At 37.3% G+C, this 144,179-nt stretch overlaps 1 protein-coding gene across 4 annotated transcripts; it reads right to left on the bottom strand.

The window, feature by feature from the left end:
• Positions 1-31,181: 31,181 nt before the first annotated feature.
• Positions 31,182-110,108, bottom strand: LOC108682366 (leucine-rich repeat-containing G-protein coupled receptor 5A-like). Of its 4 annotated transcripts, none has more exons than XM_018171517.1 (18): positions 109,651-110,108; positions 58,464-59,079; positions 57,456-57,527; positions 56,977-57,045; positions 56,238-56,372; positions 51,511-51,582; positions 51,040-51,111; positions 50,617-50,685; positions 48,463-48,606; positions 45,811-45,951; positions 44,274-44,339; positions 42,969-43,112; positions 42,282-42,353; positions 39,925-40,095; positions 39,147-39,418; positions 35,476-35,637; positions 34,884-35,078; positions 31,182-34,456 (listed from the first exon to the last, which is right to left on the bottom strand). In XM_018171517.1, exons 2-18 carry the CDS (start codon positions 58,904-58,906, stop codon positions 32,406-32,408), a joined length of 4,350 nt encoding a protein of 1,449 aa, XP_018027006.1. In that variant the 5' UTR covers positions 58,907-59,079; positions 109,651-110,108; the 3' UTR covers positions 31,182-32,405. The 4 variants fall into 4 exon arrangements, with proteins under 4 accessions (XP_018027006.1, XP_018027007.1, XP_018027008.1 ...); XM_018171518.1 differs by having other exon boundaries at positions 35,476-35,634; XM_018171519.1 differs by having other exon boundaries at positions 39,288-39,418.
• Positions 110,109-144,179: the final 34,071 nt, after the last annotated feature.

Genomic DNA, 144,179 nt, shown 5'->3' with positions numbered 1-144,179 from the left:
AATAATGACTGTAGTTGAAATTTATTATGAAGTGTTTGGATTGTTGACCAAGTAACAATTGCACGCTATTGGAGGCTTCGTGCTCCGCACGGAGCGAGGACAGGGAGGCTTCGTGCTCCGCACGGAGCGAGGACAGGGAGGCTTCGTGCTCCGCACGGAGCGAGGACAGGGCAGCGTCGCGAGCCTGCGAAGACGCTTCAATCATCACACCACCATCACACATCCATCCATCCATCACACATCCGTCGTCATCACACATCCGTCGTCATCACACATCCATCGCCATCACACATCCATCGCCATCACACATCGCCATCACACATGTATGAAAAGAACTCCGCTAAACAGGGAAAGAAAGCACCTCACCCTACAGTGCCAGATCGTTTGGCCAGATCAAATGTATTATCGACATGTTGTTGACATCTAGCAACTAGAGAACAGATAGATATTAACACACGATTGCCAAATCTTACATGGATCTTTGCATTCATGTTTGAATGTATTCTGTCCAGTGTTTGAATTCATGAAATACGCACAACAAACAAAATGTTTCGAACGTAGAATATTTTAGCCAACGGTCACCGTTCATGCGCGCATAAAATTAATTGTGAACGGTATGCAATTGCAGAGACATCGATTGTTTTCAGGTACTGATCGAGTTCTAGGTCACATGATCAATAAATATTGTGAAGATTTCTTCCATGATCACAGTTCTGGATACTGATGATGCGGCCCACAAGATTGTTCAATAATCTGCATTAGCACAATTAGCTATGACATTAGCGATAACATATTTACTTATGAGAATCTGGCTCACGGCGTACTTGAAATTCCTGATGGAAAGCCTAGGACTAATACCACTGGTCCCTCGGGTGACGTCTCGGTCAGTCCGCTGTGGAGGTCATTTGATCAGTTCTAATGGCACGGCCTAATGGTCTGCTAAAGCCTAATGTTCGGAGATTAGTGCAATGATGAAGTAACCTTGTTATGGGCACTCTATAATTGCTCTTCAATCGACCCTCGCGCTTCAATTCAGGTTCTTTCATGCAGTAAACTTCGTAGAGTTGTCCTTCGTAGAGAGAGAGAGAGAGTAAACTTCGTAGAGAGAAACTTCGCAGAGAGTAAACTTCGTAGAGAGTGCAGTAAACTTCGTAGGGAGAAACATTAGATTATTGAGCAATGAAGAGGTTACTAGGACATCCGATTTCTTGGAGTGGCCAGAGTCGTAAAACTGATAACTTTACACTTAAGCAGAGGCTGTAAGCATTTCAGGTCCTGTACTCGTACACGAGATCCCAGCTAGACGTGCCTCGTCTTCATGACTTCTAAGAATGATTTCGCAAAATGTGCCGCTTGAGTTGGCTTTTATATTTGTAGATAACATTGCAGTGTGGGCACTTGTATTGATATAGGCCTTCATGTACTCCTTGTATGTGGATGGCAAGGAGGCCCTGGTTTTGGGCCTCGAAATCGCAGTCGGGGTAGGGGCACGGGAAGTTGCGCGGACTTCTGGAGCGATCACGGGAAGTACGGGATCGTCTCGGTAGCTGCAATCGTGCCATCTGGCCTGTGGCTCCGTCTCCAGAACATCCTGGCTGCTGCAACGCCAGCTGGCCTGTGGCTCCGTCTCCAGAACATCCTGNATTAAGAGAATGGTGAGAAACTGTGCACAAGAAGGCCGTTTGCCCGTTGCCCTTCAATGCGCCCTTGAGAATTCTCGTCAACTTGTTGTTCCGGGTGTTGGGGAAGTGACTGAAAACGTACAAAATTAAAATAATTAGATGCATTCGATCCCAGCTCAGAATGCGCCAGTTTCTGGTCAGAATCGGCAAGGAGGCCGGGCGGTTAAGCATAGCAGTATTGTAGCAGTGAGTTGAGAGCTCTAGACCGCAAAATGCATGAATTTCTGTGTTAAGAATCGGCGACAGGAATACGGCCTAATAAACCTTAAACAGGTATTATTATTTTCATTATTATTATTATCAATATTATTATTATTATTATTATTATCGTATAGAGTCCAAATTTATGGATCACGTGACCATGATGAATTATCAAAAAATTACATCTATCACTTGAAGTTATTGCTGGAGCAATGACTTACTCTATTCCATCAGAAAGCTTAAAGATGACATCGCGGAGATCGTAGAGGCAGTTGTTGATGTGCCCGCGCTCCCTGACGCTCTCCATATCGGTGCCGCTGGCTGAAGAGTTTTCCACTCCCGCAAGGTCCACCATGATGAGGGTCGTGATCACGGCCCCGTCCTTGGATGCCACATTTCTGTTGGTGCTTGGCCCAGCAGACTGCACCATCTGTGCATATAACCAACCCCAACTATATCTTACAAGTCCTCATGATGAAGAGGTCAAGAAAAAGATATAGAAACTCTCAGGATATGAATAGTTAACTTGCACCTTTTCAATAAGCAATGTATATAACATACATACACTTAAGAGAAAAAAATCAAATTTGTGAAAAATGTTAAAGGCTGGACAGCGCGACCATAGTTCACTCATTGAGACAAAACTCCTCTAAGAAATAACACTTACGACTCTGAAGATCGAGTGAGCGCGTGAACTTTGTGCGTTGACACAGGTGGCTGCAACATGCTTCTCGCCGTTACCGCTGTGCATTAACCGCATCAGCTGTGTGAAGTCAAATACGTTTAGTAAAAAAATTTAACTAATCAGATACAGATCCCCAACAAATTAATCCTACTAATTACACATTCAATCCTACTAATATTAACATAACATGACATATTGATCTCGGCGCTGAAGTGTAGGCCTGATGTGGCCTGTCGCCGATTCTTTTCCTTTTCGTGCCTTATTCACAGAAGATCGAAAATCATGTCATTTGACCTGATCTTTTCATGACTGACGATAGTTTGAATTAGCTACTAGACTTCCACCGGGTTCGATATGGTGCTAGGCATTTCAAATCTGAACATATATTTTTCCATAGCTTTATCTAGTCTGTTCTTGAACGCGTTTATACTTGGAGCGCCAACGATGTCATCAGGGAGGCTGTTCCAGTGAGTTCCACATGTCGGTGATTCGAAGCGAGAAGAAATTTTGTCGCGTGGAGAAGTTGCAGCGCAGTTTTATTAGTTTATAGCCGTGGCCCCTGGTGTTGGTTCTCGTTTCAAATTCTATTAATCCTTCGGGGACCTTGTATAAACCATGAGTATACTTGTATACTTCAATGAGTGTCTGCACTGAAGAAATAGGCGCATGGCCTGTTGCCGATTCTTGAACTTTTCGTGACTTGATTCACAAGGGATCCGTCCTTTGGAACCCGATCTTTCCATAACTGACGATTGATTGAGATAGCTGCTGAACTTATTGCCTGGTCCGTAAGGTTCTAGGCATTCAAGACTGAACATATGCTCCTGCATAGATTTATCTAGTCTGTTCTTGAACGCGCTCGTACCCGGAGCGTCAACGATGTCATCAGAGAGGCGGTTCCACATGCCGTTGAGTCGAAGCGAAAAGAAATGTTGTCGCATGGATGGGTTACTATCACATTCCACCAATGTAAAAATTATTTATCCATGCAAGTGGAGCAGAACAAGATTGGATAAGGTATTTAGGCAGTCAATGATGCATGCTACCGGAGACGCTCCGGCTGGCAGCATGACTGCTGCCAGCGTCCTGAAAAAATATCACTATTATTATATCCATCCCCTCCAACGAATTAAACGAACCAAGAAATTACGTTGAAAAATTATCTTATACTAATTTCACCCGCTCACACCGTATGCTACTAATGAGATAAATGGAGGCGCACAAGACGTTTTACAAGTAGGCAAGAGGTCCTATAAGTACACAACAGCCATAAGCACTCCCTCTCGATGATATGGAGTAGCGTTTTTCTCTATCCAAAAGTTTCTTGCTACCGTAGAATATTGGGAGAGGAACGTCATCGTGATATTGAAGTAGTACGCAACCCACAGAATTATTGGAAGCATCAGTACGTACAACGAAAGGTAGGGGTCGGTATCTGTAATTTTGGTACAGGTTCCGAAGAAAGTGCACCACGTTCAGGTCTTCGAAACAGGATTCCGCTTCACTTGGCCAAGGCAGAGGTTCCTTTACATCTTTTTTCAGCAAATCCGAAAGAGGTCTAGTGAAATTGGAGGAGTCTTTGATAAACAGACAATAGAATGAAATCATTCCGTGAAAAGATTAAAGCAATTTCTTAGTTGTTGAGACAGCCATACTCATGGCTTCAGTTTTGCTCCCTTGCGGTCGGGGCTCACCTTCACCTAGCTTATAACCTAAATAATCAGTTTTATTTACACCAAAACGACATTTGGATGGTTTTGCAGTTAAATTATGAGCCTTAAGTCTAGAAAATACAGCTTTCAATGCTTGTACATGTCCAGGCCAGGTCTCACTGTAGACATACGTATAGTATCAAAATAGAATGACACATTTGGCAATGAATTTTAAACTATACGCACGAGTCTTGTGTATGACGCAACAGCGGTACTCAAGTCAAAAGGGAGTCTTTTAAATTCCATAAGACGTCTGGACGTGGCAAAAGCAGTTAGAGGCCTAGAACTTTCTACAAGAGGAATCTAATGGTAAGCTTTACAGCGATCAATTTCGGAGAAATACTTGGCACCATGTAATTTGTGCAGCTCCTCGCCAAGGTTTCAAGGAGGTTCTGCATCGAACTGAGTGACATAGTTCAGGGTTCGGTATTAAATTGCTAATCTATAGCCGTTATCTGGCTTCTTAACTAATACATGGAGAACAGCAAGGTGAAGAGGAAGGCTGAATATCTAGTTGCAATAGTTTATCGACCTCGTCGTCAAAATGCTTTCGCAAATGCAGTGGCACAGAATATACTTTAAATCGGACAGGTTCTGACGTAGTCCGCCTAATTTCATGCGCTCAGAGAGCTAGTACATCCAGGAACTGAAAATAGGACATTTTCAAACTACAAGCATCTAGGTTACCTGAACATTTTGGGTTTCGTCAAGCAAATTACTTATTTCAGGCTTCTCTTTTCCTGTGTCTACTGTCTAGAGTTACAATCTCAAATTCATTAGAAATACAGGTTTCACTACAGCCAAGTTCAAATCGATCGTCCAATTCTTGAACAACACAATTATTACAGTTAAGAAAGAGATCGCTGTGAGGCAAAGGCATTTTGAGAGGTCTCCGTTGCAGACGTAAGCACAGGAAACAGTCGCTCTGCACTAATATATATTGCTTAAGCAAGTTGGCATGATAGCTTCTTGCAGCCTTCTTCAGCAATGGCATAATTTATACGATTATATACTTAGCGACTTTAAAAGGGGCCTCGCCACGACAGCAGCAGCTTATTTGTAGTATCAGGTAACAATACAAGCACTTCACTCCCGACAGGAAACTGTCGGTCTTGCGATTTTACGTCAGAGGTTTGCTTATATTTGGAAGCACTAATTTCAGCGATCTGAGCTGCGATCTTCGCGCACTCTTCGAGTTTGTCACGCAAAGATAGCACGCACTCGTAGGATGAACGAGCGTCATCGTCAAGTGACCTGTCCTCCCACAAGCCGCGTAATACCGAAATCGGTCCGCGAACTTGTCCATAAAGGTGCTCCAAGGCGGAATAGCTGAACGATCGTTAGGCAGTTTCCTGAGCGCGAACTATGTCGGTACCAAGTAGCGATGCCACTGGGTTGGCTTGTCAATACATTGCTTTTTGAGACAAGATTTCAAGGTAGAATGGAGTCGCTCAATACGACCAGTACACATCGAATGATAAGGCGTTGTGGAGATGGGTTTCACCCCCCAACAACCTATGCAATTCCCACATTGAGGCAGAGGTAAATTGTGGTCCACTGACAGACAGTATTTCTTAAAGGGATCCCTACGCGGGCAAAATTTGAAGCAGAGCTTCGGACACAGAAATTGAATCGATATAACGGTGCTTATCCTCACTTGGTGGCGATAAAGGTCCGACCAAATCTGTGGCAACTCTAGAAAAAGGTTCAGTAATTATAAACATATTCATTAAAGGCACTTTGGACACTACCTTTTGCAGACATCCTTTGACATCTACCACAAGACCTGCAAAAATTTCTAATATCCAAGCTCATTCCTGGCCAAAAAATTCAGATTTTACTTTACTTTTAGTTTTTCTATGCGAAAAGCGACCTGCGAGAGGAGGTTCGTGTGCCACTGGCAATACCGTCGACCGGCACTCGGCAGAGGCGCGGTGGTGCAGTGGTGAGAGACTCTGTCTCTCGCACCAAGCTCCCAGGTTCGAATCCCACTGAGGACAAGTTCTTCCGGGAAGCTCAGCTCATGGTCAACTCAGCCATTCATCCAACTCTGGTTGATAAATGAGTACCTGGCTTGTCCAGGGTGTTGTGTAATGCAAAAATGGTTCTGGCGGGTCAGCGAGCCAGTGATGGTCGTGGAACTACCAGTGGCACCAAGTGCCCGGAAAAACTGACCTATCAACCCCTCCCTTACCTAATCGCCACTACCAGGATGGGCAATTACTACTACTACCGGCACTCGGCGGGTACAATTAATGCAGCTTTGCCGACCTTTGAAGGTATAAATTTCAAACATTTGCGATACAAAATGCCATTTTCATTACGTAAGAATATGAAACACTCTATGAAGGAGGCGCTTTCATTTGCTTAAGCTTTAGCACTAATATCTGAGAGAGTTGGGTAGATTTGTTGAGCTCGCTTGAACTCTTTAGGTGACATTTTATTGCAATCTAGCTTGGGCAACACTACCGGGTGAATTACTCGTTCCCTAGAAGCTTTAGTTACAGCATTGACATGGTTCAAGAGCTTCGGAATTGACGGGAACACGCTCTGCATCACATTCTATCTTGCGGACTTGGGGCTCTAATTCTTCTACACCCTGTACATTCCCAATCAAAACGGCACAGAATTTTATGGGGGCTCTTATAGCATCAGCCCAATCACTATAATACACACAATTTATATAACGTCTAACAATGGGAAATGAGTTCTCCGTTCCCAAATAGTCGGATACAGTAAGAAATTTACACTTTGAGAGTTCTGCATCAGGCAAGAGACAATTACGCGTGAACAGCCAGTTTCTTGCAACATAGTGGATACATTGCACCCGCTTAACAGTACCACAAGTCATGAATTTGGAAAATCTTTCATCGTTCAAATAAAAATCAATTTTGGCATTTCTTGCACTATCCTTCCTACGTGACTTCTATATGAAGACGGATTTCGGGGGCATTTGATTTTAGGGTCACCTAATTGGCCTCACGCATGACACTTGAACTTTGATCAATCACGTGGCTGGTGCGAGGACGGACTAGGGGGGCTCTGTTTCACTTGAACATTGGGTTCAGCATTGAAATTTTTTGTCCCTCTTGCTTTCGGATATGCATTATGGGCGCTTGATCAGTTGTATGCTAATTTTACCACTTCATTCAAGTCATTCAAATTATGTTCCTTCAGCTACAATCTCAAATCATTGTGATAATGGCAAGAAACTGATCTAGTAGAACGAAACTGCGAATAGCGTCATAAGTTTTAGGCACTTCTCTAAAATTAGTCCAGAAATCAAAGCTGCGTCCTAACAGAATAACAAATTGAGCGTAGGTTTCATCCGGCTTTATTTTCATTGACCTGAAGTCTTGGTGGTAGTTCTCGGGTGTGCGGTTAAACCAGTGGTTCCCAAACTTTTTCAGGCTGGCGCCCCTTTTGGCTCCCTAGTGAATTTCTATCGCCCCCTACAGACATACGCCTCTTTCTTGAAATTTAGTACGCTGCAATTTTAAAAGAGAAAGGCTAAACACAAATGTGTATTTCACAAATAGAACCCCATTTAGTGAACCACTGTGTTTTTCAGCTGTTTTAACTTTTTCAGCACTAGAAACCTAGGACGTCTCGTAAGTGAGAAAGTTGGGACCCGCAAACACTACGTGCGTCCCCGATCACTGCCAGAACTCACCGATTGCCATATAACTCAGGCAAAAACAAACGATGGCAAAATTCAAACAATTTTCACGAGCTAAACATTACCGGTAGGCCCTAATGAATACGTGTACCCAGTTTCATCGAGTTAAGTTCATTAGTTTGAGAGATATTCCTTGATCATCGAATTTGGAAATTGGTCGTGAGACCGGCCGCGAGTCCGGCCGTTAATTTGTCTGAGACCTAAACACAGGAGAGGTTAATAAACAGATCTGGGTGACAAAACCATCGCTGGGAGTCATATGCTGCACGTGTTGTGTACAAATCGTCAAACAAACGTTCGAAATTCTGACTTCGACTTCGGACTATCGCCCCCTTATCTCCCCCCTACCGCCTTCTTCTTCCTTACCGCCCCCCAAAATCTTTTCACCGCCCCTATGGGGGCGATATCGCCCACTTTGGGAACCACTGGGTTAAACCAAACTAGCAATGCGCGCTTCAATGAATCGTAATCTCCTGTCGCTTATGCTGTTAATGCTGCATAAATTTTTACGGCTCTGCCAGTTAATAAACTTCTTAAAATGAATAGCAAAAGAGCTGCGTGGTAAGTTTAATAGCTCAGCAATTCTTTCAAATCTGATCAAATAGGATGAAATGTCTTCACCATCTTTATACGCGGGCAACTTGGGTCTAGCAATTGCATCAGACACTGAGAGATTGGAAACTGCATGGGGCAGATCTGAACTCTAGCATCTCAAGCTCGTGTTCACGTTCTTTATCTTTCTGCGCGGTCTCTATCATCAACTTCTCTAGTTCCCTCCCTCGTGCTCTCTCGTCCCTAATTAAAGCCTGCTGCTCGCGTACAATACAGAAAAGTCGTCTCCGGTAATTCCTATGGCAGAAGCCTCTTCGGTAAGTGCAACAATACAATTGATGACACCGACGTGGCCATAGTGATACACCAATATATAGTTTGACAATGGCAATAGAAGTAACAACTGCAACGATAATTAGTTCACGGCAAGTCATAAAATTTCGGAATCGCGGTCTTCCTACACAAATTTGCAAAGATCAAAATCATCCCTATGTCAAAATCCACGTACAAAATAACACCATAGCTTCAACGAAATTTCTAAACAGAAACCTACATAAATGAATGCACACCTATCAATAAATGCACACCTACTCAATAAATTCACTTGAATAAATCAATCAATAAATTCACGACCGATGAATTTACCATCAGTGAATTCACCATTAACAACTTTTCTTGTCGACAAATTCAGCTCTTGAGCAAGTTCACCAATATTAGCAAAATTACCTCGGTCACAATGTTTTCATCAAGAAATCCTCTTCATGGAAGTCTTCAAATTCTTGACAGGACGTTAGATGGAATGTACCATCTTCAAAGTCAACATCAAATGTTGGAACTCTATCACTTCAGTAGCGGCAGGTTGAACACCCTTCGCCAGCTCAACCACTTGCAGATCCTGAACATCAGGCCCACTGCGGCCTCGTCAATTGAACAATTGAAAGCAACTCACGAGTCTGAACAGTACACTGAGAATCCACTGAAGTAACAGGCGTGATGGAACCTCCAACACTCTTAGCACTGATCACCCTCTTCTACTCACGAGTTTGTCACTTCATTCCGCAAGAACGATGTTATCTATAATCCATACACAATAGATAGGTAAGTCACAAGCCATCAACGATTAACTGATGTGCCCCCTGGGAAGGTCGCCAAAATGTGGGTGCTCAAAAGAGCACGGGCCTCCAGTAGGTCCGTTGGCATTTGCCGTGGGTGAACGACGAATTCAGATTTCGTATTGGAGAAAATCCAAACGAGGTTACAGAAATCTACATCGACCGTGTAGTGGTGACTTTCACAAACTATCGAAGTTATTTTCGGATGCAAAAAATTCGTAACGGTTTCAGAGGGAAGACGGCCTGAATAGGGCTTGTCAGCACCTTTCACGTTTTGCGATTTCATCGATTCTCCTCGTCCACCCTTTACTCCTTCACATACAAATTTTCGTTCAGTTTTCTATACATGCCAATATTTCGTTTAGAATGAATTGACATTGGATACTCAATTACTCATACCTCAAGCGCTAGCGTTCAAAGAAACTATGAAGTCACCGACCGAGGATGGAACCCGTGCCCAGGAGGTAGTCGGTTGCACGAGTGCTGCGATCCTGTGCCTTGGTCCACTACACTACACTTTCTCAAGTGTTAATACGTAGCGTCGTAGCCATACCTGAATAACTTGGACTACTAATCTTAGTATTATCCAATTGGGCGATTGAATTACGTATGCGTCGCTCATATCCGTTACAAGATTACGTATATTGTCACATTGGCTGTTTTTACCACGTAACAAATTGAATAGCAATAAGAACCTTTCAGAACTGGAAAATATTATCAATTCATATATAATCCCTATGTAAGCCATTTTGACGGTTATTCGAAAATAGATATTTACGTAGTGCCGCAGTCTTTATCTTAATCTGTAATTAAAATGAAAAGCTATTAAATCTCAAATGAGGTCGGTGCTATGTTCGCCACGTTCGCAACTGCTTCGAAAAGTTCACTACCTCGTGTGGGGATTTTGAAAGAAGTTGTATAAATTCAAGTATGTGTTGGTGTGACAGTTTTCTGTAGTTATCTACAAAAAAAATTCCTCCATTGATGATGCAGCGCTTTGGCAGCGAAAAACACAATCGAAAACACTTAACACAGGCCTAAAGCGATCGTTATGAGTTCCTATCTATCAATCAACGAGTCGCTACTTTTTAAGTGATAAAGACTGTAATAATTCATATGCCGAGCCTTCGTTGTTGAAAATTACCAAGCTTACGGTCAGCAGATATTTTTGTCGGGCAGGTTTATCTAAAGTGAGAGGACAAACGGATCGAAATTCAACCCACGTAGGGCGGGAGAACTCCAGGACTGCATTTAGTCATAACATAACATAACACAGTGATGTCGGCGCTGAAGTGTAGGCCTGATGTGGCATGTCGCCGATTCTTTTCCTTTTTGTGCCTTGTTCATAGATCTAAACTCGTGTCATTTGACCGGATCTTTTCATGACTGGCGATAGTTTGAAGTAGCTACTAGACTTCCACCGGGTTCGATAAGGAGCTAGGCATTTCAAATCTGAACATATATTTTTCCATAGCTTTATATATAGCTGTTCCACATGTCGGTGATTCGAAGCGAGAAGAAATTTTGTCGCGTGGAGAAGTTGCAGCGCAATTTTTTTAGCTTATAGCCGTGGCCCCTGGTGTTGGTTCTTGTTTCAAATTCTAGTAACCCTTCAGGGACCTTGTATAGACCATGAGTATCTTGTATACTTCAATGAGGTCCCCACGCAGACGTCGATAACTGAGGCTTGGTAGCTTCATAATCTTCAATCTTTCTTAAATTCTTCATAGGACTTGCCCTTCAAGCCTGGAATTATCCTTGTTGCACGTCTTTGAACATTCTCTATTAAATTTCTGTCCTTTTCAAATCTCGGTGACCACACAACGTTTCCAAACTCTAGACTCGGTTGTACGACGGCAACAAACAACTTCTTCATCGTTTCTGCATCTAGAAACTCGTATGAGCGTCTGATTAGTCCAAGAAGTTTGTTGGATGTGTTAGCTTGCGTTTCAGCATGCTTAGAAAATTTCAGCTCCTTGTCGACATAGACTCCGAGATCTTTTTCCACACTAGACTTTTCAATCATTACTCTCTCGTTGCAGCCATGTCTTCTCATACTGTAATCTTGCTGTTCATTCTTCTTCCCGAGGTGAAGTACTTTACTTTGTTTTATTGATTGAAGTACTTTGTTCAATAATTTCGCACTTTTTATTTTGTGTATTGCCTCATTTATAGGCTTCATAATTTCTGAACATTTATATTCATGCAGTATTATTTATTACTATACGAAATCCTTGATTTATAACCACACTACAGAGTACTGACTTTAAGCTTACGCAAATAAATTTGATTTTGAAGTGCACGTATGAAGTGAGTTTCGCTAGAAAACTTATATATAGTTGAATAATATTTTCAAGAGATCCCATACTTTTGAAACAAATTAAATTTATACAACTTTATAGAACTATCTTCAAAACCATTGTGACCAAAAACTTGCAGGATGCATCCAATTCCAACGCTTTCGAGCGTCGCTTGATGTAAGCAGTCTCTGATCGAACGTTTTCTAATTTCTTGATAGAAAACCTATTTTCAGTACCAACTGATTTATTTTGTGTATGCATAGGAATTGTTTGTGGCATGGTAGCTCGCACCCGACATTGAGAACTTGGATGCATGCGCTGGTATAATAATATCTACGTTTCTTACAATTGAGTATTACCGGCACCATAACGCTCATGTCGAAGATATTATACAAAAACTATATGCTTTAGAGCCTTTCATTTCAATTACTGTATACCTATGTGAGATTTATATGTAAAAGTTATCGAGGACGGAAGAAATGGCACAATTCAATATCAAGACGCAAATTCACATGTTAGGTTGAAAAAATACAGAATTTATTGGCTTTCCTAATAAACATATACTGCGCAGGTGCGCATGTTATTGTAATTAATAGTAAGAATTATGATGGTGTTCAGCATGGCAGTAACGAAGAAAACTGATCGTACACCGAATTTATATTGCTCCGTATACAACCTAAATAATTAGCACTCTGGTCAGCCTAGGGTAGGCCTATAGTTGCATCGCTTACTTAAAATGAAAACATTCTTACGATTCTGCGTACGAGGTCAGCCTAGGGTAGGCCTATAGTTTCATCGCATACTTAAAATGAAAACATTCTTACGATTCTGCGTACGAGGTCAGCCTAGTGTAGGCCTATAGTTGCATCGCTTACTTAAAATGAAAACATTCTTACGATTCTGCGTACGAGGTCAGCCTAGTGTAGGCCTATAGTTGCATCGCTTACTTAAAATGAAAAACATTCTTACGATTCTGCGTACGACGGCAGCCCTGGCATTTGCATGCTGGCAGCGCTACTTTAGAGCCCGCAGGAATTGCTTCACTTGCTTCTGCAGTAAAGCTTACTGAACGAATGCAAGTAAAGTTATGCACGCCATATTTTATTCTCGGAGTTACTCCTGCTCTAAATTGCACTCTGCTGCTTCGTTACGCAGGTCCGGCACCGGAAAATAATGGATATGAATGTCTTGGTTGTGCTTCACTTACGTTTGCTTCGTTATTTAAGGACTTTTTTGTAGCACATTTTCCTTATAATCCGATTTTCAATGGAGGTGTAGTGGTAAGCATTCGTGCGTGATTAATTTTCTTGCTGATTTTGTTCATTTATTTACGCATTCATTTTACATGTAATTTTAATTTAGAGATATCCGAAGCCTACATCCGGAGAATAGGTCTTACTAATGCCCATTACTGTCCCAGAACCCACACTGGCAAGGTGTGTATGCGTGTCGTGTCTGTAAGCATTTGTTAATACTCTGCGTGTCATCCGGTCTATTATTTATTCAGTGTACATATATTCTAGTAAGGTATATTGTATATATTGATCGGTGTATATTATTGTGTATATATTTTAGTGATCCGATTCGGGTTATCTTTTATTCATTTTAGTATTGTTATTTCTGAATCGTGACCCAAGTTTGTTAAATATACTGTACGTACTTAAGGATCAAGTGAACTGTCATTACACAAAGGAGATAAACAACTGAGAACCTGGGGCGGATCCCTCACAGAGGGATCTATATATTTACTAAGTTATATCTCAATGAACTGATGATAAGTAACTGACGACTAAACGGCACTGACAACAAACGACACATTAATCATAATTAACAGCGTTCTTTTCCATCAGTTTCGTTATTTAAAAAAAATTATCTTGCGTCATTTCAAAATGTGTCTATTAACCTAAATTTCCTATCCATCATTTCCTCCAAAAGTCAAGAATTCTCGCAAGTGACAGGTGCCAATTTTCATCTTCAAGCGCAGACGAAATTGGGCGACTGTCAATTTCCAGGAGACGTCGAAGAGTCGCACGAAGTTTGTTTCTTTGATAGCGGCAGAAAGTTTGGCTCTTGTGAAGTGGAAGCTTTTACGGCGCAGCGTGATCCTCTCTCCTCAGCGTGCTTCTCCGTGGAAACTATCCCGGGGCGCCTCTTCTGCGCTTGTTTCTTCAGTAGCCAACGGTTATGGATGCTTTGTGTGCACAAGGTTCTTCAGAGGTAATGATTGTTTAATATCAATTAAAGAGATAAGGACCCTTCTTGTGTGCCTGTTTCTTGAGCGGCAAACAGTTATGTATGCTTCTTGTGAGAGTCAAAAAGTTATGTATGCTTCTTGTGTGCCTGTTTATTGAGAGGCAAACAGTTATGTGCGTTTCTTGTGTACCCGTTTCGTGAGAATCAAAGTTATGTATGCTTCTTGTGTGCCTGTTTATTGAGAGGCAAACAGTTATGTACGGTTCTTGCGTGCCTGTTTCCGAGAGAAGCAAACCGTAACGGGTGTTTCTAAAAAAAGAAAAAAACAGACGAAACGGGATGCAGTTACCTGCTTCAGTGCTGTCTGTTTGGTACTATATATACTATATATACTCTAACAGGCAGTAACGGACGCTTCTTCGGGGAAGTTTGCCTAGGGTAGTGGATTGCTATGTCTGTTTTTCTATGCCATAGTCTGAGCTGCTAGAATAAACAAACGGATATTTAATGTTAGTTTAAATCACAGGAAAAAATTATCAAATTTAATAAATTCTCGTTTTTAGCCTGCAGCAAAGCATATAGAGAGTTCTATCACAAGTAATACAGATATTCAGAGGTAAGCGTTAAATGTTTGATCTCAGGTAAAACATTTCTTCAGAGGTGTGGGTAACTTGCATTGAGTTAAATTGGCTTCACTGATGCTTCGAATAGTCAGCCGGTTGCCAAATTTTCTTCCGCTAGATATATTAATAAAAATGCACTGCCTCTCTGCAATTACTTGCAGTCACGAAAGATCTGCCCGTTTCTTGGTAAAAATTTATTTAATTTTTGAAGAAATTTGCGTCCTAAATCTTAATGTGAAGTCGCTGGAAGTTTTGATCAGTTGCTTAATTTGTATCACGAATAGTTAAAACTGGTGCATGTTCATTCTATTCAAGAAGGAAATACACACGAATCGCATAGCAGTAGAGCATTCAAGATGGTAAGACACGAAGGGGAACTAGAATAACATATAATTAAGTTTATTTTTCTTTCTCATTGGCGATGCCAGGACGAGAAGCTTGCAAATATGGATAGCTGTTCGCTTTGTATTTTAAGTTACAAGTGAATTAACTATTAGGCCAGATCTTAATAATCAAAGTCTAACTTGCTATTTCTTTCTAATGGATTCAAGTTTTCTTGTTCTTTCATTTTCATTTCAACGAAGAAATTTGTCTATGAAAACTAGAGTGTAACGCGTATAGATCAAATATAACTAATGAACTTTCAACAGAACATTCATTCCCCCCGCTAGAAAAGTTTCAGAAATGAATGTGAAGAATAATGCTTTCAAATTGAACATAATTTTCTCCAAGTTTGTTATGATATGAACAGCAGTCATAACGCTGCTCACTAAACATTCGTTTGACTTTAAAAAATTTATCCAAGCATGATAATTGCTTTCATCAAGATTGATGCATAGTAATAGCTCTAATATAAAACTTCGATAAGTTCGGCCGAAATGCAACTGTTTGCACTCATTATGCCTGCGATATTTTACACTCTCATACTTCTCTGTGGAGGTTTACTTTCGAAGTTAAAATCGCACATATAATGTTACGTGGCTGTAGATATGAAATCAATGAACTGCATTTGGAATTTCTAAATAACGTCTAACATTCAAGTTTACCAGAATCTGGGGTAAAGCTCGATCTTAGTGGAGTCATTGAAACGACTGCACAAGCAGTAAATTCAATAGACCTCGGAGGCGCTCTGAATTGACTTGCTCTACGAGATCTAATTTGGATTCGGCCGGTGCCCTAGAGCTTTAATTTTAGTTTTCAAATGAGCAGACCTCGCTGAATTTGAAAATTAGCCGAAAAAGTCTCGTTCGCGGCAAAATATGTTTGATATTTCCCTATGAATGCGAGATTCTCGTATCTTCTCTCTATGATAATATTCTGTGACGAGAGTTGAATGAAATTTGGACTTAATTTGTTTTAGACGCAACTACGTTCACTTGCAGGCATTGAGGTAGATATCACGCAAAATTTATAGAAGAAGAATTTAAAATGAAAAGAAAATCATATAAACTTCAATTGTTTCAATGTTGTAAAACAGGTATTTTTGACTTATGTCAAAAATCCATGTTTTACAACATTGAAACAATTGAAGTTTCAACATTGAAGAAATTGGAACGTAAAAGGGGAGAGAATAGCTCCAAGTGGACGAACAAGATTTATAGGAAAAAAGTTTTCATCGCAGGACTCGTGGTATCACTCTCCTTGCGATTAGCTCATTTGCAGTGCAACCGTCTATAACCATGACTTGATAACATTTAATGCATTGCTAACTTTCTTGTATCTCCGACCTTTTCACTTCAATTGAATCGCTTTTCCAAATAAATGAAATTTACGAGAGTGAAAGCATTTCACTGGGAAATTTTTTCTGCAATTGAGATGTGACCAGACATGTATTGAAACTCGTAGTGAACTTAAAAGTGCTTGTTCATGTTGTTACAACATTTGAGTTACTTGGATACTCATTCTGCATGCTTTGTCAATAGATAAATTATTGATTTAGAAAGCAAAACTGTTACCGGTGACCACAACACCCCCAAATTATACAAATTTTTAGAGTTACAGAAAAATTCGGTTCGTATGTGAAGCGTGTCTTTCGATGGCAACTGTGACGCAACTCTACAGGGCTCACTGCGTCATTGTGACCGTCTTGAGAGTTCGGTGATACATTGGTGAACATTTCGGTGATTTGTGCTATATTGCCTGCATGTCGACTTTTTACGTTAAAACCTATTCAAAAACAATTCTGGCACACACTGTCACTATGCAATCCTGAATAATTCATGTTCACACAATTATACAGGATTTTATTCAAAATACTGGACATTTATTTACTCGGTAATCAATTCAGATTCACGTATATCAATTCCCATACGACTTGAACTTAAAATCAACGGAAATTGTTCGAACACGTACATTCTGCGCTGCCAGCATCACCGTGTTTGAGGCTCGAGCGCCGTTCCTGGAATCCAGTTTTTTTAGCAATTTACCAAGGCTTTCATCCAATGCATTTAAATCTCTTTCCTTGGCTCAGCCTACTAGATCGTCTCTAACACAGACACGTTGAGTAAACATTTCATCCTATTTTATTCCTCTCTAGTCCCTCACCATTTCTGCTGAATTCTAATGACACATCTGCGGTTGTGTCATTTATTGTATTTTTCTGAAGGTAAAAGAGAGATTGAATTATTGGATTACATTACATTCGACGGAAAAAGTAGATTGATGTTTTTTTCCTCGATAAATTTTGTTATCCAGAAAGCCCACTGGGCATATGCACACAATTCAACCATAGTTAGAAATGCAACATTTCATGCAGTATCGAGTTTCACTTTAACACCAAAACCTTCATGAGAATCCTGCCTTAGAGTATCTCCATGCTGGTCGCAACGCGCGGACGTCGCAGCTACGAAGACGTGTTAAGCCTCTTCATGAATAGCAATGTGTTGGCTCAAATTAAACGCTCGCTTAACTAAACGTCTTTGCCTGGAACGTCTTCTGCACTGCATCAGTATTTTATCTTCGTAGCTTTTCTCATTTCTGTTTCACGCCCATGGACGCTATGCTTTGTTTCGTATTCAGTTCTGTGAGGGAAGATGTAATGACTTGCTTAATATATACAGTGTCGGGTTTAGTGAAGCCATGGCATGAGTGAGAAAGCCCTGAGTGGTTTTCTTGGCCTTTAGTTGGAAAAACAACAATGAAAGCTCTTCGTTTTTTCCATGGCGTTTTCTTAGATGGAATATTCATAGAAGTGATGCTTGGTGATGCTGCCAATTTCTTAGTAAGCAATTAATACAACAAACCTATTTAGTTTTATGCAGCTGCTGTCCAGCGATAAGCTATGAGACGAGCGTTGCGTTCCTGTGGGGTGAGCCACGTATACGAAAAAATTGCTTCGGACCATAAAGTTTTTGGAGGTATTTATTTTATTTTATCATTACTCATCCTATCATTATTACGTTTTTTTTGCTGGTGCAGTCGGTCGCTGGTTTTGCTCGAGTGTATTTGGTAGAGCTTAGTGAAGAGTACAAAGCATTTGTTCGAAATCCATCATTCATCACTGATATGAAAAACGGAACTAATGCGCCAAGGTTACCGACGTTAGGAATCTTCTTTTCAACAAGAGGTTCTATAAAAAATGACTAAAATACATGCATTGTAACTATTCTTCTTGCAACACATTTTTTGATCGTAAAAATTACAACCTATTTTAAGTAATGTTGGACGAGCCAAGGAGTCGTAGAAATAATTTAACTTAATTTCGTTGTAGATCAACAATTTTCCAAGTAATAATATCGCTACAAAAACGAGTTTTTTAATCGGATAAAGGAGTTTGTCTCTCAAGTTCAGTTCGAAAATTTCTCGAGCTCCCTGTTAGAAAGAATCTTGGTGACTCAAGATTACATAGTTACGCTTTCTTGTTGGTCGATAAAGAACATGGCTACTACGAAAAACTTTTGTGCAGTGAAAATGTACTATTTTATAGCATGGTTCCTTAGCGCCACTATATAGTTTATAGTGTAGTGAATGTCTGTATCCACAATACTTATCGTCCCGATATATCACGTGAACCTGAAATTTCATCTTAATTAGTGGAACAATTAAGGTATTGTTCAGCGGAATTTGAATTAAAATAAGCTGAGAGCGTCACAGAATGTGTAAAAGTCAATGAAATGAAACCAGCAACAGGAATTAAAAATTGAAATCTACCTCGGATTTCCAAGAATTATCTAAATGGAAGGTATGAAGGAAATTATGATTAGTGGAGTGTCATCTATGGAAAGATGATGTGATAGAAGAATTGTTCTTCTTTCTCAATCAGTACTGAGTTATTATTAAGTACTGATACTGTGTTATTATTATTAAAGGCCAGTGAATTAATATTATGAAAACGATTGGTTAATCCCATCCCAAACGCAGAAGTTAATTGCACAAAGATATTTTACTATTATATTCTAATTTGTAAAACGTGCTACATTGAAATGTTCCTTCTACTAATCTGACGCGGTGGATAAAGAATTCCTTGACTGACGATCTGTAACTAATTATAAAATATACCTATTGGCATTTCACTGTTTCCTTCAAGAGAAAGTCGCCTGCTTGTCACTGCTTAGCAATGTTTCCAGAACTAAACGAAATGACCATGTCCAATTTGCCTGCAAATATGCCCTCGAATAATCTCGTTCCCAATCAAGATGGTCAAGAAATGTAATTCTGGGATTTTGGACTACTGCCTCGAACGGATAAATACGGGATTCTCTTCCCATTCAGACTTATTTTGGAGCTCATAATACCTTCATGTGTCAGTGGATACTTATTGAGTGAGTTGAAAATTGTCAATGAAATGGTTTTCTTGGGAGTGTTTAGCGGCATACATCTTTTGTTAGGAATATGGAGCCAGATTACCCTGTGGATCTTCTACAGAAATGCAAGGAAACCTACACCGTCAAGTCGAGGAAGTCATTTTGTTACGAGTCGACGTGAGGGTGACGAGAGGCGATGTCCGTACACGTGGCTGCGTCTTTCTTACGTTTGGATGAACTTATTCCACGTGCCTTTACGCGTGCTGCTGGTGAAGCTTGCCAACAATTGTGAGGCTTCATCGTCGTTACTCCTTCATCTTATTTTACACGTCTCCGCCCTCGCTGAAATATTCGTTCTGTTCACGACGGCATCATTATTTTCCCGAATTTGGGTTTCCCTTCAGTGTTCGGGAAGTGCAAGAAGTTCCGACCGAAGAATTGGTCCGAGTTTGTACCACAGAATTTAACTACCATGATTCGATAGACTTTGTTCGTAATGAAATAATATAAATTGTAAATATTATAACCAAATGTATTTTTGATTAATAAAAAAACCTTATTTATCAGAATTCGTTTCAATTTGTCAAATAATTTTTAGTTTGTAATTTCGCATCTCATTCGAAATGAGAAAAGAAGCATTTGGCTCCTGGTATTCAATTTTTTACTTCAATTTTTGACATGAGCATGTGCAGTTGTCAAGAACAATAGAACGTTAGCAGCGACACAGCTGAATTAAAATTTCTGTGAACCGAATAATTTTAGCGTTTCTGTGCTCAAAAATCATTGCACTCTCGTCCAACTATCAACTGACTTACAAGAAATTTAATCACTGAACAAGATCGATTCAAAGGAGTTTCTAAGCTTGATCTAACCATTTTCCCATCAATAATTACTGTATTTGCAGAATATAACAAGTAATATCAGGCTAGGTTTATACATTGCCATTGGTGGTTCCAAGTCATGCATGCAATGCCAACCCCATTCCAGTCGCCTTGGAACAAATTGCCAAAGTTTGCCCCAGAAGCACTCGGTTCCGATTAAGCGTTTGTCGTAGGCTGGTCGTCTTGAAGTTATTGACCTGAGTTGTCGAAGTCCACGAGACAAACGATCCACGATACCGAAGACTTCATTCACTTTAGTCATAGTCGAGTCAGATCTCGAAAACTCAACAATTTTTTTAATGTTGTGTTTTTGGCAGGTTAAAATACTTGACCTTGAAGACCTCGATAAGTCTAGAGTTTTGTGATGATGTGGTATAGTTTTTCTTTGGTTTTTGAAAAGAACAAGTTAGCCAGTTGAACAAGTCAGATGGCTTTAAATTTGATCAGAAACTTTGAGGAACAAGCGAGTCTTACAGTAAGCGAAATTCGATTATATAAGAGAACGTTTACTCTCTTATTCGAAGAATGCATTTGTGTTGTTTGTACACATTTTTTGATGTAATACATGAATTTGGAACGAAATATTTCACAAACTGTAATTTTATTAGATAAAGCGGATTTCCATGTGTTTATGTTAATGTGTATTTCTAATTAGCCAAATGCTGATTAAACTTTATGCTTAATCAGCATAGTTACAAGTTCTTGCAGGCAGTAATATAGAATTGGATTTTAATCCCAAACAAACACGTGTACAAATTCAATGAACAATTCTAATTTGTCTACAAAAAATTTCATTAGGAACTCAGAGATTACGCGGAGTACATTTTACTATGTCAAATTTTCATCCGTGTCCTCTGTCGCTTCTCAGGCATGAACTTTTTCTACTGATCCGTCCAATATTTGACAAACTGCAATAAAATCTTTGCCAGCTCCTGCTTGTATTTCTTTTTTGCGCATTCCGGGAGTAAGTGCAGACTGTCCAAACAGGATTTTGAACCCATGTCTGTTTGCTTTAAAACTTATGTGATTGCTCCTCTGCTCATTTCAGTCGTGAAAAATTTCAGCCGTTGTGGCATCATGCGCAAAAATGCACCGGCAATTTCCCCCATGAGGAGCGGCTGCAACATGAGCGACATTGTGTGCCTCCAGCCTGAGGGTAGTAACGAATTTGTTTAAAAAGTCCTACTTTTAGAGATCAAGCGACAGCTGCCGCCGTTTGCTCAGTTGAAATCTTTGATGTTGGATCACACCTGTCCTAGCGCTAGCATCATCAAGGAAATGTTCCTCAGTCTCAAAATAATATTAATCAAAATTTATAATTATTATTTTTGCGTTTTGCCATGAAATTTTCGTACGCTGAGGGCAGGATATTGAACCATTAGGAATTCTGGCGTTTGTGATAAGGCCAGAACTTTAGTTAAAAGCAGTCAATATAAATAAATAAACATAATTTAAATAAAATGAAACCATTAACAGCAAATTAAGTCAATGAGATCAGCATTGAAAACCTCCTAAAGCGAATAATTGCGTTCCCGTAACTCATTAGCTGCCCTATTTCTGTAATTGGTCTTTTTGAGAGTCTTCTTTGTCGTAAATAATTTTCAGTTTAAATTGTCTCCTTCGTGTATAATTTTGATTCTTCCAATTGTTTCCAGAGAATCAATTAAGAACTAATTATCCACAATATGTATACCGTCACACGACTTTTGAATTAAACATGAATAATTTATATTTCACGGCCACTTGCTAAGTTGCGAATGAGGCTTCAGTTTACCATCGCTTCCATTAATTATGGCCTTGGGCGCTCGCGTGACTGAGGGTCTCATAAGTCAGCTAACTTTCTCCGCTCAAAAGGCTTGTTTGTTGCATAAAATAGCGAGATGTTTTATCCAAGTAGGTGCGCTCGCTGGCAGCGTGAAATTATTCCAAGATTAAAGTCTAGTATATATTGTTCTTGCACACAAATACGATCACCAGGTCTAATCTAGAATAGCTTCCTTCTACTTTAAATTGTCCGTAGTGGGTTTGAGAATAACAATGTTCGATTATTACTAATGTGATACATAAGTGATCACTAATGATAATTACTTGCATTTACTGATATGAAAGTTTCAGAGTTGAATAGCATCGAAAAATTACGTGTGTTATGCTTCCAGCCAGAGTCGTAAGTGCTTCAGCCTTAAAAATATTGCCCTCGAAAATTTTTCTTCTTACGGGAACCATAAAAGTTTCGTGAACTGAGATTATCTTTAGTTTATGGTGTCCTGACACCATACATTCCCTCAGTAATGATTATAAGCCTTCGCGAGACCGTTCGCATGCTGTGCATTCACTGTTAGAAAAATGACCGTTAACGGTATTACCGGCATTTCAGTGGCCGGTCGGCACGTGAAAAGAAACACCGTTTCACCGTTTTTATTCCAATTTGACACCAAAAATCCGTAAAACATCTGATATAAACGGCGAAACAGTTTATTTTCACGGGGCGACCGGCCACTAGGATGCCGGTGAGACCGTTTTTTCACCGTTTTTTCTAACAGTGTTGGTGCTGTACCTTCGAACGATCGTTTGCAATCTATTGCTGTATAGCAGGAAAAAATTGTTCACAATAGCAGGCACACAATTTTCTCTATTTTATTATGCAACGAAATGATACTTGCTTGCGTTGAGTACGTCGGAGAAAGATTAGAAAGATAAATAAAATCATTCTTTCATTAGTCGTTAAAAAAGTAATATTATTAAGACTATTGAAGTCAACTACGAAAAATTAGCCGTGATTTTCTTGGGAATTTTCGAAATCATTGCATTTACCTAGCTAGAATGCATTAACACACTAAAAATTGACGCCAGATAATAGGCTAAAATTTCTACTGACGTGTTTCTAGAGATAATCACAGAATTACAAGATTCTGTTTGTTCAATTCGCACATTTTTTATCGAAGGGTTCAGAATTTACTATCTTTCCGACGATATAGTATTCAAATAATCCAGCATTAATTCTTTTTCTCTGGTGTATTATTTGAGAAGGATTTAACCCAAATTTCATTTATAAAAGCTGAATTAATATACTCTTACGGCAGACAGCAGTCCATTAAATTGTAATTTTGTATATGTGTAACATTGAAACAAATTGAATAGTTTCGCGAAAATTTATCAGCATTTCCGAAATAGTTTGAAACATAATATTATACAACGAATTCACGTGAAAACGTTTTCCGCCTGCTTTTAATGCAGTTACTGCGTTCACATGTGCTTCGTTTTTTTCCACTACATGGTTTTAGTTGATCAAATTGGACTTGTTTAGACCATCTTCCAATGTTTCACTCTCAATAAAACGTTGAGTTCAGGACTTAAAATAATTTTTTTGCGCCCTCTTTATTATTAATCGAACTTACCTCATTACTTATTCAAGTCACGGCTCGTCAGTTCTTACACGTTATTTTTTCAAGTGATTGTGAGAAATAACAAACTATATGGTTTCATTAACAGTAGATAAACAAATCACCCAGTGTAAGTTTGCACTTACAAATGTGGAATTTAAATAACATCTACGGTAATGTTTACTCTCCTAAAGTTAATGGAAGAGATGCTGCATAATAGTTTAACGGAGTTGGAAGGCCTCACGGAAGTTCGCTTCGTATAAAAGTTTGGCGTTTGCTGGCAAACTTTTCAGGGTCAGCCAATTACTGACTGAGGACAACGCTGCCTGTGAGCGAAAAGCTGGCGAGAAAAAAGAGCTTAAGCGTTGCGAACAAGTAGGGCTTTTTTCAGCCGGTGCGCTAGTGTTTGTGTAGCGCTACCCCAGTGAAATTACGTGTAAACAGCATTTAATCGACGTTCATTAAACGTCAAAACGTTTAATCGTCGTAAATTCAACGTATAAACGTTTAATCGTCGTAAATTCAACGTCTAAACGTTTAATCGACGTTCAGTCAACGTCAAAACGTTTAATCGTCGTAAATTCAACGTATAAACGTTTAATCTACGTAAATTCAACGTATAAACGTTTAATCGGCGTAAATTCAACGTATAAACGTTTCATCGCCGTTTGGTCAACGTTATTTGCCTTGTGGGTAGAATGAAGAATGAAAAAAATTCCAGATCATTTGTATCGGATAAAAAAGCAAAATAGAAACCTCAAATTTAATGACTTTAAGTGTTGTTGGTTAATAACAATTTACAGTTCAAAATTACCCGGTTCTCTTGTTACTAGTGACATTAATTTAACCCAGAATGAAGTTCAAATTAATAATTGATTTGAAGAACTCAAATTTTCTGAGTATATTTTAGTATTGAGTTATTTTTTGGATAGGAAATTATTTCTTAAGTAAATTTTCTCCTTTATGAAAGTAAAATGTGCAAGTGGTACAAATGACCTGGAAAGCATCTTTCATGAGGGATGTTTTGAAGACACTAAAAAATATAGAATATACTAAATGAACTACATTTTCCTCCGCTTCCTTAATGTTTGAGTGTTTACACAAACTGAGCATTACATACTATCACAAAATCAAGAGAAAATACAGGATACCATGATTTTGTAGATTCCAGAGAAACAGTACAAGCTGCTATTTGCATAATTTTGTGTATTGAAGCAAATTTGATAAATGGCGAATTCTATCATGACTTTCATTTCAGGCAGAGCAGGATACCATGTCACCAAGTCGAACGAACAGATTCGTGATGCTCAATCGGGGGAAAATTTGATACAGCGCAACGTTATCGTGATTCATGACGCAATTTCCTGGGGAATGACGGTAAGACAGCGACAAAAACCATTTCTGATGCTGTAATGATGATCGTAAAATTTCAGACAGGGAGGACGGCCCGGTGCAAAAAATTAATTATATGCATATATTTTTCGCCATTGGGCAATCGTCATTAAAAGAACGTTGATATACGTGCGTTATTCCAGCTCGATGTTCAATTTAAATAAATTTGTAACTTTTACATCCAATTAATTGAATTAGAATGCATTAAATTGTAGGTAGGCCAGGCATTAAAATAAGTATTAGATAATAATACCTTTGGATGACACTATAAATCATTCAAATTAATGTATGATTTTAAGTTTTAATGTGTACGATTCTAATGATTATTATTTACAATTTCTCTTTCGGTCATCTTTTCTTTGACTGCCCAAATAACAAGCGGTACTAAAATCAATATTGCAGTTCACAAATCAATCATTATCGATATAAGGTCACTTAAGATTTACATAAAATCTTGCTTAAAAACAATTTGCAGATTGCCACGTCCATAGTAAAAAAAATGTTAACCCGTCGCTGATAACTTAATCTGCGTTCCAACAGAAACTCAAATTCTTTCTCTGTCTTGTGCCTTTCAGATCCTTTAGCGATCTCCCAATACCTACGCGCAGTTTTTAGGTAGCAAAAATGTTTTTTCGTTGACTTTTTTGAGTCCCTGAGTGCAGGACGAGGTCTGGGTCAATTGCTTTTGACATCAAAAAAGAAGAACTTTTCGCCTCCAAGGAAAGTGAATTATCGGTGTCTGTGGGAACGAGCTCAGGTGATGCGTTCATAATTCACTAAGTGAACGTAAGTACTTGCGCTCTATTTTCTTGTCAATGATTGGTGGATTTTGCCTGAAAGGCCGTCAATGATTGGCTGATGAACTTACGATCTCTTAACTTTTTATGAAAGTATAGGCCCAGGTGTTGCGTTCATGAGCGCCACGATGCTGTATCATTGATCCTCCCTCAGGCGTGTTTTGACTGCCGGGCCTGAGAAACGTTGTTCCTTGAAATTGGCCGAATTTTTCTGAAAAATTTGTTATTCTGATTGAATGGGGGCTGGTCGAAGAATGAAGGCATCGCCAACGCATGTGCCTTCTGTATTTCAGTCTCTTTATTTTGGAGCTCACGACGAAACCAAATTGGTTTTCGAATAGCTTTCGTTTCTGCAATTATTGGGACCAGTTGAGCGGATCTAAAAAATTGCTTAATAGTATTTGTAGTACTGAATATTTACAACATATCCCAGTACCGTAATCCAACTATGGTGTTGCACAAAGTAATGAAGGTTGTCAAAGAAAATCTTCATAAAAACGTCGCACAGTAAAAACATAATATCATGATTCAGATTATATGAGGTACACTCTCGTCAACCACGCCTTTACCTGCTACTTCTATGTATCCGTGTCGGAGGAGAATTTTCTGCTGCGTCGCTCCTATTTTGCTGTAAACTTTTGTGTACTCCTCCGTTTTCTCTAAAAATAGCCGCAAATTTTAGCTCTCTGAGCTAAACAACACTCCCATGGAGGTTTTCCGTAGCAAAAGTTCTTCTTTGTGGTCACTTAGTCTCCTCGATGAAACTCTTTTGCTTATATTTTTTTTTTTTTGCTTCGAAGACACGCACTGGAAGTTTAGGTCTTTATATATCTGGGAAATTACTAACATTTACGCCAAAATAGAAGCTATGTATTCTAGAAAAAGTTATCACATTTAGTAATTACCTCTCACATTGTGTGCAAAGAGCGATAAATAACAGCAAATTGAAGACAAATTTGAAGAAAATCTGCACTGAATGATATTTTCTTATTTGAGATTAGACAACCACAAACATGTTAGTCTGTATAGTTTTCTATTTTTAATCAAAATAAATTATCTTGAATTCTCTCTATAGGAATCCGGTGGCACAGTAAAAAATCCAGGATCAGGGGCCATACTTTCAAAACTCGCTAAGTGAACGTAAGTACTTGCGCTCTATTTTCTTGTCTGTGATTGGTGGATTTTGCTTGAAAGGCCGTCAATGATTGGCTGATGAACTTACGATCTCTTAACTTTTTTTGAAAGTATGGCCCCTGATCCTCATGTCGCGGTTAATTTCAAAAATCAGTACGCGAAGAGTGTCACTATCCGTGATACTTCGACCATATCATTCGAATTTCCCAAACAGAAGTTTTATTAAATGATAACCTTGACATTGAATAATCATACATCCTTAATGGTTCGTACCCTGAGTGTATTTTGAGTTGTTCACGGGTATATTGCAGGCTATAAGTCACTATATTAACGTATAAAACTTATAGTGTCAGGAATAATTACCATTTTTGCAATCTGGTTCGGCACGTGTTGAAGCAAGCAAAGAACAGAACACAGAATACACCAACTCGATGATAAAGATAGACGTTTTTTACTGCGGCCAAAAGAATTGCTAGCTAAAAGTCAATGTCATCCATCCATGACCTGCATAATTAATGAGTCTCCAATAGTCAGTGAACTTAATCTTAATCAGTGAGACGTAATGTGGTGCACAATTGCCAATGTGGTGCACCATTGCCAATGTGATGCATCTCTGCCAATGTGACGCATCTCTGCCAATGTGATGCAAGGGTCTGAACCTCATATCATAATCTCATATCATCATAAGTCAAGGATATATATTTTTATGTCAAGGAAATATATTTATCACGTCAGTGATGAATTTTTTAAGCCACGAATATATTATTTTTTAAAGTTAAGGATTCTATTTTTTTGTTGTTAATAAATGAGTGAATGTGATATTTTTTAATACATCTTTCTTATATTTAACTGTGAAGTGTTGTTATATCATTTTTAAACGAAAAATATGCAATTGTGGTAAAGGGACCAAGGGTGGGCGCCTTGCCCCAAGCCCATGGGCCCATTGCCCCAGGGGTGGGGCAATGGGCCCATTTTAACACTTTTTACAAAATAGTGTTTCATTAAAAATTGAATAAGTCTATTGGCGTCTAATTCACATCATACATTCCTCATTAACTGTACCCTTAAGCAAAACAAAGAACCACCTCGTATCAATTGAAACTTCATCAAAAATTTGGTTTAAAAAAGGAGGGGTTCCATGTTACCCCTACATTTTTGTTTAAACAATATATACTCTATATTATTACAAAATACAAATCCCAAAAGAAATTTAAATATTGCCCTCCTCAACACAACTATTTAAAAAATACAAAGTTTTTTCCTCTAAGGCTCTACTTGATATATATTATTCACTTATTGATCAGTACTTTATTTTCATTCAGTCAGGGAGCACTTGCTTTTCTCAGATCATTCCTGTGAAAGTTCTTGTACGAATAGGCCGCGGCAAAAATAATACTAAGGAAGTAGCTAAGTAGCTAGTCTTCCAGGTAGGCTTAATTGTGCTGGGCGACAGACTGTATAGGGACCATAAAATTAGTATCAAAGGGCATTTATTCTTTTGTAACCGGCACTTAGGTATGGTCTGCAGCTAGCTCAGCAAATTTTTCAGTGTTACCCTCTATGTGTCCTATTTTTGCCTCGGCTTATTCACATGAGAACTTGAAAACCAAAACTCCATGGAAAGCCTGAGGGTCTACGGACGCTAAGCTGAATAAATAAAACACGGGTTAAATAAAAAAATTATAACAGAGGAAAAGAAAAACCTTCAATATTATTTTACCTGTCGTACGGAATTTTAATCTATCTGAGCCGCATGAAGATACTCCCAAATCCAATCGCAAGAAACTTTGCCTGTGAGCTGAACTCGGCATTAGCCTGATTACCGCGTGATGGTATTCCTCGGTGGCCTCTTAACGCCAAAGGGCCTCAAACATTAGGCTTACTGGCAGCCCTTACAAGCCTCTGCGGACCTGGTGACTTCGAGGCTATCGCTCGGGACCTTCAACGATCTCATTTCCAGCAAACTGGGCGACATTGACCTTCTTCAGCGGGGTCGACGGGCTCGATGCTCCCCATTTGTGTTGATTGTGTTACCTTTTAATGTAAAATTGTCACCAATTAGTGACGATACGTGCTTGGCAGGAATAATTATTGATTTAATTTTTCTGATTAAATAAACTGTTGATTAGTGATATTGAACGCTGATCTAAACTTTGCACCGAAAATCGAGTTTCTCTCTCGATGTGATGATGGAGAATATTCCACAGCCTTCCAAACATATTTTTTTCCTCATAGTAGACTATAGTCGTGTCAGGATGAAGAACTGGGAATGTCCAGGTTCTTGATCATGCATGTTCTTGTATTTCCTGTTCAGTATCCAGCTGACCTCGATGGTTCTAGTTTAAGAGCAATGCAAGGGACGAGCGGCCATGTCGGACCCAATAACCCGGGTTCAGCAAGGACCTTAAGCTGCAGCTGCTGACCCTCGCAAACACGAACAAGGTCAGCGTTTATTTATAAACTGGCAAGCGCATGAACTGAAAATTCCAGGCATTGTTTCATGGCAAATCCTGTGACCCCGCGCCTGCAGTTGCTTTCAGATCCCATCGGCGCTGACCAGCCCATAGAAGCAAAGTCGAGGAACGAGGTCGAATTTATTAGCAATAGAGTCACTATAGCGCCTTGTCGGCAATCAGCGCGGTTCGAATGTAAGCACTGGATTCTAGGTGAGAAAATATATCATATATATAGAAATATTGGTACGAAGAAAAGCTTTGAATATGTTACATCATTGGAACTAATTTTTTTTCTTTAAATTGAATTGAAAATTTGGAATACAATTTTTTCATCATTGAATTTTACTTTTTTGTCACATTTTAGCTTGGAATTGAGAAATGGGGTGTGATATAGCGTAATATGCCGAAATATCTCATATACATGGATTGACTAAGAAATCATCATACCAGGCTAAAATCACGTATAATTTAAATACCAGGCTAAATCACGTATAATTTACTGACGCATTATTACGAAGTTTTAACCCAAATGCCACAACGCATTTTCTAATTTTTGAAACTCTGAAACACTAATGAAATGTTGCTTCTTCCTGTAGTGTTCAGTGCTAACACGAAATGCTTTGTAATGCTTTAGCACGGAATGAAAAAAATTAGACTGTGATTTAATGAAAATTCCAGGTGTCGCAGCTGTTTCTATCATAACTCTAGAACGTGAGAGGCTTATGAAGCAAAATATAATATACGAGAATTTAAAATGTATAAATGAATTCGAATGAATTCTCAGATCATAATGTTAAAAAGTTAAAGCGTTGGTATTTCGACATTATATTTTATAGTATAATTATTCCAGTAATCCATCTGACGGATACCACATACTAGTAATTTGAAGGATTTCAATCTTAACAATCCCAGCTCAAACCCGCGTCAGTTATCAAAAGATCTCACCAGAAGGCCAGTTTTAGACCTCCGGTAAATCAAGTCACAAAAAGAACAAGAATCAACGACATGCCCTAGCGCCAACACTTCTATTCCATTCTAACACAGGAGTTGTGTCTTCTACAATACTGATAGGAGCAATAAATTTTAGAGGTTTTCATAATTTCAACCGGGGGTAAAATAGTCTAACTTCGTGGGTCTAACAGTAAAAAAAGAAAAAAGATTAAGTTATAGCCTCTAACATATCCATTAATAAATTAGAGTATATATTGAATCTGAGCATACGTAATTTTAGGTATTGAACAGTGAAGCAAAGCATATAATTTTGTGTCCGATCTAAATTTAATTTTATTAGCAGCGGGAATGCGTAAGGGATCAGAAAGCCAAAAATCAAGCCTCTATTCAATAATTTTCTGTGGTTGAGTTTCAATTTATGATTTAATTAATGGTAGGCAATTGAGACGCTAATCGTGTTAATTATTAATTGAGCTACTAAATTTGTATTAGTCAGCATCTACTTCAAGCTAACAGGATACTTTTGTTTTAGTATTATAGGTTATTTTATTTTAGAATATATAACAACAATTGCACAGAAAATGAGAGAGCTGTTCAAGCCCACAAATGATCTCCTCCGTTAAATGAACTTTTAGATTGAAGTGAGTTTGATGGTTTGAAATTAGTTGTGAAGTGTTTGTTAAATCTTCATGGATAATGAAAAAGAGTATAACACGGTCAAGTTTTTACTCGTAGTCACGTGACATCTTGACGATAATTCAGACGAACATAAATATGTAAGGGCAGTCTCGAAAATAATTGTAATTCGTAGACTTATTTGTCAAGTTTTCAGATAAAATCTAAGCAATATAATGAAGCTTCTGACATTGTCAAATGAATGCATATAATTATGCTTCGGCTAACTTTGATATCAATTGAATTGAATGAATTTATTGGAGATGAAAATTATCATAATTACAAAGAAAAGGACTGTAGTAACCTGTTGATGTCGATCAGGTACTAGGGCGATGAGAAAATTTCTAGCATTCGGAGCAGTAAATTGAAAATAAGCTGCAAAAACTGTAATTTTTTTTCTGAATCATGATGAAAAATTGATAAAACTGACCATTGAGTGGAAAGTGAAACTATTTTCAAAACTGTTGAACTTGGGTTGTTAGAAGGCGGCTGCCTATTGAAATAATTCTCTAAATAGTTTTAATCACCGCATCACACTTGTTAAGTCACATAAATATGCCATTTGATGACGAAGGAGACACAGTTATTAGAGAAATGGAGAGTTAATTATTTAAAATATGTATAAATGGCACAGGAATCCCTCAACACCCATTCGTTAGTAATAGCCTCTGAAAATCCGCAACAAGATCGAAAAAGTCAGAATTGCCTCTTTTTATAATTTTACGAACTGTTTCATCATTACTTCATGGGTGTATTTTCTCAGAGAAGCTACCAAACTTGCGTATCATTGAGAAAGACTTTAATAACACATAACTACATTAGTTATAAAATATTCGATGAAGAAAATATGCGCTTAGACACAATAGCGAGCTTAGGAGAGAGCGTAAAAGACGTTTGTTTACTTACTAGTTTCAAGAGTTGAAGGAAGTTCACTGTGAATGACCTTCAATAACATACTAAGTGATACGAAAATAAATTATCGCTAATACTACATTTACATTCACTATTTATATATAGCAATCCTCCTCGCTGGAAGACAGCCTGAACATCGAAACTGAAGTCACGCAATACATTTAGTTTTGTAAGACCAAAATTGTTTTCATCTTTTATCGCAATAGTAATAAATTCTGAATGAGGGAACCCAAAACATTTCCATAAGGAATTACCGTATGAGTTTCAGAATCACCTCAAGATAGTGATTACAATTTTCTTTTCAGCCCGCGGTGAATTATTTTATATTATATACATAAAAATTGAGTTATAAAAGTGGATCACCCTCAGTCGGAGGCTCTTCAAGGGGAAAATGAGTTTCGAGGAGTCCTTGCGGCACGGCTGTGTCAATAAAGACGTCATATTCCTCTTCTGAAGGAGGACTCACGTCGAACAGCGGCGAGGGTTCAACATCGGCAAGAATCACAGGCATTGTTGCGACACGTCTGATGTAGTCCTTGCCGCCATGCAGCGGACACGGCGAATCGCAACGTTTCCGTATGTTGCCATCAGATGGATATCGTCGACTTTTATAGTAACGTGAACGTAATTTCTCTTTTGGGGTGGTATGAAATCTGTAATCTGTTTTTTTGATGGCCTCTGCTATCAAGGCCCGATCTTTATCAATATCTTCTGTTGCAGCAACGGACATGAAGAGTCGATCTTCTGGCGGCGTGTCTTCTGGCGAGGCCTCAGTTTCTAGTTCCTTAGTGACGCTCATTGAATGAGATGAAATAGTGCTTAACTTTCTTGGAATAAATCCAACGGCTAATCCAGCTATCCGATAAGTGGGGGCCAGAAAAGCGGTCACCTGTGTCATGTCCTCCTCTTCGAGACTATCTTGCTCGTAAACACAAGATAGATTGTCCCGCAACACCGAATGGTTGTCAGCATTTGGGTCACATGTTTGATTATTTGATAAGTAAGACTCTTTCTCAAGAGCTGTCTGTCGATGAAGTTTCGGTTTAGAGGTTCGTTTAAAGCTGTTTCCATTTTTTGGCGTGTGTTGAAGAACCATGACTGTCGGATTCAATCCAGAACGGCTCTCCCCACGCCGTTCTCTGAAAGAACCAATTTTAAGTGACATTTGAGAGTCATTTTTACCCAAAACTCTCGATGCTCCACTGGAAATGTCCGACGAGACTGATGATCGGGAAATTCTCCAGGTTGAGGTAGAGGCCGTTGTGGCGGAAGAGTCATTTCTCGATGAAGACAAATTGCTCTCCTGTGACGGCTTCCGTGTCAAATACCAGGAACTATTTCGTCGGCGGTCTAACAACCGCAATGAGAGAGGCATCCTTCCACGTTTCCAATTGTCTGAATACGGAGAGCTGCAGGCATCACTCGACATTGAAGTATTACGAAAATTATTGTTGCCTATCTTATTTTGTTCATTAGAAAATTCATTGTTCATGTTTCGTTTAGACCGTCTCTTGTGACAGTAAAAAAATTTTAAAATGGAAATTCTTAGTCGTTGTGAAAAATTTGCAGGTGGTTGTTTCTTCGCCTGGCAGTTACAATCGTCCCCATTGGATTTGACTGATTCTAAGGCGCTGTTTGTGTGCGCCGGAGTTTGTCTGTTGCTGAAGTTGGACGAGTGACGACATCGGCCTATGCCTCGTGTCACTCTAGACTCTTCAATAGTCTTGCACAAAGTAACGCAGTCTTTTTTAAACTGCTTTGTCAACAGTGCGTACAGAAATGGATTACAGCAAGAGTTAAAAGGTAATACGAACACCGTAAAAACTTTGGCTTCTTCTAAGGTAATAAGATGCAGCCCAAAGGCTGCCGTTAATGAAAAGAACGCAATAGGTGCTAAACATATGAAGTCTGTGAATACTAAAAGCGCCATACGCTTTGCTATACGAGAGTCATTACTATTCCACGCTTGAGAACCACGTATAGAACAATATATCTTTAAATAACACATCATTAATATCACGAACGCAGAACCATTTATAAACATGAGAATAACTACATACATGAGTCCTGCTCCACCAGTTTCAAAAGGCAAGCAAACGGCAAATTTTCGGTAGTCGGAGATGCCGACCAGAGGAAGAGCTGCCATGGTGCCTGCGAAGACCCATCCTCCCAACATGACGTACGCTGCGTGGCGTAATGATAATCGCTTGTTGAGATGCATGGCATGCGTTATTGCGTAGTTCCTTTCAAGTGTGATGACGGTAAGCGTGAACACTGAAAGTTCTGAACTGAACACTCCAATGAAGCCCGCCACCTGGCAGCCAGTTGACATTTGCCACGGAATGGCGTACATTCGAAATTCTCCCAGAGTTGAGGCGTCCACCACCGCTAAAAAACCTGAAAGAAAACAGTTGGTATTTTTGACTCGATATCAATGATTAAATGTGAAAAATTTTTCCATTCTCAGTTACATAGGATCCTTTACTTGATAAATGATAACGATATGTTTCACGTCTTGTTTTTGTATACTCTTAATTCAAACTCAAGAAACTTCGATCAAGACAAATATAAAAAGTGCATAAAATTCTATTAATTAATAATATCGAACAAGAGGCATTGTCTGTCATTTTTATTTCCATTAGTAGGTTGAAATATATTTAAATAAACCAATGACAGCACGAATTCAACGTTTTTACTTCTATAGCGCATTAATCGAGTCGCATTTCAGTACCGTTATACCGCTTTTCTGATGCCTAGCAATATAAAACCATTAACGATCTTATATTATTAGAAACATGTATCTCATTAGCCTCTCAATCCTCACCCAGATAAATGCCCATGAAGAAATCAGCGAGGGCGAGATTGGCTACCAGGAACCTTGGTACGTCGATCTTGGACCTGGCGAAACACAGCACCACGACCACCGTGCCGTTGCCGAGCAGCGCCAACAGGAAGACGATCCACACGCCGCACCTCAGCGTCCACCAGTCGAACAGGTCGCGGCACGGCATGAAAGGACCTACAGTCGCAACGAAAACAAACAAATGACTAGGAAATTCAAACGAAGGACTCGAGTGTCTAGGATATACGAGTCTGCATCATGGCCATCGTGGCCAGGGCATTCAGATATGTAAATATTAAGCATTAACATTAACTTTCTCCATGTGAATCGCCAAAGCCACAGGTTCCTTCCTCTCCCCATTCAACCCCATACCAACCTTAAATACCAACAGTAAACCTAATTGTGCGCATAGCGCCTTTTTGGTCATTTCCTTTTTTCCTTGCTTTTCTGGCTATTCGGTGCCACCTCCTGTATTGATTTTTGAACTTAAATGCTAATTTTATAGAATTATGAATTTTATGATAAGATAGTAGGAATTATTTCCACAAGAAAAAGTTTGTTGATGAGATAGTACCAGGCTTGGGGATGCACAGCACCGGCGCTCGAGGGTAGAAGGGACGGTCGGTGGAGCTGATAGAGGGACCGGAGTCTGGTAGCAAGTCCTTCACCACACGAGGGGTGAAATCTTTAGCAAGTTTACTCCAGATGGTGCCGAAGTCTTCGGCCATTCCATCTGCTGAGTACCAATGTAATCATGATGACTTGTACGTTGTAACGAGCCTCAAGCTCTACGAGGTACCCATAGGCATACTCGCCCGAGTCCTTGTGAAATTCTTAGCGATAACAACACTGACAGAAATTTCATGAAGATATGTTAGATTAACCCAAAACTCGTCTGCATTTAGAGTAAAGTATAAAGGTCACATTGAATTAAAATTCGTAACGATTGAATTCTCAGGGCGTATAGTAGGTGAGACACATAATATAGACAAACTTAACATTGGCGCCATTAAAACGTGTGAACGAACTTCTGCAGAAACATCAAAAAACATTCTAGATCATACGAGACAGAATTATCGTAGAGTTGCCTTATTTGCATTAAGCATTCTTTTCAGTAAGAAACAATATTTTATCGGGTTTTATATCAGTAACGTTCAATAATGTAGCTGGGGATTAAAAAAGTTGTTCAGTTATTACTAAGTTAATGGATTCGTTTCAATTCAGAATCAAGCCGCAGCTCAACATCTCTATTCGATATGCAACGATCGACAATATTCTATTCAATTTGAAGAACTTGAAATTCTCGTGGACACAATATTAGATTTTAATGTTAATCCCGGCTTATGTAATTACCTTCGACATGCATACCATCTAAATAAATAGTTCAATTCAGAAAAAAATACGAACAGCAAAATTTTTTAAACCATGATGCACTCAAAACGAGTGAAAAAATATTTAAATGATGACTGAGTGTGAGGTCAACCAAGAGTTCAACACAATAAACAGCGCGTGCTGATGTGAAGAAAGAGAGAAAGCAATGATATTGTTAGATGCGATATTTTTCAATAATATAAAAAATAATTATCATTAGAAACCGATCCCATTTGAATTCTATAGTTTGGAAAACTTTCAATTATTCGAAAGTTATTTAAAACGGTAGAATTCTAATAAATGGTATAACTTGCGGTACGCAATGCATTTCAGAAAATAACGAATAGAAACAAGCGATCCCATTTTGTGGCGTTCGCCCTATTGCATCCAGATTGCTTCTTGGTGTTTTCGCCACCTATGCCACCTTGCTTGCCAAACAGGCATTTGAAATGTTGCAATATCTGAGTGTCTAATATTCTGAATATTTTGAATTATTTATTATATTTACCTGTTGCAAGCAACTTTTCATTCGTGTGTTCAACTTTTTGAACCTATACAAATGTAGCGCTGTTTGATAGAATCAGACTTATGTGGCCCACATACTCGATAGAGGATTCAACAAACATAAATGACTTTCTTCAGGGGCTCATACGGTTAAAGAAACACGATTATAATGATTCTAATAATCGAAAAGATATATGAATAGATTCCAAGTATTCTCCACCGGTATCAGCTCAAGAACGCGCGTGGCGGAGATTCCATTATCATCCGTTCCATTATCATCCGTTCCATTATCATCCGTTCCATTATCATCCGTTCCATTATCATCCGTTCCATTATCATCCGTTCCATTATCATTCGTTCCATTATCGTACGGATGAAGCCAGCTACTTCCCGATTGCAGGCGAATTAAATTACGCTTTTACTGCAAAATTCTCAGTTTGATACCCAGCCCACGCAACGCCGGGCGTATCATTCATTCACATTCAAGCGAAAATTAGATAACCATGAGAATCCTTCATGGTAATTATATTATCCATTGGCACATCAAATTAAATACAACTCGGAAAATTACCACGTAGTTCAATTATTTGTACGCAGTTTGTAGTTTAAGTGTTAGCCTTTTATCTTTATTCATAATAAAGATAAAAGGATTCATAAACTTTATTCATAAAACAGGATTAAAATTATTTATATAACACATTTCACTCTATATTGAACAAGCGAAAACCTGCCGCTATGTATGTGTATTTTTTCCTATAAATTTCCCTACTCACATGCCGATATCTTGTTATTTGACGACACATTCGAGAAAACGGGAACGACGAGGAATTATCGTTGTGAGGACGAAAGATTCCTTCACAGATATCTTGTTCATTTCGATAAGGAAAACTCTCGAAGCATCCTTGGCGTATTTAAATTAAAAGAACCTATTGCCTGGTATTCGGTTCTATAATTTCCTAATCGATTTATTCTGCTTTCAATATCGAATTCAAGTGCGTTTCAAAGGAACATGTGATTAATTTTATTATAAAGTGCCATCGGCAAGTGGGAATTAGATACCGTACATAGACAGTCAAATAGTTCTGAGTCTTCAGCAGAAGAGTCGGGCACCCCATCTAATTGTTTTATCCTCAGCATCACAATCACAATTATCATCACCATCTTCTCAAAAAAATAAAAGTTGTAATTGTCTAAGGATCAACATCACTGCTTTTGTTGCGGACTGCATTTAGTTCATTCTTATCGATATTGAGAATATATAAAGTTATAGCACGGTCAGAAAACTATTTTAATTGGGAACTATATTCATTATTGAATGGTAAAATTACCTACTTATAATTTAGATTGCAGCCTTTAATAATTTATTTCGCAGTTGTACCAGTGTGAACCCGAGGTGTCTGTAGAATGTGCAATATAGGCGATATCAGACACCAACAATCTAATAGCGAAGGATCAGGAAACTTGGTGTTAGTCTCAAAGGCTTTAAGTTTCAAAGGCTTTAAATGTTAAAAAAAATGTCTAGAAATTTACTCGCTATAGTGTGAATGAATTTATGGGCGATGACAAAGCAATGATCGTTCCTTAGCAAGTCGGATGACCAGTGAGCCATCACTGCCCCTATTTCTAGGCACCATACGCAAGCAGTTGCAAAAGTTGGGACCGCAGTTAGGTTTTTGTCGTGAATTATGATAATCAGTAAACCTTCTAATAATAGATAGATCCTGCCCAAAAAAACACCCAAACATTCCTCCAGAGCTCTTCATAAAAAAATTCGAATTAGTGATTGGAGTTGACATGCCATACTATTTAGAAATGGTCTCATGAGAAGATTTGCTTTAAATGAATAAATTGGAAAACCGTTTCACCCAGTTTCTGGTCTTAGTGATGTCACCTCAATACCGGTCATGATGACGTCACCAAAATTCCAGTTACGGTGATGTCACCTGCAGTTCACGTTTAATATAAGCGAGCTGCACTGGACATCCATGCAGGCTTGACATGCCACCAATATTGGCACCAAATCTTTGAAACACCGAGGAGGAGGAGGAGAGAGCCGAGACCGAAATAGTGAGTGGGGTTAGAAAAATGATGTGAAATTAAAAAACCAAAGCTAATGTTAATTGAGCGGAAATTTAATAGTATAACAGCCTTAAGTTGATGTTTTTGATGCGGAGAGAAAATAGAATATGACTCATATGCTCAACTAATATATGAATGAATGCAGATGAAAAAGTCGTAGGTCAGGCAATTAGTAACGAGAAATCTAAATGATTTAGAACTGATGCCCAACAATTTTATTCCGAATTAAACAAATAACGAAAAACGAAGCGTCACTACGAAAGTGAAGATAATGCCGCAGCGAAAAGGCACCTGACACAAAATCGGCGTCGGTGGCAAGGGGAGGTTCAGTTTGCGCCGCTGCGGAGGATCTCTTGAGGTTAGCAGACAATTGCTGTTCACGGGTTTTGAGAGCTGCGTCAGAAGCAGGTTTATCAAGCGTGTCATCCTTACCCTTGTCTGACCAGAAATCTGACATGTTCAGTAAGAGCGAGTTGTCGAAGTCTTGAATATCTTCCACGTTGTATATGACATCTTCGATATACCTAGGAGGTTCTTCCGTGGCCATACCATAGTCGTCGTCTCTATAGGGAAATTCACAACGACGGTGTATTAGAAAATATTATTCCTCAATATGATAATTTTTTACATTAAATATTGCTGGATTAAATCATGGGAATCGAACCTAATATCCCAGAAACTTCGAGATAATCTCGTGTCAAAAATGTTCAAGGAGCTGAAAAAAAAGACACAATTTTGCAACATAATGAGAAGCAAGTGACGCCTTATTTTCCCGGCCGGTACGAGTAAAAGTAAAATAATGGAGGGTGCAAGAAGTCATTTTTATTTCCTATGAGGTTGTAGGGAACTATCCCCGCATGAATATCGTCTGATGTCGCATATAGCGAGCATTATTATGAGTAAGAAAGGATGTAGATAAAAAGCAATAGAAACCGTACACAGGCCGGTGAAAAACTCTGCGCAGTACATCTAAAAGGAGCACCATAATTACTCCGTAAACAACAAATTGCATATCTAGTCGGACCGTCAACTGCAATGATTGGACACTCTCAGGTCTCTATTGACGAACCTCAAGTAAGGGCAGCAGTGATAAGCATAGGACAAGACGAGCGTGTGGGCGGCGTGGAAGCGTTCGGGGCCTGGAAAGACGCGCAAGTGGCGGTTGTGGTGAACCTTCAGAGTGACCACGTGCTCAAGACCCTCCTCAGGAAACATGGACAGATCGTTGTTTCCTAAATTGCTGTGGAATATATACGGTATTACGTTATTTCGTAGTAGCATTAGGGAATGAAAACTTGGAGGAAATTATCATAGCAAGACTTACTTTACTCTACTTGGGGATGTAATCGTCCTAGGGTAAGATCATTGTTGTTGTAAAGACACAACAATTATTTAATTCTGGTAAATATCAACATTGTCTCGAGTTTAACAACTTTTGTATAGTTCAACTGATGTGACTGCAACGTTTGAACCAAATTACGAAGAAAAAAAATGTTCAGAAAAATTTTAATTTATACAAATACGTCAACATTGTCGTCTGTTTCACTAGTTCCTAAAGACATCAAACTGCCAGACTGAAAACAATCGAAAAGCTGTTACATTATTAGTGTTATATATTGTGTTGTTACATAAACTTATTACACTGTTATATTGTTTGTGAGTAAGTTGGAAGTGATTATTTTCCTACTTAAAAGAAATAATCTAGATTCATTTTTTTAAATAAAGTAAAAAGAAGAACTCAGTAATGAAACTGCAAGTCCAGGCTAAGCTTAATGTGCGTTAAATGATAAGCTACTCTGTATTTCAAGGCTAAGGATCATTGCGCCAAATAAGAATAAATGCAAAATTCGGCCAAAGATGTGTGGTTTCTATATTATTGGGCAATGTTCACATTTTGCACAAAGAAGAGATGTGATTTAGAATTAATAACGTCCTATTGCTATTATATATTAATTTTTTCAATAATAGTTTATTTAATAGGCAAGAATCATAAAGAGAGATCTACAGTTTTTTTCGTTTCATTCGTGCATAATGGAAGATAAAATATCCGTCTAATTTATTAAGTGGTTGTGAAAACATTAGGAATAAATAATTATTGAAGAATAATTAAATTAAGTACCGCCTCAAGCTGCAGATTAGATCAGCATTCATGCGACTTGCGTTATATGTAATTTAAGAAATACGAATATGATTATGGATGAAATGCATTTGAAAATTAGACAAAAATTTTAAACATAAATTCAGTAGTTAAAATTATTGAAATATCACAAAATTAAATCAAAATTGTTCCTCGCCAGACTAGGCGCATCAAGATGTGGCTGGAATTGTAAAAAAACATGTCTGCAAACCAGGCTGAATTCTTGCAAGGCAACATAGCCACGGAGGATCAGGTGCTTTATTTTTCTTGCTTCAGGGTAGAGCCCAAGAAGTCTCAATTGTCAGGCGACATTTCCACGTAGCTTTAAGTGGCAATACCATTTATTTTCGCACGACCGCCCTAACGCACCACTTGTCGTTGCACGGACCATTTCAACAAAGACTGGGTTAGTTTAAAGCCGCTGCGATAGGTTAATGTCCGCCAAATCTCTTCACAAATCCCTTCATTTGCATCAGATGCAGGCGTCGCGCGCAAATTTGGCAGGGTGTTTCAGTCGCTGTGATTGATTACTGGGTAAATATTCTATCTTAAATGGCATGACGAAGTTAAACAAGAGCACATAAAATATATTGGTGAAATAAAATTTGATTTGTTAACGCAGTCCAAAATATTTTTTAGTTTTTTGATGATACTGAATTTCTGTGAGTAGACTAAATTGTAAAATTATATAGGGGCAACAATTTTGAATATCCATTAAATATCTTCAATCATAGTAAAATAACACATTATAAAATGATCTTCACTGACTTCTCCCATCTCTTCTCTTATCCCTCTCAATATTAGGCGGATACGCCTTTAATGAAATGTTTTTTTGTGTGTCTCAACGTATTAAATTAATTTTTCCCAGCGAATTTTACATCACCCTCCATGAAAATGTGCAGCTTGTGATAAGATAATTCCATTTATCATTTCCTAGGCCAGGAATTTAAAAGCAAAAACAATACCACAAAAATTCACCATATCTTTATAAGAGAAAACGTTTCGGAGTCCAGCTCCATCGTCAGTTCACAAAATTCAGTTCAGAAGAAGTTGATTGATTGTATTTGTGTTTCTAGATCTGAACTTCTTCTGAACTGAATTTTGTGAACTGACGATGGAGCTGGACTCCGAAACGTTTTCTCTTATAAAGATATGGTGAATTTTTGTGGTATTGTTTTTGCTTTTAAATTCCTGGTTAACTTGCGATTTAAGCAAACAAGTGATTTTAATACTTCCTAAGCCATATATGAGTAATAAATATGAGAGTCGCGAGATAAATTCGTACTCACATGTCTTTCAGCTGCTGCAGAGGGAGGAAGGCTTTGGGGCCAATGGCGGCTATCTGGTTGAATTCCAAGTTTCTGAATGAACCGTAAAGTAAAATTGTAAGCGATGGAAAACAAGTAAATTATGTAGGGCACGCATATTTATGGAACTAAGAAAATAATGTCGTATAAAAGTAAATTTTCAAAAAGTGAGCATATTCAAACTGTTATTGTTCTAAAATCTTCATGAAACTATTAAGAACGTTCCCAGTTCAATAGGATAATTGTAAATGCAGAAGATCTATAATAATAGAATTAATTATAATATAATAATCGACTTATCATTGAAAAATTGGTATTTATTTAGATTTTCCTCAATGTCTGAGTCTCGTTTGTTTGGGCACTTATGGTAATGCAAAGGCAGTACCATACTGGTGTGGGCAGTACTGCAGAGAGGAAGTGTTTCAATTCAAAGTGACTTTTCAACTTATGGAAAATAAACATGTCTACTACCTGTATTCTTAATTTAAATTATTGAAATTAATTCTAACCTTTAATCGGAATGAAAATTTAAAATGTTCTGTGCACTTCTACATAATAAAAATTTGTGGCTCTATATAATAAAAAATTTTTAAAGGATTTTTTCCTATCGTCAATGACTACAAATAATATTGTATTATAATTATACAAATGATGCTCAGCACAACTTACAGAGTTTGTAAATGTAGTAGACCGTTGAAAGCCCCGTCTTGGAGAACAGTAATGCGGTTTTGCTGTAACAGCAAATCTTGAAGATTTTTTTGGCCCAGAAATTGATTTTCACCGAGGGAGTTGATGCGGTTGTGGCTCAAGTCTCTGAAAAAAAAATAAAAGCTTCGTCAGAAAATTACTCGAACTATACATTGTTTTATACACGAGTCAACGAACAACGCAGAATCAAAACAAAAAGATAAAATGAATTTTGCTAAATGAAATACATTTTTTCGTCTCTGATAAAAAACTTGCGAACATTACGTTTACAATTGTTAATTGTCAGTCGGTGATAAAATGTTTGCTAAAAATAAAGTAGAAAAATATTCATCGTTTAACTCTACGGACTTTGCTCCTGCGATTTCAGTATCTCCGAACAGCTGTCGTTTACTACGTAAATGACATGACCATATTTTGTATGGTAATAAATTCATGAAACTTCCAAATGGACACTTTAAACACTCATCCCTTTTTGTTCCGTCCGTACAAATACAAATCACCTCAATAAATTCCAATCTGAACTCTCGTGAACTATCGGTTCATTCAAATGCATGCTGCTGCACGGCTCTGCTAATGACAATTATAAAAAACGAGCGGCATTTTTTACCAAAATTCGGCTTCAAAAGTTGGATGGCTTTGAACTGAGACAAATGCGTCGAGTACATGAGATTCATGGATCAGTGCTCCAAACCAATAATTTTATTGCAAACTTAGCAATTTTAGAGCCAAAAACAATATCTGATACGTGAGACTTTTACAGGCTGAAAGAGATGTAGCAAGATTCATTTATATAAAATATCTGAAAAATATGTACAGGCTTACAGTCCTACAATTTGTATACAGCTAACTCATTTGTTTTTGTTGTACCTAAAATGATTGTTTAAAAAGAGTTGCTGCCCCAAAAAATCAGACGTTGACGTTGAGCGTAACTTTATAGCCGATATTTATCTTAGTTCTGGCCACGATTTCAAATTTCGGCAAAGCGGCATGATGTTTGAAAAATAATGCAGAAAATGTACTTGGACAATTTCAGTTCCTTCATGAGACTGACTTGCAACGAAGATCTTCTGCAAGTCAAAAAACGTACCCTTAATTTGTCATGACACTAAGAAAATGATTTTCCTAAATAAAATTACACGCATTGCTTCGTCAATGACTTCATTCCTATTTTAAATGACAAGATAAAAGACTTTACGACTCTTGGCAGCAATCTACGGATTAATACTCGCCATAATCAAGCAGGAATTATTCAGGTGCGGTACTCACAGAAGTCGCAACTCTACGCAGAGGGCGAGTTCAGGTAGCGAGGCTAGCAGGTTGCGGTGAAGGTTCCTTAGGGAAATTGAGGTATAATCAATTTCTTCCCTTCATGTACATGAGAAAACAATGGATAAAAATACACAAACTCGCGATACTATCAATGAAAAAAGGAATGATTTAGTACGTAAGCCTAATGAAATGAGGCCTAATTGCTGGTTACGAGTGAACAAAACAGTTAAAAATGTTCTAAAACTTATCTATGACTTCTTTTTTTGTATTGATATTGAATGAAAAATCAATTTTTTATTCCAACATAGTAAAAAATTATTTTCAATTCAGTTTTTTTAGTTCATTCTAGAGATAATATTTTTTATGTACATTTCTCATTTCTTCACAAAACACAGTCCCAAGTACATGAACTCTAAATTTGTTTAGTACCGCCACGTCTCTGCTTGAATCTAATTCTATTCGCTTGCGTAGATACGGGTAAAGTGGCAGTGGACAAGAGGATCGGATGGTCAATTTATAAAAAGGAAAAATTTTCTCTATGCACTGTTTTTCATCTTTATGATACATAAGACTAAAGCTATGAAAATATATTCGGTGCAGAAATATTACGTATAATAAATTCGAATGGAATGCACTGAAACTAATACTACAATTTTTGTACAGTCGAGGATTACGAAAGCAATTGCATTGAAAATGGCCAATGAAGATTGGTGATTCGATTTGGCCGTGCAAAGTTAGTTTCTACTTAAATGAGGAATTTAAATACAAGCTATTTTGTGTTTTCACTTGCGTAACAGCAAAGAAGCAACAATTCACAAGTAATTTAGCAATTTTTGCAGCTACGAGCAAAGTTCTGATTGTTCTTTGCAGTCACATCGTCGTCGCGGAGGCCATGGAGGCCTGCGGGACTTGATAGCGAGATTTTATTCTCAAACGTAATAAGAAAAATTGCTATTGTGTGTGGAAAAATGCATTTGAATTGTGCAAAAAGCTCTACCAAGAAGCTTTAGCCCTTCATCATCCTGTCACTCAGCATATTTTATTCCCACCTTAAGAGCTTCAAGGCGTTTGTGCTGTTAGCAAACAAGTGAATATTCTACTGATTTACAGCGAATAATCTAATGCTCAGTTCACTAATTCACTGAAGAAGTACAAAAAATTCCTTTGAAACATATTTAATGAATATTGCGTGTAGCTGCTATAAGCTTTGTTATTTCATCTACACTGCGCCATTAATTTGAAGAATAAACACAATTTCAAGACAAAACACCTTTTCGTCTTGCTTTAAAAATATTATAAAGGTAATAATAAACTCCAGCAGACTCTCTACTGGCTAGAACTCTAGCAGCATTATTAGGTCGTTGAAAGCCAAGGCAGGCAATCTACCCTCGACGCTTGGAAGTTGGACGGCCGGAACATAAAGCATGGTAACGTGTCCCAATAAGTCTTCAGTTTCTCTGACACACTATCTACTCGCTGACCCCAGAAGTTGGATCCATAACTTTAGAGTTTCTTAACGTGACCCGTAACTCACAAGCTTTTGAGATAAGGCACGAGGGAGCAGAGGTTGGGGGGCACATGGGTCAGCGATGAGCGGTCAATTCTTATGGTCTCCAGCGAGCTGCTGCCACTCAAGTCGGGGAACTGCTCCAGTTGAGTCACTTCCTGTAAAATGCTGAACAAAAAAGAATGAAAGCGTTTGCAAATGAATGTAAATAAAGCAACTGTAAAATTTCTTGTACCTAAAGCTATGTTTGTTATGTACAGCGAAATACATAAAATCTTTGTTTCGTGGACGTGACAGGAAAATGTCTAAAAAACTATGATATTTACATTTTGGGTAAATTTGAAAAATGTAAAAATGTACTTGTATATTTTTCTTCTTCAAATTTTATTACCATTTTCGTGCATTCATGACACATTCTTCAATGTATGGTAGAAGTTGAAAAACGAATAAATCTGCATCTTGATTTACAACCGAGGCCAAATTTGTAGTATAAGTTTTGACAGTATGAGTCTAAAAAATTTGAAATACATGAGGTAATTTTTTTTGCCTCAGCACGATGCTGCTCCCTTAAATTCGAGATTGAATAGCTAAAATAAATGTGTCCGGAAAATTAAATTAGGAAGAAATAGAGTTTTAAATAAAACGAATGATGAATGGATCAAGTTTAAGAACGGTTATGAAGAACGCAAATTGTAGATGTTGAAATAGGTATCAACCAAGTAGACAATGCACAAAGCCAAAATAAATGAACGCCGATGCCATTCAGGCTGAGTGAATCGTTAACTACAAAAAACAAGGTCTTATTATGGAGATTTACATTGATGTCTATCCAACTTGTATTAGAATGTATCAATGTAAAGGGAAAATAGAACGTCCGTATCATTTTTTCTGTCTCACTCAGTGAATAATATAATCATATGAGTGATCCTAGTAAGGAAACCTGGAGTAGAATAGCTGTGAAACATAACAAGTACGGACTCGAACGGGAAGATGGAAACTATGAGGTACTTTATTATTGATAGCATTGTTGTGAGGTATATTCTTTTCAGAATCGATGAACACATTTTCTAGAATTGATGAAAATATTTATCAGCATTCATAATAATTTTATGAGGTACTCTTTACATTTAATCAAACGACATTGTCCTAATACCGGCTGCATCGTTTATTATTTCTATGGAATTTGGCGCAAAATCGTTCTTTAAATCGTTAAGATGGACATAGTGGGCTGTTGATAACCGGATTACATAGCCATAAAAATATTAAAATAGTGGCTTCCTATTATATAGGCTTTTCCTTCATGTCTCGAAGAGTAATGAGTTATGAGCTCAAATGGATGTTCCAGAGGAAAATTCGTAAGGATAACATGAGTTTTCCGGCCACCGGTCATCGCCCTCATCCATCTATCAAAGTTCAGGCGATGCCAAAACAATCGACAGCATCGCCAAGAGATCAGTAGCCTGGAGGTAGAAACACAGTCTCGTCCTACATAAAAATGAGAACCCGACTCTGCCCTGTTAGAATTGAAGTCAGTTTTTTAGATCCATGATTGGATTCATATGAATATTGTAAAATTCGTATGAATTCATTTTGTGAATGTAAAAGGTCCAACACGAGCGAACTTAATCTAAAATGATTTCATGAAAAATGCGTACAAATCACTCACAACAAATGTAGATTCCTAGTTCTGGATGGGCAGTATTGAAAAATGCTTTTTTATAATATCTATAAAATATTCGGGATGCACTCCGAAGCCTAAAACGGAAACGATTATTTTGAATGAAAAAAATGTATACAAAATGTTAAAGTTTTGAGTCAAGACCAAATTGAAGCTAGAATGAACTTTCCAAAAAATTCTCAGTACAAGGAAAAAAGTAAACTTAGAAATTTTTTTAGAATCCAAAGAACTGTTACGGGTTTATCTTTGTGAAAACCTGCAAAAGAATAGTAGTATAATTTCATTTTTTCTCACATTTGCATTGCTTCTAAGCAAAAAATAATGCTTAATATGCGCGCGCATTTTGTTACGTGGCTGTGTTCAAAGATCAAGGGAATGTAATTAAATTGGTTAAAATTTATTTGATTCAGTCCCTGGATCAAATGATAAGTGCAAACCAATCTAACGATGTTGATGTCGAGAAACAGGCATAATATATTAAAGTTTTAGTGTTTTAAAAACTGTAAATATTCTCTCTTTGAATGTTATTTTTTAATTAAAAAGAGATCGCGCAATGAATTTCGTTGTGAGGAAGCGAGCGGAAATTCGTAAATTCATGCAGCGAATTTACGAATTCATTCAAATTCGTAAATTCGTACTTAGCGGAAACAGTGCATGCATCGGGCACGATTTAAGGCGACTTTTAGTAACAAATGGCCTCGCCATACAATGAAGGCACGACGCTCGTATGTGTTGGACGAAACGAAGAACATTCAGCACGTCCAGTTTTTTGAATGATGGTAATTTGAGAACCACTAGCGAAACACGACCCTCATTTTTAGCTGTATACAAGCGGCGAATATTCAAAATCATCAACAAGTTCAATGCATAGAAGTAATGTGAAATATAACGGTGTATATGTATGGATGTAACAGTGTATAAATATATAAATCAAGTAGTGGCAAAAAGTGTGATATAGCTTCGAACTCTATTCAATAAAACCTAAAATTAATTATTCTTACATGCTTATTAGTGAAGGCAGCGCAGAGAAGGCGGAGGGATGGACATTGCGGATGGGGTTGCCGTGTAGGGCAACGCTCTGCAGATTGCGTAGTCCGGAAAAAGCGTCTTCCGAGAGACTCTCAATTCTGTTGTCCGCCAATATCCTAGTACAGAAATGATGCCAAGCTGGTTTATGTTTCCATTTAGAGTATCAGGCATCGTTATAAGTTATGAACTGAATTCCGGGTGCTCTCTATTCAGCCAAAGCTTAACTATGGAACAAATTACTGCGCTTAGACATGAATGACTTGAACAAAATATCAATGGAAAGCCTTCAATTCCAAATTTTTATTTAAATTACAGTCTTTACCACAATTTTCACAATGATGCTTCAATTTCACAGAAAAGAAACAATTGCAACGTTACTATGTTTTTCAGTGTCATCAAAATGTTTAAAACCATGGTGCAATTTCGTAAAATCCATCGAGCGGCATTATCAGAATTATTACGACAGTACATCAATAAATTTTATTAAATGTAAATTCATTTGAATAATAGAGTACAGGTGAATAATAGAGAACAGGTGAATAATAGAGAACAGGTAGCAATAGAGCTCTACGACGTGCGTGTAGTCGGGAGTATTTCGAGACGTGGGAGCGAGTTTGTTTGCGTCGAACGGAGCCGATTTTTTTCGCAAGGGAGATTCCAAGGCTATCACCGAGGGACGCAAAGAGGCATTGGCCAATCCGTGCGCGATGGCTGAGTATATAAGCAATAAAAATTCGCGCCAGGAAGATTTTTCTGAGGTCACTGACACGCAAGCACGATCTTATGCTCCATAGACGTGGATGACGGCCACGGTCTTAATTAATTAGTTGGGGTGGCAGTTTCGAACAGTAACGGTCTAGAGTCTAGACAAACTTTCAGTCAATTATACAACTGTGGCTCCAAGCTTAGAGTCATAACAAACTACAGGCAAGTCGCATAGAATTTGTGGTATTTATGCGTGGCTAACTTTAACGCTACGACCACATCGGTCGTGACGTACCTGTAGGATAACACAAGAATCAACAAAACACGCGGCATTTATGGAGACGTCAATATTATCGAATTAATGAGTACGGTTCAGCAGTTATCGCTTTGAAATATGGCAGCAGATTACAGCAGCAGAGATACGGCATCATCAAGGGAGTAACGTTGTAGAAGTTTACGTAATTATTCAGTAAAATGGCCATAATTATCTCGGACCAGGCAATGAGAAGCCCCAAGAAATAAAATCCATAATACAAAACTCGAAAAACCGACACAATTCACTATCTAACTGTAAACTTAATTGATAATCAATGTAATTAATTAATGCATTCAAATAATAATTACTTAAATATGCCTCATATAGTCATTTATCAAGATCGATTCAGTACATGGGCATAAATCGAAAAAAAACTGTGCTGATTCACTGCATGTAAAAATACACAATAGTAAAGTTAATTGCTCCTAACCCGAAACATTGATTGTAAATGATTAAGGAAATATCAGAATATGTTTCTTCCGATGTTGCCTTTTATCTTTTGATACCAAACGACCCCGCATCTCAAGTGCAAGTATCCCATTAGACTTGATGAAGACGATCCTCTCGCTTCACACCTCAACTGCAGCTTCCATTCATGAGAATAATTTATTCTACACAAAATCGAGTGCAATGAGTGAGATGGAGTTACTAAATAGCACAGTTTGTGGTTCCTAATATATGTAATGTTAGGAAAGATTTTACGCGGTAAACATGAGGGAGAAAACTCATGCAATTTCATCGAATAAGTTTAAATGAAGACTTACCTAGATGAATAATAATAAATATTTCATAGATGTTCAGAGCGATAATAAAACACACACTTGTTAATCAGTAGTTATATAATATTAGTTTATTATTAATAAATTAACAATACGCATGAAAATTATTTGTCAAACTTATAATGTGGCACCAAATTTTTGAAACATTTCTAGAAATTTGAACATAAAATATATAAATCAAGATTAATATAAATAATATAGAAAAATCATTTCAGGAATTATGGCTACCGGGAAGTTGGCTCTGGAAGATTCTACCTACCCTGAAAAAGATTTTATCTTCTAGAAGTTATTTCTTGTCTTTAAAAAAATTGAATTGCAAAACTCACAGGTGCGTGATGGAAGGGCAGAGTTGAAGTGCAGCGGGTACTTCGACGAGCAGGTTACTGGCCAGGTCACTGCAGTAGACCAGGAGGCAAATTAACGTTTTAATATTTCAAAACATGATGATGCGAAAATATTCGTTGTGCATAGTAGAGACTACCTCTGCATTATGTCTGTACATACGCTATAGAATAATATTCATTCTCTCCAGAAAGAACTATTTATTTGATTGGATCCGAGAATTATTTCCACAAACAACATCCCAGGACAAACATCATTTTAAAATAATATTAAGAAAAACAAGCTTAAAATAGATGCTCCACTCTTCATGAAGCTAAATATCCCAACCGGAAACCAATCGAAATAAACAACCCCGTATTTCAGGTAAGAATTATGTTCTCGTACACAACTTTTGCAAATAATCTTACAGATTCTCAAGAGACGGCAGAGCTGCGAAGACCTGGGGATGTACTTCAGTGATGCGGTTGCGGCTTAGAGACCTGAGGTATATGAGTTCGAATTTCTCAACGGTAACTCACCAAAACAAACTAAATGTAATTCTTTAGAAAACAAATTGATTCGAAATAAAATATTGTAACATATTTCACAGCCCGGTCTTTTCTGTGTATAACCATACGATCAAAATCACACATTGCAAACAAAGTAACTGTCTAGTTCGTATTAATTAAAATTAAAATCGATTCTCGTAAGTTATAAGTGAGTCAGGAGAATTTATTAATTTTTAGGAATCGCGGTAATTTATATAGATAAATTTGAATACTATAAATATGAATAATATAGATTCTTATGAGAAGACAATTAACCTGACAAAAATAATATACAAAATTATTTGACACTACAAAAGTATTTAAAATTAGACTCGCTCTTACAGTACTTACAGAGTGACGAGGTTGGGGAGGTGTAACAGGTCGCCCGCCTCTAGTCTCGTCAGTCTGTTTCGCGCCAGGTTCCTGAATGGTAAAGAAATGGAGTCATCATTGGCATATGAAGAAAGTTAAGAGTTTCTTCACATTCACGGATAATTAGTTTTTTATTAGAACAATGTGCGTTCTAATGAAAAACTAAAAGTTGATGTGCGACCCATATAGAATCAATTATTTTCGTAAAATCAGTTGATTGCAAACTCCTCGTGTGATTAGAACATGTGATCGAGAAGACACAGAACCTGCCCTGCTGTTGAACACGATGATTTTTTATAAATGAACGAAAAAATGCTCGTAAAAGAGGACAAGGACGGATTCTAGATACAGGACGGATTCTAGGTACAGGACGGATTCTAGATACAGGACGGATTCTAGATACAGGACGGATTCTAGGTACAGGACGGATTCTAGATACAGGACGGATTAAATCAGGACGTATGTAAGCTAAAAATTGTGAGCACACCGAGACCAAATTGTCTCAAGAAAACAATGAAAACATTCGGCTCGTGGAACGAGTTCGAAACAGAATATGATTTTCGAATTATTTTATTCTGAAGAACAGAACAAGAAGAACAAGCCTGTAATAATGATACCCAGAGAATAAGTTAACAAACTCAACATGTTTCTCGACTTTGCGGGAGATGTGAATATTCGAGCAGGAGAAATTCTACAATAAAACAAGCGATTGCTTCGTACAAAATTCATTTAAAACATAGCCTGCGATCGTAATTGTTCTCTCAAATATATAACGAATTGCTCAAAGTAATAGGGAGAATTGAAAAATTTTCAATTATAGCTGAAAATTGCGCATCATATTTCTCAATAATCAATAAAAGAATTAAAATAAAACACAGCCATGACTAAGAAATGACGAGCGTTGCCAATGCAACGCGCCAAAGTCGAATTAAATCGTCAGAAATATTCCAGTATCAATGTAAGTCGTGTACACGCTGTACAAATGATAAATAAAAGTGAGTATGATAATCAAGCTATTACTATAATTAAAATACATTTATTGGCATTGATATTAATGTAAATAATAAAAATGGTAATATAGTAATACAATAATAGTATTACTCTAAATAATATTGTTTGACATTCATACTAATTAAAAATTATAACAATAATAACATAGCAACTTAATAATAGTGCCGTATTACCATAAATAATATTAATTGTAATCAGTTTAGGTATTCCATTATAAATATATACCTACTGTTGGAATATTGTGCTGGAATATTGTGTATATCGGGGTAAACACAATAACATCATGAAGAAAATCATACGTTTCAGATACCGGGAGTTTCTTCCGCGCAATTTTGCAATCTCAAAATGCCAGTTTCTGTGAAGCAATCCATCATTTTTGAAATTTTTGCTAGTACAAGATGGAAAACACAACGGTTCGACAATTACTGGCAGAAATATCGACACTAAAAACTATCAAAACTGTTATTCCGACTTTAAACAAAGCATAGCAAGGTAATTTTTGAAACTAATATAATTTTACCAAAAGTATTAGCCATCTTGGAGTTTCTTCGGAGCTCTCAGGAAGGAGAAATCTAGAACATGACGTCAAACAAATCATATCCTAGACGAAAGTTGGTTCACTGCTTGTGAGGAGAAGAGTTTTTCGTTGGAAAGTTTTAAGGCAGGAAACAATGAGGCCGCCAATGTCAGTTGTTTGTAAGAATAACGAACTCAAGTTAGCTATGAACATATTCCAAGCGGGGGACGGTTGGACGTCGGAGCATATGTTTGTTGGGGAATGTGTCATGAAGCACGCGTATTTATTGGCTAATGGAAGAATTAAATTTTTTATTCCTGTAAGATTTGTGCCGAAAATATCTACGTTTTTAATTCCTGATATCAGTGCTTAACGCATTTTTTTTGGAAAAGAGACTGGTATAAAAATAATGAACCACATATCCTTAATCAAAGAAAAAAACAATTTCGATGGAAACGTTAGGTGAGAAATCTCTCCCTTGATCCCGTGCTAAAATGGAAACAAAATGATATAAAAATACGCTGTACTTTTTATAATGAATGTTGTTATAAGTTCGTGGACATTAATAGAACGAATTACTACCAAAAACTATGTTTTACTTCTAACATTTATATTCGAGGAAGTATTTATATGTGGTCGTGAAGAAAATACTTATTAACGAAAAATAGTCCTTGAAATATTTAGATGACCTCCTGCAAGTTCCGAAATAATGACCAGCAGATTTCAATTAAATTTATTTTGTTTGAAGTTTTCGACACTCAAATTATTGTACGGTGAGCCAGAAATGTCCTCAAAAATATTTTTCTCTCAGAGCTCAGCCGAATTACAAAGGTCACCAGGCCTACACGGAAAACCTTCGGCGCTAGTGCGGGTGGCCGGGTTTTAATTAAAATTTAATGTTGTAAAATACCATTCATAAGGGTACGAATTTTTCGTCCCCAGATGTAAGAAATTGGTAGATCGATAGCGGGGCGGTGATATTTTTTTCAACTAACAAATGGGATTAATTTCGCTAACGAAAAGTTCAAAGGACACGCGAAAGTTTGGATGAAAAATAAATTAACGTTAACCACGCTTTTTCTATCTGGTATGAGTTTTTTTATGGATTACGAATGCATGGGCGCAACTGTTAAAAACGTGATATCAATTTCTGCTGACCAACAGGTACCTGTGATTTTTCTTATGGTAAAAAGCTATGAGTTTCAAGCTCCGAAAAGTGAAAATACGTAAGCGAAGTCAAGAAAATATCCAAGAACCTACAGTCCTACACCAATATGACCGAAATACAGAGCTGAAAATTCAACGAACGAGCCTGTTGTGATTTCCGGTAAAATAAAGATTTCATTGAATTGAACGTTGAATTGGCTCGATCAAAAATAATAAAGAGTGGCAGGAAACAGAGAAAAGTTCATAGAATAATTCAAATACTCAGTTCAAAATTGAACAAGGACAAACGAAATATGAAACGTCCGCAACAAAACACGGTAACACGAGTTAGTTAGGTTTGTGGCCAAATGTTTACTAGCGCTTTAGCTATTTCGCTATCTCGCACCGAAAGTCAAGATGGACATCACCAAAGAGAAGGAAGGTCTCTGTTATCGAGAGTTTCTCAAATCAAAAATCGTTCATCACCCACAAGCGGCGGAAGGTCTCAATTGTCCAGCCCGCTGAAGCTGGCTCGAAGGAAGCAGCGTTATCATCTCAAAGAGATGAAGTGACGAGGAGGGACAGGTGAAAAGCAACAGAAACTAGACACTCGAACAAGAGGTTGCTTACATGGGACGTCGGCCGCCCGCAAGAGAGAGACAGAGAAGGGAAATGTAAGGAATCCTACCTAAATAATAACTTAATGTGAGGTACCCTACCTACCTAATAACTTAACCCCACAACTGAGATCTGCAGTCAGACACCGCGAGCTCAGGGGTGGGGCGCTTAGGTAAAATCCCCCTAGGAGCGCGAAATCAAGGTAACACGAGTTATTTTCCAAAAGTCAGTGCGCGTTTGAATTATTTTATTCGTCAATATTTGTAATGTTGTAACAAAGTAATATTTTTATTTGAGAAAAATATTCACATCAAAAAAATGAGGTCAGTGTTTCGAATACAATTAACGATGACATTTCCAAACTCAAGTGCAAAATTGTTTGCATAAAATTGTTTTTTTTTTGTCAGAAATTACGAAAAATTACTGAATATTTTAATACAAATATTGCTTTAAATTCCAGACAGATGAGGAATTCATGAATAGCAAAGACTGAAATATAGAAGCAGGGAATTCTTATGAGAAGGAAAATTTATACGGCAAAAAATTAAATTAAAGTCGACACGAGGATAATATCAATGAAAATGGACAAAAAACTAACTCAGTACGAATGTTTTACTCTAGATCTTTTTCAGTCGCGCATTAGGATTTTTATTTCTACTCGCACTGCGCTCTCGTTTATAACCAGCCACAGGAAAAAAATACGACCAAACTGAAAGCAAGGCAAGTTTTTTTTTGAGGATTTTAGCCGCGTATTTTTCCTTTCAAGTGAGAAAAGTTTTAGTTATTCTGGTGGTAACGAAACGAAGATGGACGATTTGTTCTAAAATTTTCAGGGTCTCGTGTTAAAATTTGCTCTCAGCCATAAGTTCCTTACGATTCAATAAAAAATTTTGGTGAAGATTACAATTGAGCCATAAAATGATGGAACAATGGTTCATAATTAACAACAATTCGCCGAAGCAAATCTCGATCGATAAAAGACGGTTCGTAATTATTTTTATCAAAAATCGATTCAAATAACCAAGGATTTAATCATGAATGGATTCACATTGTGATTAAAATAGTAACGAAATAATGTATGATGAATTTGACACCAATTCACTGTCTCTCGTATCGTAATTATTGAATGAACTTGCTGTCTCCAATGCTCTACTTTTAATTACTTTCAACCTAAAATCCAATTCATCTGACAGGTTTTTCATGCAGAGTCTCCCATTAAATACTTTGTTTCTAAAATATTGTTTTATCTTTGTTGTCTTGTTTTATTGTTTTAGTTAGTTTATGTTGTTTTATTGTATTAGAGCAAGACGTCATTGAGCCTGATAAGATAATAATAACATTATATGATACATTAATCACTGTTTTCAAGTTTGTTCATAAAAGGAATATTATCTCTGAATATATTATGACTCACAGGGCTTTAAGGGACAGTATCCTGTTTACCGCTCTTGGGATGGACTCGAATAAGTTCTTCTCCAGAGACAGCTCCTCCAGCGCAGTCAGGTTCAGGTCGTATGGGAGAGATGGCAAGACGTTGTCGTCCAGTAAGCTGTGATTGGTGAGTAGTGGATAATCTTGAATTATTGTATCTTGCTTACATTATCTTCAGTAATTATGAATTTTTCATTTTATTAAATTTATGCATATTCTAAAATATCGGAAAATGGGGATAAAATTCAGCAATCAATGATAAAAGTTTACAGAAAATTCCTGGCTGATGGCTTGGTTTTTCAGATTTTTAACGAAGCATAAATTTAAACTCGAAAGCCTCAATGTATTCTATATCAGAAATGGAGCGCGACTCGGGACCGAGTTGATGGAACGTCAACTTAACTCAAATTGAAACGCGTCTCACTGGTTCAGCATTCGGGGTTATCGCAAGATAAAATTCTGCTTCATACTCTGCCAACTAAATAATGACAGTGACAGAAAGCTGAACCGCTACCCGTTGGCAAAAATTGTGATATATAAAACGGAATTCGGATGAATCAGGCGGGTTTAAATTCATTTTATGACAATGATCTATATGTTTTGAAGTGTATAGAACGTGCCAAAATATCTAGTGCACAGATATTATAAGTAGATAGTGGAAAGTTGAAAATAATTATTATAAGTTAAATATTAACCGCTTAGCATAGGAATAAGATGCTCACAGAACTCGAAGGGGTGGTGTGAGAAATGCATGGGGAGCGATGCTTTGCAGGTTGTTCCCAGACAATTTCCTGCAGAATGAAATTTTCGGATTAAAAAATCATTTTCGTGGAAATTTATTTAGACAGAACAATCACTTGCGCTAGAGCGGGAAAACTAAATTTATTTTATTATCAGCAAATCTATTATAAATATATTCAAATCTCCTACCGAGAATAGTGCGTATAGTTCTCGGTATAAATTATCTGGACAATCTTGATACATCAAAAGTTAATTACAACATCTTTTGGCGCTACTCAATGATATGAAGTATTAAAATTAGGCTCGAATCAAGGGAAATCACAACTTTGAGGTCATTTAACCCATGTCCGACTGCGTAATTTTATGACGCAATAATCGTACCGAGTTTAGGTACAATTGTATATATACAATTGCACAAGGATTAAGTATATATAGGACGACGAAGGCACTGACGACTCACAGTTGTTTGAGGTGAGGGTAGCTCGTGAGCGCCGAGTCTTGGAGTTCCACCACTAAGTTGTCACTCAAATCCCTGTTGAATGGCAAGTTTCATTTGAGATTTTTTTATTTTTTTTTTCGTTGAAATATCCCTGCTGAAAGTGAACTGTATTGCAGAAAAATAGCTTTTTGTTGCAGTTTAATCTCACTTGCACATAGGACTGAGCTTATAAGAATTTAAACCACGCCTTTTTATAAAAAGTATTTATTCAGATAGCAGTAAGGCAAGGCGAACAAATGGGATTTGGTTGAAGCTCGTCAGTAGAGAAATTTTTAAATAACAAATAAATATCTAGTTATTTCGGGCAATTTTCAAATTATAAAGCTGCAATAAGATCAGCATTTTATGTCCATCACCAGTTGTACAGAAAAATTGCTTCCCCAATTAAAATAATGTTTTTATTTTTAAAAAATTATTTGAAACGTTGATGTTGTTCACTAAACTGTCGACTAAACGATATCCAAGTCGTCGCACGCGATGGATGAGGATTGGAGGACACATAAATCAACTAAGGTTGATTTATGGGTTGTAGAAGATATTAAATATATTAAATGGCTACCTAGATCTCATGCACGAATCAAACGCTTGATGGATACGGAGAATAGACCATTATAATAATAAGTTCATGATGTCGCATTCGATTTTCAAATTTATTCATCCTATTTTGGATGTTATTTTCATATAAATTCGGAAGAGAATCGGGCAGGAGTTTCATTTGCGCATATATTAATTTTCCGTGTCACCATGTTTATTTATATTTAAATTTTCTGAGTTCTTTTGTCATACCAAGCAGCATAATTCAGCAATGCAAAGTATGTTCACCATTGCATGCTAAGCAGGGTTATTCGCTATATGAACCCGACTTTGGAATCAATTAATGGCCAGTTGCTCAAAGAAGAAGCTGCCGTACCAATGCTTAATTTTCCACTTGAGTTATGAGAAGAGTGAAGATATGAATGATGTACTCACATTGCCACGATGATTTCGTTTGACGGCTCGCTTGCTTCCAACAAAGGGACGGGCATTGAACGTAGCCCTTGCCCCGCGCATGACATGGCCAAGGGTACGCGACCGGGAGGAAGAGTCGTCGTGATTCGTCGAGGGGGAATGTCCCAGAGACCTGGGAGGATGGCAGGAGGAAGGCTGGGGGAACAAGTGCATGGATTTGGACACATGGTGGAGAACGAGTCACTTCGAGAGGGAGGTTTAACGCTGCGGGTATCCCTGATGGAGCTTGGCGGTGTCCCATCTACGGCGATTGCCAAAAAGGTTGGATGAACTGCGATCGAGAGGAACCCAAAGAATCTCGAAGACACGTGTCGGGAGTAAGAAAAAGAAGAAATGTGTGAAATAAACGTGCAATGAACTGAAAAAAGTAAGATCATGAACAGAATGAGGTAGTTGAAAATCATCTTCTTAGGTCGGCAGAACGTGGTAGAGGAGGAGAGGGCGGGACGGCCCGGGTAAGAGCATGGATGTCAGATGCATGGAGGAGGCAAATGAGAGCTCTTCGATGAAACGTCCAAGCCCATGGGAGGACATCGAACCCTGCACCCGCGCCTCACATCAAGCCGGCAGTGATGGCCTGGAAAAGGCAAGTTTAAAATATTATTTGGAATACGTGTCAACATTATTTTTACAATAATATTTGCTTAGCACCCGCGCCTCACATCAAGCCGGCAGTGATGGCCTGGAAAAGGCAAGTTTAAAATATTATTTGGAATACGTGTCAACGTTATTTTTACAACAATATTTGCTTAGCGCCCGCGAAAGGCAATATGCTGGAAATGGCCTGGAAAAAAAGGTCAGTTTGAAAATATTATATGGAATACTTGTCAATGGGATTCATCGAATAATATTTATTCAGCTGAAATTTCAAATATACACAGTAATGGTTTAGACAGTTTCAAAATTCGAATCATAAAGTTCCTTCACATGCAGCGAAAAATTAAATCTTGGAAAAAACAAACATTTCTTGCAATTTTTCGTGATTGACTGGACACGTTGACGCCTGAAGCCATCGAAAGAAAATTATCATTAACAAGAACTGAGATGAAAAATAATATGAAAAAATTACGATGCTTCGAGTAATGTAAGGAATTGTACCATGCCATAGAATTTTTTTTCGCGTAGTTCTATCTTAATGCTGCGCTGATTGAGGAACTAGATTCTTAGAAAATTTTTATATGATTCGGGAGTATTCATCTATTTTTTATTTTCTGTCGTGACCGGTATTGTAATTATGCCATTTTCATTAATAACACAACCATGTTGTTATACTTTTTCTACCATTTAGCCACGTCATGTATAATAAATAGCGCATTGAATCTATTTAGCACACCCAACGCTGAAAGCCAAAAGATTTTCTAAGATTCGTCGTTTTTCAAGCGGCTTCACGGACACGCAACATTAGCACGAGAGGCCGACTACTGCAGCGAGTCACTCAGAACCACTACCTCGATCTACTCAACGATGGCCCCTACAGCAGCGGTAAAGCAACGCCATGAAATGCTCTCAGCGTCTCGGCTGTTTGTCCACAAAATAACGCATGGCTCTTCAGTTAGTGATGATAATTAAGGAAGGGCATTCATGCACATTTAAACAGCAAAGCTAGGAAGGGAATTACCAGGAAATAATACGGCGTTCACCGAATATCGGTGATTAATGGTCTGAGATAAAATTCATTGTGTAAAGCATGGATGTAAGCCTAAGATATAATGCGGAGTTGTAATAAAACCTTCACATTATTCCTGAAATTCAACCATACTATCGCATTCTAACTAATGACACAGAGCCCAAACAGAGGAAAAAACTATGACACATATTTCAATGTGACATATTTCAATGAAATATGTGACACATATTTTAAACTTTCAATAAAACTCTGACACATATCAGCGCGTACAAGGAAGGCGATCATCGAAGTCAGACACAGCGGGACGTTGCACCTGCAGCCGCCTAGTGCGCCTCACATCAGGTCACTTGTGATGAGCACGGAGCTTGTGTGTCAAGACCACCCGCATGTCAGACCACTCGAAATTATAAGCCTGCTCGTAGACCTGACAATTTTGTAGCCACGACTTATTATCTCGTGTCGCACGCAGCCACGATTTAGGAAGTCCGTAAATTAAAAAAAAAACTGACACATCGGGTGAATATCTCAGGAGTCTGGAACCAGATTTTTTCTCTCTACTTTACTTGTTAGGTGAGACACAACGGCTGCTTTCCATGACTCATTAAAATGAACTGCAAGCATTAGCAGGGTAAATATGCCCAACATATACCCGATTATCATTTGTAATCGATGCAATACCCATTGAAAAGTACCAAGTAGCGCTCTTTGAAGGATTAAATGAAAACGAATCAATAAAATCTAGGTTTCATTGAGAAAATCTTAATATTCATGATTATGTTTCCTCATAAGCTGGCAACGTAATTCGATCGGTTGGCATTCTAATTAAATAGTTAAAAATTTGGCCATTAATTGACTGCCTTCAACCGAGTTGAATTTAACTGAGGTTAGTGGTCTACAACTAAGTTTTGAGACCGTTTACATTTGAAAGCTTTGGATTTCGATAGAAATTCACAGAAATCAGCTTAACTCAGGAATTTTTCCAGCATTAATATGCTCATAGTGATCTCAATTCCTACTAATGAAATGTACACTATATATACGTGTAAGAAAAAAGTCACTCTGTAATCGAAGAAACGAAGAATAAGACGTCGTACATTTAAACGTGAATCTTTGATGCTGCTTGCAAGCTCCTTGCTCATTCACCATGAAGAAAAACGAGACAATGAAAGAGTCTCCCATTTAAAAAGGCACGATTAACAAAAAATTTCGTAAATATTCGCCCTTGCTGCTTTGATGTTTCAACCGTCTAGCTGAATTGGAGCTACCGAGAATAACGTACAGGTTTATGGGCTCAGAGTGACGCCAAAACTACGCTTGCTTTACATGAATTCGCCTTGAAATTTGTTTTGGTGGCTGCCCCTTTTGTGATGTATGGGTTAATTAGGCAGCCAACCAAGACATACTAGTCAAGTTACTCCCGTAACTGTCACATCACGTCGAAGACTTCTAAGGAATTAAACTAATTAACTCTACAACTCGCGTCCAATACTTGTGTGAACGATACGCACCTGGAGCTTCAAAACTTTGCATCGAAACCAACTAAATAATTTAAAAATAAGTGATGGCAGCAACCAAAATGAAATTATCTAAATGAATTTTCACTGCCTTGCATTATGTTCTGGTAAATAAGACTGAATTTATTTTCATTTGAATGCGTTGGCTTTATGCTGTTTTCGCATTCATGAGGGATAAAATAAAAGATCTGCTCTTGGATTAAACATAATTACGGAACTCTTTGGCATAACGCGTTGAGAACTTCTTATAAAACTAATCAAAAATGTTCGATTTTGAATGTAATGGTTGATAATTCATTTACCCTAATTTAATATCATTCTCGAAAATTAGTTCCGTCCATAACTGCTTAATTTGCTCACGTTTGAGTCTTCTTCTTTTTTTTTTTTTTTTTTTTTNTCTTTTTTTTTTTTTTTTTGTCGCATGCATCAAAAACATCACAAGAGAAAAATATCACTCAAGATGTGACTTAAGCTTGAGCATAACAGCAGGGAAGCGCTAGACAATGGCATGGAAACTTAACAACTTTCACAGTCTACAGTAGTGGTAGGTAATTCAAGGGTAAGAACACCATTATGGTTTTATTGAAGTGTAATGAGCACAGTAAAGAGAACATTACGATGCTGTGAGCACCTAATATTGCGCTACTAAGGTGCGCGCAGTTATTGGGATGCTGCTTATAAACGGACTCATTCTATCTTGCTGTACTACAAGTAACAGAGTAACTCATATGCAGAAGGTTTGAATGAGTTATGAGTGAGATTAACTCATATGCAGAAGGTTTGAATTAGTTTTGAATGAGATTAACTCATATGCAGAAGGTTTGAATGAGTTATGAGTGAGATTAACTCATATGCAGAAGGTTTGAATGAGTTATGAATGAGATTAACTCATATGCAAAAGGTTTGAATGAGTTATGAATGAGATTAACTCATATGCAGAAGGTTTGAATGAGTTATGAATGAGATTAACTCAATGAGATTAACTCATATGCAGAAAGTTTGAATTAGTTTTTTACTGTCTTTAAATTTTCGACAAAATTATTTCTTAGCATGATCATTTATTTGAATGAATACTCGCAACTTTATTGGATGGCTTAGTTCCTATGAATTATGTATAGTGTTCCGAAAATGAGACTCATTTATAATTACATTGGAGTTGTCAGTTCACGGTCACACGTGCGCATATTAACAGATTTTAAATGAATGTCGAATTAAACTTTGAATATCAATTTTAATCATTTATCACTAATATATTAATTTTCCTCTCATTTCAATCACTGATAGACAACAGCTTGAGAAACTTAACCTTTATTATTAAGGCCATGACGCGCGTTTTGATCTTCCGTCCGTGAGTCATCATGAATTAAGGACGGATTACCGAATCAACCATGGAGAAGTCCACTTTCCCGGGGCTGATATTTCAGGCAGCTTTATTTCTCCATTTGAAAAACCAAACTAATGAGATTACGGTCAGTGAAGGCAAGTGAATCACCGAACATCGTTGCAGAGCTCGCGTTAAAATCCTGATTTGGTCCCGATATCGCGTCCAATGAATATCCAAACAATCTATTCATCCAATATCCGATGGTATCCTGGGCAACGATTGCCGTTAAGAATTTGTCTATACTTCCACAAAACTAGGTTGTTTCTCCTAAAAAATATATTTATTGGTAAGGAAAATTAGAGCCGAGTAAGCTTTTGATAATATGGACAATTAAATTTATTTCGGGATCGGGCCAAAATCATCGCTGAAAATTTAATATGAATTTCACAGGTCTAAATTGAATTACTCTCTGAAATTCAAAGCCTTAAATTAGCGAAATATTTCATAATCATTGGTTAATTGATAAAGTTTATGTGAAAATTAAACTTTGATTCAAGAACTCTCAAATATTCTTGAACTCTCAAGAACAGAAGTACTCATTTTAAAGTAATTACAAGCTTTTGGGAACTGTACCGAAGAACTGAACATCTTAGATAGAAGTTTCAGTTTATTGAGGTGAGCCCTGAACAGCATGCACTCTTGAGCGCCGAGAAGCGATCGCCAAGTCTTGGGAAGAGAGCTCGTTAAGCATAATTACGGGGCACATGGACCACAAGTTTGTTTCAAGTGATGGACACGATGTGTTCTCGGTTCCGGCATCGCTTGCGCTGGAAGAGGGCGTAATTTTGAAACGACTTGAGCTTTTGCTTCATTTCGAAGGAATATTAGTTTTAAGTTGTTCTTCGATGATATTTAGGAGCTTAATGGTTGAAGTTCTCAGTTCATTGCTGGAAATTAGTACTGATGAAAGGGCTAACGATAATATGAGTAGTTTCACCTTGGATGGAAATGAGGCAAACTTCAGTGTTAAATGCTGGGGAAAATAGATGCCGACAGCAATGAAAACATGTGCACCCGAGTTTACGATACTCATTCACATGGCTATTTAACGCTAGTTATTATATAAAGGCTCTAACAAATTATCATAATAAAGAATGTAGATTTTGAAACTACACCACGCAGGAAAGTCGATTCTATTAAGAATCGTGCGTTCGAAATGAATAAAGCAGAGCGAACTTCGATAGTAACTCGATGCTCAAAATGCATTATCTTTCTGCCGGTGTAGCAATTTGTTGCATCAATTCAATTGCTTGTTTCTCTGGATGAATAATAGAAAGTAAAAGATAAATGGAGCGTAAACGACTGAGTTCTCAATGCCAGAGCTTTTATGAGCGGCAATTTCATTGGTGTCATGGAGACCGAAAATGAAATTTTCCTAGCATTAATACTTTTATCTACGATTGGCTCGACTAATGTTTCATTGTTATCAGAGTAAATCTCATTCTGCTGACATGGAAAATTAAGCAAAGATATAAAGGCTAAATTTTGAGTGATACTGACACACCTGCCTTCATTCACGTTTAGTTAAGTTCTATAGTTTAGCTGGCTCCAGCTGCACTAGTGCTACCTTTGTTAGCATTTAGCTGTTCTGGGAAGTTAATTTTTAAATGCATAGGGCACGAGCACTAACTCCATGTTGCATACATAAATTATTGTATTATGTCACCCATATTAAAAAATGGAAAGGTTCAGATTCTTCAAGTATGTTTAATAGGAATGTAAAACATAATATAATGAAGAAATGGAAAATCAAAACGGTAAATTCTTTGAAAATTGAATAGCTTCGAATTTCAAATTAAGAGCAACTGTCAATACTTTGACTCTTGTTTTTGGAATCCTCCGAAGTTTGTTTGCGTTACTACACCACATATGGAAACAATTCCATTTATAATATTAACATTGCTATAACTTTTTCCAAATGACTTAATTGCATGTTCAGTATAAATTAAAACTAACATGAAAATGCTTGCGATGAAAAATGAATGCCGTGCCACAGCGACACGGCAAGCGGTATGATGGATCAATCACGAGGTGTACAGGATTACACGCAGAATATTTCAACGGTGGGATCCGATGAATTAATAGAGGACAGAATGTATTATTTAATAGAGGACAGAATGTATTATTTAATAGAGGACAGTATGTAAAGTCTGAAGTTTATATGAAGCCGATAAAAAAATAATGAAAATAATAAAGCAAGAAAACTATTCATCCATGAACATATATACATTTTAGTTTGTATATTTTAGTTTGAGGTGCAAAGCAGTCAATACTCACAAGTATCAAAAGAATAAATCTTTCAAAAGAAGTCCAAAAAATTTTTGGGGCTCTGGATTTGAGGTGAAACAAAAACTTTGAAATGTCTTGTTGTCTTCTGACAAGTTTTTATCACGAACATACAAGCTGCCACTGCAACACCTAGAACATAAAAGAAAATTTTGGATCAAATGAAATGTGCTGCGAGTTGCCGCACTGACTGTTGAAACTTTATAATAAAACGTAGCGTGAGTAAAACAAGAAGTTTTTAGAAACCCAAACAATGCTTCTCTTCATTTACGCTATACATTTGAACCTTGTAAAATATTCGAGAACAAGAAACGTTTCTGCCATTGGCAAATGAATGAATAATTCTGTACCCTTCGTGCGACTGAATTTTGAAAAAGATTAGGATAGAAAAATTCATAAGAATGGCTGCATCATATGAAGCAATATTTATCAAGATTTTCATCGTATTATCAAACACACAGTGTATTGGAAATTGAAAACTAGTTATTAGTTATGTAATGTTCGAAAAAAAATTTCTAACATTTTACCACCTTCTGACACGAGCAGACTTTTTAGTTTCGAGATCAGAAGAAAACAATATTAAGGACATTCAATTTAATCCTATATTAATTTTTGGCCATCACGAATGAATTTTGAACGAAATTAAAATTTTGCTCATACTTTTTTGATCATATTTCCGAACACTTTACCCTTACCTCGAGTGGGAATGGTCGCAAATTGGTCGCTAAAAATTTGGTTTACGGTATGAAAATTCAGAAGTAATGGAAATTAGGGTACGCAGGAAGTGATGATTTACCAATGAAAGACAGAAAGTTTTGACAAAACTCGATACGAGAGTTCAAGATCCAAACTTGTAAATGAAAATGCGACGTTATTTGAGGAAAAGTTTGAATTGGAAAATACTGTAATTTTTAAATTGAGCAAAGTCCACTGCTAATTGAAACCACTGTTTGGTGACGCGACGATACTTTGAAATACTAATTTCGCCTGAGGTGGAAATATATAGGGAATATATTTCCGATCACGGAAAGGAAATCAATCCAAACGTATATCATCGTCATCAGGTTACCCAAAAACATAAATTACCCCTGAACGAAATAATAATTAATTTAATAAAATTTTCTTACAAAACGTTTCGAACATTATGCCAGCCTTCAAACGTTACCTCAAGCATTGCGTAGCGAACAGGAGCGTCGAACAGGCTTTCTGCAAATAACAGTTCGCCAAATAACAGGCGAACAGAAGTATTTATACATTTGCAGATGCATAAATAGGTAGATATTCGTTTCTTGTTCTCGAATATTGCAAAAGATTCAAATGTATACGAGGCCTCACTCGTTTTCAGGTTGAGTCTAGTGTCAAGCTCTGCCATCAGCTCAAAATCTTCATGAATACAACTACAATCAAAAGGAAGAATAAATGAACCCGAAACGTATTCCAACCTAAATTAAATTGCCAACTTCCAAACAACTATAATAGTTCTCATCCCCTACAAACATTTATCCGATATGCTCAAACGGTAGTTACGTTCGCCAGAAACTTTTCCATTTGAATTTATTCGTTCAGTGTTAATAAAACTTTATTATATTTTTCTATAACCGATGATGGATATGGTAAACAAAACGTTTTTAATGTAAAGAAGGCAAATTTTCTTGATATTTTCTTGGCTTTTAATTTCTTTGTTAAATTAAATCATCCGTTTAGAATTTTTAGGAGTGGAAAATGTGCATGAAAATGCAAAAGTTTTATCTGCACCTGCAGGAGGTTTAAGTTTTAGTTGAATAGCTCATTGCCTGACTTGAGTCTTCGAAAACAGTGGTTGTGCGCCTGTGTTGTTACAAAACCACGTTATATTCGGCCATAATATTTTAAACAATTCGTTGGGTAAACTAATTTTTACACAGATTTTTTTTAGTAAGAAATAACAGATGATTAATAATGGTTATTTTAGTTGCAACTTAGAGTAGAAAACAGGGAGTTCAAATCTTTTGAAATAAATAATTCAAGGAAACAATTCATATTCTCTTATTGACATTCTTAAATAATAAGTAGATTGGCAATGTGGAGAAAATTAGTAATTATTTACACGATCGAGGATTACAAAAAATAAGGAAGTAAAAAATCTGTGCAATCGAAGATACAAAAATTGTATATAAGAATAAAAAGCAAGATAAATATAATGCCTTGAACGGAGAGGTGTTTGGAATCAATCAGCCGCCACGTGATCAATTGTTCGCACAGGAAATATTCGCTGCTGCGTCCCCTCAACCGTCACCTGCATTACACGGAGCTTCCCTCCCGCGCTTTCGAGAGCCAAAATATTTCTCGAATGCAAAATAAGGCACTTGGCGTCCCAAAAGTCCGAGCCAGCTGGTAAAATATGCACCATCGGAACGACGAAGTCAAAGGAAAACGCTGACGTGGACTTTGGGCTGTTAGGCAGTGGCTTAACACGTTTTGAATGTATTTTCAATATTTTTAGGGATTTAGTATATTCATAGGAAAAGGAGATCTGAATTTCTTAGAAGTGGGACAGAATGACTCTAGAAAATATACTATATGAGTCGCTAAATTAATAAGATAAGTATTTTCATCTTCCTTTGAGTACTCAAATCTTCTTTTCAATATTATTTCTTCATTTGGTGATATAGAATTATTGAAATTCATTTTATACAATCTACCACTGACAATAGTGCGAAATTTAGAGTCAGCAGCGAATTTTTCGTTACTCATTTTGCTAACTGAAATAATACGGTTGCATCGTAAAGAGATTGAGGAGAACTGCGCTTTACTAAGGGTAGCGTTATGTGCAGTAAATAAATGAATTGAATAATGAACGTGATATTGTAAATTTAATTCAAAGTTAAATTCATCTTGAGGAGGGAGCGGTTGAGAAAATTAAATTTCCTAAAATAATCAAATTGAATTTAATTTGTAAAAATGGTACGTAGCAGTGTTGAATTTCACGTTAACCTGTGTCGTTAACGATCCTGTTAACCCTAAAAGTATGATATCTCAAGACATTAGGTTATGAAAACTTAAGATTTTCAAAAGGACTTGGTTCGAATGTCGCTCATATTTCAAGTTGACGAAGAAAGGTTAATTGAATCGGCGAAACCAGTTGTCATTCTTTTTTCATTGTATATGTTAATTTGGTTACATCAACAATTTTTGTATGGGAATTACTCCAAAGTTACAACTCCATCATTACAAGGGACACCTTATAATGTTTGAATGTAGAGCACTCGCCTTTAATTGCATACATTATGCTAATTAAAGATCTAAGTTAAGAAGTTATTTAATTTGTTGTTCAAATAAGTCAAGAAAATTGCTTTAATTCAGGCACAGCAGAAGTGGAGTGTTTCACTTCTACACTGGAGCCTCGGTATAATTAATCAAATTATCAAGGAAAAAAACGCCTGGCGTAGATTTATCTAGAAACTTTTTGTGGCGACTTGATTAGGCTGGAGTAAGGCGAGGTCGGTAACCTGCGCTCTTTCATTTAGCGGGACAAAAGTTTACCCCGACTGTTTTCATCCATGATAATTTACGAAAAAAATTACTCCAAACAAGGGAAGAAAAAACGTTCGTTCAGATACAGAGCAAAAAGCCGTTAGTTGCGAAAATGAGACAGAAGAAACCTGAAGCTTCATGATATGTTGGTAAGTTGTTTAGGAATACAATTACAAAGCAAAGAAATCTAAACCAATTCGGATCTAATTTAATGTCCTATCTTTGTTTAGTGAATGAAAGGTTTCATTATGCCAGTAAACACTAAGCTGTCAATGGTCTATATTACTTGAAAATAAAGAAGCGCCTAATACTAGATCCCGACGGATGCTGAATAAATTTTATTCAATGTCCCAATATCTTGGGTATCTTGGATATACAGTTTCACGTTCAAATGAAAAGAATTGGCTTCCGATCCTCAGGCCCAGGGGAAATAAGGGCTCTCCCACATACCATTTCTGAGTAAAGCCAACAGTGAATACATAGACTCCCTATGACCTAACATTTCTTTGCTATGTCATGGAAATAAAATCAACTTTGACTGCGCCATCAAACTGAAAGCAATCAGGGTGAAAGCAGCTCTAAATGGAGGTACGTCTTGAGTTACCCTCTTGCTCACTCACGCTCCAATTCCCACAACTAACTCGCTTGAAAACTTCAGATATTTTCCTACAAGCAACATACGTATTCATCTCTGAATGAATTTATACATATGAAAGTGGAAAAGTTACTCCAGTAAATTTTTCCAAAATTGGAGAAAATTTCTCAATGACAAATTAAAATTATTTTACGATTTCTATCGAATTCAATTGGCGAATTTTCAATGAAAATTTCAAATTTATCTATGTAAGATTTACTCATCGATCTTAGTGCTTCTGACGTTCAATTAAACGTCTATGGAATGATGAAAATAGAACTCTGAATCCAAGTTGCTAATGAATAAATAAAAATTCGATTATTTAAAAAAAAATTCATTAAAATCGACGTAGCAGGCTTATATTTATTAATGAATTTTATTGAATGCACTCAAAAATAAGATCATAAATTCCATAACAATATTTTAGAAAACTCTCTATCCTCGTTAAATATTACGTAGTGTGTCGAGAAAAATATCCATGCAATAATCATAATGATTTGTGAGCGATTCAACGATCGCTCACAAGAGACAAAATGGTTCTAGGTTAATAAATTCTTCATTGATCTTTATGATGATGAATTCATTGATTCTTGCTAATACAGAAATCTTGAATGTGTACAGAATACTAAAGATTCTTCACGACGATAAGTCAACATTGATAGAAAGCTTGTAAATTAACAGGGACATATAATTCAGCTGTCGTGTCAGATGGAAGACACTTTACTCAAGTGTGCACAGTGTAAATATTGTAGGGATCGTGAGCACTTGTGGGAAATTTTTTCCACCGACCATTGTTCATTTTTGCTCCTGGTTGACTTTGAAATACTAGTTGGTGTTATGTCGTTTATGTCGTATTCAGAGTTGGTTGTAGTTAGTTTCGCAGTTTACTTAGGTATAGTAGTTTCAGCTAGGGTTTTCATACCTTAATCAGCATCTGTATACAGTCAAGTAAGCCAATCTTGTGTGAAAAACTTCATTCAGTCAACGTACCTCGGCCCTATCAGAACATTAATTCTCAATTATTCAGTTCTCTGACTTTAGTCATCACAGTAGCAGGAGCGTCATAGGTCCTAAACATCTTCCTTTTTGCTTTTTCATCATCTTTTTTTTGTATTTTAATTCAATTATTTACGTTCTGTATTGAATTTTTTGACGGTACTCTAGATAATTTACTGGAATTTCTGTATAATTAGTCAAACCATTGAATTTCAATTACATTGAAGCGCGTTCGCCAGTTTTGCAGTAGAACCGGTTTCCATAGCCCAGGCCAAAATTTCTTATAATCTTTCTCTAATTTCAAACGTCAAATCTCCAACTATCCTATTCTTACTTTCCGTCTAGAGTACCTTCCTCTTACTGATTTCTCCTAAGTTTCTTGTTAACCCTCTTCATATGAGCTTTCTGCACTAAGATGCATCAAAATTTTAGGTTTGTTTATTTTGTTATTTATACATTTGGCATAATTTGATTCATAACTTCGAGTAGGTTATTACATAGGTAGTATCCGATCAATTAGTAAGTCGTTAAATTTTTTATTTCGGTATCGGGGAACCAATTGGGGAAGGCCTTTGCGGATTTTTCTTTGTCAACCAGTGTTCGTCACATGCATTAGAATAAATTCCAATGAATCTGAATCGAGTTAATATGATATTATTTTGTCCGATTGTGAGAGTCAATCATTATTTCTCAAACACAGTCATCATGCTAAAGTCGGCAAACGACTGTTTTGCTATTTACTTTTTCGTTCACTTAGTTATTACTTGTGTTTATTTCATGTTAGATTATTTTCAATCTTATTGCTGAGTTGGGATTCAAAATGGAACAAACGTGAACTGGAGTCAGACGGGATGTAAGATTTGTTATTATTTTAGTATCCGTGAAATTGCGTGCAACAATCATACTTCATTCTCAGAATTTTAACCCGCATAGTTAATAATATGAACGGCATTTGTTTTGAATTTGGATTTCTTCCTTAGATTTTGCTTGTAATAGTTACTTTGTTTAATGTAATGAGATGTATTCACAGCTGAAATGTAAACAGATTAAATATTTCCTAGCCTCTATCACTAAAATAAATTTATTATTCTTCTCAATATTGACGGCAGAATCGCATGTTCGGGAATGAATGCTAAGTCGCTGCTCAATTCACACCATTGTACACAGTCTTAAAATAAGAGTATTAAATTATTCGGTTACTTATATCAAGACTGAATCACTGAATTCGTTAGTTTAGTTCTTTTAAATCTTAAAGGATAGAAGTTATTTTATGCCTTACTCTAATTTAAAAGAAAATTAGGTGAGTTGCTGCGAATGCTTCTTTTTGGCGTTAGGTTATATCATGGGATCTTTAAAAATGCGATGAGGGAAAATTAAAGAAAACATAATAGAGAAAAATAACCAATACAAATGAACGAGGCTCGCTTCCATTCCCTTCAGCCAGAAGAACATGACGCTGTGGAAAGCGCAGGTCAGAACTCCAATTAACGAAGAAAATTAAGGAACCACGTAGCCCAGCGCAACCTAAAATAGCGATCATTTCCTTTGTTACTCTATGATGTTTCATCATCCATTAATGAGATGAACATGAGAACAAAGAGATAATGACTAATCAATTTCTATTTAATCTTGGGCTTGCTAGCAGTTTTTTACAATAAAAAATTCACATAGAAGATCCCAAACTAGTGAAGCTTACGGTAATGAGTTCTAACCGATCTGTTTCTTTTAATTCATTGACGGTAACTTGCGATGGGTTCAGTTAGTTTGTATTGAACACTTATTGTCTACACTAGAAGAAACATTCACCAGGTTGTCCAAACTATTAGGCTTGGACCAGAATCCAAAGTTTAGAGAAGTAGATTTGCAGAACAGAGGAGGGAACCTCTCATAAACATTCAAATACCTTATTACAATACAACTAATACAATTAGATAATTACACCACAACTCTAAACATCGTTCTCAGTTATTCTATTACAGAATAGACAACCTAAGCGTTTTTCATGAGCACAAGCGGCTGGCTTCACTAAGGACCAACGAATGACCAAAACGCAAGGCAGGCCCTTTCAATTGTTGGGTTAATGTTGCCAAAACATCTGTTACAAAATTCTTAAAGCTCAAAATCATTAGACGTACCAATGAAATTATTCTAGGTATAAGTAAAGAAGTAACGCAATCTTTCAAGTGAAATACTCGTGGAGCTGGAATAATTAATGCAGAGTAAAAACCACTAATCACAGAATACAAAAAGACGACAATTCAAGCGACATGACCATAGATTTTCAGTCACAAATACATCGAGTGTTCCGCAAGACCGAGACAAAGTAAGAAATGATCGTCAAGATGACGTGCATTTTGCCCCATGCTGGCTCGCATCTTCCGCCACAAAAAGGACGCAAATGATTCATGATCACCGCATGAGCACATGTCATCAAGTATGGTAATGATTGCCTAGTGACATCAATTCACGCTCATGATGTACACAAAGTGATATGAGGCGGGAAAATTTATGATGCAGACGCTGAGTGTAAGAAATTTGACGTCGCTCCTTCCAGCCTTTTTTTCTGAAGATATACGCAAGTATCAGTTATTATTCTATCCGAGTAATGCATTTACTGAGGTTATCCTTCAGCCAACTAAAATTAATGTAGCCTCATAAATTTAATATAGCTTCGAGTATAGGGAATTTGGAACTTTCATTCATTTCTGAGTAACAGAACCATATAAAGAACATCATTGTAGGAATAAAAGGCAAAAAATTCATAGTGAAAGCAAAAAAAACAAGATATGTCCACAGATTTGAAAGAAAGTGCATGCAGCATCTTACTGTGTGTGTGTCGGATGTGTTTGATGCGTGCATCGCTGATGTGTTTCAGATATCTAAAGCGAATATAAAGAATACGGCCAATGACTTTAAAGGCAGAAGCATAAAAAAATAAAAAGGATACGGCCAATGACTTTAAAGCAAGCGTATGCAGCATTTGAAGGCACCATCGGATCATTCTAAAAGTGAGATCAAGGAGCGCATGAATGGCGGCAATCAGCGTCGATGGGCCAACCCAGCATCCAGGAACGATTCTCACGCTGCACGAGCTCCTCATACAGACGTTTTGAATAACAGTTTTACTTTGCTTTTCCGGTGGAGCTTATAAAAGCTTTCAATTTAGATAAGAAAAATTGAAATAAAAAGCAATTTCTTGCACGTGTGATGTGAAAAATGTGCAATTTCATATGGAGTTATATGAGCTGAAACAGGTTAGCTTTGATTATAATGACATAAACTCGTTTCTTGTTAAAATTGAATAGGATATTATAGTATGCTTTTTCAGTAATAATGAATTCGATTAATAATGCAACTGCCTAATTTAATGAAGATCTCGAAGCACTGTCATTGTTTGCTTGGCGAAAAGGCCTATTTGAACGTTTTAAAGTTTTCGAAGCATCAGGTAATCATCAGTAAAATCAAAGGCACGTTAAATTTTCCACATAATAGCTATTATTTTAAGAATTATTGCTGGATGAAAACGAGGGAACTCGTAAAACGATCAATATCAAAGCTCCATAATGCCTGGTAATACAAAAGACCTCGTTAGCCTGGACACGGGATCGTGAGAACGATTTTCTATCATATTACAAGGCAGAAAATTATGCAAATGCTGGCCATAACCATTCATCCTGAACTCAGAGACTACGTTAGCGCAGGTGCGAAGTGGCACGGCCGACAAAATTATGCATGCATGCAACAATTTGTATTATAGGTTAAACTTCTGACCAGACTTATCTTTATCTCAAATATTGCTGTCTGACTATACTTCTGAATGATTTTGTGTAGGTAATTGCCAGTTTCATCCGTTGTTCATCTGATTCATAATAATCAGATGAAAAGTAATTACCAATCATATACAGATTTGATGAATTTTGATGAAGGCTTTGACGGATGAGAAAAATTGGCTCATGAGTATTCATTATTTCGTGTATTACTGAATTATGTGTAGTACCCGTAGTAGCGTATTGCGTAATTTTATATGCATTGCACGGGTGTTGGACTTTTGGGAATGCGTATGTTAGTTGAACGAGATGCATTGAAATGCATAAATATACTTGCGAAACCGAGAATTGATTTCAACCCCGTCGGAAAAGAACACATTGAACACTACGTAACTCCTTGATTACGTTAAATTTAAAATAGCGTAACAAATTCAGTTAAATTATTAAATCAAACCTCGAACCAATAAACGCTGAAACAGTTGTTGTAATTTTGTCTCGACATTCTTCGCGAGATCTTGGCGTCCACTGAACCAAGCTTCGCAAACTGAGTCTGCACTCACGCAACTTCAGGGAGGTGACATCACAACGGACAGTGCGAGCGGGGCGATTATAGTTGCCTGGGGCCATACTTTCAAAACGCGCTAAGTTAACGTAAGTACTTACGCTCTATTTTCTTGTCTGTGATTGGTGGATTTTGCTTGAATGGCCGTCAATGATTGGCTGATGAACTTACGATCTCTTAAATTTTTTTGAAAGTATAGGCTCTGGTACTGAGAGAGTGTTGCTCAGTCGTCGCTTGCTCGACAAGTCAGCAAGTTGCAGAATACCCTGCTGACACCCTTCTTTATTGCCAGCTCTACAAATGCAGGACAAGAGTGCTACCCCAACAAATTATACTTTACATCGTCAAGCATTCAAACATTCAAGCTCTCGTACCCTACGGAACAACTGATAACTAGAAGCGATTTTAAATCTACCGTCCGTAAGGCCAGTCTAGTCAAGAAAAGTACAAGAATCGGCGACAGGCCTATCCAGGCCTATTCTTTAATGCCGAAGATACTATACTAAAACAAAGCGCCTTGCTCAAGCGCAGCAAATGTGCTTGCCAGTGAATTTAAAAATTTTAGAATATATGAGAAAAATATCAGCGTATAGCTGAAGGAACAGATCTAATGAGTGTGATATGAAGTCATTGATGCTGCATAGTTCTGTTTTACGGAAAAAAGGGAGAAGAATCAACGCAGTCTACGATGAAATGAGATTCAATTAGAAAAAAGTGTCTCAGGTACCTCTGCGCATCTGTACGAAACAGCCAAGATAAGATAATCAGTAAATAAATAAGTAAAAGTTGGAAATGCTAACACAAAAATTGTCCCAATTTTTCCTAGAAAATTCAACCAATCATATGGAGTGTATGGAGAAAAAAAACTGATAATCGAACTGGATATTGAATAATTTGTGTATGGATAATCTTTTATACGTTATTTTTAGATTTAATCAAGCAGTGCTATTCGTACTTATTGTAGTCCATTAGGCACACTATTATACATGACGGGACGTGAGATATAACGTAGACTCGTATATCCGCTCTGCAGACTTGGGACTCATATATCAAAATTTCAGTTTCGATGAGCGGAGGGTTGGTCATGGTTAGCGAAAAAAAAATTAATTGATGACATAATTGAAACCCTAACATTCCTTTAAGAAATAAACTTTCATTTAACAACTGAAGACTCGAGGATGAGTTCGCTATATTGATAAACCTCCTAATAATTTTATTCACTGAAAAAATAAAACTAGTGGAATATTTAAAACTAGATGGATTAATTTATAATGTATAGAATTTCATAGGTGGTATGTAAATCAACTTTTTCTTCGTCGTCAGCATTTATGACTGCAAGAGGTCTAGGCTGAAAGTTACACAGGCAGGAAACAACGGGGCGTGAAAATGTTTTCAATGTCAATATGTTCAGCAGTTGATGGCTTCCGCATGAAATCTTCTCGGTTTTCCTCGTGGTTCGAGTTTCCGCCTCGCGGCCAAGAGATTTGTGAAGCAAGATCGCACTTAACAGTTTGAACCCTAGGGCAATTCGTTTTAGAATCTCATTCAAGGGCACTTTCGCGCCATTAAATCTAAATACATACGTTGTTGAATAGAAAAAACATTTGTCCTTCTTTCAGAAAGGGTTTCTTCTTTCTTCTGTCCATTTATTGCTTGAAAATGTCAAGAGTTTGTAAAACTCAACTACTATATAAAAATTAAGTGAATCGTAGAATCGTTTCTCGTTTGTTAAATGCCAGACCAAGGATGGAGTCTGGACGTTCATGCTCTTATAACGCGCTACCATGCAACTATGGATTAAATTAAATTATGGGTCTTTTGCAAGTAAAAGGAGACCGGGTAACTCCAACAACAACTATGAATTAAGAAGATTTAGAAATGTAATTAATTTAACTTGATCATTTGAAATTCTCCTGGTACTACAAATTTAATACCGCAGCAACTTAGCGGCAAAGGACGACTTGTGCTTTACAATGGAGTCAATCAATAAAATTTTCATCGTCTGTATTTAATTCTAGTCAACAAATAAACTATCTTGATAATTCAATTCTGAATTAAACTGCTTAAAAACAGTTATAAAAACTACATGGACCAGATAGCGCCATGTACAGAGTGTTGACCTCGACCAATTAGCGCGGCTTCCACTGTGACCTCGTATATTATTTCGATTATGGCTTCCTGCTGCATGAAGAAGTACATCTGCTCAGCCACATCGCTGCCCATGTAATGTTATGTGGGCTGCAGGTATATTTGACACGACGCGCTCATACATCACTGATCATATATTACATATATGATCACGTAATAATATACATAATGGTTCGCTGATCATATATTACTATCACGGATCACTGATCATATACGAGCATTTAGTAATAATATCACAGGATAGATCGTATCATATAGTAAACGAGTTTATTGCATTCCATTTTTTCTAGCACTTTTTTAGTTTTAATGTTTTTTTACCCGTATAATCATTATTGAGTACAATAATATTTATGTTAATGAAATCAAAGTGACTAAAACTTTCTTGCCATTAATAAGGTTTTTTTTGCAAGTTTAGGCTTGCTAATCTTATGTAATTAGGCACAAATTATATTAGGTTGGATGAATAAATTGCATTTGTGACTCCCGTAGTGTGTAAAAAAGACGTAAAAAATAAACAGCCCTGCGTCGGTGAGAAACAAATTTCAAGATGACACACGTTAACACAAGACAATGATTGTTATGAAACAATTAATAATATTGTTTTTATTGTGTTAGTGCAAAATATCGCGCGAGTTATGTGCTGCTGGCCTGCGCTTGTGACGTGACAAAATTTTCTTTCAAAGTCGGGGCGACAAATAAATTATTCATTTTTATAATACACGTGACATCAGTGCAGTATGTAAGCTAACTAGTATTGAAATTATTCCATTCAATATCATAATTAATATTGATATTATGAAAATTATATAGCCAGCTAATGAGATTAAAAGATTAATGAGTGCAACACGTTATCCTCCAGTGCCTGAAAATATGTTGAAACTTTAAAAACGCACTGTCTCCTGTGTAACACGAGATTATTTATTCAGAGAAAATTTTATGTAGGTACCTGCTAGTGGCAACATCCTCTTATGCGTTGTCGAGTGTTTTTGGCAAATAAAGTAATTGACGCAGATTTATACCCCGACTTAATATTGTCGTAAGTTTTTGAAAGAAATGATTATGTGTTTATTGCTCTCTTAATTTTAGAAACGACCTTGGTTTGTGCATTGTGAAGTAATAGAAGCGAAATGTAGCTTTTAGAGTTGACTCCAGTCTTTGGTTTTAACAAATACATACCCCAAATCCTGGCCGCTGTTACTTCACCTACGGGAGAAAATTTAGTATCCTCGAAGTAGGCGGTACACACACAATTAACTGTAATATCACCTGCATACTTATATTAAACGCTGGACCTTGATTAATAGTACGACCTTAGGACTACAATTAGATTATACGTCATATTATTTATCACATTAAACTTAAATCAAAACGACAAAATGAGAAGAGTGTATGGATTTCATAACTTACATATAACAAAATAGCAATTTATTAAAATAGTAATTTTTGTACCAAGCTGAGGTTGGAACCAATGATCAATCGATTGATCGATGGGCTGGAGAAGAACCGTTTCAATTTAATGAATGACAGGGTGCATCTATGCTCACACCTCATATTTCAAGTCCATAGAAAAGATCCAACTTCTGAATGTCAGAGAGCTTGGGTTCTCTGTCTCGGGTTAAGAGCCAATATTTATGATTTGTTATCTCGATACACTGTTAACACTCATGAATCTTCTCTTATTTGGCAGGTTGTTGAGCTCCGGCCAGTTAAGTGTTCCCTCTCAAGCATGAATAGTGAACTACCACAGCAATACTCCACAAGTTCTCTTCTTTTCCTGGATGCCACACACCGAGCGTTACCTGCCATTGATCATGAAACTGTTTTTTCTAAAGTTTACTGTCTTCGCAAGAAGCTGTGCTCCTCACGTTCTCAGCCATACACAAACCCGAGCTCCCACTGTTCCTGTCTTCTTAAGATATTAGGCACCTCAAGAAATTTAGCCCCTTGCCATTCATGAAATTGTACCTAAAAATTACACTTTCCCATTCGCCCAATTAGATGGCTCTTCACGTTCCTGGCTTTTCTTAACAATCGATCTAGTTGTGTTTTTCTACCTTCTTTATTTTGTTACAAGTATCAACTGCGTTCTGAAAGAAACCGCACAGCTCACGATCGCTGCCTTGCTATCAACTTTGCTTCTCAGATTTCCGTACGTAACATCAAAAGTTTAAAGCTTTCATTTTTATTACAATAATTGTGTATAAGTCGTACGAGCATGTGTGTCTGGCACCAAATTTTTCGCAAATCTATGCACAAATTTCTTTGCAAACCTTAGATTCACTCGCATTATTTTAAGAAATAATAACTGCGGAACAATTAAGGTAGGCTATCGACTCAATCAAAATAATTACTTTATTTCGAACAATAAGTCTCAACAAAATAATTGGAAAACTATAGAGAAACTTTCTACTGAAAGTTAGAAAAAAACTATTAAATAAAAGTTGTAGACTTCATTTGAGTTGATTGGTTACATAGGGAAGAGAGCATGTTAATGCTTAATATTTTGCGGGTAAATGAAATGTTGGCACGTGTGCCTATCAGGTTCTTATTTCTTGGTATTTCATTGGCATTGATCCATAACCATTCACTGAATTCGATCGTAATTTGCAGGTGTTCGAGATAAAAGAATTGTGGAGGATTTTAAATCGTCGAGGAATTTAGACTTGAGCCGAGCGCGTGTTGTACGGCTGCATGCACGTGCCGATAAACTTTCGCCAGACACTTAATGTGGACATAAAGCCCTGCAAGAACTGCAAGGAACAAACACAAACTTCTGAACAAACGTCCCTTTATTTACGAGCTTAGACCGACGCAGTCGAGCGTCTGCGCTGCCCAGTCGTCGGCTGAACTTGATCGGAACCTCGTGTGGATAAAGAAATAACATTCAGACTGCATAAAAAGCGGTTCTTATCTATTTTTTTTGTTTATTTTCAAGACTAACAGTGCATTCCCTCGGTCTAATAGTGAAGTAATTACATTTTCTTAACAAAACTGAATTTTTGCCTTGATCATTAATTGGTTTGATAAGTTGTGTAAACAACAACATGTTGCAACACTTGCGTATATCTCTTGAAGATACTTGATAAAAAACTGACCAAGTGTGATAATTAGGCTCCGTTAGTGTACTTGTTGACCGAGAGATATAAATCTGCAATCTTAGATCTAATCAGCCGAGTTATTTTTCTAATTAATAGAAAACTATTCACTAAGCTTATAAATATAGGGGCCTCATGAACAGGTCAGCGACTAGTTCCTACGGAGAAAGACAATCAAGGTATGAAACTCAGCCAGTTATAAATAACATGATCGGCTCTTGAGTTAGACAGTTGCTTCATAAACTTCGACAATATCTTATACTGGTCAGTCGGAGTCGACGCTACCAAGCCAAAGACATAATGTCTAAAAATATCCGACGCAGGGATACCGATGTGTTATAATCGTGCGCGCTGCTTAGAAATGCCTTCGCCTATATCGAGTGATTCCGTGCCAATAACAACGGACATAAATGGTCGCCATTAACCGAGAAGGAGAGAAAATGGTTCGATGAAAGGCAATAGGCAGGATATAAATATCCTCTAGGGGTTCAGTATCATAAAAATGTCGAAACGACTTTAATAGAATTCCTTCCTCCGTTATAAGGTTGTTAGAATTTCAAAGCTTCAAAACAAAGGTAAATTGAAGAGATTTCAAGGAGTTTTTTAACAATTCAGTATTGAAAAATTGAACGACAAACTTAGTTGAATTTATTTTCATAATCTTATTTGCGTTAAGACATTTCAAGCAAAAAGCAAATGAATGTAAGAAATTAAATATTCAATTATGAATAAACTGAGTATATTTTAAAAACTGTAACTGTAGATAAAATATGGATAAAATTATTATAAGTCAGTCTCAGCACACCACAGGTGTACTATGACCGGTGTTATTTACCGCAGCAATAAAATTAAAGTGCGTCATGTCATAGAGCACTTACTATTCAGTGAATAACCTGTATAATGTTCAAGCTTAAAAGTTAGCTCGAAATAACTTTAAATAATTATGAAAATAATGTTTCGACGATGCGAGAACAATATAACGCATTAGTCAGTTGTATATACAGAGAGTAGCGTAGTCATGTATTGTATTGTAAGAGCACCTGTTTTATTATGTCAACTGTATTGCAATGATAGAAGTGTGTCAAAACGATGCACCAAAAATATTTGAATTATAATAAAAAAGCAAAAGGTTTATTTAATATGGTAAGAACGGAGCGTGACTTTTTCGGAAGTCAGGAAATGTCTTTAATTTAATGGTTATTAGTAAAAAATATAAATAAAACGCTCCGTTTACCAAAATTGAGGTAAAATCTACACTAAATCCTGTGTTTAAGCCATGTTGAAATTGCCAGCTTCATTCAAAATATAAAAAAATCCCCCTGGACAAGATGAATCCTGTAATTAAACGCATCGGTGTAGCGTCGCAATGAAGCCACACGAGCCTGACAATAGAGTCTTTACGACGAGCATACAGCCGCTCCATGGCGTCAAATACGAGGTTAATCATAAGCCACGGTTAGGCCAGCATGAAATTACGGCCTATAGAAAGAGTATCTCATTAAACACACTAACAAAAGCCTTTCATATAATGAATAAGATGTATATTTAGTAATACGGCTGGGTCTTCCACGCTGGAACCGAAATGAAAATACAGTGAAAGAAATTGGAGATTTTTATATCCTGTCTGAGTTGATTGCTTTGAACAGATCAAGTCATCTAAAAAATGACGATGTTTTAAAACAGAATGAAAGCCCTTATTGGAAGATCTCAATGCATTTTAGTTTGAACGCTTTACGACTGAACTCATGATCCCTGCTATACCACACTCAAGCGGCCTATTTATTTACCTTTATAACCACCGATGTCATCTCAGTCTTGAGGTGTGGTAAATTAGTATACCAGGCCGTATTTTATTTAAGTTATTGATACAATATCTATTCTTCAGTGAAAATCTAGAACCATAAAAACATGAAACATGAAGCATGCCATGGTGCTGAGAAGAACGTAATTACATGCTATAACGGCATCGCCATCCCTTAAGTAATCTCTTCGCGAGGTCGAAAGCGTCAACTGCCTGAGAGTTCGGAAGTGAAGCATTAATGTACACTTGGGCTGAACTATTGGAATATATGCATGTATAAATTTAAGAAACGTCTCATACAAGGAGAAAGGAATCCTAACCGTCCTTAAGAAATCCTAACCGTCTCATACAAGGAGAAAACGTTTACCCCGGCCTTCAGCCCAAGTTTTCACTTGGGCTGAACTATTGGAATATATGCATGTATAAATTTAAGAAACGTCTCTTACAAGGAGAGTCTTCACAATGTAAGAGGCTTTCAAAATTGTTCAGAGGGAGGAGGATTAATTTTTGAAGAAATTAGGCTCTACCTTACGAGCAAATTGCTGAATAAAGCAATTCACCGTGTATTAAAAAGTTGCTCACATGAACAATTTCCGCGCCATATTTCAGGTAACGCGAAGAAAAAATTTGCAAAGCTTTTATAACAAAAGTTGCGTAATCGTTGAATGGAATGCAAAGTCATTTGTGCTACAAAAAATTGCTTCAAGTAATCACTTTCTACAGCAGCCTTGAAAACAAGAAACCAAAAACCACATATAAGGTCAATTTGTACAAGATTCCCAGTAGACATGCCAGGATCGAGAGAACAACTTGATCGATGTTCTGCAAACACAAATACTCAAAAGTCATGCTTCAATAGGTGGAAAGGGAGATTCCTGTCAGCCATCAATGGCTCATCTGAATTAAGCAAAATCGTGTCTCGATAACCAGGGTTGACTGAGCATCACCGGTTTGTCCTTCTAACGAGCAGAATCGTGGATGATCAGAGTTGAGTGAGCATCAGCGGTTCACCTGCAACAAGTAGAATCGTGGCTCGATCGATGAAAAGAGTTGACATAACAACAATGGTTAGCACAAAGCGATCAGAATCGTGGCTCGATGAAAAGAGTTGACTTAACAACAATGGTTAGCACATAACGATCAGAATCGTGGCTCGATGAAAAGAGTTGACTTAACAACAATGGTTAGCACAAAACGATCAGAATCGTGGCTCGATGATCAGAGTTGACTTAACAACAAAGGTTAGCACGAAACTACCAGAATCATAGATCGATGAACAAAGTTGACTGAACAACAATGATTAGCACGAAACGACCAGAATCGTAGATTCGTAGATCGATGATCAGAGTTGACTGAGCATCACCGGTTCGCGGCTCGCGTGTCCGGATCAAGTGACGCAGATATGTCCGGGAGAGCTGACAGCGATCGCTCCATCTCCCGCGCTCTCGCGTGTCGCGTAAACAACAAACCGTTATTCCCACTCCACGACCTGGGTCAAGTTCTGCAAGGTTCAGACGATGAACGCATGATTCGTAGCGGTATTAGTTCTGGACTTATAAAGTCCGTTCAAACAGAAGAATTTACTGGCATTGTGTCTGTTTAATGTATCTTAATAAGTTACTATCCAGGAAGCATCAAGATTTCCAATTCAAGATCTAGCCGAGATTATTGAGACTAATGTGAGCGATTTTGAAGCATTGGAAACTCGGTCGTCGGCAATTACCCATGTTAATTTTAAACAGATTTCGAGTTCTGAACATTTCTAGAACTTTATCAAGTATCGAAAGGAGTGAACAATACAACCTGTGGAAATTGGTGCTTGGAGCCGAGACCAATTTCAACATATGAAAAACTATGTTTCAAATGAACAATATGACGACTTCTGAGGAAAATTTGGCAAAAAAGCCTCGTCGACCCTAGCTCGAGCTAGTTTCCCTTCATCTGACAACACCATAACGAGAAAATTAGGCACATGTTGCTGTAGTGACTTGCATTCAAATATACGACACTGAAAGGCACGTTCCCCGCCTGTCTGCAGCGCTTGTGCCCTATGAGAGACGGTGTAGGCGGCATGAGTGAGCGCTGTGGAGCTGCTCGCTCCTAAATTCATTAAGGCACTTCGCCACAAATCATTCGAGTGGCGCGTGGCACGAGGAAGGAAAGTCAGCCGTCGAATTGGCTGCTAAACTGACGTAGAATGTATGTGTGTTCATAGCAGTGCAAGTTCACAGGGTACATGAGATGAGGAGTAAACTAATTTTGAAACCGCTGCTTCACGTAGGGAAAATAACTGATATTAGTCTTGCTATATAAAATGTTGCTGTTGAAAGAAACATTATAAAAATTCAAAAGTTGCAAGAACTCAAATGACTTCAAGAGATTATGATGTAGTAGAATATCTACGTCAAGCATACCAAATTATTGGGAGAAGGTGTGGCCTTGTAAACAGTTCATAAGATATCCAAGACTTGAAATTTGTGATGGGGATTTTTCCTGCGGGTAAACCACTTAGATTCAATAAAGGGGCGTGGAAACTGTTGCCCGTCTAGAGCACAGGAAAAATCTCAATATGAAGCTTGGGGAAGTAGCATTATTCGAATTATTTGTTTTATTGCGCACCATGCAATTCAGAACAACACACTTCTTTGAGGAATAGTTTTCTATTATTTTCGCAACTGTAACAAGTCATTTTTTAGTTACCATATATGCAAAAAAAATAAGAGGGAAAGTTTTGTTTTGCAAAAAAAAGAAGAGGGAGACTACCAATTTTTTACCTTTAGTAAAAAAATATTCTCCGTATTCAAGTGAGCTTTAAATTAGGAACCCATTTATTTTGGAGTCCAAAGATGGTAAATGAAAAAATGAAATAGTGAGAATGAAATAAATTTAATGGTTCGGCAACAACAGACGTGAGACGGGACGGCGACAAAGCGCGCACCCTAGACACGTTCACTGGAATAACGAAACTTTAAAGCCTCGCGCCTGAGGGAAACTGACGTCCTAAAATCGTCCAGATGATATTTAATGGCAGAAGATATTGCGCGAGCACTTCGCATGAGGCCAGGGCTTTATAGTATCTTTTTCGACGTGTCAGAGAACGTTTCATGTCGCAAAGGATTTAAAAACAATTTAGGAAAATATTTTAGAGTTTTACTAGAAGAATATCCGACGTGAAAGTTATTGGTGAAGTTCGCCGTGTGCTGTGAAGAGGTTCATGAACCATGAATGTCACTAATATACAAAGCGAGCATTAAGAGTGCATGTAGGGCAACAAATTAAGATAAATGAAGTGCGAACGTTATCTTATCAGGATATTCAATTCCATAAATAGAGGACGGTATATTTTACAATAAATATGTCAGTTTTATTTCGGAAGAAAAATAGCCTACATTTAATAACAAATACCAATTTAACACTGAAAATATAAATTTGATAAAGACCTAGTTTTGAACAAAACGATAACACAGAAAATACGATGATATAGAAAAGAGCTTTAGTGGATGTCATAGAGTAGATATGAATATGATGATAGCGGGTATATGTGTAGCTAAAATATTAGAAAGTATAACGTATCAAGATTAACAAGCAAAGAATGTTAATTTATGGTGACACGGTGAGACAAAATGCTGATAAGAGTCGCCAATACTTCATTGGTTGAATAAATCGTTAGTTGTAATTTGGATGTTTAAACTAGAACTGAAGAATAATTGTTGTGCACATTCGCCAAAATAAAATAGATTAGCCGGCCAGAGGTGATGAATGAAGGCACTACAAAAATAAGTCCGAGAAATGATTTATTTGGCTATTAAATTTCCAGAATCAAAATATACTTAACATAAAGTCCCAGAGATGCGTTTCCAAAACACAGTTTCGTGGCGAAATTACATGTGACTGCGAGAAGCTCGCAAGTGCAAGTTATCGCTGGGCGAAGAAACGACGACAGTTCTTTAGACACTCTAAAGGAACAAGGATATTACATAGGTTTAGCGGTCAGTAAAGTTACCTATACAAAATGAAAGTAAAGAAATTTTAAGGTTTCTTTTGAGAAAAAATTAAACGGAGAGTATTTAGAGCGATATTTAGGTTTTGCAATAAACTTAAAATCAGAGTAAACTTTAGGGTATGCATGATTGAAGAAGATGAGTTTCCAATCATCAAGTAGAGCCCAAAATTGCATACAAACCTCATTAATATAAGTCTGTGAAACTGTTATTGGCTCAAGTAAGTTTCCGAAATATTCAAACTTGGACACGAAAAGTTCAAGAGATAATGTTCAAAACCACCAGAAAATATATATTTTGAAGTCTACCTTGTGGCTGAGAGTCGCACGTCATGGGTTCATTAATTTCAACAGTGACAGTAGAAATTAATTAATTTTTTTAGTCACTTTGTAACCATTAATTATAATTATTCATTAATTGAAGTCGAGTTTCATCAGGTTCTTTTTTTAATTTGTAGATTTTTCTAATAGGAAATGAAGGTGGAAGGTAAAGTATACCACTGTGGGATATTAGATAACATTTTTTAACAAATTATTAAAATCAATAAGTTACGTTTACAAAATTTTGTTTCAAATGTAATATTTCTGAACAACAGTACAGTTGAAGTAAGAACTGATTGAGTAAATTAAAACTCTCTCAGAAGACTGCGAATATTAAATTTTTCACCGAATTGTCACTTTTAATATCTTTTGAATTCTCAAGATATCTGATGCAAATTTCGATGAACATTTAAAAATATTTGTAGCCAAACAGGCTCATGACTCTGCATTACTTACGAACAGCACTGAAATATAAAGACACCATTGAACTCTTAACTTGGCCAGGTGGCATTATTATGACGATTAACAAATTAAATTAATTAATAGATGCAGTTACAAGCTCTTCCTTATCCAAAATAATGATAATGAAGTGATTAACATTTCAATTTCGCGCGAATAATGCAGGCTAGATTTTTGAGAAAACGACAGATTTTTGTCGTGATGGGTTCATTTTCAGCCATTGTTGAAGTGATTTGAAACGGCAATAATTTGCACACGAGTCAAGTAAACATCAACATTTAAGGAGAGACTGAATGAAAATTTAAACAATTGTATTCATGGTGGTGAGATGAATTTTTATAGAAATTTATCCTACCGCTACAAATATGTCATTACGTTAATCTTCCATAAGACATTTCTTTTGAAAGAATAACGTATTCTTCTAGATAGGAAGGAAAAAGTATAAAAGTTCCGGTTCTTACACGTAATAGGACCGAAATGTTCATTAGGGAACAGAATGAATTGTCAGATTTAGGAAGATTTATTTTTTTTGTAAAAATTAGTAGAAACCGCAGCTACCCAGCAGGCATCTGACGTTGAAACAACGTTGATTATTGGTTGATTTCAGGTTGAAATGTTGAACAACCAAAATTAAACGTCATATCAACGTCGAAATCTGACCAACACTAGAAGGGACGTAAAACAACCTTATTCCAACGTTGAAATAACGTCGATATTGGTACGTTGAATTTATACTAATTTTTAAACGTCGAATCAATGTTGATATCAGGTTGAGATGCTGAACAACCCAAATTAAACGTCTGATCAACGTCGAAATCTGACCAAACTAGAACGGACGTAAAACAACCTTATTTCAACATTGAAACAACGTCGCTATTGATACGTTGAATTCTTACTAATTTTTAAACGTTGAATCAATGTTGATTTCAGGTTGAAATGCTGAACAACCAAAGTTAAACGTCCGATCAACGTAGAAATCTGACCAAAACTAGAACAGAAATAAAACAACCTTATTTCAACGTTGAAACAATGTCGATATTGGTACGTTGAATGTTTATTTATTTTTAAACGTTAATCAATGTTGATATCAGGTTGAAATGCTGAACAACCAAAATTAAACATCCGATCAACGTCGAAATCTGACCAAAACTAGAACAGATATTGTAACGTCAGTACGACGTTGCATGAAAGATGTTGCTTCAATTTTCATTCTAAACCTCCTTTCACCCCGATCTCAATGTCGTAATGCGTAGTTGATTCAACGTTGATTCAACCACCGAATGCCTGCTGGGTACGCAGTACTCAAATTGTGAAAAGAACAAATTCCTGACCGACTGATGTTAAATTTGAGTGAAGTGTAGCAGTTTGAATGGAACAATGAACAGTCGTAAATTCTGTTTACGCAGCGACGTACCAGGTGGAGATGCAGGCTGATTGAAAGACTTTATGTCAGCATGTGCGAGCTATAAACTGGCGGCAGCTGCAGGCAAGTGATGTTGCCTGGCTGTTTCATGATGAGATACAGATAAAAATGAAGCGTGAAATACAGAACATGTTTCATGGCTGTCATTATATTGCAACGAACAACCTGCATACACTACGCATGGGGGAATAAATTCACTAGTCCATTCATAGCAAGAACGACTGATTGAAAACTCGATGTGCCATTCACGATTGTGAAATTTAAATTTTTTAAATGAAAATTTGAACGAAATCAATCGTTCAATTTTTAGGCCAATGGAGATTAATGTTCCAGAGATTCACGTAGAGTAATCTGAACAATGAATAATTATTCACGCCTTCACCACATTTAGTGGACGTGATAGCAGTCCGTCTGCTGGCATTTATACGTACAGTATAGATGACATTTTCTAAAATGAGAAACCATTTTAATTTTATGTAGAACGTAGAAGTATGGTTAAGCACTCTCGGTGATTTCATTTTATTTATTCTTGGTGTTTAAAAAATATTTTGTAGCATCGGAATGACATGCTTCCCGTAAATATATATTTTTCCATCTTTAAAATTCAAAATTCCAAATATGATTTATGAAACACTAGCGTCAACACGAATGTCAATAACTTTTCAGCAAGTGGGATCGTAGGTTTTCACCGTCCCACGAAGATCTGTCTTCATCAAGTCGCATACGCTAGAGAAGGTTGTGTTTTTGTTGAATATCATTACCCGGCCTCGTTCATTGGTCGGTGTCTGAAACTACGAAGTGCTAATAACGAAGGCTATATATAAAAATTACTCTCTATTGTCGGTGTCATAACTGCACTGTATTCTTATAAATAACGAATAACCTCATTCACTAGTCGATTTAACGAATTCAAAAGTATTCTAAATAAATATTCGACTGGACACAACGCTGGTATATAAAGCACATGCATTTCTGAGCGCGAGATTCTAATCAAATCTACTTAGTAACTGGCGTGTATGCACTCGAAAAATAAGGCTTAAAAAATGTAAGCTGACAAAAAAATTAAAGTGAACCTAATATCGAATCCTAATTAACATTGAAATGTGAACAAAGTGAATGATCGAACAAATTCAAATTCATCTCTATCATTTATTTTTCAACACCTGACTTGAGATGTTGATCCCACTGCATCAAAATGTATGCTTGAAAGCTAAACATCCCGCGTATTAGATGCGTGCTCACGAACTACACTAGAATATATTGGTACAAAATTTAAGCATGCAGGATCGTGATAAAAAATTAGAGCACGTTTACCTCACGATGAATTAGAACTCAAAGAATTTTAGGCTGAGACATCCAGAATTGTTTTACTAACTCTAAAAGTAAGAAATTTTCCGGTAATTAAAATAAGAAATACTCGTTGTATTCTCCAATATTGTTATCCATGCTACGTAAGAGCTTCATGCATCACACCCTTTTTGAGGAGATTACTCGCGACTGAGGTCGCGTAGCAAAATATTGGTTCATCATAAGTTATACAATCGATCTATTCTACCCTCTCTTGATACGGCCAAGCAGTGCACGCAATGCGTGTCATGCACGGCAACGCTCCATGCAGGGCCGCAACGTGCATTTATCATGTAAAGTATGCATTTATCACATGCAAGTTTGAGTGAAAGTTCTGCAAACTCCATGACTTGCCTTCACGCGACACACACGGCCAAGTTATCACGCACTTATTCGTCAAAGCAGCGGAATAATACAACATCCGTTATTATTCTATAAATTTGTTCATAAACTCAAGCGGATATATTATTCTGATCAAATTATTTCCATTGTAGTTTTATTACCGAAAAATATCGGCTTGAGGATGAAATTGATTTCCATTGCAGTTTTATTACCGAAAAATATCGGCTTGAGGATGAAATTGCTGAAAATTTGATTGTCAGGTGTATCAAAATAACATTTGGATGTAAAGTTTTAATATCAAAGAAAATGTCGAAGTATTTTTGTGCAGCATTCTTGAATGATTTACATGATAAGCATAACAATAAGCGGGATGGGTGGATGGACGATATTTAAACTACTTTGTCGATTACATAAAAAAAGCACAAGAGACGCTCGCCGAGACTTCACTGGGATGAGAAGCGTGCCAAAAGCCACATCGCAAAAAACTTTATAACTCTTGGCGTATAATAATGATTATGTTATTCGTATGTGTACTTCAAATCCATAGTTGACAATCATACGAAAAATATTTTATTTCACAACGGAAATGGGGCTTGATATTTAATCGCCTAAACTATTAGCGTCATACGAAACCACTGTAGAAGTTTCCCTGCAGTGAGTTCATTGAATTAAGTTAGTATTGATGCAACGTTAGGCATTCCGAGACACATTGCCACATATCTAAACATTTCCAGAAAATGTTCATCCTTATGAGGTAAGTTCACCCAGTTCGCGCGTACAATATCGTCTCACAAATACGCGCAAAAAACTATTCGATATTTCATCGTTATCTTAAATTCGATGACTTGACATATGACCGTATTAAGCTACGGCTGCAGACCACCGACCCTGAGAAATAAAGCAAGGTACCAATATTCCACACCGTCATCCTTATCAAGTATGTACCAAGGATTACATTTTCATTGTACTCTCCCTGACGAGCCGCACTTATTTGCTCGACCAGCTCGATGGTTGGTGTCGATTGGTAGCGCTTCATGCCCGCGAGCGAGGGTAGAGTCCACCACTCACCAGGCCAATAAAACGCGCTTTTATGTTGCGCAGACGAGAATTGCACTCACTGCGGTAATGGCGTCTAAGCTCTTAGTCTCCCAACAACATTCTTCACATTCTCTCACTGAGAGCAATAAGTGGCGAATTAAGTGGGGCTATTTGGCTGGACGGCAGAGAAACCTTGATCAATTAGAATTAACGATCGTAAAAGCAATTCAATCTTTGGCTGCCGTTTATTCGATTCCTTTACAGGGCAAAAAAATATTGAACATATTATGCAAATAAAACTACAGGATATTCTACTTGACTCGTTATCTGAGAAGTAATTTTGCGATGTAAAGTCTATTGCGAAATACAATAATATCCAAGTCAACAGTGATCGTGGAAAGATATTCAATAAATATTCAACATCATGGTCATAGTTTCATCAGTGAAACTATGACCATGAGAGATCCTTTCCATGGAGGATTACTAAGCGCCCAAAAGGACGTGCTAATTTCGGATGAGGCGAAACGAGCAAGACGTAAAAATTAATTGAATATCTGAGGCATCCATGGAGGGTTTCAAAGCAGCCCAGAATCTTTCAAGGATCAAATATATTATTTAAAAATTGTTTATTTTCTGACGATTAAGAAAACAGGAATATTCGAACAAAAAATACACATGATACAACATCTCTTTAAATTTAAATTTACAGTATACCTACGTATACATATTAGGAAAGATTTATCGTGAAGTTGCTCATATCAATTTTGTCAATAAAATGTCGCTGAATACTTTCACATTCTCGCGAAATCATTTCGATATTGATGATTATCAATAAGTATCAAGAAACATTCCTCTGAAGCATAACAGCTAATCTTCAATCCGAGTATTTGAGGCGATAACGATTTGGCCTAAAAATCTTTTAACTTAAAATTTCGCTGCCACCGATACAAATAAAGAATAGTTCAGCGAGCCACAGTAAATCTCAGAAAACTCATTTGAAAATTAAAAGTTTAGCACGTTACTGTACGAGCTTTAATAATGATCTAGTTATAAAATCTATGCAAATTCAGGCAGCGCAAATATCATGTTTTTTTAACCGGAGATAATGAGATCTCGTCACCTCGCTGTCCTTAAGGGTTCATTTGTGACCTCATTTGCCTTGCTTTCTAATCAGAGAAGCAGGCGGAAACATAGGGATATATTTTCATTATAAGAATCCAAGTATATGGATAATAAATATATATAATATATATGTAAGGAAATAGAAAAAAAAAAAACAGGAAAACCAGCGAAGATGAATATGTAAGGGAATAAACTCAGCAACATTCAGTCACAATAAGTCTATCCCAACATCGATTATACACGATGAGCAAGCTTGCAAATATCTGAACAATCTGAACATTCGCTGAACAATTCCATTCGCTTTCAATCACGTTGAACAAGCACAACTAACGATCATCTGAGGAAGTTTTATCACATATTAAAATACATTACTGAGTGGAGTAAGTAGGATTACCCGTTGCAAGTAGAAATACCCGAAGCAAGTAGGAATACCCAAAGCGAATCGGAATACCCGAAGCAAGTAAGAATACCCGAAGCAATCGAAATACCCGAAGCAAGTAGGTACCTATACTTGAAGCAAGAAGGAAAATCCGAAGCAAATCGGAATACCCGAAGCAAGTAGGAATACCCGAAGCAATCGAAGTACGCGAAGCAAGTAGGTACCTATACTTGAAGCAAGAAGGAATACCCGAAGCAAGTAGGTATACTCGAAGCAAGAAGGACTGACAAACTCCCGAGCTTGTAGAGAAGCGAGTCGTCGGGTATGCTGCTTGACAAGCCCCGGCGTTGGTCGCGTGCGCTGTTCCAAGCATCGCTCAAGATAAGACGACGCGCGCTAATGAGCAGAAAGATCTCACTGACAGCGGCGCTAAGAAAGCTCAGACGCTTTCCTTTTTTTTTGTGCATTGCTGGCTTCGGCATGACCTTCTGCTGTAGCCACCTGTTGCACGTACCTCAATTCAAGCATCCGTTTCGTACATCGCACGTCATAGCGTTGGGTTGTCAACGTAACCAATTAAATGGGACTTAGCTGATAGCAGACATAACGGCTTCTTTAGGAACATCCTTACTTTAGCTGAGGCATTCGTTACCTATGATACCATTATAATAATACACATGCTTAAATATTTGTCAGGTCTCGTGCAATCTCTCTTAAAATGTTGAAACAAGCAAAGAATTTGAAAAAACTGCATTAATTTCTCAGCTCGTAGTTACACGTTTATCTACCATGAAAAATTAAACTACCTCATTGCAGTTTTCACTACAACGTAAACGACAATTTTAAGAAAATCTTGATAAGGTAAGAAAATTAGGAGAAAAATCTCGCCGAGACACAAATAAAAGAAAAAATCTCGAAGAACCATAAATCAAAGAAAAAAAATCACCATGAACAATCTACATAAGAAAAAACTCGACAATATATGTACAGTATATTAGAAGAAAAATCTCGACGAGCCTTGAGTATGAAAAAAAAAATTTGACGTGTCATGAATAATAGAAAAGCAATATCGGCGAACCATCTTATAAAAGAATAAAAATTTCGACTAGCCGTGTATATGAGAAGAAAAGTAAGACGTGAAGGTAACCACATTCACCCCAGCGGGAGGTCGCCTGCACCTATACGGTGAGCCGACCACCTACGCCAAAGATGCGCAGAAAGGAGCAGAATGCATTCGTTGGCCAAAATCAAATAAAATCGAATAGAAATAAATTTAGAAACTCGAATGTAAATGCTTTGAGCAGAAGAAATGAATGGATGAATTAATGTAAACATCCCCATTTACATCCGACCATATATGCAAGTTGCAGATTAGAAAGCTCGCTGCACTGCAGACGTCTGCGATACACAATGGGCGAGGGCAGCTTTATCTGGGCTCTCGAACTCGGTTCAAGTAAAGCACGCGTAAATAATTAAGGGTTATACATTGAGGGCACGGCAAAGAGCGTCACCAAGTACGGGTAGAGCAAGAGCAAGAGGTCGTCTGACCAGCAACAGTAATAAGCTCATACAAAGAGAGGCCTTCACGCACCGTATGAGGCAGCCTTCCCTTGTTCCTGAGATGAAGAATGACACGAGACAGCCGACGGCATCCCGAGACTGACGCTTCGGGGTCTGACTGACTTACAGCGCCACCGCAATGCAGACAACAATGCACATTTGTTCCACCGAGTGCCAATTGAAGTACTGAGTGAAGAACACTCGTGTCCAAATGACTGAGCATGCAATAGATTTCAAGGTATTCATTATGAAGCAGTGCCTTTATAGTTTAGTTGACTGGAACATTGGTTTGAGCCCTACTGAGACCACCAACCAATACAATGATGAAAAAATAGGGAGTAGTGTCAATTTTTTTATACAAAAGACTACTTCTATTTATTTTGATCTATTTAGATCAAACGCGTATCCTCAGTGATTACGCTGTTTGGTGTTGTGTGAGAGCTATGTACCGAGCCAAATTTATCAACATTCTTTTAAATTTCGCAGCTGATCGAACAATTATATACGCCTGGAAATATACAATTATTGAATCTCATAAACATCTGCAACTGATTTTATAAAAAATAGGAACGGAGGCCAAAGCCGAGGCACGTGCTCATATTGTGTTGCTATATTATCAGTGAAAATTGTGTGAAAGGAACTAATAAAACACTTAACCTTGTTGATTAATTATCCACGATCGAGGTGTGTAATGCAATTGCTCACCAAAAAATGCCAACATAGTTAAATATTTTGGCCGCATTTGTTGAATTGGAAGGCCCTTAGATATTCGGCTCGTCGTTGCAATCACGGATGAATAAAAAATACGGCTGACAAGCATCATGATAATTTTTTTTGTATCGGGTCCGAACCACTGAAATTCTCCGTTCGAAAAGCTTGCTTGAGGAAGCATAATAATTTTCAGGAGGAACTGCATGGTCCCTATTGTCGAGTCACATCTCCCGTGTATGCTACCTATTTTTCTAGCTTATTGATCAATTATAGGGAAATACGTTGGCGAGAAGTGTTGATGGGGATTTTTTAATTTTTTCTGGTAAATTCTGCCATCAGAGCGCAGGAACAACACGTCCCGCACGTGTATGTTGTGTACAAAACCGTCGCCATCGCTGAAATCAGAATCCTTCAAGGGTTCTTAACCGTCACCCATGAAGGATGAGGCCAAGGGTCAGCTCATGCGTCATACCATAACATTAATTTTTCAATCGCAGACAAATAAGGGCCAATGAGGGGCTTAAGCTTTCTATTTCGGGGGTGTTTGATGAGAGCTACCACCCTAAAATAATTTATTTTTAGCACTGTCCTGAATATCAATGGTGAAAATATCAAAGAGGTTTGGGAGACGAGATAAAATTTTCATTTCTGATTTTGATCCCATAAATATTGATAGAATATCACAAAATTATATTAGGCATTTTATTAATTTCGGGCAGAACCAGCGGTGTCGCAGGCAAGGCACGAAACAATCTTCCTCTACGAAGGCCGCACATTTTTTGACGTACTATTGCGTGGGCAGGTTTGGGTAGCTTGGGCTTCATTAATTAACTGAAGCTCGCCTTTACGACCAAAACACAAAAAGTGAAGGAATGGAAAAAAGGGCGCGTTCAAAAATGCCAAGAGAAGGTAAAACCACCGCCGCGTGATTGCTTCACATGACCCAGTCGCGGGAGGATGACTTGGAGGATATGGTGGGTGGAAACAAAATGAGGGTAGCGGCAGGAAATGATTTATTGCGAGCACCGAATTCATGTTGAAAACGTCAAAGGTTTCGTATTGAGACCTTTATTAACTAAGAATAAGTATTTTTTTTACTCGATGTTATACAGGCGCAAAGAGTGTTCTTTCAAGAAACCGAATTATAGATAAAATATAAAAATCCTTAAATTCATCGGAGAAGAAAACAAATGTATTTCTAGTTATATCGCAGCAAATATTAGAGTAGTTTAGTATCGTATTACATAGTCGAGATGATTTATTTGCTCCCAGCACATCTGAGTAGATAAGCAAATCGGTATAACTTCACCACAGATCGAGCGACGTCTATCTTAGTTGCGTGTATACAGGCTCAGAATCTCGCCAGTCATCGACGTAACTCATTGCAATGGGCAATTATAAAGCATTGGCTGCTGGGTGTACTGGGGCAAAAACTGCATAATAATATGCAAGCAGACTTCTCTTTTTGCCAGAGATTGGCTGTTTTTAGCTTAGCTTATTTGTTGGATATTGTGCCTGGTAGAAGGAACAATATTAAAAGTCAGATGACGTTTAATTTCGAGGAAAAAATTAGCAAAAACGAATATTTGACATTTCGTGTTGCAATTTCAAGTTTTCTGTACTTTTCTCAAAAAGGCAATTATATCTTATTCAGTATAAATAGCAGGCCTCAATCAGAAGTTAGAAAATTATCAAAGACCCACGAGTAAACTGAAGAAGGACGATAGCAACAAATCGGAAATAAAAATATTAATTTGACATAAACAATAAATGGACGCAACCATGTGCATCGAAAATAAATGCTATGCTCCCAGCGGGCGCCACAAGCTGATGGGCTCGGAACCTGTCGAGCGTCGCCGAGTAGCCTGCTCTCTATCGCGCATCTGATGCGGTTACCGACCACAAATTTGGCTCCAATAATAACCAACCTTGGCCAATTTGCGAGTGGCTAGCGTCGAGAGAAGGAGGACGCAGGCCTTCGTGGCTGAAGGAGGAAGCCTGCGGGTTGACAGTAAGGATTGAAGGGCGTTAGGTTCGGTAGAAAACAGCTTGAGTAAAGTGAACAGTGCATATGGGGAGTGTGAAGTCAGTAAGTATACGGGAAAATAAGCATATAGAGAACGATAAATGAAGATGAGATAGTTAGGTGTTTCAAGTCTGATAGCATGTAGAAGTAAATGAAATTAACATGTAAAATTAGCAATCATTTCATTAACAGGCATAGGGTGGTGAACAAACAGACTACTAAGAAAGAGCGCATTTGACTGAAAGTAAAGAATAGAGACGCTAAAAATTTTTCGCTTACAGCTCACATTGAAAATACACAGGCGAAATCTATAAAAAAGGCATGCAGGTGCAGCACCATCGACATTGACGGTTAGAAATATTGTATCGAGACACGTTTGCGCAACTGCAAATAAAACGCTGATTTAAAATGAGAGGAAATTAGCAGCTATCGAGTTCATAAAGATCAAGAACAAAATTAAGGTAGCGAATGCTTTAGGTTATCAGCATTGAACAATTGGAGAATCTTCCCTGAACGTTGAAGGGATTGTACGATTTCGTTGCCGAGACTTTTATGAATGCGAAGCCTATCAAAATAAGTGTGATCGATTCAAGCATAAATAGAACACTAATTGTCATCTGCCAAGGGAACAATAAAAGTTGTTCGTGATTTAATGATTATAATGCGAGATTCGTAAGCAGGTTGTTTTGTTAGAGAAGTTTCATAAATTGCTCTGTATTTCCTTAGGTGAGTACGTAGACTATGCCTTTGATAATTGATTTTTTGTTTTTAATTATTATATATTTGTTGTTGATAATCGGCAAGGAAATAATCTGAATTTGGAGTTTCAAAATCTTGAAATTAAGGAGCAAAAGAAAAAATTCCGCTAATAGTTAATGAATATGCAGAACGGTGATGTCGAAAATTACACGTAGTAGAACGTGTAAATGATGAAATCAAAACAGACTTCATGAATTTGACATTCAAAATTAATAGAATTAAAATTCGAATTAACCCTTAAATGTCCACTAGGCGAAACTATAAAGAAACTTCCCAAATTTCCACCGACATCATATGTCCCATGCAGAGTAGATTCATATCCATATTATTCATATATATTCCATATTATTCATATAAATTCCATATTATTCATATAAATTCCATATTATTCATAAACAGTAAATTTTTATCCATATAATATTGAGCAATCTCTCGGATATGGTGATATTACCGGAATATAAAATGATCATAAAAAAATCAAGATCCCTCGCAAAACTTCGACGATTCCACAGAATAGATTTTTACAATGCGCAAATTAACAAACTAGTCGACTGTACATGGTTATCACTCTTCATGTAATATACATTAAGTATTAATTATATAATTATAACGTTAGTTAATGGCGAAAATTCGAAAAACGACTCTCGATCTCATTGCGCTAGATACTGAAGAAAAATTAGAAATAAATTATAAATGAAAAAATATCCAAAATGCGTAATATGGATCATCAAATTTCTAAATTTATAATTTACCAGATAGCATAGCTTCCATCACACCATTATTTCTTCATGTCCAAATAAAGTAATTCATCGTTTACTTCTATGTTTCAATGATATTTTATTTGAATATTCATCAATGACCTGCAAGAATGATTGAGAGAAACGAGAGGGGAAAACTGGAAATACACATATTACTAATCAATATTACTAATTATATATTGATTGTTATCTATTGAATATCTTTATATTATGTCTTCAACGAGTCGGCGCTCGATCTTTTCATTTTCCACAGCATGGAAATTAATGTCGGCGAGAATTAGGGCATTTCAACAGGATGAAAAATTATTTATGCTACAACAGACAAAAATTCTAAGAAAGTGATTAATGCCATTAAATATTCAGCTGCAAATGCAAGGTTTGTTGAATGCAGAAAAACGTTAAATAATGTTGGCATTTAGTTGTACAATAATTATAGGCATGATATGATACCCTAATTGGTACGACTAACATAATTGCCAGGTAAGAAACAATATCATTAAATGCTTTATAGGTAATGAAAAGTTTAATATGAATCATTACTTTAAGTAATATTGATATTGATCATTAAATAATATTGATATTGATCATTTATTATCATTACAGCTCGCATGATTCAAAAAGTAAAAAAAAAATACAGAAGAAAATTTACGACATTAGTAAGAGTTGATACGAAAAAGCTGCGTTTGAGAGTTAATACGAAAACCCTACGGGTACACTTGCAGTTAAGCGAGGCATTACAAATTGCTTGAATTTGAATAGAGCAAAAAATAATAACACTACCTTAAGTAGTGATAAATAAAATGAATAATACACTAACTACCACAAAAGTGAAGCTTTGCCTGTGCTGTACCACGTGCAATGCTGGAAAATTACACATAAATTCTAAAACCATGCATTTAGGAATTTCCTATTCTTCCAAGTTCATGCACAAGGGATATGCAACTAAAAATCGAGCGAATTATCGACCCCAGAACAAACAACGATAAACCTTGTATACAAATACAGAATGAGCGACAATACCATCCTATAGAATAGAAGTGTCGGCGCTGAAGAAATAGGCCCATGGCCTATTCTTGCCATAATCTTGGCTATGAATTCAATGCCATATTATTGAATTTCCGTAGAATTTATGGCGAACCTACCAACAATGTTATAGTATCTTACAGTAATAGGCCCGCGGTGGGCGCAAGCGCGCGCCGAAGTTTCACTCCATAAGCGCGGCTTATCGGCGCATCAGCGCCCAGCGCATAAGGCGAGGCACGTAAGGGGGACGCTGCCAGACAGACATTCATTTCTGGGCGCTTCTCGCCAAACATTGAATCAATGTTGAACTAAACGTTGTTTGGTTGATTAAACGTTTACTTAAACATTGTTTGATTGAAGCAACATTGAAATGAACGTTATTCGGTTGAATAAACGTTGAATTATACTTTATTTGGTTGAACCAACGTTGAAATGAACGCTGTTTGGTTGCACCAACGTTAATTCAACGTTGTTTACACGTCATGTTCCTTGTGGGTTGTTGCTACACGCACGTCATTTATCCACCACACACGCAACTCAGCTCCTGCAATGCTTTTTAATTTTATTTTATTATTGCATTATTTTTATTGGTGCGAAAAACATTTGTTTTCAAACTAATGAGTCATTTTAGATATTCCATTTGCATAATGATATGGATATTTTCCTCCTGTGAATACAGGTTGCGAACATTAAAAAAATGCGTTGATAGTGAATCGTGTTCATTACATCTAAACTTTATTGAAAATTCCCCATCATAGGTAAAGAAAATTCATCGACAGTACTTTAGGCTATTTTCAGTTATATGAAATTAGGCTGGTGTGACTGCACAGATACGGGTTCTTATTAATCTTTCTTCGAATCTGCAGAGGTTTGGGGCCGATGACGACCAATAGTCTGGTCATGAAAATTTTCGCTGGAATGAAACTACTACTTCTAGCTCGGTACGAATTCTCGAAATGGAGGCTTTAAGGTTCAAATATTAAATTATATGAGCTTAGGAATGTGATTTTCAAATGTCCCACGCTGGATACGATCTGGACTTAAGTTTGTAATCTTCAATATACCTTCATAGTAAATGAATGTGGTTATAATTGAGAGAAGATACTCACAGTATTTGCACCAAAGAAAAACTTTCAAGTGTTCGTACATGATAAAAAGACGCGTACTAGGGTCATTGGCATCATGATACTTTTGCACTGCATTTGCCGTGGCTGAGTAATGTAGATAGTGTATACTCGTAAATTATTACTCGCACTGCAGTACAAGGTTCGTATGACACATGCACTGAACAATAGCGTTCAGGAGAACTGGTGAATTGATTAGTTGTTGAGAGATTAAAATCACTTCAGTCCTATAGTGCGATAACACATATGCAGCTGCTAATTTATCATAAGCCTACTAAATGGAAACTCGCGATCGTTCATATGAGCAATTATGCTGCAAAGGAAGAAAAATGTTGTAATCAACGAAATTCAATGCAGTTTAGAAATTTTTTATAAGCAAATTCTCACCTGTTGTGATCTGATATCGTAAAAGTTCCTATTCCACACTTTACCAAATGTGCCATAATGATATGAACCGTTCGGATATTAATTGAAAGAGCATAATTACAGAGCAATACGTTAAGCTTTCAAAAACCATAAAGACTTGAACCAAAATTATTGTGATTTGAATCAAATGAAATGTAGGAAATTGTAGCCTTTGAAACGGGTGGCTATTGTTTGCATGCAATAAAATAGGCAGAAATAACCGAACAACTGCTTGTTACATCGATCCCAATCGCTCAGCGTGGAATTCACAACAAACGCATGGACAAAGCGAAATTTCTTTCGAAATTCACGCTAAGAATATTCTCAACGCGTAACTGATTGGACATAAAAATTGTTGAATTTACACTAATTGTACGTCATCGCCTCGCGCAGGACGTTATAGGAAAATATTTCTCTGCAACTGCATTGGTAGCTTCACACACAGGGTCTAGGTTGTACAAGAACACCTGAGACTTAATCTCCCTTTAGTCATCTGGTGAAGTTTTATTGCACTGCAGCTAGGAATCGAGGAAGATATAGCCGCGCCGCAGAGTTTATGGCTAGACTTGCAAGGAATTTAACTGCAGCTGCAAAAGCGGCCCTGCAATAAGTGGCAACAAAATCTTATTTAGTAGCATATAAAGGTCAATCAGGACGGAAATTCTAAACATAAAACTCAAATGTGATTAGAAAAGATGTAGCAAAGTAGAAGACTCGAGATGACTGATCGATAGAGCTGTAACGAGTCAATTTGACATCGGATAATTCAATAAACTGTGCTCGTATTCCGAAAATTCGAAAATATCCAATAAATTACTGAATGATGAAATAAAAATCAAAACATGCCACAAGATATTTTGCGGGATTTTCCGTAGTTGAACACCGCCAAGGGTTTACCATCAGATGGGCAATGCAAATTAATTCGTGAAGTAATTCTACCGTGATGAGAGGAACAATTCGCTGAGCTTATCCCCGACATACACCTTCCATTGTAACATTTCTCGGTGAATTGCCTCCAGTCACACCTTGTGTTTCATGTACACAGACGATGTCCAACATGACGCGTATGCAACGCGTAAGATAACACGTCTGACTTAACTTTGCATCTTTGCTACGTGATGGGGTCCGGGAAATTCTAGGACAACAATGACGTTGCCATGCCGGCCATATTTGCACAAATTGCGCATCAGCGCCTCGCAGGGATAGAAATCGGGGGTGGCTAGGAGGCCATTTACGCGAAGGTCGCACGCTGAATTTATCTGCGTCAACGGTGCGCAAGACGTTAAGTGAACTCAACGAATATATCACCACATGGTTCATGTTCTGCGGTCAAATTAACTGTATCTACAAATATGTTACATAAGAATACAACTTCTAGCGATCTGAAAATGGCAAACCATCGAACCTCTAACAACCGCGGGAGCTACGACCAATATTAATGCATTTTTATCTGAAAAACAAGAAATGCTTGCCTTGCAGGACATAAAAAATTGTGAGTCTATCACTGGTCATTAACTAAAAGAGTCATCAAAATTCAAAATTCAGTCATATGGAATGAGCATCATGAAAAGTTTGCGGAAAGAGAAAACTTTAACAAAAATAAATCGATTTTAATCCCAGACAGAATGAAATAATTTTCGACATTTTCCTGCCATGCGAGGTTAAATGATACGCATCAAGATGCCAGGAAAATGAAGTTGTGGAGCCGCTAGCTACATACGGCCCACGAGTAACTTGAGTGCCCTCCTTAGCGCGCGAGATGAACCTCGCTCTTATTTGCATGCGTCTAACGTGGCTACGTGTCCAGAGCAATGGAACCTTAAAGCAACCATCACTATAAAGGCAGCTAAGCAGCACCTTCCGGCATGATTCATGGGGGGCAGTTTACTGCGCTGCATGGTAGCCAAAACATATTTAGAAAATGAGCCGAGTGAATTGCAACATCTTCGTGAGAGTTGCTGTCGGAAATTTGAGCATGCGTAACGAATAAAAATCTACGATTAATAAAAAAACTTCAACATATTTAAGTATGTTGTTTGTACAAACTCTGCAAATAGAGCTAAGCAATTTAGTTAAAATAAAAGCTTTTTCGGGAATCATAAAAATCCCACGTTCCGTTGAAATATATAAATGTTTTCGTTTGGAAGAATATCGTCAGCGTAAAATTCATTTTCTGATAGGTGTATAGAAAACCTGGTCTAATAGTTATTTTTCAGGCCAAAAACTGAAGGCCGAATAGTCGCATAACGATGACGTACATAAATATTCGGGATTATCATAACAAAATTATTAGACTCTTTGATCCCGCTTCAGAATTACATTTCAAATAGACATTTCAAAATTACCGCTGTGTTCGACGCTGTAGACATCAATACTGACTCGTTTTCGACTAATCTTACGCTGAATGATAGATAACAAAATGAGCGCTTTAATGTTATTGAAGGCTAGCCTATAGAGCCACTAGTCTAATTTGAATTCTTACGATGTTCTTCCGAGGTTTTGGTAGAACCCGAGTTAGTAAATTTACATTTGTACATTCGCCATAGTTGATAAAAATACTTAGTCAAAAAAGATCAACTCAGATGCAATTGCTGGACTTAAATCTGCACTTGATAAAGGATTAATTTTGCGGATTTTAAGTAGGTATCAGAAAGTCGGCGTTATTCCGTTCCAATAAAGAGTTACGTCGATCTCTCCACCTATCGACTTCCGAATCAATTTTTCCAATTAGAAATAACTGACAAACAACTAACCTGCTCAAAATTTAAAATTTCTCGGGAATAAGCTGCAGCTGAGCAAAAACCAGCATCATGGTTAAAAAAATCACGAGAAGGATCGCAAACTGACAGCGAATGAGAGAAGCGCAGAGGTTATTTCTTTATAAAAGAAGTGTGGGTCTCGTCTACTTCTGAAGCTCTGTCGACTTTCAAGTCATGATTTTGCTGTAATTTGCCGTCGAATTTCATTTTGATCGAATGTCAAGGCCTCACTAAAGGAAGAATTTAATATATCCACAGGATAGAACTTATTTCAATTCCGGTACGATCGATCAGTGACAACGCATATAAAATTGTCTTCGTGAATAAATAAGAATTGTCATTCGTTACCTCTATCGTAGCAATTTGACATCGGGCCAAATTATGATGGATTATCAACGCAGCCTTTTCTGAATTTTCATATTTTACTTCTACTAAAAAATTAGTTCATCGGATTAACAACGGTCCAATGTTATTTCTCAAGGGATACCTAGTCAACAATTGATTATGTTGTATTGCAATATGATTCATCACTGATATATTTCCTTCAATTCATAAATCATTTTTCCACAATGGATGAATAATTCATATATTTTAATAAGGATCCGGGATTTTCTTTATAACTTGATGGGCTAAACTTATATGATATATGAAAGGATCGAGTGGGCCAAGCAACTCAATTATTTGACGCCACTGCACCCTGCAGTGTTGATCAACGTGTGTACATAAATCCATATCCGTCCTCTTATGCATGTCATTTGCATTGAATTAATTGAATTAGCTTACTTATGTTGCTAGTCGCCTATCCCTGATGGGCGGCTGGTGGGTGAAGCGGGAAACAAACACCTTGTTTTGGGTGCTGACAAGGAAAACAATGACGCTTCTCTGTTGTGCGTCTCGGTAGAAAGGAACTCAAATAGCTACCTACCCAGACTCTGCGCGATCTCAATTTGCATAAACGCTTGAGGAAGACGGAGCCTCTGGCAGCAGAGCTGAAGACTCAACACCAAAAACAGAGCGCTGGCTTACTTGCGCTGCCACAGCCTACGAGCGAGCGCGCTCATACCAGTCCATGCAGTGCCGGATTGTTAGGCACATTAGGGGGCACATTAGTGCACAGAAAATGCAGTCGGTGTGCCCTGAGGGTACGCTTGGAGGTCTGCAGGTTCAATGCACAATATATACAGACAGTGTGTAGAGGGTCTGCTAAGAGATCTGCCGGTGCAATTCACAGGAATGCAGTCTGTGTGCAGCCAGTCTGCTCGGAGGTCTGCAGATATAATGCACAGGAAAGGTTAATTGTCAGTGTGCAGAGGATCTGCCAGTAGGTCTGCAGGTACAACGCACATGGTAAGCATACAGTATGCATAGGACTTTTTATGATATACATTAACAGTGTCTTCGGGGTCTTCTTAACATACATTAATTATCCAGTGCGACTGCACAGGGTTAGCCGTGGACAGGGTAAATTTTATGTCTTCAGGTACAGGTTTACCGACTGTGCACTGAAGAAGATATCTTCACGTTACTGTACATGCCGATTTTTGCTTTCGGGCTGGAAGCTATCTTGGTTGTTCATCCATTTGATCCTTCACCAACAGCAGCATGATTTCGTTCTTGGATAGATTTTTTTTAGCAAAGCTTGCTCCAGCTTGCTCAATATATAGAGTAATATTATGCAAGGCGAAATTGGTAAAAAGTAACATAAATGGCCTCTGCTTGAAAAAAATCGAGAAGCTGGCAAAGTTGAATTCCAAGATAAGCGCGGCGCCAATAAACTCGATGGGGATAGATTATTGTGGGGGCAGAAATCACCAGCTGTCAAAAAGGCAGCGTTGCAGAGTTCGATGGACTCAAGCCGAGTATCGAAAAACAATAAACTGGGTAGTAACCGAGAATCGATAACACGTCTATCAGACCACTGCCGAGGAAGACGTTTCGAAAATGGACAACTGTGAAAACTCGAAATTATCCTAAGCAAACTTGGGTAACAGAAAATAATCGAGAAGAAAATATGAAAGTAAATAAATGAAGCAGATACAGAATTGATATCAATTTGAAACGTAAATTTGAAATTAACAACAACAGGATATAAGCAACAGGATGAAAAAATTTGAAACACAGACTTCATATTAGGGATAAGGTCACAAGGTTATTTAGTTCAAATATTATTACTAAAATCAAAGCAAACAACACCGATAATTATACACAGTGACACGTTAGTTTTGAACAGTTGACAATTTTGTGTTATAAATAAAGAATGTTTAAGTCCCTCTCATAAGTTTTAAGAAAAATATTAGGTCCAAGTACTTACAAACGATGCAATTCTCGAGAACGCAACGAAGTTCATGCCAACCAATTGCAGTTTCGAAAGCATCTGAGTAAAAGGTCAGAATAGCATGCCATCACTGACTATAGACAGGCAGTGTCTTGGAATCTCATCAAAACCGAACTACCTCCAGCCGACGCTCCAAAAAAAGTCTAGGCGCATGAAGTTTATGCCACCCCCATACCCACACAAAAATGGTACAGCCGAGTTTCTTGTTGCTTAAAAGCCTGGAGCTCTTCGACAGCCGTTTCGAAAAAAAGATAACCAATCTCTGGTCTAAGTCTTCTTATATATATGCTTGCAAGAATCGTGTAAAATACTGGTAATATACGTGTTTACGATCATGTTTTTTCACTACTGTCAATATCTTCATCATGTTAAAATGCACGAATGACACCAATCTCAAAAAAGAAACTCATTGGAAAGAGACTCTTGTTGAGATAGTTCTCTCATTTAGTTGCGAACAAGGCAAAAAAAAACTAATGTCACTTTGGCAAGCATCAAAAAGCCCACACACAACGAAATTTGTTTCGAGTATTTCCCGTTATCCCCCAAATACAGAATGCTTATTTAGTCTTGTAAGGGTTAGCGGAACAGAATGTTAATTGGCTAGACGACTAGACAGTGCGCACTGGCAGAAAGAATAAATTAAAACCAGAGAAAATTACAGGGCTCGTTAGTTATAGGGTGCACTTGTTGCCTTAGGTATTGGCGTTGCAGAACACTCAGGAGGACCACGCCCAAGCCCAGCGCAAATTACGGACTTGCTCTATCTACCGAGTGAGACGCCAAATGGATTTAGATGGTTTTCTCGTTTGCCGTCTCGGCAGGAGCTTCGAAGCTCCTTTGAGTGAAGAATGCCTGAGATATATTCAGAGGAGGAAAGGCAATGTGCTGTGTCTTGTTGAACGACTTGGTATGTATCCCTAGATGCTAAAGAGCTGATATAGATTTCTATAAGATTGCTTCGTATGAAGTATGCTTTTTTAATAGCTCTTAATATCTTGGAAATAAAGTAGAAGCAAATGATATGCCGGTTTAGAAAAAAACGAGCTTAACAATGAGTGCGAAAAAACATGGTTGTAAAGTAATTTCAAACATTCCACATCCTTTTGAATTGAGCTTTGCAATACAGAACTCGTGCCTGACGCCACCCAGTCATCTTCGTCTTCAAAGTCTGAATATTGAATCTAATTACACTGAGTGATTGCACTGGATTTCAAACAGCTCGGGGAGTAGCACGCGTTGCGTAAGGGATGGGCCACTGGGGACAGTTTATGGCTCTTAACACCAAAGCAATCACAAACTATAAAATTATGTACAATCGTTTATTGATTTTAATTGCTGATAGTGATACCTGGATGTAAATGAAAGATATTGGAAAAAATTGCTCGAATTTCAGTTGTAAAATCTTGCATAACGTTCTAAAACCAACCATGAAATATATTTTTGAATAAATTACAGTATTCAAAAATATATTTTTGAATAAATTTTTGAAACTACAAGCAGTGCTTGCGGAAGTAAACATCAAGGATTTATTAGGAACAGAGATTTCAGTGCATGTATTTTTGATAACGCGTTAAGAACGATAAGTTATGTTCGTTCTGACGTATGATAAAGATTATTCGGTGCCTCCAACACAGAAGTTATGACCGACACTCACTTTGGAAGAGCGATTCCGGTCATTTCACGTTTGAGTGACGGGCTTGAAAGAACCGAGTAGGGTTCTAATTAAAAAGTAATCGTTTGTAAGGGGCTGTTATTCGAGGCTTGCAACGCGAACGGTTCTGGTGATGGCTGTCTATCTTTCTGTCGACACTGACACGGCTTTATTCCGGCTGATGAGTAGCTTAGGCGTACCAGATACTTTGAAATGTGACGCTAATGAATGAAAACGGCTGCACAGTCTGGTATTGCTGAGTTAGAGCACGAACCTAGCCAGATTACAGAGCAGGTAAAACTGCAAACGCACGGCCTAAAATGCCTATGGAGCGGCTTATCACGTCGCTTGCCATGCGTTTAATTGGCCAGCTAATTGTGCTGACTCAAACGAGTTCTTTTTTAGGACTCGCTACTGCAACTTGCGCATGCTTAGAATTTCTCACTGGGGCTTTCTTGGAACGAGAACGAGATGAGTAAACAAGATTTTAAGCTGGCTAACTAAGTCATTTCATGTCAGAAAAATTAAGTGTAACATTTATTTTAATTCAGGCGTGCATACAGTTGGCTGTAATAACGAAAAAAATTGTATAAAATTATTATATATTCTAATTCAAATATTCAAATAATGAACGTCATAATGCTACATCTAATTACCACGTGATATTAAACCATTTTTCAATTCTTAAATTCTGATTTATTCCCACTGATTTGCTCAAACTGGGAGACGATTGTTTGGGAGGCCCTCGCGGTCGTGTTCGTTGCACAACTGAAATTCGTCAAATTTTCCAGCTACCGGAAACCGCGAGTCAAATTGAGCCCCTCGTAGTTTTGTTCACATTTCCCAAGAGGAGACAGGCTCCAAATCTTTCTAGCCCAGGAAGAATTGCATTTATGTGCCTTTGTTTTGGAAGAATGGATGCAACATTCTCATTATCTGTTCAGCGGCAGGATGGGAATTTTTCGTTGGGTGACGAATAACAAAAATTTCAAATGTAAGAAATAAATTTAAATAAGGGCAGATTCAGTTCCGATAAATTCCCGCAAACATTTCTTCATTATATTTCGCTGGCCAGCCCCAAATCTCCTCGGATTGTCTGAGGTCACTGAAGCGTTACATTTAAGCTGAATGGCATATATATATTTGCCAACAGAAATATTGCAATATTCCCTTGACAATCTCCACTACTTACGCAACCTTTAACCGGGTCGTGGTGGCATAGGTTCAAAACTTCGGGAAATTGTTTAGGGAAAAGAGGCCATGGAAGGTGAGCTATTTCCATTGATTCTACCTCGGTCAAGCGTGACTGAGCATGCAAAGGCGATGTCCAAATTTTGACCGATTGCTATTCAAAGTTTGGCCGATCTTTTTTAGAATCTCAAAATACCTATTTTTACGATAAATCAAGCTGATAAATTTAGCAAATTTAGTATTAAGACCAAATCAGTGCAAAGTTGGGCAATTATTACCGAGGTGTTTGTTCCTTATTTACTAGCAGATTTGCACGTTCAACGTCAATCACTGGGAAAATTTTTCTCAAATTTCATATTACGTCATGTGCACGTCACATTTTGTGCCCTAATACTGAAAATCTTTTTCGGGACATCAAAGGTCTACTATGGCAAGAACTAAAGTTCATGTTTCGAACTTTCCAGCCAACTTCGCAGTGTACAATCCGGTTACTCAAAATAAAGGTCTGAGTGCAAAACTTGCGAAGCAAAGCTCTAACTTAGCGATAAACTTAACTATAGATTCCGTAGAATAAATAATACTGTTGTGAGATATATGTTCCACTACAATTATTTTCTAATCTATTTTAAAACGAAAAAAATTTATATTATAAGATGTTCAAAGCTCCGATTATAAACTAATAAATTATTGTTTTATTCCCCAAATTCCGGACGATCTCAAGAAATGGGGAATTTCTGCCAACACGGATAAGCAAACTGCTTCTTTGATAATACACACAGGAAGAAATTTTTATGTGCAGTGAACATATCAGTCAATAATTAATTGCAAACTAGGCAAAATGCATGCATGTGGCGCGGGTCATTTTAACATCGAGAAGAAACGCACTGTATGCCCTCAATTCAATTAAGTCGCCAACATCAACGCATCAAACAGGTTCAATAACTATTGAGACAGAAAAAAAGAATATCGGTCCCATTTTTAGCGAGGTCATTATAATAATTGAGATCCGAATGAGGTTATAGTGAGGCGACTATAACAGTTAAAATCAATATTTATGAGATTTTATAGTGAATCTTATGAAGGCTTACCTCGTCATAAGATCAGTCGCAGAGACCAGACTGCAGTTCCAAAGATCACAGCTCTCCCTAAATGGCGCAAATGGAAGATTTATTTATTTATTTTATAATTTCAGAATGGGATTTGGAACACAGCTAAGGCTGCTAGTTGTTTTAGCACGACACCAACTTGGACAGTCATGTCTAAATTATTTTTATCGAAGCATTAGCTGTTAAACTTAAGTTACATCCAGTTTCGTTTTTTATCAATTAAACCAAGTCCTGCAACGGACATCAATGGGCTAGCCCTAGTTCTAAAATTATGGACACCAATTGAAAAATAAAAAAAGGTTTAGGATCTTACGAAATAGTAATATAAAAACATATTTCATGGATCAGTAAACAAAAACGAATTTATAGCCGAAGTGCTCAATCACTATAGTTATGGGCACTCACACTGATATAAACTATAAATAGATTACGGGTTTAGCTTCTGTTGGAGGAAAAATATGAGAATTTCTTTCAAATTACAAAATGTATTACACTTAAACAGCAGTGGTTTTTGCAAAAGTTGTTAGAATAATTCATTACTGCCAACCCAATAATTTTTTCGGAATTTAAGTGAAGCCATAGACGCGTTCGATCAAATGAAAAGCGGAGAAAATCATCGCACATGCACTTTCACAACACGTTAATTAACTCATAACTTTTACAATCGAGTCTCACTAAGAATTTTTTTAATGCAATATAAAAAATATTCTGACCTAAAGACTTGTTGCAATACGGACGGAAAACACTATTAATTCTCATTCTATGATAGAAAAATATATCAGCAGAAAAAGAATTCTATTGCATGGCACAATGCAGCAGGCCGGCTGTCAGCAGGTCGGGACAACACCATCGCCACATCCTGACCCTAACACAGTCAACGGTGCACTGCAGCCACGGCGTTCCCGCCCGCTGTGAACTATCATGTTTTGCCGAGCCTCTATTGCCTCGGGCTTTGACCTGAGCAACCGTGAACGTTGTCTCTCGATCCCAGCTTAGAAATAGAGGTTTGTAATAATACTAAGGGTATAAAACATCGTTTGGTTCAATTAGATCACTAAGATCACATTATTCTAGTCCAGTACATCTTAATTTTTACTGGGAACTCAGCCGCTGGGAAAATCACTGCAAAAAAAAAAACTGTACAAGACATTTGAGAGATACGGGCATCTTTTGTAATCCTTCTTGCGAAGGGAAGTTTACTGTTCTGATGAAAGCATTTTTAGATGAAATTACTATAAACAGACAGTAAAAGAATAATTTCGATAAAAAATTTCCTGTTACTTTGAATAAAGAGGAATAGAATGCAGCGATAATGAGGTGCCTGCCTGCGTTGCGTAAACAATTACGTTCTCTTGATTTAATCGCTGGCTCCTTAGAGAGGGAGTGCATGAAGATATTTATTGCAGTTAGCCGACAGCAATGCATTGCACGTCTGGCGCGGCAGTTCGTAATTACTGAGAAGCATTGCCTGGTAAACACGTGTCTTTATTGCTTCTATTAAATATTCCTGAACTGTGATTCGAAATTCTGTAGCCCGTAATTTCTTGAAGTTTACTTAAAAATAAACGTGACCATTTCTCTTTTTTCATGTGAGCAGTCTAGATCATGTTGTTTTACGTTCTTAATACGTAGACAGTTTGTTGAACACAAAATGTTGAGCTCGTATAGATATCAATTATTAAATAAATACAGTATCACATTATAAAACAATCTCAGACTATTCGCTTACTGAATATTTAAATGAGTGATAACAAAGCATTATTCAGCTCTTAATTCCCGAATTTATAATGATCATTAGCGATGGCCAATCGCAAATAGGTAAAATATAACTCAGTACTCACTGCAGTGAGTGACAGAGAGAGCATTTTCTCGTCGACGAAAACTTGAGGTCAAGGATGGACAGACAGACGGACATGGCGAGCACAATTGTGCATTTTTTCCATAAATGAGAAAATGCGCTAAAAATGTTGCTCTTTAATTATCAATAAATTATTATCCAATTTATCTTTCCGCATCTGCAGGCGTTCAGAGCGATTAAATTTTCACTACGAATTTCATGACGCAATTCATATCAAACTTGAATGAATTTCTTCACATGGTCAAGTGCACCATGAGGGATTAATGAGTCAATAATTGGGCCAACTCAATTAATTGGTAGGCATTATCTATTAAGTCAAGGTATATAATTGATTTTCAACAAATATATATATATATATAAATAAACACCTTGCATTGCTGAAGTGTCATGATAACTTTTAGGACGAAAGTGACAATTCACTTTCAAAGCAGCTATAGGTTTGTTGGGCTGTGAAGAACTAAGACTGGAATAGCTGAAGTGAGACTCTGCATGACTACAACAGAGACTCTGTCTCTGACTACAACATGAACTTTTTATGAACGATGTCAATCATTGCCGATGGGATAGAGTATGCGGCAGCCGTTGGCAAAGACATAAACAATTTCATTAATAAAATGACGCGTTTTAAATAATAATCCACATTTTTAGCCTGGCTACTCATTCATAGCTCACTGTTCGTGTAGCTCAAGGTAGTTAATTGAACCTCTGATATCATCGATGTTGGTTAAGTTGGAAGTGAATCGGATGACTTATACGTATACTAGTCATCTCTCAAAATACGCTTATTAAGACTGACGCAAAATTTCTGGTTAATTTCGGAAATTTTCTATTTCCTAAAAGGCAGCTTGACAATGAAAATTTGGTAATGCTTATTTCCTAAACGGCTGTCAAATTCTAATTATGAATGCATTTTCTTTGAGAAATTCGTTTGGATTATGAACAGATACTTACCTGAAGGAAATGTTGAGAAAATATTTCATACATTTTCCGTCGTTAGATAGTTGGTACAGAACTTCTTAATGTCGCTTCGAGAAGCTAATGCAGACAACTTAGAACTTTATGGCCCCATACAGGCATTGTCTTCAGAACGATCTTATTGCGTCTGCCAGAACGCATCACTTGCTTCTTAACAGCCAAACTTCCTTCATGGCAAGTCTGATGAGTTATCAACTTTGATATCCAATATAGCTCCTCCCCCCTCAGTTCCTCGTCACTATACTCTGCTGGACTTCTTCGAATTTGTCTCAAGTGGGGCGCCCTCATTGAGCCCCCGCCTGACATTCATGGGCCGCTAAACTCTGAGCTATTGTGGTTTTAGGGCTCCTTTTATTAACGCTCGGTCACGAATGGAAGAAGTTACTCCATAAAGTCCAGATTCTTCAGACATCATTCAATTAATTCCATGTCAAATCTGTTAAAGAATCCAATGTTCAAATATGTGCACTATAGTGCAAAAGATATTCATATTTATTACCAAAACCTGTGCTCCACAGGCACTATTTGCTTCGCGTATTCATTATTATTTGTTATTTACGGTAATTTCCAAGATAGTGAGTATTAAGTTTGTATAACGATGGAGGCAATATCTGAAGAAAAGTGCTATATTTTTCTACGCGAAATTTTTTTCTACGCGGGTCAAAATAGTGCTGTGCAACACATGGAGCTAAGTGGGGTCTCGATCCATATATATATCATCCCTGGTTTGCTGGGGATTGTTCATCTATTTCTCGTTAATATTACTCATCAGTTGAGGTTGCATTTAATGCGTCAATTGTACAACCATTTCAAATATTATCTTCAAATTTCATCTTCATACCGCTTCATATTTCATCGTTCCTCACACAGGCAGGCCTAAACAATAATTCATAACCAATTCTTCATCAACATATGATCGAATTACATAATACTTGGTATGGGTCAGTATTGCCGTTGATAACTATAAGAATTAGCACAAATTTTAATATTTTTCCCTATCCCACGCCATAAAAATTACTGATTCATAGGTCAAAACGTCCCTAAAGTTTTAATACCAAACGACAGTTACAATAAATATCTTTCGAGAACAATTTTGCGCTTCGCTGTAAGGTGTAAGAGAACCAACTTCAACTTTCCTTGCTGCGCGTAAATTCAGGTTAGAAGTCAGCGAAATCAACGTCCCGGAAGACAATGCAACCGCAACTGCGGACGTTGAGGGGTTGATAATTATTGCTCTTTTAGGCCTTCGCAGTGAATTGTTCGAACAAAGGCATTATCTGTTTGGGCAAACAGACCAAAGGCACGCGATCAAAGGCATTATAATTATCTGTTTATCTAATATTGTTGCCCTGCAATTAATTCATATTTCGAGCGTTTTTTTATCTCAAGCATTTCCTAATTGAATGCCATTCGATGCACACATTTCCGAAGTATATATTTTTTGGCGTTCATAGCAAAAAAGACATAATGGTTTTTGAAATAATGCAACAGGCTTTCTTTTGTTCAAGATAGGTTTTAGATTCAACAACGTCTCCAGATGACGTTGTTGACAAGCTTATCGATTCCTACCTTACCAGCTTCACCTTGGCGTGTGTAGAGTGAAACCAGATTCACTTTAGCGCGTTTAGAGCGAGAGCAGATTCATTTATATAGAGTGTGTGGATCGAGACCAGCCTCGCCTTAGCTTGTGCAGAACGAGAGCAGATTATTTTAGAGTGTGTATAACGAGACCAGATTCATTTTAGAGTGTGTGGAGCGAGATCAGATTCATTTTAGAGTGTGTGGAGCGAGATCAGATTCATTTTAGAGTGTATGGAGCGAGACCAGAATTATTTTAGAGTGTGTGGAGCGAGATCAGATTCATTTTAGAGTGTGTTTTTAGAGTGTATGGAGCGAGACCAGATTCATTTTAGAGTGTATGGAGCGAGACCAGATTCATTTTAGAGTGTGTAGAGTGAGACCAGATTCATTTCAGCGTGTGTGGAGTGAGGCTGCATGTCGGCGGCCATGCCCCATGCTGAGGCGGCCTGATGAGACATGAACAGAAGCTTCTTGCAGCCCACGCCTGCCGACTGGAAATGGAAGAATTGAATTTAATTTAGTCCAGAATAAACATAAGATATAGGCTGTCAATTCTGAACAGTAGCGTCGGCCATGGCTATAAAGGGATAATAAATTTATTGAAAACAACCTTATCTATATGAAACGTGGATAATTTTCAAAAGGTCAAGAGATATGATTTAAAAATGATCCTGAAGAATTATCAGTGAAACCTTTAGTTATAAAATTTAGACTGAAAAACTAACTTGCGATAATCATACGTTATTAAACATTGCAAGAAATCGATTGATTATATATTTTGCATGTCAGTCATTATGAACTGAAATTGGTAAGACACTTCTCATACATTGCTTCAAAATAGAATATACCAAAACATTTATTCACTGTTCAAAATAAGCCGAGAAATAGCTGAATATAAATTCAGCCTCTTAAATGCGCATATCCAGCCTTTTGACTACGGATATCCAGCCTTTTTACTGCGGACATCCAGCTTATTTTACTGCGGACATCCAGCCTTTTTACTGCGGACATCTAGCCTTTTTACTGCGGATATCCAGCCTTTTTACTGCGGACATCCAGACTTTTTACTGCGGATATCCAGCCTTTTTACTGCGGACATACAGCCTTTTTACTGCGGACATCCAGCCTTTTTACTGCGGACATCCTGCCATTTTACCTCGGATATCCAGCCTTTTTACTGCGGACATCCAGCCCTTTTACTGCGGATATCCAGCCTTCTTACTGCGGACATCCTGCTTTTTTACTGCGGACATCCTGCTTTTTTACTGCGGACATCCAGCTTTTTTACTGCGGACATCTTGCTTTTTTACTGCGGACATCCTGCTTTTTTACTGCGGACATCCAGCTTTTTTACTGCGGACATCTTGCTTTTTTACTGCGGAGTTCTTGATTTTTTACTGCGGATATCAAGCTCCGACTACTAACGAAATTTTTGTTAATGTATGCATGAACTTCACAGTTATGAGAAAAATTAAAAGACTTTCGTATTGATGAATATTTTTATTGCATTAATTAAATGTGTTATGTTGTGTAGTAGAATCTTTCATTCTTATTATAATTCCAATTGAATTGTGCATTAAAGAATTTTTAATGGGATAAATTGATAAATGGGATAAGAATTTTTAATGGGATATAAAATAGGGATTTATTCAATATTACACATATAAATCTACATCATTCAATCGTTTTCAAGAATTCACAGGTACGTTCTTGTATAATACGTCAAACAAAATTCTCTACACACAACTATTTGTGATTTTAAATAAGGTCTCGGTCATTTGTTCTGATATAACTTATTAAGAATCATGAGTAGTATAATATGTAGAATTCATCAGAATGATAGGATGTGCCGTTTTTTTTATTTTCTGTATATCTTATGATGACGTATTTGTATTAATGAGTACAAGTATTATTGAGAGCTACAAATGGATTTTCAAGGCTTATAAGTTTCGTTATTGCCACAAATTAGCCGGTACAAATATCGCTCGGATAATTCATCAAGCAAAAAGAGGATCGCATTGCTTCGGTATCACAAGAAAATATGCAAATTTCATTAGTGAACTTGCCGACCTGATAAGAAAATTATAAGGAGACTCGAGCATTCTATTCATGGCATGTGAATCTATGAAAATTTTAAAGAATTCGGGTTGTTTTTGTACTTCTGATTTCTTCTACGAACCTTGAATGACGTTAGATTTAAAAATTTGTACGACTCTCATGAAGTAAAATTTTATTAATTTGAAAAAAATTATGGTTTTGCGAACCTCATTTTACTTACAGATGGTAAAAAAGAAAAAAAAATCAAGGCTCAGAAAATCTCAGTCTCGAAGCATCAAATGCTTGACTGATCCCAGAGAAGAAAGCTCTGCATTGACGGCGTTTACGAGTTTCAGCATCAAAAGACGCGTTGGAACTCGGAAAGACTGTCGTCTCTACAGGCTGGTCGACATTGGTGCCGTTACGACTGTAGCATCTCAACTCCAAAGGCTTGAACATCTTCAGTTCTTGGGTGGAAATGATTCAAAATCACAACCGTACTATAGAAATGGATGGTAGTTTTTATAGTCGATTCTGCTGAATTGGCTACGACGCGCAAAAGGCAAAAGAACTCGTTTTAAGGTCAACAATTTATTCGGAGAGGAGCCGGAGCGAGGCTGACACGACATCAAACACGACGCCGATTGCTTATCGATATCGGTTTGCTTCTCGGCCAGCCGTAAAACTTGATCGCATGAGATACGTTCAACTGACTCTTCGCCCACGGTCGGACTGCTTCGCCATTTTTTAGTCAATTTTATTGATGTGCTGTTTAATTATCTACCTTCACTATACAACAAACGGCTTGTTGTGTGACTGAAGACATTACCCATAATTTGCAAGTTTTTCAAGCAATTATTATCCACTATCAAGGCTAACAATTTCCGAGTTAATAATTCAATTTCTTTCTTCAGCAAGTTTAAAACAGAAGAAACTCGTCTTCAACTTCAATTTTTCTGACGCGATCTCTGTAGTACGATCATCATTATCCTTAACGTTCGATTTTTCCCACAACTTGCCCTTTAAACATAATCGAATATTTTCTATCACCTGTGGAGCAGAACGTTCATTATCACACATAAAAGCTTTATCGATGTTGTGATGTTGTTACTCGTTGGTTTATCAAGTGTAGAACTTAGAAAGATAAATGCAAGCTTTTTTTAGTAACTTGACTTGCGACGGTCGGTCAGTGACTCCCAGGCAGGCTTGCTGCTGATAAATGTTTTCCCGTGTTAACCTGCGTCATCCGCCGTGAATTTATAGTTTTTTATCAAGATATATATAAGAAAAGATGAAAATGTAGTGATCGGTCAGTGACTCCCAGGTACATTCAAGCTATTAAAAAATTATATCAAGAAATTTTAATTTACTTAATGATGATTTTCAATATCTAGACGGGTCTGATTAATAATCCGATTGATTGATCAAACATGAATCGTGTTGTATATTTATTATGAAACAATTAGGATTGCAACATTTCCATCAAACTGAAAGTGTTGGAAAACTTCAAACTGCGAATAAATCGAGTGAAAATTATTAATTTAGCCACGCAATTAATTTGCTGCAGAAACAAGATATTTATTTCTGTATTTTTATTATTTATTTATTTTATTTTTATTGCGCTTAACTGGTTATACTGGCTTTATTGTGTGATCCGTTGTGTGTGAACCGTTTTGTGTGAACCATTCTGTGTGAACCGTTCTGTGTGAACCGCTCTTTGTGAACCATTCTGTGTGATCCGTTTTGTGTGAAATGTTCTGTGTTAACCTTTTTGTGTGAACCGTTCTGTGTGAACGGTTCTGTATGAACCGTTCTGTGTGAACCATTCTGTGTAAACCGTTCTGTTTGAAGCGTTTTGTGCGAACCGTTCTGTGTGAAGCGTTCTGTACGATCCGTTCTGTGTGAACCATTCCGTGTGAACCGCTCTGCGTGAACCGTTTTGCGTGATCCGTGTTGTGTGAACGTTCTGTGTGATCCGTTTTGTTTGAACCGTTCTGCGTGAACCATTCTGTGTGATTTCTTGATGAGTTCGTTCGAGAAAACCTCGAGTATAAAATGCTGAAGCTGGATTTTCTGTAAGTGATATTCGATGATTTTTCGACTAGAAAATAGATCGATCCACGAGTGATCTCATGGAAATAATTCCCTTTTAGTTGCATTATTAGTCGTCTATATACGCTGAAACTACAAAAATTGAGTATTGAGAAAATATAGGAAAAATGGGCTCTTATATCTAAGGGAGGTGCGAACATCGAAATGTGCAACGAATTTAAATACTATTTGCACCCTGAATTTTAATAAAATATTACAAGAAAACATGCAAATTTCCATGCTTGATTGTTTTTTTAATTTTATTGCACTGAAGCGTTTAGAAACCAACGCAAACAGAGGCGAAAAAGGCAGCGTAGCTGAAATGTTTGTTTATCGAAATCAATGCTTATGATTTTACCTCCATTATTTAAAAATGCTCCAGAAATTGAAAATCCACACAACATGTAATTTTTAATGTTTTCTTATTTATTAAATGCCATGTTTTAGCGGATGAAAATAAATTATGTGGCTACAGACACTCACTTTAAGTTCTGAGTATATTAGTACATTAAACTCCTTAACTGCATTATCGACACTTAATATATATCAATATACAAAAATTAATAAAAGTGTGTAAAAGATTTATTCAACATATATGAGAGGAACCGTAATCAATCCACTTTCATGCTCCAATAGCCTACATCAACTAAATACATTTTTATTTATTTAAATACATCAACTAAATACAGTAAAATTGAAACTCTATCTGCACCATGTTTTTCGTGATGTCCCCACCCTATCAAAATTTGGATGCCTGTCAGCCGCTGGCTCAGGGTCGCCGTAAATTCTTTTTACGGTGTAAATTAGAAGCTCTATGTCCGCTTTAGGTTCCGGTTGCCGGAGCGAAATAAGCGCCGAAAGAGAATCTTGTGAAATACCCGTCGAGCTTGGGGCGATCGTGGGGCGCGCGTATTCGGTACCTNTTGAAGATAACATAATGCCGATGTGTTTTTCTATGCGCACGCAAAGCAAGCGCGTTGACAGACACGCATCGCACGCGTGTTGAATCTCACGCCACTCTCGTGTGAGCAACGAGAGTTGCTCACACGTGCAACTCTCACGAGCAACTCGATGCAAGCGTGTTGTAGATAACGTAACGCAAGCATGTCTACGTACACGCAATGCAGGAGTGTTGAAACGCTCGCGTGTTGATAAGTTCGTACCCATGCACAATGCACATGCAGCGCCATAACTAAAGGCAGGGGCTAGTCGTGCTCGCGCTACAAGAACTCAGGCCAGCTACTGAGCAGGGTAAGTCAATGGTGGCCTGGCCAGCCGCTGATTTCGTGTGTCATTTGACCCTTATATATTTTTTCCCATGAAACTACCCAAAATAGCTACTACTGGGCGGCTAATTATGAGATGCGGCCATTTCACATCTGAATCATCTCTAATCCGAGACTGGCAACCGAAACCAGACCGTCTGCCGCGGCTAAATTTTGACAGGGCATAGTGACTGTCACAATTAGCATGTATTAATATATGAAGTCCGTTAATTGCATTATTTGTTTCGTCAAACTCAGAAATCGAATTACCAATAACCGGTTCATTTTATGTTACTGATGAATGATATGGAAGAAGCAAACAATATAAAGGGATGGCTCATCAATTCAAATATCGTTAATGAGTCAATGATATTCGGGATGGAATTTTTCGGTAGAATTATAAAAATTTATTCAAATTCTACACTTCAGAAGATGATCTGCTCTAGAGAGAAACTACCCTCTCAGCTGATAGCTTACAAATTTCAATCGCCTGGTTTTAAATAGAGTATATTTAGAAATCAAAATATGTATAAACAGAAATTCATTGATTGATGCTGCCATGAACACTTAAACTCAGTGCATGTTATTTATTCTCTCGAGTCTAGACCATGTGAGTCTGGCAAACTGCAGTTTCGCACATCATATGTAATGAGAAACAATTTCGGTCAATTTATTTTCACGTGAGTTGCTCGAATTAACTGCCATTGGTGAAATATTTTTATATATAACAAAATTTCCTTGATTGCGACATTCCTCGGCGATTTGTGAGGCGGCCGTCGTAATTGCCGACTTTGTCCTGCAGGCGAAACAGGCGTGATTGGCCAATCTCGTGGCGTCTGACAACGCGTAAACAGTCCGTGAAAAATCTGGGTTTCTGGAACTGTACTGATGCCTTGTTACAATTTTTGGGAATGACAAGGAATTTGTCGTTAACTTGGCTATATTTAAAGGTCAATACACTTGTGCGTTGTTTCCATGCACGACTTTTTATACCGAGTGTAACTCCTGAACTTTGGAGGTTTTCATTTAAAATTTATGGCGCAGCAATGAACGCAAATAAAAATCTTCGAAATTTCACGATATTGGACTTGAATCGAAATTTAAATAAGCAATTTGATGCGCAAATAAGAAAGTTAAAATTTGTTGAGTTAGTTAGTTGAAAGTGAAGAAAGTTAACAATTTTCTTTGAATAAAGCACCCAAGTTGTTCAAAAATTTGTGAATTATAGTTAACTTACTAAATTATTTCTGGGAGGAGTCACAAATGAACAGGACGAATACCAAAATATTTTTTATCGGATAAAATTATCGAAATTTATATATAAAAAATCATGAAGCTGGAATGAATTAGTGATGTTAAATTATTATTTTACCTTTGGTAGTAAAGCTTCCGAGGACCGACCAATAACCAAAATTTCACGTTTATTATTTCCAGTGATATGAAGTGTCTCAACTATAAATTGCAGTTCTCTCGGAATTTGTCACTTGTTAGCGGTCAATAATTATCTGAAAATCTAGTTAATATTCAGCGTGCTCTGAACGCTCAATTAAAATTCGCTTCAAGTAATAAATTAGGTAGGACCGGCCAATGAGCGAGTAAAATGACGAGTCTTCATTGATTGCCAATCAATTCATTCAAATTAAATTTCGGTTGCATGACAACTATATTCGTTCTCACGATCCCCTGTTTTTGATCATAATGCGTTATTTCCATCAATCCAATGTAAGTTTCATTTCATTTTCACGTCACAAACCAGCTTATTTTTGCTAACCTATAACAGGTTCAAACAAGTTTTTTTGAGCATTACCTTCATAGTTGGCTTTTGGGTCGTCAAATTTGCTAATATCCTACATGTATATCCCCAGACTTTAAATCTTTACTTGAAATATTGTTAAAATTTGTTGTATTAATAACCAATCCTTCATTTAGTTGAATTTGGCTCTATGTACTGAAACAACGATGTTTATAAATCATTGATTGGAACCATCAACGCAAAATTTATTATTGAACAACCATTCATGGATTGGTAGGAGACGCGAACCAAAAATAGACTGTTATGCTATGCCGACTATCGGCCCGCAGGACTCATTTTAATCTTGTCTGTTATCGGTGCCGGAAGCGAATGCCATCTCGACAGTAGGATTGGTGGCGGCTCCTTGCTTCCTGGAATCGGATGGAAATTCCTGATGGAAATAAATAGACCAAAATGCGGTCCTCCAGGACCGTGAGGCCTGATCGAGCTCTCTTATTGCAAGGACGAGGCTTGCTTTTGAAGTCTGGAGATATTTTTTGTTAAAATTACAGTTTTTTTCCCTTCATTTAGGTTTTACTTTAGGCTGATCCCCTTCCAAGAGCGTTCGGCTTTATTAAGAAGTTCTTTTGAGTTCGTGAGTTCTGAGTTTTATTTAATCTTTCATCATTTTTCAACTGAAATTTTCACCATCAACTGTACAAACTTTGAAAAAAGTTCCGTTTCTAAGTTACTGCTTGTAAAGTTAAAGAAAAAAGTTCATTCGCCATGAAGCCTTACCGTTTCTCTCCAAAAACGACTCTAGTTGATTGAAATTACCGTGCGACTTTTTAGGACCTACATGCATCTCATCACTATTCAGTCGCGCAATATCGCGTGTTCAAAAATGCAAGCCAATGATACGCGAGCTTCATTTCGCAGCCACGAAATGCTTGCCTGAGCATTTGAATAGCAAAGGCCGTGAGCGCGGCTGAAAGACTGACTGGCCGGTCAGTGTGATCGAGCAGCACGGGCACTTTCATCTGAATTTCCGTAACGCTTGTGTCCTCATCCCCGACTTGATGGAAACAAATACGTCTTCGTCCGGGTGTCGAAGGAGGGATTTGTTCTTCTATTGAGGCGACTAGATTAATGTTCCGATACCGTCGGCGGCAAATGGTCAGGCTTCAGAGGCAAGCGCACCTGCTAATTTAGGCAAAATGAAACCTGAGACCTGCTGCGCTAAAGTAAAAGGTGATTACACCTTAAAGGTAATAAAAAATCACATTGAAAGGTGATAATAATTAAGTACAGTTTCGTGGGATCTGTACTTATCTGGATTAATAAATGACCTTATCTAATTTCTGATAAATTTATGTGTATTTTTATTTATATATTTAAGTTCTCAATAATTAGATTTGTATTCAATTATTTTGTTGTTCAACGGCTCGTACATGATCGACCGAATGTGCTCTTCATCTTTCATGATTCGTTCGCTGAAACTGTCAGACCGAGATGGTAGCGCTGTTGAATCCGTGTACCGCCATTCTGTACATATTGTGCCCTCTCATAATCAAGATGGACTTCACAATTATTGAATGAGCGTTACGCCTCATCAGCGCTGCGTAACCGGAGCCTCAACGGTTACGTCGGTCGCTATATGAATTATTTCTTCATATATCATATTTACAATCTAAAAAATTTGAAAGCCTTTCTTAGCATGAAAAAGTTTTTGCTACGTGGCATAAAAATAGTTTTTCAAATCAAGAAAAATTCATAATACCATTAAAATCTTCCTTAATTTTCATTGCATGCATAATTTTTTAGTTTCAATTTTACTAAACGATTCAATTAAGGAGTGGTAAACATGATTACAGTGCAAAATTCAATATCCACGAGTGCTGAGATCAAATACGTGGAGCATGCAACACCTCAGCTGTGAAATTTTGTTTATTTGGCCGTTCACATCGACGTCTATACGAACGCCTCGCATGAGAGCTGTTTCGGTCGCTCTATATATATTATAAACTGGCAGGTTATTCCTATCATCGGTAGTAAATTGCTTTTCTCATGAACCATCATTGTACTATTTCCTTTCTCGCACTTCATTTACAACTAATAACTCCCCTGTATTGCACATACGCGAATATTTCAAAGTTTATAAGGCCCCTATATCATGATCTTCTAATTTATTTATAACGGTAACAGAATCGAGCTCGGAAAAATAGTGAGTTGTACGACTCGATATATCGAAGGTAACAAATTGCGAAGTGCTCTCATGGGCTAATCCCTAAACTTCTAGACAGGCTCATTTATCGGCTTCACTTGCAAGATATTTTGCTGCACCCGCGTGCTTATATAGCGCACGGCATCGTGCTGGACTCGATCTTAGCCCCTACAAGATGCTGTTGACTCGATGTTGTATCAGTAATACTTGGCTTGTGGCTCATTATTTGTGTGCTATCTTGTAACTGGTTATCATGGAAATATAAATTTGATTCGAATTAAGAGATATTTTTAGCGCATTTTCTCATTTATGAAAAAAATGCATTATTATGCTCGCCATGTCCGTCTGTCCGTCTGTCTGTCCGCCTGTCTGTCCGTCCGTGACTTCATGTTTTCGTCGACGAGAAAATGCGCTCTTTGTTACTCACTGCAGTGAGTACTGAGTTATATTTTTTTATCTTTCCCCTTATCTGCGGCCAGATTCCCCTAAAATGTTTAGTAAGATAAACCTAAATAAACTTGCAAATATTCATTGAAATGCTTACAGAGTCAGTAAAAACTGTTGTTTTAACAATGGTTTCCCGATTATTTTGGCTATCAGAATGGAATGTTTTTTTTCAATTTACTCATTGAAATAAATGAGGACGTTGTAATGGCATATCTGGGTAAATTACACGTCCTTATATAATTATAATCAAGCAGTTAAACGTTGGACGTGCATGATTCTGAAGTTCAGGCTCCATGTAATTAACTGCACGTTGATGCTAATTAGTTGTAAACCATCTTCCAAATTCATCTATGAAATAACCGAAATTAGATTTTGGATGACCAATAATTAACAATTTTATTCCCGACATATACTGAAGATCAAGATAAATTTATGCGTCGACCCCTGCAACTCAGCCTTACCATATCTATTCCCTGACCACACAAGAAGCGGCTAGGCAGGCCCCAGCCATATTATGAGTCGTTGTCTACGGGTATATTTACATCGCGGTTCAAGTTACGCCTTGAATATGAAACAATTCCCTCTTGAGTTTATATGCATGGGGTCCAGAGATGCATCAGGTTTGGTGTATTTTTGGCCCTCACGAATAATAAGTAAAGCCTTTTTGGGTTAGCGATGAATTTCTTTGAATCAGGATTAAAATAATAAAAAAAACTCGAATTGTTCGGGTCATATGATGAATATTCAGACAAAGTTTGTGATACGCTCCGTTGTTTGTTCGTCAATTATGCCCATATTGCGAGTACAAAGGGGATATTTTATTGTACAAAGCCCCAGAATGAATTCGAATGAATATGCAGACAGAGGTTTTTTATAAATTATTTTCACGAAAGTCGGGTGTAACAAATATTTGAACGAATTAGGAGTTGTCTTATTTTGCAATGCCTGAATAAATGTAGAATTTTATAACAGTTACATAAATATTATCCAACTTCAATTTTAGCTGAAACCAATATTTGCTGACTCACTGACGTACATCGAACGCATTTGATGCAGCTGAGCGTATATAAGCACAAGTTGATAAAAGCTCGTGCAAGTCATTGCGAAGGCATTATTATTATCACTACAAAGGCAGACTCTAAAAAATGTTTGCCACTCCACCGTGTACGTATAAGTCATTTTAAAATTATTATCAATGATTGCAACCAGATTGTTTTTTGTTTATGGTAGTTAAAGTTTTATCCTCAGTGGAAAACTTGCTCTGTTTACTTGGAACTCCCATAAGCTAATTTTGTTGCTGGCTCGGCCTTTCTATAAAATAGAACAAAGTTTTAGCTGCAGTCTGATAAAAGGCCTGAGAAGTTTGGTCCTATCGCCTCGGTCAGTCACCTGTTCGGTCCTGCCGGGAAGACTTCCTAGTAACATTTCGAATCATTTAATTTTAATTCCAAGCAACATGTTACAATATATCTACGATCATTGCTTATGCAATTACTAAGTGGAAATTGCATTGAAAAGCTATCGGGAATGAGCGCTTATTACCTTTAGAAGGAGAAAAAATTTATGGTAATGATCAGCCACTAATGTGCTCACAGGGCTTAATAATCTCCATAAACACATCCAAAGTTATTAGATTGTGTCCTATTTGCGTCGAAGATTTTAATTAAAATTTCTCGTTACGATCCGCATAATTTATTGGTATGACACAAGTGTCGTGGTTTCATATTCTCTGTAATGATTTGTAGTATTTTAGTAAAGCCGCTGCTTACGATCATTTTTTTCTGCCAAATTTGTATAGTCCGACCATACGTGGGAACAGAAAATCCCGGTCGTACATTGGACGAGCAAATGTCAGCTTGGAGTTGGAATTTAGTGCGCATCTGCCGTCGCGGACTCGGGATAATAAAAAATAATTGGAAAGTTCGCTAACTGGACAGGATGGCTTGCTTTAATATTTCACATTGTTCCCTGACCGGCGATAACCAAATTTACGGAACAAATTCGGCAAAAGAGTCTGTAAACAGTTACGGTAAAGTTCACAGGCGTGCTAAGTAAGTGGTTGCCTGCAGTATCAGGTTTAGATCTAACTTTGAAAGTTCAATGAAATTGCACCTAATTTTTAAACAAATTCTCTGTCAAGATTTTTCTTTTCTCTTTTCTTTAAATTCACAGAATTAAATAATTTTCAAGGCGAATATACGAGTACGTGACATATAATATAAAATCTGCCCCGAAATTTTCCCGCATTTTTCTAGGCAATGTACTTTCGCTTATATGTGAACTGATCTCTGCGTCATATTAGCAATATAGTTCAGTGAAAAGAAAGTCTCAGGAGCGAGCTTGTTTAGTGGACGTTTAGGGCTGGGTTTTCATGGCCTGCACCAAAATGGCCATCGTTGGTGACCGCTGGAAATCGTTAGGCTGGGGCGCCGAAGTTTGTGTGCACCTTGATGCTCGACGGAAAGTTGACTTGGCTATGGAAAAAATTTCTTACTATACATATCTGAATTATTAAAATTTTAACATTTTTAATGGTGAGACCCCTCTCAATGAGTATAGTAATTGAATCTCATTAAATTGGTGACTACATAAGATTTACGGCATGGCATTAGTAATTAGTGACAATTCCTCACCATAACTTTTGGTGTCGCAGACAACAAAATTTTCGTTGCAATGCGATGAATACTAAAATATTATCATTAATGTTCAATTGATGAAGCTTCCTGATTTGCTTAATAAGATTTTCGTAGAAAGTTTCTCCAGGAATGATTATATAAATTTATTTAAAAAAAAATTGAACGAGTTTACAAGCATTCGATTTGATCAATACATTTGGTCAAATTGTTTGATTCAAAATTTAATGCATGTAAATAATATTTTCGAATTTTTTTCAGATTTATCATTTTCTATAAAATAAGAAAGGAAGTGACGTTCCTGATCTTTTTCTGAATTTCAAATTAGAGTTTACGAATCACCATGCTCTGTTCGATCCATTCAGCATGAATTATATTTGCAAAAATTTAGGAGATATCTTTATTCATGACGTAAGAAAATTCAGAGCTGCGACGCCAAAGCATGTATACTCTTGGCCTGCGCTTAAGCCAATCTCATAAACAATCTTACATTGTACCTTCATTGTAGTCGGGAAAGAGAATGAGACGTTCGGACAATGCCATGCTAGTGCGATATTGGCTTTCTAAGACAGGCTTCCCTCGTAAAATTCTCCTTCTTTAGAAAACTGCATTCATTGCATTGAGTGTCACTGCGGGTATGCTAATTTCGGTGTTATCATGGCAATGGCCCCATCCTTTTTTACGATCTTATGGGTGTAGGATTCACGGGTGAGTCCTTGGCATCTTAAAGAATCAGGAACGAAATTGCATCCTGAGAACAGCATCAATTGGAATATGATAATTGTTTTGATAGCGGTAAAACAACAAATCTTAATAACCTTAAAATCCGGCCGAATATTTATATTTTCCAGACTCTGTCGACCAAGCTAGCGATTTATGAAAGTTCTATATTTTTTAGAATATTTGTTGAATGCCTGCCTGAATGTAAACGATATTCACTCAATGTTAATGTAAACTTCATATGTTCAACCCCCTGAAGAACAAAAATATTCGTGAACATCGGCCTCCCGTTCTTCAATCGTTCACTAGAGAACTAGCAAAGCGCTGGATTCGTCCGTAAATTTAAGAACAATGAACGTGAAAACATAAACTTTGAAAGCCCCTTTCACACTGTAATCGCTGGAGCTCTCTGCAAGCATGTCAGCTCGAACTTGATTGGATACGCGTGTTGCGGTGGGTGGCTGCGCCAGGTAACCTGAATTCCCTCTCTGACGTGAGTGAGAACAATGAAAAGTTCAAGTTCTCAGGTACATAAATGTCTAAAGAGAGTATTTAATCTATATAGGGTTAAGTGAGCTAGAACAATGAAAAGTTCAATTCTCAAGTACATAAATGGCTACAGAGAGTATTTAATTTATATAGGGTTAATTGTGAAAATAATTAACCCGATTCATTTTATTTGTTTATGTATAAATGCAGAAGTACCTATATATTTTATCGGTTACATCTGTTGGTTTCCAAATTGTTGCGTCATAATCAGAATGCGGGAAGATTTTTTCGTTAACTAGACACGAGAGGTGAATGACCCTATTGGTGTTTATGATTTAAACTTCCAGCAGTTGTCTAGTTTTAGAGCATTGAATGCTCAAGTTAAGAATTTTTAATAAAATTGGCCAAAAAATGTTAGCATCTACATTATTCTTTTTCCTTTAGAGTTTGATCACGAGGTGACATTATACATATATTAACATCTAATAAGCTAAGTTGTTGGGTTAAAGCTCTTCACGACATGAATGCAAGTGGATACTCATGACTGCAGCGAGTAATGAACGGCTGCTGATCCAGAGAAGCCATTTATGACTTTCGTTGTGTATGATAACTTTATGATCATTGTTTATAACTAACATGATAAATTATAGTCCGGAATTTTGGCGCTGCTTTAGCTGTTTCAATATTGTTTTGAAAACGATGTCATCTGAAAACGTTCCTTCAAATAATTGATGTCATCTCACTGATGCTTTATTTCGATAGATCAACGGACTATTGATTATAATATTACATGCTAAAGTAATAATAGGGATAAAAATAGGATAAGAATTTATAGTGAGGCTGCAAAACAGTTCAGATAATTCCTTAAAATCAGACAGTTTTTGCGAAATAGACAAATTCAGGGCGAACTCGTCAATTAATCTATCGGGCTCTCTGAATGAAAGGGTCAGATCTCGCTTTGCGTGTTTCCTGCAAGCGAAAACATTGCACGCATCCATCACCCGAGCCTCTAATTCAATCTCCTACAATTCTTTACCTTCTGAAAATCCTCTCCTTTAACGGCAAATCCTTCAAAGCATTAAAAATTCTTCAGAAAACTCCGCTTATCGCTTTAATCTAAAAGCAGCGCGAGTCACCATTGTCAGTCAGGGAAGAGAGAGGCAGCTAAGCGCTCAGTAATGGCGTAAAATTCGATTTTAATAGCGAACCTGCAAACCAAATGCAGGTAAAAGTGGCGTAAAAATATTTCTGAGACCGGTGTTGATCACCCATTGACTCACGACTCGATCATTCGTTCAGATAATTTCCGTGCCTGTCAGACTCAGGCTTGTATTGGACGCTGCTATTCTTAGGACTTAATTGCGATGCAGCTGGAAATCTTAGCCAACAATAACGTGTGTTCCAACAGAGTTTTGTCGCTTGAAACTTCTGATGCTCGTTACTTTCATCATGCAAATTATTATTATTGAAAACATTTTGGTTTTCAGCACTGAGTGTTGTTCGTTATAATAACATAACCATAAAACTAAATACGTAGAATTTAAGTCAACAAAAAAATAGATGAAATTAATTTTGAAATTTTCAAAGGATCGTATCTCAAGCAAGGACTTTCTTTTTGCATTTTGTCGATTTACTACGATTATTCCCTTTGTCTGTATCCATCATTTGATTAATAAGTGATTCTTTAATTTTCGGTTGCTGAGTGCACACTATAGGTGCGATAAAATTAGTAAATAGCAACTAAAAATAAAATTTCATGCCCTCTTCAACTGTATTGATATTTTAGTATTGTGTTTATAGTGTTAAAAACGCATAACACTGAACACCAACAATACCTGCACAGTTGCATTTACTGAAATAATTTCTCAGTGGTTAATTTCATGGTCACTTTTTTTGGAAATATTACCGATAATAAAAGCTTTTGGAAACTACAAACTTAGTTATATAACGTCATATCAAAAGTCTATTCTTCGAAATCGAATGTAATGATATCGCATAGTATCAGCAAAATGCCTTGTCGAGCAGTCTTCCCTGAAATCTTGAGATAAGTACAAAATTTCACCTTAATTAGTTATAAACAGGTAATCAACATAACTGATATTGTTCGAAAACCCAACATACGAATGCACAGGGAAATATAATGAAAATTGGAGCTTTCGTCATCAATAATGAAACGTCATTGTGCAACATATTGTTACATAATAAACATATTATATTACTCCATGGTGGTATCAATGAACAAAGCATTCAAACATAAATTATCTTCAGACGGTGATTTGAAACCGAATTGTAAAATGTCGAACTGTTTTCCCTTACCATAATTATTATTTACATGCAACATTCACTTAAATAATCATGCAACATTCACTTAAAGATATTCTCATACATTTTTAGACCGATTTTCATCGTAGACTGAGTAAGATAATCTCCCCGATTTGGTTATTCCCTGTTCTTAAGTCGACGACAACTACAAGCAATGTTGAGGAAGGCCTCGCGCCCCCGGCTATTCCCCATCGCCGAGACGTCCCAGGCCAGTGATAGCTCACGGCTCTATCGCTCTCTCGATGCGGGAAAAAGCCGCGCTTCTCCGATCATAATTTAGGACGAGGACGAGATTCGATCTTGTTTAGTTATGCGCAGGAACTGATGCAACTTAGGTTGGGGAGTCAGCTATCTTTAGGGCTCACAACGCCAGGGATTTTTTTTTGCAATGGTTTGACCAAGCCGCTATCAGACAAGCTCTTCGACGAGCGAGCGTCTCTAAAGTGCTATCACAGCGGTAATCTGAGCAGTAAAAGCTTCTGTAATAAGACACAGAAGAAATTATGTGAAGAACGCCGTAGCACCGGCCAGTTTTTTCAGCATATGATATTCGTGCTGGTCATTGATGTGCAGGATATCGTTGAATATTCATGTGTTCGTTTCATTTTCAAATGTATATTATGATTATACGTAATCTTCACATTTTTCTCATTTAACTTTCTTCTTGCCAGGCATCTAGCCTATTGGGCTGATCTAGCTGAAACCTTTATAATGACGATACCTCTGTTATCCTCCCATTCATATACGCCATCAAAATATCAAATTGGTAACATTTTTTACCAATATTTATTTCCGAGTCACAGCGGAACTGTTGAAATAAACCGTGTCCCACACTCGTGCGATTTGATCTCTCACATCATGGATGAGTAGAAACCATCAGAAAATATTATAGAGTTCACAATATTAATTTGGGCCTCTATCCATGGTAGGAAGCTCAGCCGAGCTCAATGTAGAACGAATTACGTTCTCGTGACTGCGAGAAGCGACAGCCGCACGGCAGGACTGTCATTAAATTGTGCGCTATTTCGAGGGAGCTTTGGTGCTGCCGTCATGCGAGGGTCTGGCAGCTATTTCTGCTCAACCTCTCTTTGGTCCAGGTCAATTATTTCCTCATAGGCTTAACTAGAAGCTCGCTTAAGATAATTTCAAGGATAATGAGGTTAAGAGGAATATGAATGCGGTATCCAGGCATGTGCAGGATCAGGGAGTGGGTATTGCGGTCATGCATCTAACGAACTGATGGCCGACATGGTCATGGCATGCTATATATTTCTGGTGAATAATTTAATGATGTTTTTGTAGATGATTGTTATAGCTGCTTGACGATCAAAAATATTACAAATAAAGTTCGTTGGCCCCCTGTGGCAGTCATGCCATCATACTCAAATTCAATGAAAAACTATCAACATGTATTTTTTCTTATAAAATTGATTTATATCACGAAGCTTTACTCACAACTTTAACCCTGAATTTTGAGTAACACTTACAAATTTTGCGTTTGTTCAATTTCATAAACTATGTATTGCGAGTGCAGAGAAAATTTTTTGAACTTTCAAAACTCAATTCTAAACCTTAAACGAAGGAACGCTCATGTTCTAAATCCCACACCCATTAAAATTTCGACCTATGGAGAAGAGTGAAAAGATGCAGAATAAAAAATTCTTTCACAATACAAGGACTGTTTTGACCTCGCAGCTTCCAATCCGTCTTTCTCTGAGTCAGTCTCATAGGAGCTCATATTTTCTCTGTTGGAACAAAAAAATCTTTTGCGCACGTTCTTTGTAGAATATTTACGATTTAAATAAACGTTCTAAGTTTACAACCTTCCGCTAATGTGTGATTTCGAATAAAAATGAAAAAGATGTAATTACGGTGATATGTCAACTTTAAGGTTTCTCTGTGCAGTGAGAAAATCGAGCTCGCAACAAAGCGTTACAAAGCCTCTACGTAACTCTTACTTCTAGACATAAAGTACTCGTTTGCACAGATGTCGACTGCGATGAAAGAATTCACACTAGAGTTGTAGCAATCAGGCAGACCATTTCTTATCGTATTTGCATTGTGTTGGAGAGAGAGAGACTTCAGTCAAACTTAATTTACAGCGAAGCTGTTCCCTTAATCCTTTGATTTATTTTAATACCTAACAGCTTCCTGAGACATTTTTTTCTTGACGAGATCCATGCAATGAATCGTTCTTAAGCATTGTTGATTTACAGCGACAGGTGCCTTGAATTTAGATACGACTATAAATTGACGCAACACGACGTCTCACGCGCACAGGAGATAAGCCTGGTGCTTCCCAATTGGGCCCAAGCGATCGTTAGAAACCTGCGGCCTGAAGCTTGGACTCGGCTCGGGAATTGAAAATTCAGCCGTGCAGTTGCATGAGCGATTGTACTGTCTGTCTACTGACAGTAACTGTATTTACAATACTTCAAATATTAACACTATTGCATGACCAAAAGTGAATAAATTCCGGGCAATGAATCCGCGTAACAAAAAGGTAATCGATCCAACAACCAGGTGATACAGTATTCCCACCGAAATCGGGTATTTCGAGGAGAAAATCTTTAATTGATCACTTGGCAAATTTACTTTTATGTGTGACTTTTCGATTACATTTAAGTACTAATATTGAGATAAACATGATAAATCCCAGGTGGGATCACATTTTCTATAGGGTTCGATCGGCCAATCTTGTGTGCAGGAATTCTATTTTAAAATCTAATTTTTTTAGTTTTACCATAAGCCAATGTTCTGAAAAATTGATAACTATCAATTATTACCTGAAGACGGAGCTTTGGCGATTAACTATCAGTTTATTCGATAATGAAACTAAAAATTTAATTGCAATATAGCCGGCTCAAACTAAACGCTATATGTGAGTGAACATCTGCTCCATAGAGCGCACATAGACAGAAGATCAAAACTTGCAAGTTAGGTAAGCTGATTCTCATTTCGAATTTAAATTTTAGCTTTTCATTAATCCCAAGATTCGTTTTCACAACGATATTATGAAATTTATTATTTCAGTGACCTTTTTGAACAATTAGTCACTACGATGTTCAGTCTTGACACACGGATGATAATTTAGTAGGAGACCTGCAGAACAAAGAACATACAGGGAAAATATGAGATTCCGCGCATTAGAGCAATTTTATGATGCTAAATCTGGGTCATGGAAACTATTATTTAACAATACTATACAATATCTTGCACGAATGATCTCCTTTCTAGTTTCATGCACTGATTGAGAGATCATAACAATGGTCCATTTCATATTTTTCACCCAGTTTCCACGAGAAAAACAATGCCTGCATAGCCAAACACATAGATTTTTGCTAGGAAAAAACATTTATCATTGAGCATCTGGAGTTCCGTTGGGTATAACACCACATTCATGCTCAAGCATGAGGCTCGGCATATCCTCTCGATGCTCAGACACGCGACCGCTGCTCGCAAAAAACTCGTCCGACTGCTGCATTCAAGTGTCCAAGTTTCAAGCAGCCGGAGCTCTCTAGCTTCGTCTTCCTTCATAAACCGAGACTGCGACGTCGTGCCGTGAACACGATTCAAAATCCAACCAAATATCAATTGACCACAACGCAGGCCTTAATAAGACTTCATTGCAAGAATGACATCATGATTGTGTTCAATCATCTGATTGCAGTCTTTATTCTAATATCAGTTCACTGCAGTTCATTGTGGTTCACCGTTCATCAGCAGTTCATTCATCTAATTGCAGTTTCATTCTAATTCTCTCGTGGCTTCGATAATGTTGCTCACCCATAATAAATTTTCTTAAATGCAAGCTACATTATGTAGTAGGTGCAGTCTTTGACAGCTGTAAATATATGAGTTTGATTACGATGTCCATGTTCCTAGCTAGGTCCCATATTATTCAGTTCTGTGTTAATATTGGAACTTTATGCATCAAATTAAACTGGTGAAGGTTTAGAGTCTTGAAGATATTTACAATCCTCGGTTAAGTGGATTAAATTATAAGGGGATGTGTTTACTCTGATTTCTGATTAAGCTTTTAATTGAAAGTTTCAAGAAATATGACCATTTGAATTGCAGACTTAATTTCAGGGGTGAACTTAAAATTACTTTTCTCATGCCGGAAATAATGCAGACATTCATGTCGACTAAGAAAACCGCAATAAAACAAAATATATAAAGTAATATTATTTCTTCCTTTAGTCAATGATAAAAATTTTCTAATACAGGAATCGCGCATCTAATATTGCAGAGGATCCCAGAGATTTAGGGATGCTGGTGGTTCCTAAGAGGATCGATGCGGCCCGCGCTTGCCAAGTGAATTCCAGTGACAAGGAACACAATCTCTGGATTTCGGTGAGCATCCTGCGTTACGCTCTTCTAGGAACCCGAGGACGCAGCGGCGACGTGTTCCTTATAAAGAAAGGATTTGTTACGGAATCTTGAGAACGATTGGAGACTTTCGTCTCTGAGAAAAGAAAAAAAAGACATGCATTTGCCAGCAAATTATACCAAGTTACACAGTTAATTATCGCATAAGTTTATTTTTCATATCCAGCAATTGAGCAACGAGAAAATGGCTGATTTATAGAATTATAACATCGGAAATTTCAAAATATTTTGTAAAATACTTTGCTAATCTTACCTGCTTGTCTAGGTAATTACTACTTCGTTATAGGCTGTAGCAATTAGCCTGATTTCAATTAGTTTGACCGACTTACACAACGAATATATCGGACCCAGAAGCGATGGCATGCTAGGAATCACAAGGCATGATGCCGCCGTCTCGGCTTATCTCGTTCCGCTTCCTAAGAGGGACCGCCACTGAAGTCAGTAGGTCCACTCATGATTGGCGAGCAATTCAATTTGTACCCATCAATATATTAGGCCTAGAAAATGCTAGAAAATTATTCTCAATCTTTAAAAATCAACAAAAAACGTAACATGACAATTTAATTAGAAAAAATATAATTACATTCACAAAGAGCTCTAATAGACCATTAAATCCGTTAATAATGCCTTCAACAGATTTTTATGATAAACGAACGCTTGGAGGTGAAGGAATATTACGAGAAGCTGATCCAATGCACGGCCAAATCGTCAGATGGTGCGTGTTGGTTGAAGTCAAGCCTCGGCATATGCATGCCAGAAGCTTCTGAATGAGAAACCTGTTTGATTTCATGAGCAATATTTGATTCGTTGAGTGCATCCCAAGATAGTCAATGAACAAAAGCAACTTAGAGATATACATTAACGAAACAAACGTCCATTGAAACGCCATAGAAGCTTCGTTATTTTTCTAATGGGGTCATTTAGAATGAGAGTTGATAACAAATTTCATTTGTTGATACATATATCATTGTGTAAGGATCATTCACTTATGCTGATTCTTCAACAGCATTGATACGCCTCCACCAGCACGAGGCGCACGGTCATGCATGAATAGCATCAAGTATTTAATTGAACACATTCCTACCATGACTCAGCCGACTAATTGTGCGCTGGTAAATAAAGTCGGCGCTGCTCCTTTAGGCAAATCAAACCTCAGCACATCTTTAAATATATTCAGCCTTTAATATTAACAAATGAATAAAGCAGACATTTAATAATTTACATCATTGTTATTGGTAGACTTTACATAAACATGATTACGTTATTTCGGTGGAATCCTCATTTTTACGACAAGACTATATTACGATACCGAAAACTATACAAGTGTGTCAAATTGAACTTTTCTGTGTTATGATGGCAATAGTGATGCTAGATGGACAAAAATTAAGCATTATATAAGGATGCCTTAACGTGAACATCCAAAATGCAGAAACAAATACTCATTGAATATCTGCCGTCCATGCCGATGAACTCGCCAGCAGCATTAAAGCCGAAGGCCTTCAATCAAAAAGATCTATTTTACATTTAAGAAAACGTAACCACATCTTGATAGCGCGATCGTAACAGTTATTTAGCTATTATGCAGCGATCCAACCCTACATATCGTAGTTATGACAAGCATCATTGCTGTTTTTTAGTGACGATCAGCGAGGTATGTGTAGGTTCTGCTGAGTGGCGACTTATATATGGCATTGACGGTAGATTAATTTCCTGTTCCTGGTAATAACAATGCTCGGAAACACGATCTGTTATCAAATGCACGAAAACATTTCAGGGTATCTATATGCTGCGTTTTCCTATAATGCTTCGAAAGTAGTGCAATCCCATTCCGTTTATTGGTCTAACCTTAAATCGAATAAACGTATAAAATCAAATTGTGGTTATTGATTCCCTGCCACTTCGGAAATATATACTAAGAGGAATCAAATTAAGCTCGTTCGATCAGTTTTCGTTTTAAACAAAAACCAAAAATTCGGCCTGTATATATGTTTACAATCATTCAGTTAGTAATTTACTGCAGATCCAGATATCTTCCAAATGCGTTGCGACACTTTAGCTGCTATTTACAATGAGATATGCTAATATCTTGAGGCCACAAAAATATGTGAGATCCGGAGACAGTTGATGACATTTCTGCACTATCGCATCGCTGCGTCGTCTTCTTATATATGCAGGCAGTTCGTATTTTGGGTGGTAGCTTATTTTTTGGAGATTCCGCTCTTGCGCCGGGCTTTTTCCGAGTTAGAATATTTTGCTCTTATGTCAGGCGCCTGATGCTCTGATAATTTCGACAGTGATTGCAGAGGCACTTCTCACTGATGTTTCCTTCTGACCAAATGGACCCAGTCGCTGCCTCTGATAAATCCAAAACATCTGACGCGAAGATTGCAGTCGCTAGCTCAGAGATTCATAACTAAATTGCTGCCTTTGGTTGTTTTCATAAGTTTCAGTTGCAACAAGCACCTTAGGTTCTCAATTCATATTAGCCTGACGATAATGATAAATTTGAGCGTAAATTTAGAAAAAAATAGAGGTGAACGCTCGTATTCCGATTCCATTACGTGCAACTCCAACATTGATTTCAAGCGTCTAAGTCTGAATAAGATGTTCGTTTAGCATCTCTTAGGTCAGAAAATGAAATAACCATTTTGCCATTCTACAGGATAAAGAAAATTGTCTTGTCAAACTCTAAATTGCGCTCGACAGGTATATTATTCATCTACAGAAATTCTCACGTTCGCTTTTAAAAGCTCCAGAACCATGCCTGGGAGGACCGCGCTCGAATTGCTGCCTTTTCTGCTACACTTATCTGCTATACACTTATTGCTGCCTTATCTGCTACACTTATCTGCTATACACTTATTGCTGCCTTTTCTGCTACACTTATCTGCCATATACTTATTGCTGCCTTATCTGCTACACTTATCTGCTATACACTTATTGCTGCCTTATCTGCTACACTTATCTGCCATACACTTATTGCTGCCTTATCTGCTAGACTCCGCGTGTTCTGGGTCCAAAACCCGCTGCGAGCTCGCGTTCGATTGAAACGCCTGCTGATCCAATACTATTCAAACATTTGCGTTAGAAATGCATGTGAAGAACAGACAGCAATATCCTGGTAGTTCTTAGACTTGGTAATTTCAAATCGTTTGAGTTTACGTGGTTGATTGATTGTCGTATTTTTACATGAACTTCATTTGTTCGAGGGATAAAAAAAATAAAATGAATAAATAAGAACATTTATTAAATAAAACAAAGTAAATCAGAAAATTTAGTCCCATTAGCAAATAATGCGGATATCAATTAAATATAAATCTAATAACCTCATTATTACCGGACAGGAACAAAATTTATTTTAATCACAGTTAAAAAATATATATTTTCTTATTATTTATTTTCAATTGAAAAATAGTATTTTTCTTACCGCGATGTCCGGCATCTTTCTCTTCAAGTGATGGAGCGATATTTCAAGGGTTTGGGAGCAAGGGTTCTTTAATGGCAAGCCGGTAAATATTTATGAGTTTGAGCATAAACCTCGATGCCTTTTAGGTCATCGGCGTCTCGCCTTTTTGAGTGGCAGTGTCAGGGAGAAGGTCAAGCTTTTACCCGTGATCTGTTAAGTGTCATTGAGCCTTTAGGATAGAATCTGATCCATTCTCTATCCTTCAGTGCCTCTCAGGCCAAACAATCTCATGGCATTGACATCTTTGACGAGCTGTTCTCTCTCGATCAGACTTACTCGAACTTTAACCTGAAGAAAATTAGAGTTTGCATGAACAAATTTCGTCGCCATATTCAGTAAATGTTTGAAAATGAAAGCAAAGGTTGGCGAGAATTGGTCATCCAACATCTAATAAGAGCCCAGCATAATACCTGTTGTACATTGAACTATAAATGAAAGATATATCTTTTTATCCGCATTATTATTACTATTATTAGTTTTTATTATTTATTATCCCGGTATTGGCCTTTGTTTACTTGAATTTGTCATATTTTTCTGAATGATAAAATCACTCGGAGGAAGCCAATGCTTGAATTTTTTTCGAATCGTCGATAATCAAACCACCATGGAAAAATCTGATTCCGTGATACTTTTTCAAAACTTTATTTGCGATTTAAGAAAATAATTCCGTTTCTGTTGGAATTTTTTATACTTTTTTTAACGGGAGATAAAATTGCCCAATATACGGAAAAAAACAACGGAGCGAAAAAGCATGGTCCAACGACCAAAGAAATCCTAAGAGATTTATTAGCACATCAATACGATCATTGTCAAAAGAAATGATTACCTCAAGATTCTAACGAGCAGACGCGACACGACTACATGAAGTCTTTGTAATGCTTTGACAAGAAGACAGGTGATTGAAAGCAACTTTTGACAGGCCGGAAATTTTAAACATCTAAAAAAATTTGAAACAGCGAAGAGACAACTCGCATGATTAACAGGTGTACGGGTAGTTCTTGAATATTGCAGCATGAAAGAGACGAAGAGCTTTCTCTCCTCTTGCAACGTCGCCTGTTTTGCAGTCATCAAAGACGTATTGTGCATCGTCATTGAGCCTCACTGAGTCACCACTCCTTATGAACACAGAAAAACATAACACACACACACACATCTGTTCTTTGATTGTGTCGCGTCATCGCGTCACACATTATTATTGGTTCATCAAAAACAAATGGCCTTCGGCTACAGAAGCTCCCTTCACAGTATGCTCGATCATTTGCTCATCTTTATGAACGTTTTGAAGCCAGGCCTCGATCAGCCTCGTGACGGGCCATCCTGGTTAATTGCAACTTCTGGAGGCCGTCATTTATCTTCTTGCCCACAGCGTCGGACGTCCACAGAGTACGACGTACGCGAACGCAAATGAACCTTACATGAACACATTGTGCATGCTTATGCCTTGCATGCATGTGCATGTAAGTTCCATCGTGTGCGTGCTTTCAAACAATAAGAAGCCTAAACATATAAATAATTGAACGTAATGCCAGATAAATTTCAAAAAATTATTCGCGGAATCGCGCAATTTTATCCAGTCACTTTTTATATTGTTATTTTCGTAGTGTCTCACCAATAATTTATTCGCCATTCCTGTCATTAGAAGCGCTTCAACGTCATGCCGCCTTTCAATCCATATCAGCTTATGCGTAGATTGGATTTGTTTATCTCCCTAAATCTGATAACAATTGCTATTCTATTGCAAGATTTCAATGCATATCAGACCAGACAATATATGGAGGTTGACTTATTTCATACCATATCATTTGACGAGTCAGCTGCAAGTCATTCATTTTACTTCCAATATAGAAGGCCTCGACTTATAGAAGAGCTTGAATATCATTTAATATTTGAACCTGTTTGATATATTTGTTTTCCAAAGAAAGTTCTGTGAGGAAAGTGCCAGTCATTACCCACAAGGGTAGCAGGATTTAAAATTAAACAGACTGGATGGTGGGATTTTATTTAAGTAAAAATTCGTAACAAACGGTGTGGAAGAATTCATAGCAAGTGAAGTATTAATATTGTAAATAAAAGCCTGGCAACATGAGCACCTGTTGAGGGGTAAATATAATAAATAATAGTCGTATTTGGAATAAACAAAGAAATTATATTACAATATAAACGTTGTTCAGATAATTACAAAGCAGCCTAGATCAAGCTTGCACTTACCTACAGCGAGGATCTATGGAGAGACGATTTATTGGGAAAACTCGTTATTTTTGGTACTTCACAAGTTCATTTAAGTGTTGCACTAGGGGAAAAATTATTGTATCTAGCACTCGTCGATGCTAATTAATTTTTTAGCCCAAATATTTACCAGGGTACAAGACTTGGGTGACGTTTGAGCTTGCAGCTCGTCGTCCGAGGTCCGGTTCCGGTCATCCAATTGCGTTGGGTTGTAAGTTATCCGCGTTGAGAGGATCGCGTTAAATTCGACACCCTGGGCCTTACGTGGAGTTTGGACGCGGCTCTTTGAAACGAAGCGCCAAACGAACGTATAAAACCACGCAAATTTCGTTGCATACTTGACGGAAATAACTGACGTGAGAACATTAGGGAAAGACGTCAGGCATATTGTGTGTTTCTCTAAATATTTTGCAGGGGAAAAAATTGCTGAGTAATATATGTTTAGTCTGATATTACGTGAGTTTACTCCGCTCGTGGATTCATATGTTTCACGGCACATATGTTGCTTGATATCAAAGGCAAATGCCCCGATAATCAGTTCTGAGATATACCTTATGGGATTAATTTTTTCAAACATAACTACTTGGAATGCCCCGATCATTCTCATTATTTGACTAATTATACAAGACTAATAACTAAATCAGTCAGGATCAAATATTGTGGAGCTGAGCGATCGGAGGTGTTTTTTTTTGCGAATTTTTTCCCCTGCGGAGTTAAGGACTCTTTATGTTCAAAACCATGCAAGTTAAAAAGCGTTGATAGGAGGTATTCATATGAGATGAGGTGAACAATTTATTACCGTATTATGGAAGGTGAGTAGGTTTAAGAAATACATTTATAAATTGGCTATAATAAGAAGAGTGTTAATTTAACAACAAGAAAATTTTATTGACATTGAACAGGAGCGTAACATGTATGACACTGACCTTCGCACGGCCAGAGAGAATGATCGAGGTGCGCTGTGCAGCAGATCGAACTCGCGTTCCTCACACTTACAGAGAACTCACTTGTCACCATTTCCTGGGCCTGACAGCCCCACAAGCAGCGAGGGAATAGCCTGTCTTGTTACTGTTATAGTCTTGCACCCGCTGGGTCTCTTCTCCACCGCCCAACTGGTCCCTATAAGATCAACAAGTCATGATGAAAGTGGAAGTAAAATGTGAAGAATATAATGATTTTTTAAACCACATTTCGGCCTGATTTTTTTGTCATTGGTACTAAATTCATGCAAACAGGAAAACTAAACAAAAAATTGTATTTTAAATATTATTTTAAAACGTTTTTCTTAGCTTAGCTTCGCGTTTGTTTGTTTGTTGTTAAAATTGACAACGAAAATTCGCCCACTTCTGATTGCTCTAGAGATCTGAAATTCGACATGCAGGCTATTTTCGCCTAACAATTTCAGATACAATCATAATAAAATACTTAAAAAAACTTTTTTAAAAAACCACATTTTTCTTGTGGACTAAAAAGTAGAAAATAAATTATGGCTCGCCCCAAAAAACGTGTGTCGGGCAGATTTATGATTAAAGCGAAAAGCACACTAACACACGAATTTTGGAAATTTGATGGTGAACATACAGCCCGACCCACGTTTTTTGGGGCGAGCCATAATTTATTTTCTACTTTTTAGTCCACAAGAAAAACGTGTTTTTTTAAAAAGTTTTTTTTTTAAGTATTTTATTTTCTACTTTTTAGTCCACAAGAAAAACGTGTTTTTTTTAAAAAGTTTTTTTATGTATTTTATTTTTGCCTAAGTTTTAAGGGGGAATGATGTAACACCATTCGATTTATTCTCTTCGTTTCATTGTTGGAAATTTCATCTCAGCAACCTACTCAAAACTTAACGAGTATATTTTCGTTTGAGGAATCTTTTGACCCGAGCCAAACCCACGTTGTACGTATAAAAATTTCTGGAAAATACTTGTGCATCGGTAATTTACACTTGCCTTCAGAGCTGTCAAAGCCCAGCTGGCGTATCCGCTTATAGAAAAACACAAGCGTATGATAATGGCTGTGTCTGACAGGGCTGAAGTGTGGATGTCCATGTTCTGCCATTGATTTCCAGCCAAGGTGCGTTCATAGAATTTAACGAGCCTCGGTGGAGTTGTTCGCTGTCGCATTTTCGACGTCACTTATCTCACGCACCTCATATAAATGAGAGAATAATTCCCTGCATGCAGTGTGATTAGCAGCGCTCTCCAGACCTGCCGTCAAACCTGCAGCAGATTGATGCGTCGCTGTCAATGAGTGGAAATATCCGACAAAATAGTCACTAATTAAATGACCAAGTCGTGATACAAGTTCAAATTGAATAATTTTCAACGTAATGCTGTGGTTCATCAGTTGCTGTACAACGTTGAGGGCTCCATGATTAACGCAGCTGCATTGTTAGTTGTCTCTAGTAGGAATTTATAGCTGGGTTGTCAAGATTTTAGAAATTTAAAATAATAAAATTAATAATTGAAATAATAAATAATAATTAAAATAAGAATAATTTTACTTTGAACTGGCAAAATCAGTTTTATTATCGCATATTAGTTCTGTTGAAGATGGATGTCAAAAAAATAAATATTCACGTAAAAATTGTTTTCTGTATGACAGATCACAGAAGATCCTCAATTAAAAATTATATATTGAGTTCGAATAGTTATTAATAACTAACAATGGGCATTAACAGAAATTAATTCCAATCAAACCTACACGTGAACTTCGGACGGTACGGACTCGCGCCCAACGGGCATCTCGGAACAACAAACCGCCACACGCTGAAGAAATCCAACATAAAAGATTGCATCGCTTGTATCGATGATGATGAGTTGCCGGTGTCTCTTCTCGCTTATTTATGCGGGAACTTTGCATGGGACGAGGACATCAGCATCCGTCATTCAGGATCGGACATTAGCAACCGGCTATATGCATTACCTATAGTAAGACATATTTTGCACAGGGGCCATACTTTCAAAATTCGCTAAGTGAACGTAAGTACTTACGCTCTATTTTCTTGTCTATGATTGATGGATTTTGCTTGAATAGCCGTCAATGATTGGCTGATGAACTTACGATCTCTTAACTTTTTTTGAAAATATGGGCCCTGGTCTTCGATCATTTCTTCCACTTTTCGAGCGCAAACTTGTAAGACAACGGCACCTAAGTCATCTTTAGATACGCATTAACACTATTGTGTGAATGTTACAGGTCTTTGAAAATTATTATTATTTTTTAAATTTCCTGAAAACAAAAATGTATAAGATTTAGACAAGTTTTCAGCAAAAATTTTAAGGATAAAGAATTTGAATCTTCGCACTACACTACACTTCGTCTTCAAACCCACAAATTATTTTCGATATAACTTAGATGTCGGGTTCAGTTGATAGATAAAAAGGTTTTATATTTATTCAAGAATCTCAACAGTTTAGAATAGCGATCATAACTAGATTATTAATTAACCTACAGAGAGGAGAGGAACTTCGCTCTGTCCTGCCGAGATAAATAAATGACATAATATATACACGTCGAAATAAACAATACAGAAAGATAATTCAATAAACCAAAATACAATAATTCATAGTCACTTATTGAAGAGCACTAATCGATATACACTCGTACCTGAGAATAGCGTACTGCAGCCTATAATAGCTCAGTCAGCCTCGCAGGGACACCAGAGACAATGTGCTCTAACTTGACTGGCTATATATGCCTTACAACAGCTAGGTAGGTACTACTCCGCGCAGTAGTGCGGATAACACTCTTACAAACATTAAAAGGAGGTATCAAGCTTGAAGGCACCAAGTTTTTGGACCGCGGCTACCGTTTGGCCAAGCTGTTCCGCTCACCTCGCCTGGATTATAGCGGTGGTCACTTGCCCTCCTGCAGCAACAAAATTGGTCGCAGTGTGATAGCGTTCAGAAATGATACTTTCAAAAGTTTTACTAAAGCGCTCGTCCATAATATCATACGTGTTAATGAGTAAGAAATTAAACTATACACGTTAGAAACTAATCGATACGATAACCAACTTAGGGTCAAGTCAATTAATTGATTTTTAAATTC

This window comes from Hyalella azteca, unplaced genomic scaffold (genome assembly GCF_000764305.2).
Source record: "Hyalella azteca isolate HAZT.00-mixed unplaced genomic scaffold, Hazt_2.0.2 contig10335, whole genome shotgun sequence".
NCBI lineage: Eukaryota > Metazoa > Arthropoda > Malacostraca > Amphipoda > Hyalellidae > Hyalella > Hyalella azteca.
The sequence above is the reverse complement of the archived record's forward strand: the minus strand, read 5'-3'. Positions and strand labels throughout refer to the sequence as shown.

What these genes read in the sequence shown, in the direction of transcription:
- LOC108682366 (XM_018171517.1), bottom strand. Translation starts at nt 58,906, where the DNA reads ATGATTTTCAACTACCTCATTCTGTTCATGATCTTACTTTTTTCAGTT. An exon ending in ATACTGTCCCTTAAAGCCCT is followed by an intron (nt 51,583 to 56,237) that starts GTGAGTCATAAT and finishes TTTACCATTCAG; the next exon opens with GAACCTGGCGCGAAACAGAC. An exon ending in CTGCCGTCTCTTGAGAATCT is followed by an intron (nt 50,686 to 51,039) that starts GTAAGATTATTT and finishes GGTCTACTGCAG; the next exon opens with TGACCTGGCCAGTAACCTGC.